The sequence below is a fragment of the Myotis yumanensis genome, unplaced genomic scaffold, assembly GCF_028538775.1.
Source record: "Myotis yumanensis isolate MYYU_CA2020_CCGP unplaced genomic scaffold, mMyoYum1.0.hap1 SCAF_14, whole genome shotgun sequence".
Taxonomy (NCBI): Eukaryota; Metazoa; Chordata; class Mammalia; order Chiroptera; family Vespertilionidae; genus Myotis; species Myotis yumanensis.
Genome location: NW_027223765.1, coordinates 15984804 through 16106699, shown reverse-complemented (window position 1 = coordinate 16106699; position 121896 = coordinate 15984804). Strand labels below are relative to the sequence as shown.

At 37.6% G+C, this 121896-nt stretch overlaps 1 protein-coding gene across 5 annotated transcripts; it reads right to left on the bottom strand.

The window, feature by feature from the left end:
- Positions 1-333: 333 nt before the first annotated feature.
- Positions 334-91153, bottom strand: SLC4A7 (solute carrier family 4 member 7). 5 transcript variants are annotated; one of them, XM_070433294.1, is made up of 26 exons: positions 65808-65883; positions 56159-56240; positions 52133-52279; positions 49160-49298; positions 48767-48927; positions 47820-48008; positions 44869-45237; positions 39318-39433; positions 37246-37403; positions 35420-35507; positions 33557-33703; positions 29453-29559; positions 27048-27222; positions 23349-23482; positions 21931-22176; positions 19744-19849; positions 18964-19125; positions 18506-18619; positions 15869-16030; positions 15434-15685; positions 12799-12867; positions 11291-11464; positions 9995-10126; positions 9167-9264; positions 6594-6701; positions 334-4403 (listed from the first exon to the last, which is right to left on the bottom strand). In XM_070433294.1, the coding sequence occupies exons 1-26, from the start codon at positions 65835-65837 to the stop codon at positions 4322-4324; spliced, it is 3747 nt and encodes a 1248-aa protein (XP_070289395.1). In that variant the 5' UTR covers positions 65838-65883; the 3' UTR covers positions 334-4321. The 5 variants fall into 5 exon arrangements, with proteins under 5 accessions (XP_070289395.1, XP_070289397.1, XP_070289396.1 ...); XM_070433296.1 differs by lacking the exons at positions 44869-45237; positions 65808-65883 and adding an exon at positions 91048-91150; XM_070433295.1 differs by lacking the exon at positions 6594-6701.
- Between the last annotated feature and the right edge of the window lie 30743 nt (positions 91154-121896).

Below are 121896 nucleotides of genomic sequence, written 5' to 3'. Positions count from 1 at the left end.
TTTTTTTTCATCTTCTTTTATCACAGTTTTCTCTTTTCTCTCTCTTACTAAAGCATGTGAATATCAGGAGGTAAGAAACAGAAATCAATTCCATTTCTTTTCCTCTATCCCTCCGCATGAGCATGATATGCAGCTCTTCTAAAAATCAAAGTACAAAATAAAGACTATCCAACAACTAATTCAGTAGACTTTTATTGCTCTTTCAACTTCAATAACATCTCCAAAAAATAGTTTTCTTCTAACAATTATAAAACAAATTTAAAAGGCAGGGTCATTCACATTAGACTTGGTAGAGACTTGTACTTCATATAAATGAAAAATATCAGTTCTACGTTTTAAATGTTTAATTTACTTTGGATTTTATTACAAAAGAAAATATCACTGTAATTATAAAAGTCATAAAAATTAGAACTGTACTGTGAAATTATACCAAGCTATCAAATATTACATAAATGAACAATAAAATTCAATTTCTACTTATTTAAACATAGTAAACATTGGAAGATAACCCCCTCTACAGAAAAAATCAAAACAAAACAAAAACTTGCAATATTAAAGCAACAAAAGAAAAGCCAAAACACAAAAACCAACCAATGCACAAAAATCTGATTTAAAAAACAACTGGGGTTTAACAATTATTCTAAGTCAACTATTGAAGTCAATATGTGCTGATAAATTAAATTTTTAAAATGATCTCTAGATGATTCCATTTCCAAATATGTTTTCCTATTGATACTTATATTTCTTGAAAAGTTAAAAAAGAATCAACTTTACATTAAATTGCCAAATTTTTAATTCTGAACACTATTTTAAATTTTGAATGTCCTTAAAGTCTTTAAGTTTACTTTCTAAAAAATAAATAATTGTCGGACTAAACCAAAAGACATCTCACATATTTGTACTGCATATAACAACAATGTGATCTACATAAATAAATTTAAAACATTAAACTTTTAATTAAAATGTTGTATCAATGGCTGACGTATCTGAAATCTGAGCACTTTAAAACAGGATTCACATGTAAAATTCTTGAGCACATTCACAGAACTGATGTTCATGATATAATCCTGACAAGACAGCAAGCTCTGATGTCATACCTCAGTTTCAGAAACCATTTTCTCTTTGTACAGAATTTTGAACCTGTCTTTGTAAAAGGAAAAAGAAAGCTATTATATACATACAATAAATTTTAAGTATGTGAAGAAAAAAGAAGAAATGTTTTTGGATGAAAAAAACAAAAATTAATCTTGAGTGGTAAAGAAATCTGCTTTATAAATACACACATTAGGACATTAAAAAAATTTGTCCTACATGTTTTGCAGAAGACTTGGCAAATGTGAACGCTGATACGCCACAGCTTTGTTAAACAACTTGAAAGATTTAAGATTTGATAAATCACTTATACACACACACACACACACACACACACACGCACACGCACACACACACGCACACAAACACCATTAGAAAGATTGTGTGCTTCACTTGGCATACCTAATATTATTAGAGAATATACAGAATCATCGTTTTGTCATAATGAAATTAGTTCACTGTTTTCTCAAAAGCTGCTATTTTAGAATGAAGTAGCATTCAAAAAAAGGAAATTTCAGATGGTCAGCATCAGGATTCATTATAGTCTTTGTAAGCAGTGTCTATAAATAAATAAAATAGGGTGGAGAGAAGAATATCCTGAGGTGGCTCTGGGGCCAGGGTATTCAGTAGCACTAAGCTCCATCCTGGAAACCAAGGCATCTAAGAAAGTGCAGAGCTGTGTCTGTGAACTTATTTCGTAAATGGAATATGTACAGGTTGAATTATTTTGCACCTTGAGGTAAATCAGTACATAGCAATTACTACTGCTCATTTCCACCTATTTAAGGCAACATTTAAGAATCAATATATGTAGTAAATTATATTTTTCACTCTCTGGCAATGAATGCTATCCATGATTGTTATTTTTCAAAAATAGTGGAATAATATAACCATATAAAACAAGCAGTTAATTACTTAAACTTGAGTTACCTTTGCTCTTCAATGGAGTAGTCATATCAAATCATTTTATAAGTCAAGTAGTCAAAAGAAAGCAGAAACCATTATCAAATTTGAAACATACTAAAAATATTTTGAGTGCAAAATATTTTGCAAGTCATGGTTTTTCTGGCACTGGACAATCACTATACATAATTAAATAAAATCACAGAAACACTATGATCCCAGGTAGTTTTCAGTTTAAATTTTAAAATTACATCCTATAAAATAACGCACATTTGTTAACCCTATGATGTCCAGACATAAGGAAATTATGTGAGGAAATCCTCCTATTCATGTACATCAGGGGAGTTTACAAAATACAGCAGCAAATACTGGGGGTCTTTGGAAATGATGATGCTGCTATGAACAAAAAGGAATCACTTCAATGGAAGCGCAAGAACAATAACAAGCACCGTGGGTAATAAATACTCTATTATCAACTGTCAATAGAGTAGAACTCTTTTTTAGGCAGTACCAAATGATGCCAGCTATATTTTCTACTTAAAAGTGGCTACATTTGCAACCTCCCATCTGAGGCATAAGTTAAATCTGTTATTTTAACTAGATCTGATAATACAGTCTCAGACGAGTAAATTACATTAGTTATTAAGTATTTTAGAATAAATTTTAAAAGCATTCCGAATTGCTAAAATATCAGTTTTGGGCATTTCTCATGATCCTCTATATAAGATCATTCTTCATACTTTTGTACTTTAATTACAAATGATTAAAGGGAGCATTGTAATTTCACTAATATTTTCATCCTACTATTCATGTCACTATTTTAAATATTTCTGGGGCTTCTCAATATTCATTTAGCTGTCATTAAACTATTCTCTTGCCAAATTAGTTTCACAACCCCATTCATCCAGTCCTACAGGCTTAACAAGAACATTTATTTATTTCATGTGGAGCTAAGAGTAGAAAAAAGATGACTAAAAAGATTTGCTAGAAGTTAAAAGACAGCTCAGAAGATCAAAAATTAAGTAACAAATACTAACACAAAACAGAAAGAATGCCATCAATCTGAGCTATACATAAAATTTCCAAATTCCTTTTAAAATACAAATATGGCAGTGCTTTATATAAAGATGTAAAATCTGTCAACTGCTTTCAGATAATAAACTGTAAATGCAATGAGCACCAACTATTTACATTAACAATTTACTCTATATTTGTTACCTTTTCAAATGTTTGTATATAATACATAAGCATCATATCAATTAAAATAAATAAAATATTTAAAAATGAAATCACATATAACAATCTATTAAATATTATCTATACAATAGAAAGAACAATGTAAACAGAAAATGAAAGGTAAATCCTACTAGAATAAAGTAATACTGATCATAAACCCATTTAAGAGAATTCTGACTCCTGATTATTTCATCGTACTACTTATAATAGAAAAATAATCAAAACCTTGAACCTGATATAAACTAAACAACACTTAAGTAAAAGACAGCAAAGGCAGAGAATAGAGTGAGCATTCTGGGCTCTAATAAAGTATTAGAAATCAGAAAAAAATTTCTACAAAGGTAACAAAATTTAACTACTGTAACTAGCATTTTATAGTTTCTGAAATTCATAAATGTATGACTGGGATGGGAGTTAAATTATAAATCATCTGCAATTTTACTTATCTGAATGAAACCTAGCTATGGAGGTCTTAAAGATTTAAAATAAAATTTTTAAAAAAGGGTCAAAACTAAAGTTCTTATCTAGAAAATTCTACCTCTATAGCGAAAAAATTCCATCGCTTGTGAAACATGATGGGCATCTATATAAATGAAACACACAAAGAGAAGCCATGACATGTTCATATTCTGTCCCACAGCACTGGCATACGATCCCCTGTTCTTCCCGTAAAGCACTAACACAAGTGAAATAATGTGTGTAACTCAAGTTAAAATTAGAAATATATGGACAAAGTACACATTACTTAAGATTGGTATGAATTGTCACTGATAAACAAATTTAAATAAATATACATTGAATGCATTTCCCGACATCTTTCTATTGAACAGAACAATTTTTTTCATCACAATAAATATCTGAATTGTAAGAACCATATACCTCACTTCTAAAAGACTATTTCTTTATATACACAGTCTCCATGGCACCCCTAACAAACTTCAGACACCACTTTTAAAAACCAAGCGGTCACGCATAAACAGCATGACATACAATATTGTTATAGTGACATGAAATACACACATTATATATATATATATATGTATCTGTATATCTATATATATATATATATATAATTCCTCTTGGTTCAATTCTATAACGAAGTTTCAGCATCCATGTATTTCTTTGTTGGTTCATCTTCAATATTTATTTTCACACTCACAGGTTTTTCAGGGCTATTTAAAACAAAGAATGAGAATAAATGATTTTTAAATAAATAGATATTACATTCTAAATATGGCCAACAATAAGCATTCATAATAAGCCTTTCAGATGGCAATTAGTAATATAAATGTCTTGCTATTATTATTTTACTGCTTTCTTTTCCTATCTGTAAACTTAATTGGAAAGACAAATATTAAAATTCTTAGTTCTTTTAATAGATAATTTCCCCACTGAGATTCATGTTTTTCTTACAGCTGAAGAGGAGCTCTTTAAATTGCTCAGTATATGACTATGTTTGATTTATTACTTTTACTTTATATATGAACAGTGATAGCACTGGACTTTTATTGCACTGACAAATCCATTAAAAATTAATCTTTATTAACATTTGTAAGCATCAAATAGATTTCCTAAAAAAAATAAATAAATAACAAATTTATAAATCTTCTATTCCAAATTTGGTTCACAAATATAAGATCAAAACACAAATTCTTATTTTCAAAAGTTAATATAAAATACAATAATTCCATGTATATGGATTTAAGTAAGTGATTTAATTTACTACAGGAATATATCTGGGATCTGAATTACTTTCAAAAGTATAAAAACATACTTATGTTTTGCTGCCTTCTCCAGACAAAACTGAAGCAAGGTACCCCCCCCAAAAAATATTTTTCTGTTAAAACAATATAACCCAAACATTCTCTTCCTTTTTGATTTTGAATTGAGGGATAATGTAAATGAAAGGCAGAAACATAAGAATACTATAATATTACTGTAAGGTAGACATTTATATACACACACACACACACATATCATAACTATATTAAAAAATCTGGGGCAGGAGTGCTGACGAGGGGTGAAAAATTAGGAGTGAGAGTATTCAGTGAAATTCTGGCTACATGAAATAACCCAAAATGACAGAGTTCAACTTAAAAACTTTTAAGATAAAAGATAGAAGTGAATAAAGAAAATCATCAGTTTAGAAATTAGAACTCAAGAAATGATAACATTAAAGAAAATGGAGAGATTAAGTAGGAGTAAGTTTCTAAAAGGAGGAAGGGAAAGAATAAAACAAAGAAAAAAAAAAACCCTTATCAAGTATCATCAAAAAATGGTGACCAGAAAGACAGTAACTAAACAGAAATAGTTACGTGACTGCTTGCCTGGAAAAATTTTAACCTGATGCCCAAACAGAGTATATTGACATCCAATCTAGAGTCTGGTACAAAGTGTACACAAAATAAATATTTGTTAAAAATGAATGAGGCCCTAGCAAGTGTGTTCAGTCGTTAGAGCATTGGCCTGCACACTGAATGGTGGAGGGTTTGATTTCAGGGAAGGGCATCTATCTGGGTTGCAGGTTCACTTCCTGCCCCCTCTGGGGGTGCATGCAGGAGGCTACCAGTCAATGTATCTCACATCTCTCTCTCTCTTCCCCTCCCCTGCTTCCACTTTCTCTGAAAAAGCAATGGGAAAAAATATCTTCTGAGGGTTAATGAAAATAATAAATAAATAAATAAATAAGTGAGTATCCAACAAGATTATACCTCATTTCTCCAGATACCTAAGGGATGAAAGTACTAATGATTATCAAACTGGAATCCCTGAGGTTCAGGCCTTGAAATGAAGAAAAAAGGGTTACATAATAAGAAATATAAGAAAGGGATTATAAAATGGTTATGTGATATATGGGACATTATAAAACTGAATGGCCTTTATATCCATGGATTAAATTTCTTGCCAAGATCTTCGAAGAAATCCCAGGCTAAAACAAACAAAAAAATATTTTATGTTTCTTCTTGGACCATCAGAGAGCATGACTGAAAGTGTTCAATCATAGAATTTATTTATCCCTAGTAATTATATTTTATAGGGTTTCTGATCTTTTATATATGTATTTCATACTATCAGAGGTACATATTCATCTTTATTATAAAATAGCTCAAATTTTTTGAAAGAGAAAACAACAAATTTTTAAAAATAAAATAATCAGTATTTTTACCTGATTCCAGTATCCAGAAAAATAATGGATTAATAGATGAAAGGAAAAAGGAAGGAAAAGAAGAAAAAAGTTGGTTTTAGGTAAGGAAAGTGTAAATTATGTAAATTAAGTTAAACATAATGGTCTTACTGAACAGCTATCCATAAGCAAATGGAAATTGGCTACAGATAGAAAATGCGTAAATAGTTACAGCTACCTCGTGTTAGATCTGGTTACTTTGGCATTCTCAGTATTCATGGAAAGTGCCTTCCACTGTGCAGTTTTGGCCATTTCATCTGATATGTTAACAACTGAGGGATCAACACTGAAGAACAAATACACTTTTTTATTAGTATTCAGTACTTGCAAAAGCATTAATAATGTCATTATTATTACCTATATGATATTTGCTTTCATCAACTTAAAATTAAGAAAACTCTTTGCCATGCACACAAACCAACGTCTAGCAAGATATCAGAATATTGGGAGTTCCATTATAAAGGTCTCACGAGGAAATGCATCTTTCTTTATAGTCAAAACTAGAAGTAAGGCTAATTACATTGGCAATGATGCCCAAAGATGATCATTTTGGCTATAAGTATACTATTGAAATAATATACAAGAATATATTATTGTGTTAATAAATATAAAAATAATACTGCCTCAAGTCAGTTAGAAAACTTGTAATTGGCACAAACTTCAATCTCATCAAAATAACTATCCAAAGTAGTTAGGAAAAAATTAAGATTATGCTTTTTTAAAGCTCTTAAAACCATTAAAAGAATGCTGGGAAAGGTGACACTTTAAAACTGAAAACAGAGCTCTGAAAATATTTCAACAGGTAATACAAAAACAGGCTTTTAAGTACTGATTTTTGCTGGCATTCACATTTTTAGTATCAAAGTGTTATATCAAATTAATCAAAATGAAAATCAAAAGATCAAAATACTGTCTCATTATAAAAAACAAATGTCTATTTGAAATACTGTAAAAAGTTACTTCAAAACCCTAAATCCAATAATGATGCTATCCATAAATCATTATGGGCTCAAGGTTGTCAGTCACAAGTAATATGAAAGTACTAGAAACATATGAAGTTAATAAAACATATTTGCAAGCTCTTTTTCTTCAGCAAAAGAAAAACATTTCATGCAAAAAAGCGACAAACACAAATGTCAAGTTAGATGTTAAATTAACAATGTGATGGCAGCTAGGTTATAAATGACCAAATAGCAGTCATTTAGGAGGTGCTAGCTTTGTTCATTCTTTAAATCCGAATATCATTTTAAATCTAAGACTAGAAAAGTGGGACATGATCATTTTAGTCTCTAGAAATGGCTGCTTCATCAGGTCAACTTTTAAAAGTGCACACAATTTGAATGTCCAATTCACAATGGCACAGCCATACAACTTGGAACTCTGCCTGCTCTGAGAAAACGCTTCTTTGCTTGGTTGCCAACATCAAATAACTGAAGAGAAGAATTCTTGAAGCACGTTTTAGTTTCCAAATGTCCTCCTTTAAGTCAGGACTTTCCCATTAGTAGACATTAAGACCTTTTTGAAAAAAGGACACATTTTGTTTTCCTCCAAAACTAGATGGGAAAAAGTTTTCTGACATTAAATACATTACTTTCGCATTGTATATGGCTAAATAGTTTCCAAATGGTGTCATAAATTATCTCGTTGATTTTCATGGCAAGTCATCCAAAGCTAATTAAAAATTTAAATTCTGGCAGATAAACAGGTCAGCCAATTCCTAACATTCTTGATGTTCAAATTTGAAGCAAAGCAGCATTAATCATGGTTCATGTCATCACTTAAACAATAAAAGTGGAATATACAGATACCCATTCTTTTTTGTTCAATGTCACACAGCTTAAATACAAACTCCAATTCCATTCGTCAAGGCCCATGTATAATCACACTGAGAAAGTGCTAATGCAGGAACAACAGAAATTAAGTAGTAAATAATCTCCCCAGGTTGATGAGTGTCACTAATAACCATGGCAGTTCCCTAAACTCTTTTTGGAAGTACAACCAACGAAGTTATTATATTAATTCATTTAACAATCATTTACAGAATCTAGCAAAGCAGAGCTCTAACTAGCTAATCAGAAATGGAATAAATATTTAGAAATAGGAAACAGAAGTGTGCATAAATAATGTAGGCTTTTGATCTTTTTAAAAAAGTTTACATTTTAATCTTTACAAAAAACGTTTACATTTCCCAACGTCTACCTTTAGTTCTTAAATTTAAAATATAAATCACCCAAGTCGCACATGACAAACGAAATATGCAACTTCATTATTTTTCCATAATACAAGCCTTCGCTGCCAGTGGTCGAATCACACCTTTGGACACTAGAAGTTCCCGGGCCTCTAAACAGAGTTGTATATTGGAAGGTTATCAGAAAATGCATTGCAAAGATTTACTGTCCCGCACACACTGGCCCTAGCTGTACTACTGAGAGAATGGGAATATTCAGAGACTTGTGTGTTGACCTTCAACTTCTCTGAAACTAAAAAAGTGCTGAGACAAGGAAATCTTGTCTGCTTGGCCCAGAAATTCAAAGCTCTGGTTCAAGTCCAGCTGCTTCTTCGCTCCTGTCTATAACCTGGGAGGGGAAGGAGCAGGAGAACTGCACGAAGCCCTCCTTTAGCTTGTATGCCAGACGCAGGCTTTGTTGCCTTTTTAAAAATAGGTACATTATTTTAAAGAAGCATTACAAAGCGTATTTGTGCAATTGACATGTATATAAAACACATTTTACAAGTACAATTGTATCTCACCTATATTTTAGGGCCTTAACCGGAATCTGCAAGAGGCTTCCCCCTTCAAACGGAAGGTGCACAGTGTCATCGTCAGCTTGAAGCATTCGTTCAGCCTCCTTTAGAGCACACAGAGAGATTACTTCTCCCAGAAGATTTCAACTCAACTTCCACGTTACAAGTCAACATATAAAGACTAAAGTTTTATTTTATTTTGTGTCAAAAGATGTTTACTTAAAAGTCCTTTTTGTCACTATATATGCCAGATTGCTAAATCGCTGTAAAAATTAAAGTGTACCACCCAGCCAGTGTGGCTCAATGGTTGAGCATTGACCTATGAACCAGGTTGCAGGCTCCATCCCCAGTAGGGGGCATGCAGGAGGCAGCCAACCAATGATTCTCTCTCATCACTGTTGTTTCTATCTCTTTCTCCTCCTGTCCTCTCTGAAATCAGTAAAAATATATATTTTGTTTTAAATTTACTTCTGTATTTAAAGTTAATTAGATTGTACACTATGATGTAGAATTATTCTGTGTTACCTATGTTTGCATACTGCTAAATTCTTCTGAATGGTTATTAAATATACACATAATATGTAATTTTTTAAAAAAGTATTTTTGTGTCAGGACTATGGATGGGGCAAGCTGGTAAAATGGGTAAAAACCATACTTGGGACGTTACCTACTAACTAACCTCTCTCCAAGTTTCCTTACTTGTAAATTGGGAGTAATAAAGTACTTACACTTTATAATGATAAGGTTCTTAGGAGGTCTTAAAGGAGTTCATTCCCATAAAGAGACTGTAATAGTGGCTGCTACTTGGTAAATTTAAAATTCTTGTGTTTTTACCTCTTTCTCTTTTTTCTTTTTGTCATCTTCCTTCTTTTTCTTACTTTCTGGCATGAGATCATCAAGCCAACTTAGTTCTCTCTTTGTGAAACACAGATCCATGAGCTTACGTACAAAGACTAATGCAAGAACCTTAAAAAGTGGGGAAGAGAATATTAAGTAACATTTAAAAATATATAAATTATATTAATTTATTATACATTACTTTATTATATTACTTTAATTTATTAAACATAAGAAAAAGTACTTTATAAATTTTATTTTAATATGATTTTATGCACCTTTTTACTTCAAAGGAACTGAGTCCCCTCTTTCTGCTCAAAGAAAAGATGTAAGCATTTTTAACCTTTTCTTATTTAAATCCCTTACACTCTGTATAAATTATAAGGCAGTTTAAGCATGGCATCTTCACAGTTTAAAAAAGATTATTAACTTTTAAGATAACTTTGTACTACATACATTATATTAGTAGAAATAAAATCTTTGAGCAATGCATGAGAGAACCCATTTTTTAGCATTAGGTTCCAATTATATTTGTAAAATATAACTTTCCAATTATATTTGTAAAAAAGATTATGTTTTTACTTAGTCTGGTTTTCTTTAACTGTTAATAAGGTTAAAGATGTTTTTAAATGTTCACTGGCAATTTGGAATCCCTTTTCTGTTTTTACTATTTCCTATCCTTTGCCTGTTTTGCAATTGGTTTTTATGACTTGTTCATAAATTCATAAGAGTTCTGTGTAGTTGGACAGAAACATGTTATCTGCCTTATATGTTACAAATATTTTCTCCAAGTTCACAGTCTGATTGTACCATGGACATATAAAACATTTAATTATCCTGTGGTCGAATATAACTCTTTCTTTTATGACTGGGTTTCCCTATCTTTGAAAAGTTACTCTCCATGACTGAATTATAACAAATATTCTTCAAAAATTTTTACTACAATTTAGCAAGTCCTGAATTCATCAAGTTGTTCTGGTTACTTTGCTTTTTACACCTGGCTATAATATTTATTCCATAAATATCCTAAACTTGTTTAAAAGTTATTTAAAAATACAAAATGGTGTCTACAGCTCAAAGACTAGAAAACAAACAAAAGTATAGAAAATAAGCAAATTGGGTCTTGAAAATGATTAGTTTAATAGCTAGAAAGGGCTCATTCCTATTTCAAAACACCAAAGGTTCTTAAAATGGGTTTATTCTGTTTCTCAAAGTCAATTATAAATATTCATAATTACTATAAAACACAGAGATGTCATTAATTAGTAACAAAGTCTGAAAAAGAAAACTCACCATCATGGGAAAAACTACGGCAGCAGCCGAAGCTTTGATTACCCACAAAAGAACCAGACAGGTAAGCTGAATGACCGTGAAAATGTGGACCTTCCAGAGAGGCACGTAGCGGAGGTATATCAGGTCGGGTTGATGCTTAGCAGGCATGCCAAATAATTTTATACGATCGAAAAACTACGTGTGGAATGGAAAACAAAACAAGAAAACGTTTTCAACAAAAATATCATTTCTGCTACCTCGGAAAAAAAATTACATTCAACTTCAGGGTTTTGTGACTGATACCATAACTTCCTTGTTCTGATAGTACAGGAGAAGTTTCGGGACAGAACCTCTGAACCCAGGGGGAGAGATGAGGGAGGGAGGAGTCAGGGGCAATGCAATTAATGTAATCTAAAAACTCAAGCCAAAATGCTTTAATTTGGGGGACTGAAATATTTAGATAAATTTGTCTGCTATAATCAAATGCAGGAGTCACTCAATCTTTCAACTTGTTCCTAATGTGTACAACAAAACAGTAACAATGTTATAAGGTTCTAACATTACCAATTCTATGAAAATAACCTCAGGTAACAATTACCAATTTTTCACCCACTGAAAAGGAAACTGAGAGCAAATTCCTTGGTCTTTTTGAGCTTCCATTTCCTCATTTATAAACTTGGAATAAGACCAGCCCTACCTACCCACAAAATTATTGTAAAAAAAAAAAAAAAGTGAGTTAATGAGATCATTTCCTGACCAATGGAGAGCAGGTACTGGACTGTGTTGAAAAAAATCAAGATGCTGCCTTCCAAAAGTCTTTCCAGCAACTTCAGACAATATGCTTTTCATGATAGGAGGTGGTCATGTGGTACTAACCTTGCTTTATGTGCTAAATATTTTACACTAAGATTGGATTGATACAAATCTTAAGTAAATTTCACCAGGTTTTCTCCAGGAAGTACTATCAATAAGACAAAACAATAGCGAAATCACTGGATTCCAGCCTTGGTTGGCTCCACTGCTTAGTTAAGAACCCTCAGTGAGTCCCTCAATTTGTTTCCTGATTTACAAAGTTAGTACTTCTTCCTTCCCTGCTTCCCAATGTTGTTTCAGGAGCACAGAAAATAACTTCTGCACTAGCTGCACCCAGACCAATGGCAGGTATTGCCATTTTTAATGGAAAATGAGTATCTACCTTTTCTTTGAAAGCATGGAAATTACTGTCTGGCATATCAGAAACAGCACCTTTTCCCCATCCCATCCTTTTGATTTCCCCTCATACTATACTAGTCTTTAATCACAGAGGCCTTTCAAAGATTTCAATTAAAGATAGTTAGGACCATATCAGTTCATAACCTCATTCTCGGGGGGGAAAAAGTGCAGTAAGCCAATAATCACAAGAAAATGTAGATTTGAAGTCACCAGTTAACCTGTCCTCAAAATATTAGAGTTGAGAATAAATCACTACCATCAGAAAAATAATCTTCGTTTAAGTTTTTCTACAAAATCATTAAATATTTAAGACTTACCTGGATTCCTTTTAATGAGGAAACTCCCATGTAAAGGAAAACACCATAGAGAACAGGCATTGGAATAAACTGTAAGTGAAAGGACCATCATCAGAACCCATTGCTACTAAAACAATTTCTCAGCAATAAGTACACAAAAGCATGGTTGCTGAATACCTACTGAGACACAATTACATGACCGTTCAATAATGAGATCTAACTTTTCTATAAATAAGAGAAATGCTAGTTAAACAATAACCTCCTTGAAAATTGTTTATCTTCTCCATGTTCCTTCCTAAAAGAGGGGGGAGCATGTTCAGTGGTTAAGAGACTGAATATTACAATCCGACTACTTGATTTAAAAACCCAGTTTGCCTCTTATTGAGCCTTAACCACTCTGTGCTTTCCTGTATCAGAATGCCATGAAAACTAAGGGGTTTCAAATACGTAAGATAATCAAAAAAGCATGTGGTATATATAACTATCACTCCAACAGCATTACTCATTGTTATTTACTGTCACTACCCCTACAGTGATTATCATACAGTAGCATTTACTGAATATAATCATTGAACCCCACCCCCAAAAGAAAATTCTTATTTCTTTGGCAGTTAGGAGAATCCCAAACCACGCCTACCTAGTCCATGCCTGGGCATGATACAGGACACTACCAACAGACCTCATTCATTTCCCAAAACCACAATCATCACTCTCATCCAAGGGGGAGAGAGCTGTGAGGAAAAAGACCTAAGAGCTACAGAGGAGACTCTACTAACAACCTAGCATGTCCTTTCTAAGAAACCTGGAGAAAATCTAATCAATACACTCCAAAAATTTCAGGAAAATATTTTATCCATAAAGCAACATTACAATGCTAAGAAAAGTGAATAAACAGAATGAAAAAGAAAGCCCCTAAAAATTAAAGACATTGATGTATACACTGTACACATATAGCTATGTGGGAAATAGATAATCACCATACTGGGAATGAAAAGCAATTTTTAAATAGTTATTTTTAATTCATTTAAAAATAACAAACCCCTTACAAATTAATATAAAGGACATTTTTACGTAAAACTATAATTTCAAAAACATTAAGAAGAGTAGCATTGTTTTGTATTTCTGTTAAATCTCTTTAGTGGGTGCTTAAACAGAGACCACTAAGTTCTCATATCTGTATGTACATTCAATCTGCTGCAATATGTCACTCTGGCTGAAGCAGATGAAGAAAATTCAGCCTCATACAGTTACATGATTGGAAAGAGAAGGATCTGGCAATCCCTGACAAGGTGTCAGGAACTCCCAGAGATCCTTGAACTAGACTTTGGAAATCATGGTCTTTGATAAAGATATCCAGTCTAAAGGTAATAAAGTGAAAAATAAAATTATGAAAGTATATAAAAAACTGTAATGGTGGTAATGGCCAAAATAACTCAAAAGACAAAAAAGTAAAACGAGTTTACCTCTGGATAGTTAGTTCCTTTCGGAAAGTGAGGAAAAATAGCAAGACTACCTTTTCGTTTTAGAGCTTTCTTGATGTTCTACTTGACTTTTTCTGCCTAGATGTAGTTAATACTTTAAAATTTTTTAATTTTAAAAATTTAAAGGGCACCTTCATCAGTAGGGAATGGCATCCTCAAAGACCACATATTTCTCCTTCTGTCCCAAGCACTTCTAACAATACACTCACCACTGCGCAGTAATGTCCCATTTACCTATCTGTTTCACCAACTAGACTGGCAAGTTCTTAAAAGGAAACAATAATGCATCTGTTTATTATTGCTTCCCCAGGGCTCAGTAGAATAGTAAGTACTCAGCAAATATTGAGTGAATTAATAGGCTGTTAGAAAGTGCATGAAAAGAGGCCAAAGAATTCTAGTATTTATCAATTTTTTTTGTTACTATATAGCATATACACACGTTTATGTACTCTAAGCTTGTATCCTAATTTATAAATGGTATACAACTCTTTACTTAATTTTATTTACAACAAAAATAACTACAGCGACCAAGGGAAAAATGAAGCTGAGCTCTTCCAGCATAGATAGAAAATTTCAGATTAGATATTTAGCTGTGTTTGCTATGGTTATCGTTAACTTTTTAAATCAACAAGATTCAATAGATGTGTATGGCAAAAAGCAGATGTGACTAAACATGTTAGACATATAGTATAAATTCTTACATAATTCATTTATATTATTAGCTGTTCATATTTTTCTACTAAGTGCTTGCTACTACTACTTTTGTTTCATTTAGTTTTTTAGGAAAATGTATTAATTTAATTAATAGCAATATTATTTTTATATTTTGGTCAGATAACTCAGTTTCATCCATTTTCATATTTCTTTTTCTACTTATGCTTTTAACATCCTCTGACTGTATTCTTCTTTTAAATCTTAACTAAGTCATGGATTAATTCCTTCCAAAACTCTGTAGTCTTTCGTTTTAATTCTATCCTTTTAAAATTATTTTTTAAATGGGTACATCTAATACTGAAATGCCTGCTATACTAAACACCATGCCAAAATATTACTTTCCAGGTAAAGTCTAGGAAATAAAACTAATTTTAGATACTTTAATGTTTCAATTTCATACAACCGGGCGTAAATTTTACTATAAAGAAGATTTTAAAACATTTGCCATAAAGGGCTGTTACCTTTAGTACTGATGTCATAAACACAGACAGGCCCATTAGAATGAAAATCACTAGCCCCGTGACCCGTTGTTCACGAATTCCCAAAAACTTGGGTTGTTCCCCTGGAGCAGAACATTCAGATTCAAGTTTTAAGCTGTTGACGTGACTTATCGACAACACTGTTGCAGCCACAAACCACGGAAGTCCCATGACAGAGCACACTCCCAACATAACTCCGACCACGAACAAGTCAAGGTGATAGCCAGCTCCTTTCTGGAAAGTGCAATGGACACGAACATCTGTAAGTCTACATTTTTCTTTCAGGTTAAAATTCTATACCACTCATAAAGAGAATAAATTCATTTTCACTTTACATCTTTTCATGTTCTAGTCATTACAAAAACACCCCAAAGTCTTCAAGAAATTACAATACTTTGAGACAAAATTTAACGTTACCTTCAATTTGTGCTCTTTTCTGTTTATGATTACAGCTGTAATTTGTTGATCCATAAAGATGAGAATGGTGCACAGCAGAGCCGGAACAGCAGCTATTAATAAGGTCCACCAAGGATTTTCTCCCAATGGGTTTATAATCCAGCCCCTATTTGGATCAGTAGGCTGTTAAAAATAAATAAATAAATTTAAAAAGTTTCCTTCTTCTACTGCACAAAATTCCCACAGCATAGACTGTGTCTATTCCAAGAAAAGCCCAAGGGATCAGAAAGAGCTAGATTAAATCTTGATATGTACGGTGAATTATTTGCAAAGACAGCCACAGGGTTTTTCCCATCCCTAGACTCGGGCCCCCTCGTCCGACTCTTTCCATGGAGAGGTGGAGTCTATTTCCTCCCCTTGAATCTGGGCCGATCTTATGGTTTTCTTTAACCAACAGAATAAGGCCAGCATGAAATTGTGTGGTGTATTGGGTCTTGGTCTGAAAGGACCTTTGCAGCTTCTTTTCTAACCCTCTCGGATCCCTGAGATTAAGCTGCTGAGTGCGCCTGGATAAGCTTTCTTCAGGATGGGACACGATGTAATGAGAGAGGGACAGGAGGCAAACCCCCAGCTGTTTCAGCCATCTCAAGTCCCAGGCAGGGGGAGGTCACTCTGCCCCTCATCAAGGCAACAGATTTCTGTGGTCATACAAAATATCACTAAGAGACCAGACCACTACCCAGCTACCTAATCCCAGGAACACAGATTTATGAACAAATAAAGGGAAGGGCCATTGCTTAAAGGCATTATGTTTTGGGAGATTTGCAATGCAGGAACAGATGTGTGAAGCGGTGTCATTTCAACATGCTCCTACCTAGCTCATAAAATGTAAAATCAATCTACCTACTAGATCAACTCCTGAACTAAACCGCTTTAGGGATCCTGCAGACGAGTGATCTTGGCACAGTCAGCACTAAGAATTGGGCCTCGGGACACTACTTTTCAAAGCATCTACTGACAAAAACCTGGCACTTTACCAGATGCTAACAATCTCAACTCTATAACGTAAAATTTGTTTTATAGCAAAATATTTAAACGATCATAAGAGAGTTTAATATTCTTGAAGGATGTTGGACATATTAAAATCTACACGTTTTCATTACCTAGACTTCATATTAAGCCTGTTTTTTCTTCTTGAAAACATTTGTCAACACAAAAAGGAAATTTAATATTTTCTAATTCAGGTATTCAAATGTTCCCACACTGCTATTAAACTGCACATGTGTAAAATATTCAATACTGCACATGTGTAAAATATTTTATCTATATGTTTACATTCTTAAGCGTTCCTTATACTGTTTCCCCAAGTGGATTTTATGCCCCTGGAAATCAGTCTGCTACTTGAAAGCTAGATCAATAAAAGAATAACGAGGATATATTTAGGAATCTAAATCAGGAAATGAGGCTATCACTACAGGAAAATACATCAATATTTTGAAGCAATATTAATTTAGAGTTTCATTTATTCATAAGATTTGGTAAAAAATAGAATGACTTTCATGTAGCCATCTCTTCCTGACCTAAAATCTTAAGTGGCTCAAAATCTATGCTTTTAAGCAAAGGTCTCCAAACTTTTTAAATTATACACTCTTAGCAGCAAACATATAAAAAGTTTTTATAAGTAAAAGTGAGCATATATACCCAATGACTCTACATTCATTTACCTGTTATGTTACTGATGTTTGGTTATCCGTAGAGTAAAATTCATGTAGTAAATAGTATAAGGCTTAATTTTTCTTATTTTTAGATAAAGATATAAATTGAACTTCTAAATAATTTTGGTGGATCATTTTCTACCCATGCACTCTACTTTGGAAATCGCTGGTTTTAAAAATAATGTTATTTCTTTTTATCCCAGTGAAAGATAAAACAGACTAAAATTATCTTCATTATACTCCTTATTCCTAATCACCTTTAAACCTCCTGCTTCTGAAAGAAGTCATCTAATCTGCTAAATGTAAATGTAAGCAGTAACACAAATACTTGACTCTAAGAACAAATTCCAGAAATTATTCAAAAGCTGCCACCTCTAACTTAGATGGGAAAAGATTTTTAGGTGCTATATTGTGTACAGTGTATTGTACACAAAAGAACTAGCGTTTGCTAATGAAAACAAAGGGTTCATGGATGTTCACAATAAGTGTCCTTTTTCTTATGGGAGAACATTGGATTCTCTCCTGTCAGATACACTATCCTTCTAGAAATTTAACAAGAATGTCATTGCTACTCAAAAATTCAAGTTTGATTTAGTTCTTTAAAAGAGAATAAAGAATGTTTCTTTTGCCTGGAAAGAACATCATGAACTCCAGCTATGAGAACAGGGTCAAATTTTTTTAATGTCTCTCAACTCTTCACCATGGATATTTTCATTCATTCTCCAGAACGGACTAGCTTTGATACCTACTTGCTTATTTCCTAAACGGGTCCACTGGCAGCTTTGCATCTTGTCATTCTATTTACATATGTGGGAAATAAAATGTTTCCTTTCAAGGATCAGCTTTTCAGAGAGACTAAGCACAGTTTAAAAATAACTACCTACACAGTTTAAAGTAGTATGGTATGCCTAAGTAACAAATAGCCAAGTATTTTAATCCTTACCTCGAATTTTTCAGGAACGTGAAGTTTAGGAGAAGGAACTCCTACAAGGTAGTCAATTAGGACCATTATTACTATTGTGAGAAATATAGCAAAGTCACTGATTGTCGATCGCACCTATGTTAAAAGAATTATGTTAATATAAATACAGATATAGTATGTATCCTTTATAAATAATTCATATCTTTCAGATTAAAATATGCCACTAGAAAGTGTGAAGGAGGTTTAATTAGTGACAATGTGTCAGTGAAATACATTTATATCTAATATTTTTTCCCAAATGATAGGAAACACATTTCACAACTAACCTACCATCTCTCCAAGTACTGTTGTTTTCCTACTGCTAGCTCAGACGCATAATATACATTTTTACTATGAATAATTTCTTTTAAACTATTTGATAAAAAGTACTAACCCCCAAACAATATATTACCAGAACTCCAAAATTATACCCCAATTACCTTAGTAGGAAAATAGCGCTTGGTCTTGAATTGTTTGAGGAATGAGGACAAAAAAAATGTTGTGAAAAATAAGATAACACACCAAAAGAGCACATCTGGAATATAAGGCCCATGATGACCACAAGCTGATCCTACAAATACACCGTGAAAGGTTTTACATTCCTGGGAAGAAGAGAAAAAATAGAAAAAGGAGGGATTGAAGGGGATTCTCAGATATCCAATAAAGTATTAATAAATTTCACAGACTCTAAGATGCTACTGATTGTAAGACACACCATCAATTTTATATATCATTCAGAAAGGAAAAAAAACACTTCCAACTCAACTTTAACTAACACACCATCAACTGTTAAGACACATTCTGAGTTCAGAGATGTTATGGTTTGACATTCAGGACATTAGCAGAACATTCGTGGTCTTCTAACTAAGTTGTTCATAGAGCAGATGAACCAAAAATCAGAAGGCAGGATACTTCCTTTGAATTTATGAATGTAAGTGGAATTAGAAAAAAAAGTATATTAACATATTTTTTAATAATTATATTTTGGAAGTCAAATATATTCTGTCTTTTCTTTCCTATACCAACTTCATTTGTTTCAGCCTATACTTTTTTAGGGCATGATACATAAAAATGTGGTAACTCCTACTTGGTCAACCTAACACTATGTTTCGAAAACATACTATATATACATCAATCAAGAAGAAAATGTAGGTCTACTCAGAAAAAGCTAAAGAACTAGGTTGATAGTTGCAAAATCCTTTAGTTTATAATATACTCACAGAGACAGTGAGATTGCCCCAGGAAAGATCATGTGCCGTTATATTTTTTTCCGTCCACACCTTCAGAGTTTCGTTGCTAGGGTTAGGAGGTTCCATACATACACATCTGAGAAATTAGAATAGGGTGAAATTTTTAGGATCCTGTATTTCATGTTTACATTTTATTAAATTGATCCCACAAAGTGGTAGCTTTTGACTTCCTAATTTTTCCATGTTGCAAAGCATGAATAAGAGGAAAATGAAAACACATCAGAAACAATAGACTGGAATGAGGTCTGGCTTACATAAATAAAGCATAACTAGTACAAATAACAGTGAGATGCTACTTAATGAAACTAGTTAGACCTATCTCTTTGGGAGGGGGTACTAATTTCTTTAAAAATCTGAGAAAATTTTTAGCAAGTTTACTCTCCACTAAATCTCATGTACTTAATCCCCACACGCACATCATGCATAGATTCCCAATAAAAGTTATACTCCCATTAATTCCTTGTACTCTGGCAAGCCCTACCTACTCTTCCTTTATTGATCTTAAGGCTCATTCTTGAAGAAGTAAGTAACACAGTTTTCCATCAGGACAAGCTTAGAACAGTCATTAGAAGATCATAGTTTTAGTTCATATCCAGAACTAACTCACCCACCTAAAAGAAATGGTAGAAAACACACACACACACACACACACACACACACACACACACACACAAGCAAAGAAATCGCTAGTGTGAATTTAAAACTTGAAAACAAACAGGAATATTCCCAATTAAATGATGAGCTCTTTGAGGAGAGGCAAGAGGCTGGAGTTTGGATTCAATCCAGGCTCTCTTATTTACTAGCTGTCTGACCCAAGACAAATTTTAATCTCCAAGAGCCTCAGTTTCTACATACATATGAACAGTTAAGGAACACTATGACACAAATTATGCAACATTCGTAGCACGTGCCCACAGAATGCTAGCTGAACAAATGATGTTCACGGTAATTACTCAGTTAACCAGAAGGAAGCATCACTCTAAAAACCATGCTTCAAAGAGGTCAAAGGAGCAGCAAAAGAAACACAAAAAAAATAACATTAAAAAAAATTAAATAGTTTAAGAGCAAAGTAGATGGCACAAAATAGATTCAGCATCAAAGTGTCACCTAATATTTTCAAACAGGTCAATGTCTTAAAGCAAACATGTCAAACTCGCAACCCACAAAGAGTATTTTTTGCGGCCCAGCCAATATAACAGCATGTGAGAAACGTTTTAATAAAAATTTCGCAATTTTTATAATACCGCTATACATAATTATTAATAACGAACTACAACGTTCGCTAATGACTACTATAACCGTGTTGCATTCATTTCCCTTATGCGCCTTATACGCAGGTGCACCATTCTCTCCACTAATACTAGCAGCGAATATTTTAGCAGCTGATTGCCGCGTCATTAGTCTTGGACTGACTTGTTTGGTGTGTGCAACAGGAAATACATCATTTACAGAGAACAAGAAAAATAGGTTTATTTGCGTTACGCTTAATTAATTTGTGCAGTTATTCAATGTCTGATAAGTTAATGTTCAAGAAAAAATGTTGTTATGAAAATGTTCTATTATGTTATGTTAACGATTACTCATTTGTTTCAGTCATTGTATTCAGCATATCTCTATTGAAATAGACCTACATTTCTATGAAAATTGAAGCTTTTGTTTTTTGCAGCCCACATAAACTTAAACCTTGTTTATTTGGCCCGAGTTAGCCTTTGAGCTTGACATGCTTGTCTTAAAGAAATTTTCATAGCCCTCCCTACTCTGACCATCAAAGTTGAGAGCTTGCACGGCAGGCAAGGGAAGGAGTATGGAGGAGACATATGGAAGGCATCAGAAGAGTACAGGGATTTGGGCCTTAGGAAGGTAGGAAGGAAGTTGTGCTCTTGTTGTTTGTTGATAACCACATTTCTCCATGAAAGTCCATCAAATGCAGAATCACATTTACAGAATAAAAATAAGTGAATCTGTTCAACTGGATTTATGTCCTCTGAGTGCTTTGGTAAAATCTCATCTGTAACAAACAAGTCAACCTTACATGGCTAGTTGGGTAATTTCAGCTCGATACAGTGAGCATCACATCGCAAAAAAAGTCCATTCTTAAGCTCAGAGATCTCTGCAAAAAAATACATTTTAATATTAGAGGGAATCAGAGACACTTACGAGTAACTGGTCAGTTCATCTAAATTGTTGTGCATATTAAATTCATATATTTCTCCTAAATGAAAGAGCTTCTCCAAAGCCTCGTAGATGAATATGATGCAAATGAGAGCTGCAAAAGCCTCCTCTGTAAATCGAGTAATATAACACACAAGGCTGCTTGCATCTGTGGCAACCAAAACAATGCACAAGAAAGAAGTCCACAGACCAATACTGGTTCTTAAAGACAAATAGGAAAGCTGGTAATCTCTGTTTAAAAAGAAAAACGTGAACACAATCAACACATACTAATGGAACAGTATTTACACTTAAAATTGTCATCACAAGCAATAAGAACAGTAAAACAACATAAGAGTCATAAATCATAGAACAACGAAATAATGACTAAAGGAAGCTGTGTGTGTTTTTCTGCTTCAAAGGAAGACTAGCTTTTTATTAACATACTTAATGGTTATATTTTACTTACATAAAAGATTTATAGTGAAAATCTGCTAGGCAATAAACATGTCAAAAAAACAAAGACCTCACTTCAGAAGTCAGTTATGAGGAGTCAACGACAGACAAGCTGTCTGTAGAACAATGGAACGTGACTCTCTCAGAAGACCCGGGTGCTTTCGTGTCAACATGGTGATCATACTGCTTCCCCACCATCACCACCACCATCTCCTCTACCACCAGTATCTACAGAAAAAGTAGATACTTCAATTTCTAATTCAATTTAATTGAGAAATTACTACAGGTAATTGCATCCTCTATTAGTCTATCTCATGTGCCAGATCAGAATCAGAATCAGTTTGTTCAGTGGAGAAAGAATCAGAGTAAGAGGAGTTAGAGGATCAAATATTTAATAGCATCATGTTGCTCCAGGCTAAAATATTCAGTTGCATTTATTTCACAAAAGGAACAAGTCTGGCAATATCGAATTCCAAGTCTACCCGACACAGTACCGGCAATGGTTCCCACACTGGCAGCCCTGCCAGTGGAAACGGGCATCTCCCTCAACTGTGCCAATTCCCTCTGTGGAATAGGCCCAAGGGATAAAGTCAGCTTGAGCCCTCAAGATCCACCTTCCTAAACTTCTTTTATAAGTCCAATATACCATCTAATAAGCAATTCAGACTAACATGTTCTTACTGAGTTGAAATTTTCTAGCACAAAGAATTTTTGTTGCCGTTTAAGTGATTTTCTTATCAGTACTCAAATCCACTGATTTTCTACTCAAAATGACTGGAGTAGAGATGATGACAGGGGCCAGAGCAGGGTCAACCACACAGTAACACAAAAATATTAAAAATAGACATATTGATCAGATCTTCTTTTTCAGCTATATTAAATATATAATGTACTTTCACCTAAAAACAATATAATATACAATTATACACATACTCAACACATGTGACAAATAGGTAATTATTACGTACCTGCAGAATTTAAATAAAATTTTTTCAAACACTAAAACTGGACCTGTACTCCCCAATATTGTTAGAGGTTGCCCAGCAAACAACGAATAGGCAATCCCAGTTAATGATGCTCCAAAAAGAGACTCTATTGCACTCTGTTTAAGGAAAAAAGAAACGAATAAAAGCAACAATCATAAATATATCTCTAACATACGATAATACATATAAGACATCTAGAAAATAAAAAATATGAATCAAATAAAAATATAAAGCAAACACAACTTTGAATTTCAAATTTGTATTTTAAGTACAGAAAATGAAAAATACATTTTAAATACAAAGGAAAAATTGCTTTGGTTTTGCATATTAAAAGTGAACATTTGTGATCAACCTTAATTCAAAACTGTGAGAGTCAAGGAGGGAGGAATAAATGGAAGACATTTCTCAGTTCTATCTACAGATGTCTTATTCTTAAGCCAGTGGTGAATACAAAGATATATATATTATTTTGAATATTTTTGTAAGTCTGAAATAGTTCATTTTAAAAATAGAAAACATTAAATACTCGATATCCTGTTAGGAAAAAGACTCCTTCAAACAGATAAGAAATTAACATGTGATACTATTGTTCTCCCATTGACTTCTAAAGATCAATTTTCACACATTTTAAAGAAATTAATCTAATATGACAGGCTTAAACAACAGATGTCAAAAATGAAACGCTTAACATAAATAAAACAGATGGGAAAATCTCTTTATAAAACTGACAGCAATCATAAGTGAGAAAGTATCTCACTATTATTAAAGTTTGGTAACAGAAGATAAAATGAGAAAATGAAAAGACTCAGAGAAATTTTATATCAAAACTAGTAGCCAATTTTAGACCACTACCAACATTACATTCTACCTTTACGTTATTAAGTAGTAAGGGAGTTAGGCTAGGCCACTAGACAAACGGAAGGGATCAGAAGGAAAAGGATAGTTTACCATTCACAAAGATCAAGACGGACTGGAGTGCACTATCAAGAAAGGAAAAGCCCATCACTGGTAAGTAAAGACAAGGAAAAGAAGCTTGTGAGAAACAACCCCCCTGGGAACTGGAGACAGCATGACATCAGGCCAAGAGCAGGGCTTGAGAACCAGATTTGAAGCGTTAAGACTGGTTCCTACCAGGTGTTAAGCCATGGTCACACCTACAACTTTTTGAGCCCAACTTCTCTCGTTTTTGAATGGGGGGTGATTTTAGCCAGGAGAACTTTGGGAAACACCTAGCAAGCCTAGCATCTAGCATTGCAGAATGTACTTAACAAATGGTAGCAATTCTCATTGCCAGCAATAAACAGCACCTTCCAAAATTAAAATCACAAAATAATAATATGCGGTACAAGTATTATTTAACTCTTAGTAGAAAAACAAACGACTTTTGGCAAAATTTAAAAGTGTTCAGATTAGGAATCTAGTTGTTAATTGTATAAAATGAATTTTTCTTGCCCGTAGATGCAGTTTGTCCTGGAAGACACTGCTAAGCCATTATAAAATCCTTAGTTAAAATAGAATATGCATATTTACGTATTAAATGGTATCTAGAAATAGAAAAAAAATTTGAGAAGAAAAGCAAAGAGATGGCAAATAAAGAAATGCTAACAGGGACAGATAGGCACAAAATTACGTGTCCTTCCCAACATGGTATTGAAAAAGCAAAGCGGCAACATGAAGACCTTCCTTTCACCACGCCCAACCCCTTATTGCCACATTTACCAGGCCCTTTACCCAGATCTATTTTTAAAACTATTTCTATGCTCATGCCCAAACTGAACCAGGTCTTGCCCTAAAGAAGCCACAGCCCTGCTACCTGCCATCCCCACCCCGCATTCAGAAGTTTCCGTTTTACCCACCCATAGCCCTACCCTTCTCTTCCCCACACACCTGCCCACTGCCGTGACACTAAACACTCCCTTCTAGTCTGTCCTCTTCAAAAACCTGTTTTGGTTTTTGTAAAATTACTTCATCCTGAGCTCTTGACTGCGCCTGTATCTGATATGCTGGGCCATTTTCCTCCTGTTCTCATCCCTCCTCCATTCCTCACCTGCTCTCCCTGTAAATTACCTCCATCTATTCTCAGTTTCAAGCCCCACTTGTCTCAACTGCTCCCAATCTACTCATTCCTCCCTGATCACTACAAACTCTGGAACTCCTCCTCCTACCGTCTCCTTTTATAGTTGAAGTTCTCATAAAGCATCTGAAAACAAACACATTTCCAAACCACCTACCTCCATAACCCACTCTGAGCTCTCCATTTCCATTATTTCAACTCCCACACCTCTTCCTTGATCTGACTCCTGCGTGGCCCAGCACCCAGGACATGGTAATATACTATCTAGACTTTTTCCCCCTTAGGTTAGAATCATGGAGGGCAGAAGATGCATGCTCGTGTAACACTCGTCTATATTCCTCTGGTGCCTGATGCACTATCACAAGCACATGGCATTAGATGGCAGGATGAGATGGGTAGGCAGAGAGAGACAGTCACAGTCCAAGATCAAAGCAGTATTTCCATGATGGAAACAGATGAGACACAATTCCATGGGGACCAGCAGAGTTACATGTACAATTCATGTCAGCACATGAAGCAACTTACAAAAAATTATATGCCTTTAATACAGTGATTACAGAGTAAGGGAATATTATCTAAGTAATTGAAAATAAACTGAGCTGAAAGGAAATTTCAATTGTCAGTTTTATCTCCTGTTCAGCTCATGAAATACTTTAATTAAAAAATATCACTACTTATCTTTGACTATTTCTTAACCTTTTATTTGTAAAAAAAATAAAAAATAAAGTCAATTTTCTCCCCAAGAGTAAATATAATTAAATAAAATACACTTAAGAATTACAAATCATCTCATTTAAAAGCCATTAAAATATATATAAACAAAAACTTGTCTTCAAGATTTTACAAAGCACTATTCAGTTATACTCCCACAGCCCCTAATACAATATTACCAAGATCAAAACGAAAACGAAAGAACAAAAAAACATAAAAACTTTCATTTTAGTCAAGAACAAAAAGCATAAAAACTTTCATTTCAGTCATGTCAAATTACAGATGCAGGTTTCAGTTATACTTTCCAATGACAAGCTTTGACTACTTTCACACAAATTTAGTTAACAGCAAAATTAAAGCAAGCACCACTTCAAAAATCCATCATTTGTCCACAATTATGTTCTCTTCTTCCAGTCTAGTCCGGGCCTACCCGCCAGGGCTGATGAGTAAGTATCACTCACATGGCTGTACCTAATCCTATGATGCCTTACAGGATGTGACGTAGCCCCAGTGGTAAAATCCTCCACCCACAACCCACCCGGACTCAGTTCAAGCAGACTACCCCCACCAGACCCTTCTCCCCCCGACAGACAACAAAGCCTTTTACTCAATTTATAAAACCATTCATCCAGCAAGCCAGGATAAACTTTTCTTCTTCTTTTTCTTCTTCTTTTAATTTTATTTTTATTTTTTACCTCAACTGTGCATCTTCTCCTGTTCATATGGCTTCCCCATGTTTTCCATAGCAATTACCTTTGGGGGAAGTCTGCTTTTGGACAGGTTAATCATGCTGTGGGTAGACTCTTCGGATAAAAGTAGGAATAGTGAGACAAATGCACACAGACACTTGCCTCTGAAGAGCTAAGAGCCTGGCCGCTACCAATCTTTGTACTCACTATTCTGCCTTCTGTAGCTTCTCCAAGCAGCCCTCCAAAAGTGATTACAGGAGACATACAGGCACAGTATAGGAAAAGAATCGAGGCCAGGCACTGCAGACTTAATGCATCCTTGAAGTCACTCAAGAAAAAAGGTGCTTTCCTTTTGATGTCAAGTATCAAACCACCAAAAAGCCTAAATAGGTGAGATGAAACTCGTCAAACTGTACACTAGAGGATTCTAGCTATTGCAATCTAAAACTATGGGCTACATAAAACTGCTGGTGTCTAGTGTTTTGTCAACAAAAATTAATATCCTATTTAAATCATGGTATAAATTACAGAAGATATACTCATTTAACCTAACCCACTGGTAGAGGAAAGGTCGATCTCATTAAGTTAAGAGACATAAACATCTATATTTCATGGACTACATACTGAAAAAACTGCAGGCAAATGATTTTATATGAGTAAATGTAATTTCAGACACAAATGGGCAAGAAAATGTACAATAAAAGTAAATAAAACCTAACCACCCATTCATGAAAATATGCATAAGCAATTCTAATAATTATTATCTACACTATAAATCTTAAAGGCAAGTGTCAGAAATAGCGGGAAGGCAATTATAACGTAAATTATAAGCCCCCAAAATACCCTTTAATATAAATAGAGTATGCTGTGCATAGGTCCACTCAATTGTAAATTAAATAATGTCAATTACTTTTTAAATTAGCACTTTAATAGTATAAATATTTCTGGTCCAGGAAAAAAAGCCTAAAAAGTACTTCAGTGTATGCAATTTACTTTATTTGTAGTCAAACTAGTGCACATATTACTAGGAAGTTTTAATAAATATAAAAATCTATATTTGCACATCAAAGCTGTATGTGTCATTTCAATGTGTGAGGTTTTTTTTAAGTCAAACTTTTGGATACAGTTAACTTGAAAGCATTCCACTAAAATATAAGCTCTGTGAGGAGCAGACTTTTTCTTATTCAGTGTCATCATCTCGTGTCTAAGAACACTGCCTGGGACATAGTAAGTATTCAATAAATACTTGCGACAAATCAATAATTCAAAAACGTTTTGTGACTCAAAATATATATAATCATTCAAATCCCTACTGTAAAAACACTCCAAAAAAATTAATCTTATGCTTTCAAATGCTTTGGATGTTTCAAGCTTTACCCTTCTAGCTTTTTTTTTTTTTTAAGTTAATAGTGAAATAGATCCTAAACACACACTGACAAGTGGAAGAAGTTACCCTATAGATAATCTGACAGCAAGGGGAATTAACTTGCAATAATAAAGGTGCCAATGATAATCTAAAAATAAAATCACACCATCAAATCAATAATTGATTATTTAACAGCTTATATAAAGCTTTCAGATGAGTGACCATGAGATCAATGGGGGCCTTAGCACTTCTCAGTGACTAATCCTATCTCAATTTTTTTTCTTTATTGATTAAGGTGTTACATATGTGTCAATCCTATCTCAATTTGAAGTTTGAGGAAATAATAATAACAATAGCTAGTATCAGACCAACACCTCTTGCATGGGGACAATCTTATACCCTATTATATTCACAGAGACTAATATATTAGTCAATGGATTAATTGTGAGTTTAAGCTTCTCTAAAGTTTATATTTAGTATACCATGTTATTTTTTTTCTATGTAGTATTATTTAGGCATGTCATTACTATCCCTAATAATGTATAAGATATCCTGTTTTTTAAATAAATATTCAAGATTCAATATTTACTTCTACAGAGACCACCAGTGGACAAAAGGTTATCAATATCCCATGCTTTTCTACATAAAAAGTAAAATAACATTTCTCTACTTCTACAAAATATTTTAAGGCAATGTTTACACCTGGCAATATATTCTTTATTCCCCCAAGATGAACAACTTCAACAATTTTTCTAACTAGGTTTCCAGAGATCAATACCATGGATTAATTGTCTAATTTTACATTATCGTATGATATAATGCCCTTTTAAGAGAATTAAGTCTATGCACACACACAAAAAAAATTTGGTTATAATTCCTTTCTGTTTCCATAATTCTCTAATTTCATAAGGAGAATTATAATACAACTCCACACTTTCTTTAAAAACCTTTTTGTAAATTAACCTACTATATAACTGTACAACATTCTTAACATGGTGCATATTTTCATTATAAATTAAAGCTTGGTATACAGAACCCAAGTATATACTAGTAAAATTATCTTTAAATATATATTAATTTCCTTCAACATCACATACCTATACAATAAGTCATTTTTTTAATATAAAAAAATACCATGTAAGGTTAGGTTCAAATGTTTGTAAGGAAAAAGACTTTTTGTGCCTTTTTCATCAATTCAAACCCTAGTCTCCAAAGACACCCACATTGTATCAGTATTTGTACCCACCGTCCAGTTCTCTGTAGCTCAGGCCCAGCATGGTCAGCGGCCTCTTTATGAGTTTCACCCGAGCTGGGGGCAGATCCATTGGGAAATACAGGAATCTTTCTCTTTTCCTGCATTTCACACACAAAAAAAACACACTTTCAGAATGTTCTTTTAGGAAGGCTGAGATGGCTTCTTCAATTCAGAGGGAGCATGAGATCTCTTACTGGATATATATACACGTGTGTGTGTGTATGTGTGTGTGTGTGTGTGTGTGTGTGTGCAAGCGCGCGCGCTGTGCTAGAAAAAGATGCTTCCTATCATCAGTTTCTACTTCAAATAAGCTCTACTTTAAAACAGAAGCCAATATTTGTCTATTAATATTTCTAAGTTCAAGCTCAGCTTGCTCCATTTTATACTCTAATATCAAATACACTATAAAACACATTCATACACACCATTTCAAATTATTATTCAGCAACAGGAACATAAATAGCCAATAAAAGCATTGCTGTTAGCAGAATTTTTAAAATACTGCTCATGTTAACTACTAAAAATGTACTTAACATTAAGAAAAATGTAAGTGCAAGTTTTCTTTTACTAAGATACTTCCCTTAAGATATAAATAGCACAAGGGTTATTAAAAGCATAAAAAATCAATATCCCATTATATTTTATTACAAATTCAAGAGTACTATTCTCACTTGAAAAGAAAGGAGTGAGTTTGTTTGTTTGTTTGTTTTTTGGGTGGGCTGCCCAGAGAAGTGAGCCAGGCGGGTGGGCGGGTGGCCTCGGGTCCTCTGCGCCCCCTCTCCCGGGAGGGGCTGGGGCGGGGCCGCCTGCGGATTGGCCACCGGGCTCTAAGGAGTGAGTTTTTAATTGGTTACTTGGGCCTAAAAGAACGAGAAAGAATTAGAGAAAAAGAAGGAGAAGGAGCAGGAGGAGAAAGAGGGAGGGAAGTAGAAGGAGCAGGGGGGAGAGAGAGGGAGAGAAAGGTGGGGTGGGTGGGGTCATCCCAGGAGATCCCCTGGTTCAAAGACTCTAGATGACTTAAAACTACCTGGTTTATATGTTCAATATGTATAGCGTATAAAGACTTATCTATAATCATAAAACTACCATTTGAAAATATCAAAATAAAAACCTAAATTACATCTTAGCTCGAGGAAGAAAACAAAATCATGGAATTTCTGGAAAACAAACAATTTAATTTTATTAAGAAAAATGAATTAAGCATCTAAGCTCAGGAAATGTTAAAACAAAAAAAAGAAAAAATGAAAAAGAAAATCTTTCCTGAAAGAAATAAAACAACTAAAAAGCAGAAATTGAGTTAGAAAAACAAAATACATTAAAAAAAAACCTAAAATTATATTTTTTAAGCTGCTCTATTTAAAAAATATGGTAAACCATTAGCCAATCACAACAAGGAGGCAACTTCACAAACTGAGGGGAATTATTTATATATATACATATCTATAAAGAAAGAAAGAGACTATATTGTACAACCCTACACAAACACATTTAAAAGCTTGATGAAATGGGTAATAAACTAGGAAAACATAATTTCCCAAAACTGACACCAGAAAAGAGGGAAATCGTTACAATGATTTACTAAAACTGACCTTAGAAAAAATAGAAAGCTTACACAAACCAATTTCCACAGAATAAGCAAGTTGTTGAAGCCTAACATATAACAAAATATTCAGGCTCAGAAAACTTTACAAAAGAATTCTTCCAACTTTTAGAACCAAATTATTCCAAGCCATTTTAAAGTTTTAAGAACACAGAAAAAGGAAAACTTAAAAAGTTTTTATAAAACAAGTATAATGATAATACCAAAACACAAAGATTACACAAAAATCTATGGACCAATCTACTTACGAGATGCAAACAACTTAAATAAAGTACTAAACAAAGACTGCCAGCACATTAGAGTCCAGGTTGGGTTTATTCCAACAATGCAAAAGGTAGAATCCATATTAAAGAATTTATTAACATGATTTACCATAATAATTGATAAAGTTCATATGATTGTCTCCAGACATGCTAAAAATTCAACATCCGTTTATATTAACATTTTCCATAAAATAGAAATTAGGGTATTTTCTGAACATGATAAAAATGTTTATTTTTGGTCCCAAAATCAGTAACTTATTGAGAGAAACACTAGAGACACTGACCAGTTAGAAACTAATTAAGAAATGCCCATATCAACTCAACTACTACCTAACACTATTAGAGATTTTAGTCAATACAATTAGACAGCAGAAAACATATCAGAGGTATAAGAGTTTGAAAAGGAGAGAATAAAATACTGCAAATGATATGACTGAAAACCTACATATAATAAAAGAATTAAGAAGGATGGTAGCATATATATATATGGTAATATAAGAAATATACAGTAACATAGTCTTCATATACATAAAAGTAGCAAGCAGACAATGTAATAGAACAGAGACTTCATTTGCAATATAAACAATAAAGATAAAATTCTAATGAATACACTCAGCAAGAAGCTTGAAAATCGTAGATAAGTAGAACTTTGTAACATTCCTTAGGACACAAAAACTGACTTGAAACAGGAAAACAACTAAGGAAAGCTATACCATGTTCTTGAACAGATTCAGTGTTATAAAGATGTCAATTTTCCCTCAGTTCATTTAGAAGTTTAACCACTATCATAATTTCTTTTAAATTGTTTTTTCTGTAAATAGGAAACTGATTTTAAAGCTTATATAAAAAAAGAAACCAAATACAGCCAAAGAAATTCAGAAAAACAAGAGTAAGAGGAGTCAAGAATAAATCTAGATCTTCCAGATATTAAGATATCCCAAAAAGCCTCAAAAATTTAAGTGTGGAACTGATCCATTGAATAGATATACCAATGATAAAGAAACTCCCAGACCTGAATGCATATGGAAATTTAGTAAATGAGAAAGACATCATCACCAATAAAATGGGAGTAATTAAAAATATATATCAACTTTTTAATCAATTGGGACAATCAGACAGCAATTTAGAAAAAAGATAAAGTTGGGTGCATACTCCACAAAATATACCATGATGAACTCCAAAGGATCAATGAAGAATTCAAATGTTAAAAAAAAAAAAAAAAAAAAGTGGTGGAAGGAAATGAACAAAATATATTCAGAGAAATTCAACCTCACTAATTATAAAACAGCAAAGTAAAATCACATTAAAATACCCAATAGAGTAAGATAAAGATTTCTATCAGACTAACAAATATCCAAAGGTTTGACAACATACTGTGTTGGTGAGGCTGCAGGGACATAGGCACTTTCATACCTCACTGTGGGGGTCCAAAACAGTTCACCCGATAAGAAGAGATTCTGCTAATTACCTACTAAAATTATAACTCCCATGCGAGTCAGCAATCCTATTTCTGAAAATTTATCCTACAGCTCTATCTTCACAAGACTAATATGGCATATCACTACCATGATGTGGTTTGCAGCAGAAGACCAAAAACATCCTAAGCCGAGAGGTAGGATAAACTATGATATATCCAATAAACAGGATACAACAAAATGGTGAGAAAGGAACAAGGAATATTTCTAATGATCAGATAACCAAAATATGTTCTTATATAAAAAGAAGCAAGGTGCCAAACAGTACACATAGTATATTAACTTTTGGTAGAAGAGAAGAACATAAAACTGTAGGTTCATATTTCTTTGTACTGAACAAAAACTAGAAGGATAAACAAAAACCTAGTAACAAATGGTGGCCCACAGAAGGTGGTACAGAGATGAGAACATCAAGGGGACGTATTGGGGTATAACTTCTCTGAGTGTTGTATAGTTTTGATTTTTAAAAATGTATAAAGTAGCCCTGGTTGGTTTGGCTCAGTGGATAGAGCATTGGCCTGCGGACTGAAGGATCCCGGATTTAATTCTGGTCAAGGGCACGTGCCTGGGTTGCGGGTTTGATCCCCAGTAGGGGGTGTGCAGCAGGCAGCTGATGATTCTCTCTCAAAACTGATGTTTCTATCTCTCTCTCCCTCTCCCTTTCTCCCTGAAGTCAATAAAAAAAATTTATTTTAAATGTATAAAGTATTTTTTTTAAATGTTGTAAATGTACCTCAAATACTGTATGGACTCTTACCTGAGAAGGAACACTTTTTGGTGGCTCTATGCGTATAGAAGGATCCCACTCTCCTGGAGGTAGGACAGTTACTTGATCTAAAAACTCATCAATTCCAGATAAGAGGTCATTTCTGTCTTTTGCTTTATAAGCTACATCATGAAAAATCTAAAGGAGGGGAAAAAAAAACACTGAGTAAAAGAATTTTAAAGTTGAAAGAAAGTTCTATACAAAGTAAATCCACTTCAGATAACATGAGTAAGTATACAATAAAGATAATTATCTAACCTCTTATCCCACCCTGGGTAATAACTATAAAAAATAACCCATTATTAGTATTATCAGATGAATTATCAGTAACAATAAAACAAAATAAAATAGTGATGTGTTCAGGCAAAATAATTTTTAAAAAGATAAATTTTTACATGGGAAATACTCAGCAATTCATTACTGAATAAAATACTGCAGCCTGTTTTTCCACTTCTAGGATATTAAATGTCATTTATCCTAAACCAATAATCATGGATGTACAATCAACTTTACTTAAACACTTAATTTATTTGATCGCTTATATTTACTTGGGTGCCTACTATTTGCCAGGCACAATGCTAAACACTTGGAGAGTGCAATGGAGACAGATAAGGCAAGGTCCCTGTACTCAAGAGCCCTAGGGAGCAAGATAGTGAAAGAAGTTAATTACATAAATACATAATTGCAGGTAAAAATGAATGCTGTGATAAAAATAAAACAGGTGAATGAAAGTCTTACAGGAGACTTTCACTGTAGGAGAAATGTGAATGAACTGAGGGACAAACCCATGCAGAGGGAAGAGATGGTAGAAGAGAACTCAGGCAAAGGGAATAACCATTGTGAAGGACCAGAGGCAGGAAAGAACATAACACATCTGAGGAACAAAAGGGAAACTAATGTGGCCAGGGCAAAATGGGGGAGGATATGAGTTTCAAGAAGTATGCTGAGGCCAGATCAGACAGACCCTATTCAGACAATGGCAAAGATTTTAGGTTTAAACGTAAGTATATAACAAGATGGCACTGACATATATGGATCAAGATAATGATATATTGAAATCTGCATGTAATTGGTAGTGTAGAGGAGACTATGCTAAGATTAGGAAAGTCCACTTTAATTACCAAAGAGAAGAAGGTAGAGTGTAAACCAGAGAAGTGGCAGTGGAGGTGGCAGGTTAGATGCTAAAGATATTAAGGAGGTAAAATCAACAGAATCTGGTGACCAACTGTTTGAGACAGGACAGACAAAGGAGGTCAGGTTCAGGTATTTGGGGTTTCAGATACCTTAGGGGCACACGGCAGAGATGGCTGGAGACTCTCCAAAAGAGAGAGAAGTCCTGATCAATACAGGTCATGGTCAAAGGTGAAGTTCACAAATGGGAGAAAGAAACTACAGAAAAAAAAGGGGGGGAAAGAGGAAAAGGCAAAGCCCCGAGGAAACCCAAAAGAAATTATATCCTAAAATCCAGGATGAAGATAATTTCTAGAAGGTGATCAATAATTTCAAATGTAGGGGAGAAAATAAAAAAATATCCACTGATCCTGACAGAATCGTCCTGAAGACCATAACAAAGGCAAAACAGTTGAAGAGAGTGAATATGAGATATACCTGAAACCTATATAATTTTATTAATCAATATCACCCCAATAAATTCAATTAACAAAAAGAGTGAATTTGAGATAAAATATTACATACAGCAAGGTCAATTTTTAAGCATCGCTATAAAAGAGAACTATAATAAATATTATATGCTTCATAATTGGTGTCCAAAAGGATTTGAAATTCCACTTCAAAAGGGACTTTATATAGTATACGCTTCATAATCAGTGTCCACTTCAAAGGGTATGTAATTACCTCATCCGTCATGAGAGTGGCTATTGATCTTCCAATTTCATGGTACTGTGGTGCCTTGCCTGCTGGACCCAGTAACAAAAACAAAAACCTAAGAAAACATTAAAATACACACATTTAAACATAAACAACATACACACATAAATCTCAGCAATCATAAAAAAAAATCACTGAAGTATCAACACAAAAACACTGATCATCTGCCCACTCCAATCACTGAAAAAAGTTGGCAACTCTACTCAGACTAAAGCAGATCACAGAACTACGAAAGGCATTCATAATTAACTTCCTAGTAAGTTATCACTTCCCATCTTTCTTAGGGTAAGGCAGTAATTCAGGAATTGAGTGTTCTACATTAAAAATTCCCATCTTCTATATCCTTTTGAATTTGAGTAAACAATTTTCTCTGGTCTGTTTGACAATAAATAAATAAATTAGTGAATACCAATTCCACTGAAGTACTTAAAAGGTTTGCCTAGTAAAATAATTAAAGAGTATACACAAAAAAATCCACAAGTCCTCAAAATATAGTCTGGATTAAGACTAATATTAGTATAGTAGTAAAAAAGGAACTAATTCCTTTGGAAGGAAAATGAATTTTTATCTACAGCTCCAAATTTATCAGCAAACCAACTATTACTTGATTATTTTATTTATTTATAGTGACTAAATAAAAAGTAATTAACTTCCTATTTAATTATGCCCTTATTAATGACGGTAAAATGTTAATATTTACACTTATCCAAACTAGAAGTATTCATCTTCCTATTTTATGAGAATGTAAATATGAATCTATAGAATTATTTTTCTCATTTATCTTAATACTACACCATTAATGCACCTCAGTAAAGCATATTGAAAATAGGCATGTACATTTCAATCAAGTTGCAATTAATTCCTCAGATTTACTATTATAAAAATAATTTTAAAATATTTTTAAATTATTCTCATTTGGAATTAAGTTTATACAGTCAATAGCTAAGGAACTGATTACTCTTTATAGCACAACTTGCTAATTATTCTTATGGATATTACCCCTACTTTCATTTTTACTCATAATGTATTTTGAACAGAAGATTTTGGTCAGGTCAGAACAAAGCTCTTTGCCTAATTCAGGGGCATTATCAATTTAATCAACTATAAGGTATTATTATCCTCATTTTACAAATGAAGCTTAGAAAATTTACATCAGGTCTGACCCTCCCACAGAAGTGGAAGTGCAAAAATTAAACTCCATTTTCTCTGACTCCAGTGCCTGCACAGATCATATATCTAAAATGAACCACTTTTTAAACCAAATCTCCTGAGATGACAAAATTCTTATAAAGGTATCAATGAAATATTTTTTCATGCTGCAATTATTTTTTTAAATTTATCTTTATTGTTGAAAGTATTATAGATATACTCTTTCCCCCTACCCCTTTGTTTTTTTAGTTATAGGAAGAGAGATTGGCCTTGGCTGGTGTGGCTCAGTTGGTTGGACTGTCATCCTATACACCAAAAGGTTGCGGATTCCATTCCTGGTCAGGGTGCATACCCAGGTTTTGGGTTCGATCCCCAGTTCTGGCCACTGATCAATGTTTCTCTCTCTCCCCCTCTCTCCAACGCTCCCTTCCTTCCTCTTTCTAAAGTCAATAAAAATAAGTTATTCAAAAATAAAAAGAGAGATCATACTTTTATCCCCTAGTAGTCAAAGCCTTTGGCACAATGGCAACATTAATAATTAAAATGATATTTTACTAGATACATAATGGAACATGTTCCTTCAGTATGAAAAAACTTAGATTTTGGACATGCTAAGAGTGCGTTCATTGGAACGAACTCTTTACCTGGTCGGAACAGGGACTTCAGTCAGCCCTGAGAGGAGAACAGCGGGAGCCAGTCTCACAAACGCGATTATCGGTCTTTCCAAAAAGTCTACTTCTCCCACCAGAACATTGGATGCCTCAGCTCCCGAAGGAATTTTCCTCATGAAATTCATATCAACCTATTGACAAATAAATAATCATTTAAAATAAAATTTACATGGTGTTTATAAGACTATTTAGAGGGAAACAGGAGAGAAAATATGCCTTCAAGACTAAACTGGTGATCTAAAGAAGATATAAATCCCAAAATTCTCACAAAGGATGGAGTAGACAAATACAAAAAAGGCAAGCAAAATACATCTAGGAAAAAATACTCCCAATTGCTTCAACTATCATAATCTTTACTACTTCAGAGATCTAAATTATCAAACACAGAAACGAGAAAAAAAATTTTCAATGAACACAGCACTATTCATTAAAAATTATTTAAAGACAAAAGTATAGTTCACAAACTAGCAATAGTTCATGAAATTATACACAGTGCTAAAAAATATTCACTTCATGATAATCTATTACTTCATCTTAGAAATGAGTTAGTCCCTTTGTCTTTTTTATAAGTCCTATTTTAAAGAACTCTGGGCATTCCCCAGTATTTTCACTAAATGGAGGGGGAAATTTTGTTTTTATTTTTTATTTAAAACGAAAATAAATAGCCATTACTGGTATAAATATACGGCAGTGCCATATAATCAAATTTGGTTGTCTGTGTATAATTACCAAGGAAAGGTCACAAACAGAATATCGAAGCATGGGAACTTTGTCATTTATACACAGTTTCACACAAGTCACTAAACAACCACTTACAGGGCTATCCATTAACAAGAAAGCAGCACTTACAGCGGGCCTCTTGAGTCCCACACCCAGTGTGCCACAACTACAGTGCCAGGAGGCAGACTCCTGCCCAACAGGAGACAGGAGGTGTACATAAGGATGGGCCAAGTAAAAAAAAAAAGCAAAACTGTGACAGAGGAACAAAAATAAATGGCATCTGCCATGTCTAGAGGAGATCTATAACGTAAACTATACTCATGGACTCATAAGAATAACTTGAATTTAGTCCCTGAACACTTTTACTCGTCTGAAATAACAGGAGCACCAGTAAAAATATAACCGAGTTAGCACAACAGCCTTTTTGTAGAGTCAATGCCCCATATGCAAGGCTTTCTATGATTGTAGAGCATGAAACGCAGCAAAGTTGCATAGCACAGATCGTCATGCAAACTCCTTTTCCGCAAAATGCGATCTACGCTTTGCATTATGAAAGACTGAACAAATCTTTCTTGGAATAATCACATTTAATTAAATGACATTAGATACAAAAATATTAAAGCATTGAAAGTCCTGTAGCAAATTAGATTTAACAGCATTGTATTAAAATGGCCTTTAGAATCAATTATGCGGAAGTAGTACTCATAAAGTACTCTTTAAATTCTATTGTAATTTGAACTTGTAGTTTTTGCCCCTTTTTAAAAAATACATTTTCTGTTTTTAAATCCATGCCTTTACCTACCCATGGGGTAAGCGCCGATATGCTTCCCAGTGACATTCCAAAAAGTACTGACACGGTCTGCAGCCATACTACCCTGAACGTGCCTACTACTGACGCCATAAGACAGTAATTCTGGAATCACGTTACAGCTAGAAAAAGGCTGAATTCACTACCATTGCTATAACATCATTCCCAGAATTAATCTTTCTAGTGGTGGTAGCTCCAGAAGAAATGACTAGAATTCAAAAGGTACTGAAGTTTCATGGTATCTGTGGGTAGGTATGGATGAAAATACCCTATCATTCACATATTCTTTAGTCAGAATTTCTAAAACTAGTAAGATATAGTGATATTCAAGTGCTCCGAGACTGTTACCTTGCTCACAATTTCGGACCTTAAATTAACCTATCACAAGCATCACAGGCAGGTTTGTAAGCATCAGTCTATTAAAAAAATTATTATAATCAATGTTAATAAAGGCTCACTGCTAGCGATTTTCTTAGTAAGAATGATTAGGAAAATGTACGGTGAATGACAGAATTACCTTGCTGAAGTCAACAGTACTATTTTCTCTGCTTCCTCCACCTCCATTACCTTTAATCTCGGCACTTTTACTAGTATCCAAGTTTCCAGGTGCAGACTGTGGAGAGGCCAAAATACCTGTATTCAAGAATAAACAAATTCCAAATTAGTAAGGAGAAAATTCACTGATTCTGCTCCTCTCCTGAAAGTGATGGTTTATTAAAAGCAAATGTGCAAGGTAAAAAAAAAAAAAAAAAAAAGTGCCAAGTATTAGTACCAAACCAGCAAGACCAAAATAACATTTTAAGCAATATTAAAGCTATACATTTTAACATTTTTAATAATACAATTACAAAAATGGTGACCTTTGCAAAAAGAAAAAGTGAATAGGTGCAGAACCACAGAAGAGGGAAGATGTGAGTCTGATTACTACTACAAATGTTTAGAGATTACACTTCCAATATAGCTAACATACACGTGAACTGCAGAGGTTAATGATGCCTAACTAAACTTTACATGCTTGCATTAATAACAATATAAGTTTTCTGATAAATCCTAAGTGTAATGTGGAAAAATTTAAGAGCTACATCAACTAAATGTAGGTTAAATGTACCACAATGGTTCACAATCATAACAGTTTCCTCAATAATTTTCACTTCTGTTGGGTAACATTTGTGCTGCCAACTCTCATTATTCCTAAAACAATACAACTTTATAATAGTGATGTTTTTTATAATCACTATTTATAAAGAAGAAAGGGATTTTTGTTGTTGTTGTTCTTGTTTTGTTAATCTTCACCTGCGGATATTTTTTTCCATTGATATTTTTAGAGTGAGTGGAAGGGAGAGGGAGAGACAGAGAGAGAGAGAAACATCAATGTGATCAGGGCCAGGATTGAGCCTGCAACCAAGGCACATGCGTTTGACTGGAATCGAACCCAGACCCCTTCCCTCCATGGGCTGACACTCTATCCACTGAGCCAAACCAGCTAGGGCTAAAGGGGAAGGGTTTTTTAATTAAACAGACCTGTGTTGAAATAAGCACTCTGCCACTTTGTAAGCCATGTGACTAGCTCATAGTCACGCAACCTCTAAGATGCAGATAAACTTATAAAATTAGTTTGTTTAGATTAGAAATGATAGATATATGTTCTACAAAATGAGCTTGTTTGAATGACATGTCCCAGCATTAGTATGCTCATTTCAAGTGACAGTCAGCAGCCACATTTCACAACAATAAAATAACCTAACAACACCCTTTAGCATATGACCAATTGTTACCACTACGACTTTTGCAAAAAGCTCAAATCTCAAAAATTTTAAAGTACAATCCAGATTTCTACCATTAGGTATACTTCATTTTCTCAAAACACCTAAGATTTCTAGTTCAAGAATATACAACACTAAGTATCACAGGAGAAAAGGCACAAGACTTATGACAGATTTTACCACTCACAGGGCAATCTAGTGACCCACAGGAACTCACACGACATATTTCTAATGCATCTAAGAAAGTTTTCATTTTTCTAGAAGATAACATTCTATTACTAATAACTTGAACTAAGTCATTTGGGTTTACTGTTAAAACTCAGTGAGAGAAGACCTTTGTAATATCCACTTCTCTATTAAATACCTAAACTAGGATATATCACTGTGGCCCCAAAATCTCAGTAAGAAAAAGCACATCCAATCTATTTAGCCACATGCTCATTCTCTGGAAGTGTCAGAGAATTCTGAAATAAATAAAATGCTTCCTAAAACTTATTTTTTTCAGCATTTTAGCTTCGTACAAAAAAGTCATTAAGATTCCTCTTCTTTGACCTTTGTCCCTAAACTTCCAGATGGCAGTCTTTTTATTAAAATACATGCCCAAGAAGGGAAAAAAGTTAACTAGTATTTTCAGTAGTTTCCACCAACTCCCACACAATGACGAATATCATTAAGGCCCTGGCAGCAAGTACAACAGAGCATCAATGCATCTATACTTGTAACTACTAAAAATATTCAATCTGTAGATGTGTAATCAAATAGGACATGTGCATAGTTTTCCAGAGCAGTCTCAGTAAACAGACTTTGGAGAGAAGAATGGAATAAGAAGAAGGTTATAGGGGAAAGTAAGAATAAGGTAGGAATGGGAAGAAGAAATGATATGGAACTACTTGCTGGTAAAGCCAGATGTGACCTGAAGTCACTTAGCTAACCTGGCCATCTTAACCTGTAAAAACTGCCATGCCAAGAATATGTTAGTTTCCCACCATTATCTTCTCTAGATAACCCTTCACAATCTCAGCTAAACTAAAGCTGTTTTCTCAATCAGTAAAGGCAACCTCCCTGTTCCTGCAATAAATTCCTAGAGCTCAGAATTAAATGAGTAAAGTCCCCAAAGTTCAAACTACCATTAGCATAGATAACTCAGAAGGACCATATTTCTTTGCTTTAAGAAAAATGAAAAAATGTGAGTATATGTACATATAATATTAATACTGAGATTCAACAATCATACTAGAGAAAGATAAATCAAAGTTATCAAGAGTTTTCTGTCATTTAAAGTTTGCAAGTAGAAGCAGTTGGAGCAACGGTTCACAATCTGGAAAGATTTTGTCCCCCAAGAGGCAATGTCTAGAGGCATTTTGTTTGTCACAGCTAGGGAGTGCTGCTGACAGCTAGGGAAGGAAGGCCAGGAATGCTGCTAAACATCCTACTGTGCACAGCAAAGGCCCCCGAAACAAAGAAAGGTCCAGCCCAAAATGTCAACAGTGCTGAGGCTGAGAAATCTTGAGTTAGAACAGTGTTTCTCAACTTTTTTCATTTCATGGTACACATAAACTAATTACTAAAATTCTGCAGCACACGAAAAAATATATTTGCTTATCTGACAAAAAAAAAAGTAGGTGTAACTTTGACTTACTATAAAAAATTGTAATAATAGTTATTACCTACCCTTTTGCTCCAAAGTGACTTTTTAAAAAATCAGGTACTATACTTGTATAAGGACTTCTGGTACCAAGAATTAACCAATCAGATGCAACCTTACTATTATTATTATGTGACGTGACTAATAAGAATCAAATCTATCATATGACTTATATGTATATGGTTCAAGACCGGGCATTCACACCAGAGAGCTACTGTTGTGTTAGCTGTTGTCATTTTATCATTTGACAATCAAAGGGAAAAAAAGGTCAGTCCCCCTGACTGAACAGTCAGGTATTGCATGTTTAAAAAATTCTTGTGCCACACCACACTGGTTGAAAATCACTGAGTTAGACGATAGTTACAAAACTAGAAACGAGTCTACCTCTTTTACATAATTACTCTCCAAAAAGAACCACTAATGGGAAAACACCATTTTCTTTCCAACTACAGGTATGCACCAAGCATGACCCATCACCCAAATATCTATGACATTAGTCTTTCCAAAGTTATGCCGAGGCCAACTACTTCCTCCTCTAACATCACATCAGACTTCAAGAAAATTAGACCATAGTTTCTAGGTGCTTTAAATACCAAAGGTAATTAAACAGAATAATATAATATATAGCCGCTCCTATTATTTTCATTATATACTAAAAACTTCTATAGCTGTCTTCTTAAACAGTAATTGTGAGCTTTTTCTTATCTTTAGAAATTCTCTATCTTCCATTCTAATTTCTTTTCCTTTAGAAAGGCTAATAAATCTCCTGGCATACTAACTGCAGAGGAGGAAAAGAACTTTGTTCCTCAATTCTCAGTTAATTGCTCCTTTTATCCCGTAACAGCATGGCCTAATAAGCTGTTGAGACCAATATGTCACTTCCTCCCTAGATAAAATTTGTAGTCCCTCATTATTAATAACATAGGAGCTGGCAAAACAAGAAATATTCAATGTTATTGAGATATCAGTATAAACAAATATAGATTTTGTTCCAGGTAGATCTGAGCTCAAGTCCTTGCTCTGGTCATTTACAGTATGATTTTAACATCTCTAAGTCTTAATGTTCTTCATTTGTGAAATAGAAATACTAGCCTGAACCTCATCATATTGTACAAAAAAACAGAAATACGATATCTGAAAAGTAACTATACCTATGTGTGGAACAAACTATAAAACAATGGTGGCTATAACTACAATCATAACTAATGTTACAATTATTTAGCCACAAAACTCCTAATTTTTTATTTCTAAAAGTCTATCACTTCTTGGCAACTACAATGAGCTTTCTCTTTTTTTTCCCCTTCAATCCTCACCCAAAGATATATTTGTTGATTTTAGAGAGAGAAAAGAGAGAAACATCAACTGGTTTCCTCTCGTACAGGCTCCAACGCGACCAAACCCGTGACCTAGGTATGTGCCATGACCCAGAGACTTTTCTGTATATGAGATGATGCTTCAACCAAATGAGCCACCCAGCCAGGGAAGTACAATGAGCTTTTATTAAATGTATTTGGCATGTTTGGATATCGCCAATAAAGAGGGTGTGAGGCTTGCATATAGTAGTAGGAACACAGAGATTTTCAGTCAGGCTACTTAGGCTGTCACTTATTAGCTAATATGATCCAAGGGAAATTATTTAACTTTTCTGAGTTTGAGTTTCTGAAAATTGCTGTAACCAATTTTTATACCAATTAAATAGGCTAATTTAATAACTATAAACTACCATTGAAGTGTTACATATTATTGGTATTATACATAAGTGTGATAATACCATGTGATTAAAAACACTAGGTAGTATTTGCATATATCACATTGATACTTGACTGTCAATAGTCACTAAAGGATACATTATGAATTGGGCATAAATGGATGTATCAATGTACATATCATTAACATAAAAGAGCCAAAAATTTTCCTAATACATAAACCTTAAATAAGTTACAAAACTTTTATCCTCTAAGAAATAATTTTCCTAATTCACATACAAAAATATACTCTAGCCACAACTACATAAACACTGGTCTTGAAAAGTTCCAGGTAAATTTGGATTAAAGATAGTTATGACATTAATTAAATAATAGACAACTAAAATCTATTCCAAAATACAATACTAATCTTGAAATAATGATGATTCAAGGCAGTCCTTAGGGAACATCAATCGTCTCAGACAAAATGAGAAAAAGAACATTAGATCCTATTATTGTCAAAAAGGTTAAAATATACTGCATTATTTGGACAAAAGCACCAAAGAGTAGATAAAAGGCACTTCACCTCATTATCATTTATGTACAATATGTTCATTCACCTTAATGCATAAGAAAAGCCACCATTTTTCTAAAAATCATGGCAAATTAAAAGATTAGTATCAAAATGTCTACGTTTTCCTGAACCATTCAAATGCAGGCGGACCTGTAATTTCAGTGAAATTTTTTGAAAGGGCTTATTAAATTATGTGTAGTTTTCTTATAAAATTTTTAATAATGCTATTCTTTTCTAAAATATATTGTAAAGGGAAGGGGGGGGGGGGGGACCATGCAGAAGTCAAAATAAATTAGAAGCATCATCTACAAATGCTGCTAAAGCTAGGTGCTAAAAGGCATTCCAAGTGCAAGTGACCCAGAGGCAGAAAGCGCCACGCAGGGAGGACTGTAAATAGTTGCCTGGAGTTATGTCAACATTTTCCTCATTCTTCTGCTCCTGGCCTTTCGATGCTTCTAAGTCTTCCTCTGGCGGATGAATTACTACTGTGGGAATATCATCACTGGCAGGAGAAACCAGTAGTTCTGGGACCTGCAGCTGACTCTGTTGGGAACTTCTGGAGGTCAGGCGACTGATGCTAGGGCTAGAAGGAGGGCTGTTTGGAGGGGTGGGCACTGGGGTTGTACACCTCGAGCCTGCAGGGGTTCCAGCTCTCGCAGAAGGGAGAAGATGACTGAGAAGAACAGATAAAGGTGATTCTCCTCTCAGTGAAAGGTTTGAGGCAGACAGGCCTGTTCGCAAAGAGTGGCGGGAGGCTGAAAGGCCTTCCCCTGAGATAAAACAAATAAATGAAAAATGATGAAGTTCACTGCAGAAGACAAATAGAAACACACACCAAAAAAATCAATTCACACTGTAAATAGCAAGGTTTCAAGACCCAACACTCCAAACTCATGCTATCAGACAATCAGATTTTTAAATATTAGAAAGTCACTGAAAAATTGTTTAAGCTGTAATTAGTTCCCTGAAGGTATATCCAAAAAAAAGATAACAACAAAAAATGTTAATGTAGAAGGTAGTGGACAATATTATTAGTAATTAGAATGCCAATAGTGGCTTTTTTAAAAAAGAACAATATCAATGCAAAGTTGCTGCTTAAATAAATGATAAATATTAAATAAGAAGATAATATAAAAATCTAAGAAAAAGAACCCAAAACAAAACTTACCAGCAATAATAGCTTAGTATATTTGCCATACACTGTACTGAACCACAATAATTATCTCTCACCAGAAAAGTCCACATTGACCTTATTAATACTTCCTAACTTAAATCAAATCTTTGTAACATTAAGTCAACAGTGCATCACCTATTCATAGTGCTCACTTGTAAAATTTAAAAACATAACACGAGTTATTGTTTTAAGAAGAGAAATATAATGTCAATTTTAAAAGATATTCTTGAGCTTTCTAAAGATATTAATAAATGTCCTAAAATAGGCTTCCATTTGTGGTACAGCAGATAAATTTAAACAAATATGTTCAATCTTTAATCTACCTAGATAAAAATAAAGTATTTCTCACCAAAACAGCAAAAACAAAGTGAGTCTTGCATATTTTAAAAGGTAATGTCTATTTATACTTCAAACACCTATTCTACGAAATATACCTTCATAAAATTCCATTGTTTTTAGGAAAACAAGAAATGTAACAATAAATCCCATATGATCTAAGTCTAAGTAATCAAAGCTACATGCTCAAAAGATCCCAGAAATATTAAAAATAAAGATTAATCTTCAACCCATAAACAACCAACGTGTTTAGTTAAAAAATAAAGATACATGCAGGAAAACTGTTAAATTACAATACAAGCAATGAAACAGCACAATTCCCTTGTTAAAAAAGAAAACAGCCATTGTCTGATGATTAAAAGAAACCAATTGAAGAATAATCTGAAACCATTGCATATGAGAAATAAAGATTTCATAGGGTCTCTCTGGGAAAATGAACCCATTTCAGGGAAGTAGAGAATACACAATACATGAAAAATGTAAATGAGAAGCAAAATGTGACATACATGGTGTGCTTTTAAATTGAACTTAGGACCGTAAAAGATTTCTTCTATTCTTAAGCTTCCTTAACTGTACAAAGGCCCAATTTAAAACAGATTAAAAAGACTTTTTATTTTGGGGGGGGCGGGGGGGTAGGTAAAGAAGGGCGAGGGAGTGGGAACACCTGTAATAGTGTCAACAATAAAAATAAAGTTTAAAAAGAAAGAAAAAAATACTTTAGGTGGTTAAATGATCAGAAGAAAATGGACTCAAGTATTTTACCCTGAGCTTACAATGGTTACTGTCAACTTTAGATAAATTAAACCCTGTCACCTATGGCTGTTTGCCTGTAGAACACTTAAAAGCCTTATTATTTTAGGGACAGAAAGACACTGTGGCCCATCCTCCACTCCTCTTCACCATAATCCTCCTAAGCCTTGGGTAATAGCAGCAGCTAGAGGAAACAGTGACCCTCATAAGCAACTCTAACCTTCTGCACCTGGGTTTTCAGAGTCACTGTCACCAGCTCTCTTTGACAGCCAAAATAGAACCCCAGTGATGTAATCCTCCGCTTTAAAAAGAGGAAAGGCAAGGCCTCCATGTGTCCCAGCCTTCGGATAGTGACAAAGGTAAATGGCTAAAAAAAAAACAAAACAAAACAAAAAAAACAGTCTCCCCACACCCCACGTATAACCCACTGCTAGACCATGAAGGAGAGTGGAGAGAGGAAATACACAGGTCTGTGGAAAACATCAACTAGGTCGCTCCTAGCATAAGATAAGAGCAATCATAAAAACTTCTCACAAACTGTATAAAGAAAGAGCAGTGAAATCAGGAAACCAACCCCAAAACACTTGTTTATACCCAGAAATAAAGTATATTTAAGAGACAGAAAAAAAAAAAAATCACTAGCAAAAATCTAATATAGATAATAAAGTTCAAATCCAAGATTTAGAATTTTAAAAAGATTATACTAAATTTATAGATCATAATCTAAGCCTCTTTAATCAATTATATAAGAATTCTTGAACATAAATAAAAAAGCAGGAAGGAGAAGGAATTCAGATATAGTGATAGTATTTAAATATTACTGATACTTAAGTGTGCCATATTAATAAAGTGAATGCTTCATTTTTATTTCAATCATTTCTACAGATAATTCTGTCATGTTGAAAAACATTTTAGAAAGACATCTTAAAAATAAACAAATAACAATATTCTTTTTAAATAACAAAAAAGAAAAGGAAATGGCCTGTGTAATTATCTGGAAAAAAATATTTCTCTTTCCCCAAATGCTAATTGTAACATACTAGAATGCTGTTAGAAGTGTTAGACAAAAATGGATGCCATAACTTATCTCACCATTCCTTTCAAGCAAGTGAGGGTCAGAATGTTTCTTGCCTATATCTGCAAAAGATCGCACAAGGGGAATCCGACTGGTGAATCTTTTCTCATTCTGATGATGATGTCTCTTCAGAAGGGCTTCTCTGACATTCTCTCTAATGGACTCATCCAACTGGCCAGAGGCTATCATGTTGTCCAACACCATATCTATTCAAAGAAAAAATAAACAAATAAATAAATAAACACTTGAATGACTATAGCATGGAATACACTGTAAGTGAAACCATACTAAGAAAATGAGATTCTTACATAGCTCTGGAAAGCATTATTCTTTTCTTGTACTGAATAATGTATGCATCAAGATAAATATGAACATTATCCAACAAAAATGAACAAATTACACAGAGACCCTGATTTTAATAAGTACTATTATTTATAACGAGGCCACTGTTACACACTAATAGCCTCCCTATAGTTGAAAGTACTTTCCTGATAAGAATAAATTCTATTAAACTGAATATCTAATAATTTTGGCTTCCAAAGACATGAAGGTATTTTATTGCGTCGTCTCATACTTTTCCCCAAAACTGTAGATGAATATCTTAACTCATTCATTCATTTAATCATTAACTATTTACTGAGTACCTATTATGTGTTGGAAATACAGCAGTCAGCTAAACAGATTAAGTTTTTGCTCTCACTCTTGCAGAGGTATAGCGACAATGAGCAAATAGATAAAATATCATGAAGTAATAAGTTCTAGGAAGATGAATATATTAGGCTATAAGGAGGGTGCAGGGGATGGGGAGATGGATAGTGATGCCATTTTATAAATTACTGTGATGATTGAACTATTTTTAATTTGAATGGCTATAGCAAGGCCTAAAAATTCTACTTTATTTCCCTTATTTAAGAACCTCTAATTTCAGTACAACTTAAATATAAAAGTATCAATCTGCTCTAACCTGCTATTTCATCTAGAGTGCCTGCTCGCATATCCAGCATGACCGTTCCATTAAGGATGCAACTTCTTAGTTCAAAAAGACTGTGCAAAGAGAGAGTTGCCACATAGGGTTTACTCCACCGGTCACCACCATCTTCAACATCCTCTTCAAATTTCAGCCATCTGAAATGGATAATATATAAAAATATTTTATAAATAATGATGATTTCATTGGCCTATTTTAATATGATAAACGTAAACTTGTTCTTTTAAAGAGAAACAAGGATCACATCACCACCACCAAAACAAAATTTGGTTACAAACACATTTCTACAAATTAGGCTAATGGTTTACGATATCTATTAGTCACAAGTTAGCTTTGCAGTTCCTCCTACTGAGACCCAGTGCTGATTACCTGGCAGTTTCTTTCCATTCGTACTCTTCGCCATCTCTGTAGTACAGCTCGTCCATCTCCGTGAAGAGGTCATGTGGGATGTGCTCCTCATCGTCATCCTCCGTCCCGAGGATGAACTGGACCCGCTGGGACGGGGTGTCTTAACAAAATAAGGATTTAAATACATTCAACAGTGTTCTCCATTCAAAGATTAAATTCAGTTTTGAAAGGGAAATCCTTTGGTTATAATAAATGTACTCCAAAAAGAAATAAATAAATAAGAGTACACAGAAAATTCACATCACAGATGAAAAAGAAAAATTATATGTTAAAAATAAACAAGACTAATCGTGTAACTAACTGATGTAAAAACAAATTAACTGACATAAAAACAAACAAATGGCCCTAACCGGTTTGGCTCAGTGGATAGAGTATCGGCCTGTGGACTCAAGGGTCCCGGGTTCGATTCCAGTCAAGGGCATGTACCTGGGTTGCAGGCACATCCCCAGTGGGGAGTGTGCAGGAGGCAGCTGATGGATGTTTCTCTCTCATCGATGTTTCTAACTCTCTATTCCTCTCTGTAAAGTATCAATAAAATATATTTAAAAAAACAAAAACAAATGAAAATAATGCTATGCTCAAAGACAGGACTTTCCCCTCACTAAAAATATGTGGAAATGTTAAATAAAATAGAACATTAAAAAGTATATAATTAATATGTAGCTAAGTTCAAGAGTGAAAAAAAGAAAATCTCCAAGTTCCAAAAAATATGAGACAACCCAAACTACAGGTATATAGAAATCAACTTTTCCTACTATCATGGAGGAGCCAAACTCTGTCAGCTGAGGTTAGGGAGGCAGCACAGTCACGATAAGAAACAAATACCCCACGCATGGCATCCGAATTTAAACTATGCGGTATGGTATCTCCAAACAGAGAAGTGTGCATAAATTCTAGTCTAGGACAGTTGAAACAAACTATCAAACAACAACAAGCAATAATTAAAAACAAATTCAAATTCTGTTGAACATAAGAGACGAGCTCAAATTCAAAATATACACTGAAGTAAACAAACATTCACGCACTTGTAGATGCAACAAACAGGTATCAGAACAGGTTAAAGAGTAAATTAGAGGGAATTATTAAAGGAAAAGGCAGATCTGAGGAAATCAGACAGAATGCATCAATGAAAAATAAGATGAAAAACACAAAAGGTTAAGAAATGCAGAGAACAGAATAAGAAAGTTGAAAGGGAAAATCTCCAGAAAGAGGGCAATATAAACAATAGGGGAAAGGCAACCACAGAGCTCATCTAACTTGCTTATCCTCTCTCAGAGCTCAGAGACCTGTGCTGCCTGTTGTCCAATGTCTGAAAATTACCATTTCATATAGTTTACCCATTTTCCTGTTTAAAATGGGAGGGCAAATCCAATTAGTCCTGTTATTCCATCACGTCTAGAAGCCAAAGTCCTCTATAATCCCTTTTTAGAGAGTGGGGAAAAGAATGAAGGGACTTCATTCATAGCAATTTCTAGGATACATATTGGCAGTTGAAACCAAAATAAACCAACCTCAGTAGCATAAAAACTTTTCTAGGGATAGTTATCCCATTAAAAAGTCACAAATATGTCCTACGCCAAATTTATTTTCAAGCCACTGTATTTAGACTTCAAATATCATAACTTAGCTTGAACCATCAAATCACCCACCCAAGTGAACAGATAAACATACTTACTCACAGTTAAGTAAATAGCATTTCTATAAAAATATTGTGTGCCTTTTTATTCAGTATGAATTAGACACGTACTGATCCACTCACAGAACAGCCTAAGATATCCTAAACTGAATAGATACATGACACGGGACAGCAAAATACTTCTAAATTACTTTACATCATCGAACTTCACTAGTGATCTGTTTCCTTTGCTAGCTATATGACCTTTGTTAGCTATATGACCACTTAAGTATTTTATTAGTATCTTTCAATGCAGGCTGTCAAGCCCACCTTTTTGCCTCTCTAAGCTAAAGTTTCTCCATCTATACAATGAAAACTGTAATACCCATCTCTTAAAAAATACAGAGAAGAGTAAATAAAAAAGTGTATGTCAAGGGTTTGGTGCAATGCTTAGCACAGAACTGGCACTTAATATTTTACTAGGCCATCAGTATTTTCTTCCTTATGTTCATATGGTAGCTGTATTATACACAGTAATTCTTTCCCTCTTCACAAAAACGTTCCTTTACTATAGCACACAAGTGTCGACAGGGATGCAACTCACAGAGCTTTGCTGGAAGGCACACACACTAGTGTAAAGAGGGCCCTGTGGGCCCCTGTCGTCCTAAAAAACCACTGCCAACTAAGTGCAACTGACCATTCCCACCTCTCAGGACCACTTAAATCACCACCAACGATATTTATTATCAGGTAACACTCTCTTTCCTCTACTATATGCCTTTTTCCTCTGATTTTCTCTGCCTATTGGTACTTCTATGTTTCTCTACTTTTCAAACAAAAATCCCATCCTTCCATAAACCATATTATCAAATCAGAGCACTCTTTTTTGCTTAAATAATTAAGTAATCCAGCTTAGTGGGTAAGGTCTTCTGGCCAAAATGTTTAAAAATGAAGTAAAATATTCAATTTCTTTCAGGAGCCTGAAAATTCCAGATATTTGGTCATTGCTCATGTAAATAATAAAATATGTAATAGAAAAAGATAAATAAAACCCTACTAAATTGAAGTGTCAGTGCCAAAACTCAACTTTCACAATTCCAAGGCTGGAATACAATGAAAACAAAGCCCCCTACTTTTCTCATTTACCCAAAGTAGACCTTAACCTATAAACTAAATATTTTTCTTGAAGAAAATAATACTTACTTCAATTAATACCCTTCAATGCATATAATGTGTCTAAATTATTGCAGACAATTTTAAAAAGAAAACATTCAATTAAAAAAAAAAAATTTTTCCAGGAAAGAACTGTTTTATTTTACCATAAGAAGGAGATTCCCGTCCATCTTCTTTATCTGATTCCTTATCTTTTCTTCTCCGGTGGTGATGCTTGTGTCCACGATGCTTATGACGTCGACGACTCTCTTTACTAAATGGGACGTGAACACCAATATATACAGCTCGGTGACCTAGCAAATGGTTCAAAAACATATTACTGGTTTTCCAAGAAAAAAAGTGACATGTATAAAAGTATACCAAATGTACTATGATAAAAGAGAATTACATATAAGTTCACATAATTTAAAAAGCCAGTCTCCTATTTCTTCTCTTATTTTACAGAGCACTACACATTTATGAACAACCCTAGTTAGTAGAAGTCCTTAAGATATGCTTTAACGATAATTAAATACTCTATAAAAAATATTTACAAATAGATATTCATAAGTATTTACTAATTTCCTAAAAGTTTTGAAAATCAAGTCAGCAAGGTCCAAATTAGTGAGGGTTACATTAAAAGTAAATGGTCCAAATACTCCAATTTAAGGGTAGAAATTATCTGACTGGGAAACAAAACAATACAACAGTATGGTTATCATCTAGTTTTAGAACAGAAAAAGCTGCTGCTGATGTTGCAATATCCTGAGTTTGTATTCTGACCAACAGACTGGTTATGAAAGGTAATCTCTGCTCTTGTCTATTAACTAAAACTAAATCATGGAGCTAGACAGTAGCAGCACTGTAAACTACTAAGAAGCATTAATCTGATTTCTTAAATAGTTTTCATGAGGTTCCTACCTAAGCTGTGTTGAGGAAGAGGGGTCATGGACTACAAGTGTGCAACCAGGCAAAAACCATCGGCACAGTGCTACTTTTTGCTTTCATAACCAAAAATAATATAAACAAGTAATATGCTGAAATATGAAATGTCATTTCTTTCCTAACAAATTCCATAAGATGGTCAGAAAATAAATACCTCAAGAAATACAAGCTCTCATCTTTAGATGAGATTTGGAAGTAGAGTCAATCCTGATTACTCATGAATTCTGTATTTGCCAATCTGCCAATTCGATAAAATTTGTAACCCCAAACTGATAGAGATTTCGCAGTCATTTACAAACATGCACAGAGCAGCAAAAAAATTGACTTGCCTGACACTCGTTCCCAGCTAAGGCTGAAAAAAGGTGACACTCTGACTTCTTGTTTTGGTTGCCAATATATTAATGTCAATAGAGTAAATAATCACCTTTTAAATAAAAGGATACCAGACCTACAGCAAAGTATTAAAATAAAACTGTTTAGTCCTAGTTGGTTTTGCTCAGTGCATAGAACGTCGGCCTGTGGACTGAAGAGTCCCAGGTTGGATTCCAGCCAAGGGCACAAGCCTGGGTCCCGGGCTTGATCCCCAGTAGGGGGCATGCAGGAGGCAACCAATCAATGATTCTCTCTCATCATTGATGTTTCTTTTTTTTTTTTTTTTTTCATCATTGATGTTTCTATCTCTCTCTCCCTCTCCCATCCTCTCTGAAATCAATAAAAACCTATAAATAAATAAATAAATAAACAAACAAACAAGCAAGCATCTCCCAGTACCCACTACTCTCCCTAGTTTTTGGTAAGTACAAAAGAACTATAGAAATTAAATATCAATTATTTGAAAACATTTCACCAGAAAATCCCAAACTTAAAAATCAATTATAAAGTGCTTTTTTTTGGAATGATGGGAAACTTCTGGAATTAGAGAGTTGTGACGGTTGCACAACATAGTGAATATAGTAAAAAAAAAAAATGAATTATCCACTTTAAAATGGTGAATCTTGAGTGAATTATAGCTCAAGAAAAGTGGGGGAAAAACACAACTATAACAAAATTCAGTAATCTTATAATTTTATCTCAGTGAAACTATCTTCTTCTGAACACCAAAGAAAAGTGGAAATTAAGGAGTCAATTTCTCATTGCTACACACTGGGAATTACAAAGTTGTTACCCCAATTAGTACTAATGGGTTTTTGCACACAAGCCCTGATGCACCAAGACAAAAATAAATTGTATGAGTTAGCAATTTAGAAATAAATAAGTGACTTATTTATGAGTTTGCAATTTAGATAAAATAAAAATATGCTAGCATCCAAAGATTGAAAGCTCAAGCCTTATTTTTTTTTTTTGTTTTTATTATTGCCTGAGTGTTCTATGCTATAGTTTTCTCTCAGTTTTCTTTCACTTTTGCTTTTCATCAAAGCCCTATTTAGTCAAACTGAGATAAACTTAATCTCTCCCTCAAACTTGATACTGAAAATTAAATATATACAAAATTAAGGGGCCTTGGAGTAACTGAGGGAGGCCAAGAAACACAGTAAAATGCGTCTTTTCATATTCTAGGTCACAAATATTTGAGGTGTGACATTAAATGGTAAATGATGGGTTAAATGTATCACCATACATTTAAATTAGTAACATTACTGCTAAAAATTTTAACGTTGGTAGTCCCTGTAATTCACAGAGTCCAACCATAACCTTCTAGGTAACAGGTTCTTTCTGAAAGCCCTAGCAAGTCTACACTTTAAAAGTTGAATTTAAGAGACAGGGTGTTGTTTTTTCCTTTTCAGAAGGTAAATGTAGAGAACACTTGTGTCTCTTTCCATGTCCTTAATGACCCCAAGTGACACCAGTTTTCACAGAAGAGTTTAACTTAACAATGTGTCCTCAAAAAGACCCAAAGATAAGTCTACCAAAACATATGGCATGAACACCACCTTAACCAAGTGTTCAAGGTTAACATTACCAACAAGAAGTCATGTTGATATCCTATGTCTACAGATAGGATACACTGAGAAGAGTTCATTACTTCTGTGGTATGTTCCCCAAACATCCGTAATCTTGGTCTATTCCTATGATAACATTAGACAAACCCAAACTTCCAGACATTCTACAAAGTATTCAGCCGTGGGCAAACTACAGCCCACGGGCCGGATCCGGCCCGTTTGAAATAAATAAAACTAAAAAAAAAAAAAAGACCATACCCTTTTATGTAATGATGTTTACTTTGAATTTATATTAGTTCACACAAACACTCCATCCATGCTTTTGTTCCGGCCCTCCGGTCCAGTTTAAGAACCCATTGTGGCCCTCGAGTCAAAAAGTTTGCCCACCCCTGAACTACTACTCTCCAAAAAAGTCAAGGTCATGAAAAACAAGGAAGACGGAGAACTGTTACAGATTAGATGAGACTAAGGAGACACGACAATTAAATGCATTATTGGATCCTAAACTGTTCAACTAGAGCCTGGGACAGAAAGAGGACATCAGTGAAAAAACTGGTGAAATCTGAATAAAATCTGTAATTTAGTTAATAGACTTATACCAGTGTTAATTCCTTCATTCTCATAAACTTGTGCTGGTTACGTAAAATGTTAACAGAAAAAGCTGGGCGAAGGGTACACAGGAACAGTCTGTACTGTCTTTGCAACTCTTCCGTAAATCTAAATTTATTTCAAAAGAAAATTCTCAAAAAAGAAAGGAAACCACTTCTTTCTGCTTGGGGAAGAAAGATTGGCAAATAATTCATTTGCTCCACAATTCTATGCTGAGATTACAGCATTTTAAAAGGCTAATGTAACAAACCTATAAAATGAACATTTAGATGACAACTAGTGATGATTGTGGCTTTTATTAGGCTGGTACTCTAGTTTGCTCTTAATACAAATTACCCAACCTGCTAGAAATGAAAAAAATAAAAGTATTAACTGATTTTGTAACAGTGGCATTTCAGTTTTCCAAGTTAAATAATGGTAACCATTAATGAATTTTGTGTTATATAACCTATGTTATGCCAATACTTTCAACAAAGAGTAAATAAATAATCATGGAATGTTCTATTTGCGGATATGAGTGTTTGCTGTATTAATCTTTAAATTATATTAAGAAAATATAATTGAACACCCCTCTCAGTGTATGCTCTACCTCACAACAACAACAAAAAATACTTCAACAAATAGTAGGTAAAACTCAAAGGACAGTAACATTCATTAATAATTTACCCTGCTAACGTCAGTGTTTGTAAACAACCTTACTTTCTAGTTCTTCTTTTTCAAACTTGGTGTTCACAGTTGAGCTGGTTTTGCCAAGATCCACAACAGCTTCTTCATCAGGACCCTAAAAAGAAATTATTTTCATTGGCTCAAGAATCAATATATAGTGAGGACCTACTACTGGGTGCATTGTTGGAGACAGCCAAAAAGTATGTAAGATTGCCTTCCTATCGAAGGACTGAATTCTTATTACAGCTAACTTCATTCTTTGTAAAGTGTGCTTAAAGCTTTTCTTTGTAATCCACAGAAGACCATTCAAAAATCTCATGGTAAGAACTGAGACAACAAAGATTTTTAATTGGTATTCTATGGAAGTTACTAAGTAACTGGTACATATATTCGCTTCCACAGAAAGACCCTCCAGATCAGAAATTAAAGAAAATCTAGGGTGAGGGGCCCTTAGATATCAATACAGAATGCTTTATTTTTGTTCTTTGTACTTTGGCCCTCTGATTAAAGGGAAGTACTTAACTGAGCTATAATAGACTGGATTATAGTTAAACATAAAATTGTCAAAAACGTGTCTATAGACCTCGCATGTAGTACCACTGACAAATTAACCAAGAGCCAATCAAAGTTATAAGCACTTTTTATTGATACAAAGGAAAAACCATGCCAAAATTAAATACCTTAACAGTGGTCGGCAAACTGCGGCTCGCAAGCCACATATGGCTCTTTGGCCCCTTGAGTGTGGCTCTTCCACAAAATACCGACTTTTGCACATGGGCCACGAAGTTTCAATCGCACTGTACGTGCGCGCCCACACGTGGTATTTTGTGGAAGAGCCACACTCAAGGGGCCAAAGAGCCGCATGTGGCTCACGAGCCGCAGTTTGCCGACCACTGCCCTAGGACATTTTAGCTTTACGCTTGTGAAAGTCTACCTTCATAATTTTGTTCCCTTCTCCAGCTCAACAAAGACTAAATATATTTATTATAAAATATTGCATAGATTTTTAAAATAATAAAATTTCAAGTTTAACTTCCCTTCCCAACTTCTAACTTCACTTTCAAAGGAGCATTATAATCACCAGTAACTATTATGTAATTATTATGCACAAGAGTCTGTGCCACAGATAGAGTCAGATGCACAAATTCCCTTCCCTCAAGGTCTTCCACTTCAGCTATAGTTCGCTCTGGACCCTTGCCCAGCATGGGTCCGCTGGAGCCAGGCAAGGAAAAATTCAACTTGCTGACCTTTAACCTTGCAAGTTATGAAGCCCAAACCTCCTCCACACGGTGTCCCAACACATGCACCCAGACTGGGAGGGCAAGGCTGGTGAGGAGGACACCTGACCACTGCCGTTCCTTGGGAAAGTCTATTCCATTTTATGTGGCAAAGACTAGAGGGCAGTGTCCCAGAAGCAGAGGACAGTGGACAAGGATGCTGATGTCCTCAGCCACCCCCAGGACTGGAAGACATATTGGAGGAGGACAACCATGCTTTTAAAAGATGCACAAAGGTTCTGAGGAAGGGCTGGCTGATATTATACAGGCCAATCGGAACTTCACGGGCGGCATGGATCAGCACACGAAGTTGGTGCTGGGTGTGCAGTGCACAGAGGACCCCAGAATGTGGAACCTCATTCAGCAAGCCAGTCCCACCAGAGAGGCCCCGCCCCATAATGCCTCTGTCAAAGAATCCCAGTGAAGATGAATGCAGGAAAAGGATGGCCCGGGAAGAGGCTGAAGAGCTACAAATGAGTTGGAAGGGGCTGGGGCTTTGGGAAGGGGCAGAGGACCTGAAACCAGTCATTCAGAGTGGGCAAAAGGATGGGCAACAGGAAATGGGCAGGGCAATGTTCTGGCTCAGATGGAAGCAAAGTCCGATAAATCTTCCAAAGCAGGAAAAGGGGAAAACAGCTTTCAAGAAGGAAAAGAAATAGTCTAATTTTTTCTCTTAGAAGGTCATTATGCCTCTATTGGTACTTTAGAAGGCAACAGAGATGACTGGAGATGAGAGAATCCTATATAATAAAAGGCCAAGGACCATAACAGTGTAACAACCAAAACGACTGATCGACCAGTCGCTATGAGGTGCATTGACCACCTCTCGGTCCCCTCCTCGCAGCCCGCAGGCTCACTATGAGGTGCACTGACCACCTCTCCGTCCCTCCCCGCAGCCCGCAGGCTCACTATGAGGTGCACTGACCACCTCTCGGTCCCTCCCCGCAGCCCGCAGGCTCACTATGAGGTGCACTGACCCCCTCTCGGTCCCTCCCTCCAGCCCGCAGGCTCCTATTGCTCGATGGCCAGCGGGGAACCATGTGGAACCAGGGTGGGTGGTGGCAGGGCAGGACTGGCGAGCGGGCAGAAGGCAGACCTCTTGGTCTCTCCCCCTGGCTGGCAGGCTCCGATAGATCGCCAGATGGAGTACAGGGAACCAGGGTGGTGTCAGAGGCAGGGCGGGACTGGGCACTGGCAAATGGGCAAAATATGGCCCTGATCGCAGGCTAGGCCTAGAGACCCTACCTGGGCACGATTTCGTGCATTGGACCTAACATTAATTACAACATTGTTAATTCCCCATTGAACACCATTCTTCTGGAATGAAGTTACTTTTTCGTCCATCTAATTATAGTATTTCTTTAATTTAGCAAGACAAACTTTCAACCATTACCGTTTTCTTTGTGGTTCCTCTTACTGTCCAGCATCTCCTTAGCACTTAGAAGAGACCAAAGTGATACACAGCATAGTCAGCTTCTTCCCACTCACCGGAGAACCAGTTTGTTTTAGAAAGGATCAAACAAGAGGCTGAGTAAATGATCTTTTAAAGTCTCTTCCGACTTCGGTTCTAAAGTATTGTACTTTTGCGTATAGCTTTTTTCAGTGTATACAAACTAGATTCATATACAATCGTTCCCTGCTATCCAAACTCTCAGTATCCATTCTCCTATCTTTAAACTCAGGAACTGAATCATTTTGATTACTTTTAAATAAATTCCCTGCTATCCAAACTCTCACTATTTGCTACCCAAAACTCAGAACCAGACTCAGTATATTAGGGAATGCAAATCTCTTGATATCTACACTTACTTTTTGAAGGTTACATATCCAACTATAGAATCAAATACATTTGGATATCAAGTGGTACTTGTATATGACTCAAAAGGGTTGGTGCTCAACTTAATATAGGAAACACAGAGTAAGAAAAGGACTTGCTATAGCTCCATGGAAGTAGGAAGCAGGCTGTATAGACCATGTGACATTTTCATATAAAGACAGACAAAGGTATGAGGGTTAATCAAATTGCCTTATGGCAATCCTATGCCCTTAGAAAGGAGGAAAGGCTAAGATAGGAAATAAACAAAATACCCACAGAAAAGTACAAGAATGGACAATTAATAATTACCATTGACTAAGTGTGTCATACTCTAAAAATTTTCCTTAGCGTTCCTCTAATGACGTGATACCTTTTAGCCCCTAAACATGCACAGGTACAAAAGGTCAAAGGTTGTATTGTCTGAAGAGACAGCATGCTGTGTATTTTAGAAGGGATTAACTGCTCCCATTCTAAACTTTCACGCAGCAAGAACAATTGCCAAGATAGGATGCAAAACAATGTACTTCTCTCTCACCCCTAAACAACAACAAAACCTTTTATTTCTATGCAGATATACTTACAGGCTTAGATGTACAGACAACACTGATCAGTTAACACTCAAAAATAGCTTAAATTGAGCCATCTCACAATATTTACTTATTTAGAACAAACAGTCTAAACATCTATCATTAAAAGAAATACTTCCAATACATATAAGAAGTGGAATGTTAAAGTAAAAAGGAGACACATCCTCTCATGGTCTTCCCAGCCTGCTCCCACTAGACACTGTCTGTAAAGCCTGAAGTAAGTCATTCAACTGAAAGCCAAGTGAGAATACCACTGCACTTACTGTTCAGTTCTCAATGAGAATGTTTCCATGTGTAACTTGTAGAACAAACAAAATTGGACCGGGAGAAAATATCTCCATTCTAAGTGAAAGAAGCCAAACAGAAAAAGACAAGTACCATATGATTTCACTCATATGTGGAATTTAATGAACTGAACTACCAAGCAAAATAGAGAGACAGACTCCTAGAGGGTAGGCAGATAGCTCTGGTGAGGGTTGGGAGTGGGGGAAATGAGCAAAAAAAATTTTAAAAAGAGAGAGAATTCATGGACATGGATAAAAGTGTGGTGATTGCAGGCAGGGGATGGAGGTAGAAGAGGGCATAAAAGGGATAAATAATGATGGAAAAAATAAAATGAAATATTATATATTTGTGTGTGTATGTGTGTGTGTGTTGTCTATACACACACGTACACACATGCACATATATAAAATTTTTAAAAATTTACAACACTGTAAAAAAGGGGGAAGGGGAGAAGCATCTGCATTTCTCCCGTCTCTTAAGCATTTTATCCCGCTTTTCCATGACTGTCCAATATGAATCAGAAAGGCAGTCTGCTATAAATGCAAATACTAAGTAGGCCACACAGATTGGGTATCTTGACATTTTACAAACAATTCAACAAAGCATGCAGGGTGCATAAAACTTTATATTGAAGATCTCTTGGTTAAAACCACGGATATTTTAAGGGGGCAAGACATTTCTGAAACAAATATACTGCATGTTAAATACTATCATTTTAAAGTAGAATGCTTTGAGCCATATTTCTAAATATAGAGTATGTTATACACTACATAAGAGTATATTTTTGGTTTTTTAAAGTATTATAAACAAAATTATAGGTAATATAAAACATTTGGAAGGCTAAATATCAAACTGCTGTCACTCTGATTAGGAAAGCAGTAGGAAATATCAGAGATAGGCAATCATGTACTGTTTAATTTTTTTGTTACATGTTTTTACTTTTAATATTTTTAAAAGAATACATTCAAACTTAACCTAATAGGCCAGTTATTTTTAAATCTGCATCTAGAAAAAAAAACTCTACCTCATTTTTTAACTCCAGGAATATAGTGGAAAACTAAAAATAGCAACAGCAAAGAGCAACCCCTGACATCAAAATATTTTGACACAGTCAGTGGTTATAAAATGTAACAAAGCCAAGGCACTGGGAAAACTCAAATGCACGAAAGAATGAAAAGGCACCTAAAGTATATCAACGCAAGATTGATCACTCTTATCCTAACCAAATTATGCTATCCTTGGTTTTAAATTTCTACTTAAAAAATCAGGTAATTATTCGGATACAATTGCTCTATAACAGTGATGGCGAACCTATGACACGCGTGTCAGAGGTGACACACGAACTCATTTTTTTGGTTGATTTCTCTTTGTTAAATGGCATTTAAATATATAAAATAAATATCAAAAATATAAATCTTTGTTTTACTATGGTTGCAAATATCAAAAAATTTCTATATGTGACACGGCACCAGAGTTAAGTTAGGGTTTTTCAAAATGTTGACACACCGAGCTCAAAAGGCTCGCCATCACTGGTCTATAACAAAGAAGACAACAGATCAGAGAATTATCCAGAGGTGATCATAAATAAAGTTTAAATTCTCTGAATGTGAAACAGCACATGTACAAGGTTATTTATTGCAGCTTGTACCAGGGAAAGACCGGGAACAATCCAAGGACCCCTTAAGAGAGGAAATGACCACCCAATGGAATACCAGGCTATTGAACAAAACAAGGACACTCCCCATGAACTGGCATAAAACAATACCTGTGAACTATTACAAAATGAAATACACACACCCAATGTAGAGAACCACAGATACAAAAGCATGCTACTTTTTATGGAAGAAAGTCCCCAGATTAGGGATATTTCAATTTGCATAGTGAAACCATGGAAGGACATTAAAAAATAGTAAAACTAGACTTGTGGCAGTAGAGGTAGACTCCTGATTTGTTATTTTTTATAGTGCTTTGATGTCTTGTAGCCAAGTAAATACAGAGGTAGACGTAAGTATGAAACCTTTTGAAAGCCACCTTACCTATCTCTCTTGGTCTCAACTACAAATAAGAGTGGACCACCACCTGAAAGAATTGCGGGATGAGATACTATGTGAAAGTGTCAAGTACTAAGTACAGAACCCACAGAGGATGCCCACATTTGTATTTAATCTGAATAAAAAAGTTATTCCATGTTTCTATAAGAATGTTTTCTCATCTACCATATAACTTTAAATCTAGATCAGAAAAGTCTTAAGTATAAAAAAAACCATTAATTACCTAATTAAAACTGATATGAAGACTTAAAATGTATCCCAAATCAGCATTACGATTGTATAAGAGAATTATCCATAGGAAATACACACATAACCATCTAGGATGGAATGCCAAGATGCTGCAATTAACTTTCATAAGGACCTAAAACTGTATTACTTAAAGAGATTTTATGATTTATTAAATTTAGACACACCTAGAGAGCTTGTTAAAACTCAGCTTCCGTTGTCTGGCACAAGAGATGCTGGTTCAGGGGTTAAGGTGGAGCCCAACCATCTGCATTTCTAATAACCTCTATGTGATTTTGGTGCACAGCAAAGTTTGAACATATCCTTGGATTATGTTACAGACGTAAGTCCCACCTATTTAAATTTCTCTTTGAGGCTGCTTCAGGTCTTCTTGGGACCACTCCCACCTCATTTACACTGCTTCAACCCTTCAGAAAATAAAATGTACATTCTAATTCACAAGAAAATACTGTAAAGTTACTACAAACTTTCACTAATACAAACAATCCCAAATCTATAATTAGTGTTCTAAAAGTTGATTTGTAGGTCAGAATATTTTACCCAAGATGCCTAAGGGCAGTCTATCAAAGTATATACACATAACAATGTAGTCTCCTCAAAATACAAGTTTTCTCCAAATAACCCCAATTCCCAACCCAGTCTCCACCAACCACCAAGAGTTGAACTTAAATATTAGAAAGCTTTAAATTGATGGGTAAAGAGCTTAAGAGTAAGGCAAATACTCTGTTCTAATCCAGTTAATGGGAGAAATCATCAGTGACTACTGTTTCCTGAAATGAAAAGCCAAAGAATTATATTCATAGTTTCTAAAGAACTCACTTGCCATTTTTGTATCCACACATTAACTCTAAAATAAGCGGAAGAGATGTAAAAGGTATATGGGAAATTATTGCAAATTTTAAATTTAGGCAATCATGTGATTCCCATAGAAAAACATGAAAAGCCTTGTGAAAAACAGTTTGTCACCAGACAGAGTGGGATCTAGATCAATTCAGACATTGGGACAAAAAGCTTTCGAAAAATTTTTTAAATACCATGCTTAAAACTAAAGACAACTTAAAAGTTGAGAATGTTTCAAAGGTAAAAGATGAAGGAATTGAACAACAGAAGAGCAGATAATTCAAAGAGGTACGAGGCATAAAAACTGGCAATAGCCAGGATTGTTAGTGACACACTTTATTGTCACATGCTTCATCACAAGACACAAGAGTCGTGGACAATGGAAAGCCTCAGCAGGGTTCTACCTGAAACTATAAATCACAAATATCTATTACACTATTTCTTTGAGGAGATGCATGTATCCAAGTTCTAACTCAGTACACACACACACACACACACACACACCAAAAAAACATACAGGAATACTTATTTTAGGGTTATCAAGTATGTATGTTTGTTAACAAAAATGAAGATAAAATCTATTTTCAAAATAGGCTTTCTTACAAAGCTGTCTCAAGTTTATTAGTAATTAAAATGTATAAAAAAGCCCAGGCATTCCACACAAAAAGGAAAAAACACACAAAGATCTAGTAAATGTTTTTCAGAAAAAGAAGGTCCAGTAGGTGTCCTATCAAGATTCCCCATCTTCAGCCAGCACAGGGTTACTAGTAGCTTGGTATTTTTAGGGTTCTGCTGCATATTTCTACTGAAATCCAACAGGAAGCAACCAGGAAATCCCTCAACAATATGGTCTGTTTGCCTATTCTTCCCCTGGATAATAACCCTGTTCCCCATGAGTTCGATGGATCATGAAAAGAAGTCTCATTTCCTTAAAGACTAGCTATTAAGGAAGTCATCCATTCATTCAACAAATATTTACTGAGTGCATACTATTATCAAGCTTTATTCCAGGTATTGAGAATACATTCATGAATGAAAAACTCTGATATAATCAAATGTCCAGTTTATAATTTAATTTGCAGGTAAGATGTGCCTCCCCGTGATAAGAAATCCAGATATAAATGAATTCTCCTTTCCATTCCTAATAAATAAATGAGACCTCACAAACTCATAGGTGTAGACAGGTTCTACTTTTCCGGTTCAGCTTTCTCGTTTTATATAGTATACAGAGATCTCTCTATATAGACAGACATGCACAGATACATAACAGAAGTGGGCCCATGTGTGCACGCCTGTGCACACACACATGTACACACACACACACACACACACACACGCGCGCGCGTACAGCTTAAGTGACTTGCTTAAGACCTCACTGTTTAGTTGTTGAAAGAACTAAAATTAAAATCCAGGTCTCTAGAGTGCCAGTTACATGAGTTCTTTAACACTAGACAATAAACCAGGGTCACAGTAATATAACTGAGAACACACAGTAACTTTATTACAGTATTCATTAAAATTTGTAATTACCTATTTATGTAAGCACTTCCTTAACTGCATCCCAGTCTGAACAGTAAGTTCCAAGAAAGGAAGTATGTTTGTTTTGCTCACCACTGAATCTTCAGCATCAAGGAGGCCCTGGCCCTTAGTAAGGTCTCTGATAAATACTGTTCAATGTTTTAAAAGACAAGACACTCAGCTAAAAATTTATACTGGATCCACTTAAGAACTCCTTATAAATAACATTAAAGTCCAAACATAGAAAGGCACTATTTTTAAATTTAATAAAATCAGTTTATCTTTTACAAAAGCCCAGCATCAACGAATAATAAAATCAAAATTCAATTCACAAGTGAGAATTCCTAGCAAAATCAAACAAACTTTGTTCTATTCCTGAATGAAATTTTATATCAACATAGTGCATTTTACAAATTCTTCACACAGTCATTTATCTTGCCTGAAAAGCAAAGTCTATAATTTGTATTTTCTTGGTAAAATGTACAAAAAATGATACTTAAGCATTCTAAAGGAATATTAGGGAGGAAAGTGTTAAAAGTGTATTTAACGATATACTCAGAAACCTAGTCTAATATCCTTTAAGACATGTGAGGTTTTAAAAAATCTATTAAAACAGCAGCAGAGGATCCCTGTCAATTAATTTCTTCATTATATAAGACATATAGCCATAGCTCAAAAGTAACACCTCCCATAAATTAACATGTAGAGCAATTTTAGTTACAGAATACTTCAATTTAGCTTCAAAACACACTTAGCCATTAGGACAGAGTGATTTCTTTCCTAGTATCTTAGCCAAACAGTATTTTTAAAGCCTCACTCAAATAATATATTAATTAATCAAAAACCTAATTTTATAGCATAATAAAGATGCTACAAACTTTGCTAACTTTATACGAGGATTTACTCTTTCCAGCAGATGACTTCCACAGCCAAGGACACAGAGGATGATACTATTCTAAGCCAGTGCTAATAAGCCTGACATTTCTTCAAGCTTCACTATTAAACTCTGAAAGAGTCAAACTTGTTTGTAAATAAAACACAAGATCATAACTAGGTACATACAGGTAACTTCTCCCGGCGAAATTTGTCCATAGTAATATATAAATGCCTTGTTTTTGATAATGTAACTCAGTAAGTCCCTTGAAGATTCCACGGACCGTGAGTACGTATCTGATTTAGGTCACTGTGCTTTGCACAGATGAACTCTTCTAAGTTGCTTTTATGGTACAGCCAATCGCTGTCTTCTAAGTTACCTAATCTTCCAAGCTAATAACTACAACTTAAATGGAGTCACAGTGTAAGAGAATTGGAAAGTAGCACACACATAAACCTTTCTGAACCATCAGTTCAAAAGACAGCACACCCTAAGGATGTGTGGATGAATGGGCTAGTGTGTGTGTATACATGTATAACTTAGGGTATATATTTTCAACAACATAATCCACTAAAGCTAGCCCTTTCACTTAATTTCAATTTCAGGAAAGATCCAAAGATGTTTTCATCTGAAGAGTTTTGCCTTTTTTATCCTTACTAAATGTTACCAACTTATTGTAACTATATTAATAACAGAACTAATAAATCGTATTATGGTTTATAATAATCATTTTAACCAAAAGTTAAGTATTCAGATGGATAAAATCTAAAAGGGAAAAAGGAAATGAGCAGCACCCCTCCAACTTTTTAACTCAATATCTCTTTACACTTTTTAAGATAATTATTGAAGACCCCCAAAGGGCCTTTGTTTATACGAGTTTAACATCAACATTTACCCTATTGAAAGTAAAACTGAGAAAACTTCAAAATATTTAAATTCATTTTTAAACTAATATAGCCATTACATAATAATATAAATAACATTTTAATGAAAATAACCATTTTTCAAAAACAAAAACACTTAGAAGAATGACTTTAACATTTTTCCAAATTTCTAATATCTGACTTAATAGAAGACAATTGGATTCTTATATCTACTTCTGTAACCAATCTCATATGATTTGTTATTTGGTTGAATTATATTAAAAAAAAAATCTAGGTTCACACAAATACTCTGTTGGAAAAGGGAGGGGTGTTTTAATACTCTTTTCAGATAACTTGTGACGATTACTCTTTGAAACTTCACCAAATTCAACAAGTAGTCACTTCTTAAAGGTCAGTTTGCAAGGTGGAATCTGAAACCATTTCAAATGAATGTTTTGTACATTGTTATACTGAAACCCACTGGTCTAAAACTATTTCAACTAATTCAAGAAAAAACAATTTCCAACTATAGTTAATTAAAACAAAATTCTAACTGAACATGAATGAATAAAACGTCTACCAAATTCATATAATCTCAATTAAACTAAAAATATATCTTCGAATATACAAATTTGCTTCCTGAAACCATCACAGTCTATATTTTAACAAAGCAAGTCAATGTACTTTCAACAGAAATTATCTATATCCCAAAAATAAAGTCTTACTACCAGCTAATCCTGTAGAATTCACTGATGAAAAGCAACAGAAAATTAACAACGTAAGAAATTTAAAACTGAAATAATGTACTAAACAGAAAAAAATACTTTGTGTTAATCTTCCACTGCTTTATGAGACAGTAGATACCAGGTCAAAGACACGCCACAGCCTTCAAATCCGAATTAGAAACCCCAATGATATCAACAGTTACAATAAAACATATAATTATTTATCATATTTTTAAACCTTTGGAGTTTCTATGATTTATACTTGGCAAATAAACATAAATCTGAAGAAACTAATAGAAAAGACTTTTTTTCACTGATTTTAAAAATTCTCAATGCATCAAGCCCAGAATAAAGAACATCTGCAAACAATCAAGTTCAATGCCAATTTCTACAATTACCTCCTGAAGTTTACCTCCTGTAGAAAATCTTGGCCTCCCCACTAGTATTTAAGAGCTTAACCTCCTGGTCATGCATATGTCTCACTCCCACTGGATTATAAAAACCCTGAGAAGAGGGATTTAGATAGGGGAAAAAAAGAAGGGAAAGAAGGAAGGGGAAAAAGAGGGAAAGAAGGTTAAGAGTCGCCAGGAGAAAAAAACGAATTAGGTGCATACAAATTTTTAATTTCCCAAAAAGGAAAAAATAAATGTTATTCTTCATCAAAATACAAAACATCAATTTCTCCAAAATTTTATCTGCTGTGACATTATCCTAGGCACCACTAAGCCAATATTCAAATAAAATTCTAAAAATCAAGTTTTACAGTTTATGATCACATTTTTATGCTTTACAAAAGATAAAACATTATTTGAAAATATGTTTATATAAACATAAAGTACAGAAGGATATATAGATCAGTCTATGTTTCAACAAAGATCATGCTTCTCCAAAGACATTAAAGATCAACTGTGGCCCTAACTGGTTTGGTTCAATGGATAGAGCGTCGGCCTGTGGACTCAAGGGTCCCAGGTTCGATTCAAGGGTCCCAGGTTCGATTCTAGGGTCCCAGGTTCGATTCCGGTCAAGGGCATGTACCTTGGTTTCAGGCACATACCCAATAGGGAGTGTACAGGAGGCAGCTGATCAATGTTTCTCTCTCATCAATGTTTCTAACTCTCTATCCCTCTCCTTTCCTCTCTGCAAGAAATCAATAAAATATATTTTTTAAAAAAAGTGAATTTCAATCAGCTAAAAGGGGGAGGAGGGGAGTCTAGAAATGTAAGTTAGGTGGAGAATTGTACAAATATTAAAATGATTAAGAAAGCATATGGATGGACCTTGAGCATATCATGCTAAGTGAAATAAGACAGAAAAGGTAAAGAACCATATAATTTCACTCATATGTGGGGTATAAAACTGAAAGCAACAAATGAACAAACAAGGAAAACAAACAAAAACTCATACACACAGACAAGAGTATGGTGATTACCAGAGAAGGGGTGTGAGTGGGGCAGGGAGTAGTAAAGGGGAAAAGGGGTCAAATATATGGTAAAGGAAGATGATCTGACTTTGTGAGTTGGGCACACAGCGCAACACGCAGATCATGTAGATAGAAATGTGCACTTGAAACCTATATAATCTTATTAACCAATGTCACCCCAATAAATGTAAAAAAATGTTAATTTAAAGTAAATATGGGGGGAAAGAAAACATATGTAGTACCCAGTTAAGTTCCCTTTACAGATGTGAAGTCACTTTTTTAGTATAGAAGCATAACAGAGGGTATAACTACTAACAATGTAGATGGTGCTGCTGACATAAAGGACCCAGAAACGCTTCTCTTAATTTAACAAAAATAGGGAGGGGGGAAGCGGTCAGTGCACTATTTTCTTAGCTAAGAGAAAACATGTTTCAAATTCTGTCATTTAAAACTGTTCCTTTTCTCAATTTTCTGAAACTCTTTAAAAAATAATGTGAGAAGAACGATGTCCTTTAATAATGATGGGCAAGGAAGTTAGTTCTATTTCTTACTACACAGACATGCATTGCTATGTGTAGAAACACAATACTTGACTATAGTGTTCAGATATTTTATTACAGTGAAAACTGAATTTGGGCAACCAATTCAGTTTTTACTACCTACTACTAATCTTCAACAATGTTTAAGATCGCCACCTGGTGGCTAGCATTAGGCATGTGGAATTGATCTCGTGCAGTGCTCATGGCAAGAGGATACATATCCCCTAAGTATCTATTCTAGGCAAGAAAAATTCAGGGTTTGAAAACACTTTCCTGGCACCTGCTTTGACAAACCTGGGCATTTAATTAGATTCAGAAACATTTAAATATTAATAAGATAAATAACTATTATATAAATATTCCATTTATGTATTAGATAGTTAGGAGATAGTAGAGCTATAGTTTTCATACAGGCATTTTGTATGTACCCCTGAATAATTAATGCTTACAATGAAGTAAATGAAAAGTCATTTTTTTAAGTTGTTTCACGTTGTCCCTGTATGCATTTCACCACAGTGCAGTTACCTGGTTAATCTACTGAACTTCATAGACCAGCCTTGCTTAGAAGGATCCAGACTATGGACTCTGTCAGACTGGCAGAAAAAGGAAGAGAAAATTGAAGCAAATGCAGATAGAAAATATGAGTGACTTCAAGTGTCACCTGACAAAGAAGCCATATGTCAGAGATGAGGAAGATGATTAGAGATCACTGTTCTCTGAGCTAGCTTTCCTTCCTCTTTCTGGTGTGGCTTTTCCTGGGTTCCAGCAAAAAAAAAAAAAAACCTGTATGGTTACAATATATCTCTAACTATAGTGAGTTTAAATATATCTCTGACTCCAGGTAACAAAAGAACCCTGCGTGGAAAATGGACAAAGCTTATTCCATTTGTTTTTACTTCCTGGAGTAAAAACTGTCAATTATTAAATAGAAATAGTTTGAGGATTTAAGATTAAGATATTGTCAAATTTAACCACTCTGCAGTTAAACTGGCAGGGCTTTACCAATTACAACAAATGCTGTTGCCATTTACTCTGTGATACTAGTTCCTTTTTTTTAAAGATTCAATATAACATTTATCTTTCAAATAACCCAGATGCTAATGAAAATTAATTCATCAGGCAATTATCCTCATGCTCAGTAGCATATAACCTAACTTTAAATACTTTTATTTTTAAAAAATATTTTTATTGATTTCAGAGAGGAAGGAAAAGTGAGAAAGAGAAACATCCATGATCAAAGAGAAGCATGGATCGGTTGCCTCCTGCATGCCCCCTACTGAGGATCGAGCCGGCAACCCGGGCCTGTGCCCTTGACGGGAATCAAACTAGGGACCCTTCAGTCTGCAGGCTGACGCTCTATCCACTGAGCCAAACCAGCTTGGGCTTTAAATACTTTTAGAAACCAATTCAATTGAATTCAAACAAACACGCCAATCAGATATTCTATTTCACATTCTCCCAATATTTTTCATATTTGCTCTCTAACAAGAGACATTATTTTTATGTGAATAAAAATAAAGCTTCCTAACAACAGTAACTCGCTTTATGCTTACAGAGGTCATCAAAGAACACGAAAGATCGAAGACTTGGGTTTGGGTTTATGTCTTATCTTTCCCAATATTCACTAACATCATAGTAATTTTTTAAAATATATTTTATTGATTGTTTACAGAGAGGAAGGGAGAGGGATAGAGAGTTAGAAACATCTATCAGAGCTGCCTCCTGCACACCCCCACTGGTTATGTGCCCGCAACAAAAGTACATGCCCTTGACCAGTATCGAACCCGGGACCCTTGTGTCCGCAGGCCAACGCTCTATCCACTGAGCCAAACCGGTTAGGGCCATAGTAATTTTTTAAAGGATAAACTGGCAAAGACAAAGAGAATAGAAGAACCTATAACAAATAAAGAGATATCATAAAATCTTAGGACTATATAAAGTGGACGTAGGAACAGTTATCTCATTTGGAAAATAAACAGCAACCTTAAAATAGATGGTTATGGAAGAAATAGAGTAGCTCACAGAAACCAAATCATGAATAAATAAGCAAACAATGCACAGAATTGTATTAAGTAATTAAGATAATTCACATATACTTGAGAAACAGCTTCTAATTAAGGACCTTATCCAAGAAATTATCTCCACAAATTATATTAGCATAAAATTAAGACTAGATACTACTGAAAACTGTACCTGTACATGTATAATGCAATTTGTCAACCAGGTTTATTTTGGCTGAAGATAAAACATTAATGAGTATAGGTGCTAGAGTCAGATAGTCTGAATTCAAACCCCAGCTCTGCTGCTCACTAGCTGGGCAAGTTACTTAATCTCACAAGATCTGTGTCCTCACCTGTAGAATTCGGATAATAACAGTAGTTACAACTGATAGGGTGTAAAATTAAACAAGATAATGAATGTAATGAGCTTAGAAAAGTTCATGGCATAAAATAAACAATTAAATATTAGGTATTAGTACCACCCTACTACATGATCATCTTTACTGGTCACATACTATGTGAATTTTACATTTTGCATTCAAGTAAAATTAAATTTATTCTGTACATATTCACCACCATCTCCCAACTAATTTCAAGCTCCTTGAAGATATAATTTTTTATGCACAATTTTATTAACTCTGTATGTATATAACAGATTTCTTAGTGGTAAAAACAAAATACAATATTCCATGCTAGACAGATTCAGAGCAAGTCACATATAGCTTTTATCTATATACTAGAAGCCCGGTGCACGACATTCATGCACAGGAGATGGGGTGGGGAAGGGGGGTCCCTCAGCCCGGCCTGCACCCTCTCGCAATCTGGGACCACTGGCTCCTAAACCGCTGGCCTGCCTGCCTGCCTGATCGCCCCTAACCCTTCTGCCTGCTTGTCTGATCACCCCTAACCACTCTGCCTGCCTGCTTGATCACCCCTAACCCCTCTGCATGCCTGCCTGATCACCCCTAACCCCTCTGCATGCCTGCCTGATCGCCCTCAACTGCCTCTGCCTGCCTGCCTAATCGCCCCTAACCACCTCTGCCTGCCTGATGCCCCTAACTGCTCCCGTGCCTGCCTGATTGCCCCTAACTGATCCCCTGCATGCCTGATTGCCCCTAACCATCTCTGCCTCGGCCCCCACCACCACAGCTTAGTCTGGAAGGACGTCCAGGTGTCTGGTCTAATTAGCATATTATGCTTTTATTACTATCCTAATAACAGACAAACATTGTAATTGACCATACCTTCGCTACGCCTCCCATTGGCTAATCAGCAAGATATGCAAATTAACCGCCAAAAAAGATGGCGGTTAATTTGCATACGTAGGTGCGAAGCGGCAGAGCGAAGGCTTGAAGGTGGCTCCGGCCAGAGCGAAGGCCTGGGTCCCAGGTGCCGGAGGAAAACCGGTGCCAGCAGCCAGGGGAAGGGAAAGCCTATTGCATGAATCTTTTCGTGCAACAGGCCTCTAGTAGATATATAAAAGACTAAGTGACCATTCAACCTTTCGACCGGTAGCTATGATGCGCACTGACCACCAGGGGGCAGATACTCAACACACAGACATGGAAACATGAAACAGACTGATGAATTTCAGAGGGAAGGGGGCAAGGGGAAGGGCGGGAAGAGATTAACCAAAAATCTTACATGCATACTAGAGGCCCGGTGCAGGGATTGGGTCTGCGGGGATCAGGCTGAAACTAGCAGTCTGAGATCCCCAGAGGGGTCCCAGATTGCGAGAGGGTGCAGGCCAGGCCGAGGGACCCCACTGGTGTACAAATCCATGCACTGGGCCTCTAGTTTGCTTATAAAATACTAACATTTTGAAAGGTTAAAAAAAAAAGAAAAGAATTGGTCCTAGCATGGGTATTGGCCCTAGCATTATCCAGTTGTGATAATAGTTTCACACTCATTTAAAGTCACCTCCCCATGAATTTTAGGAGACAGAGTAAACAATCAAGATTGTAGCCATGAAATAGCATCAAACCTGAATCTAAGGATATTTAGCACCAACCTTTATGTTAAAGGCTTCTTCAATGCAAATGACTTTCCATTCATTTTATGCAAATCTGCATCTTAGAATGTACTATAAAATATAGTAGGCATTATTCTAAATCTAAGTTGCCCTTTGCGTTATCAACTAATTCTTCAATAGAATAAAGTATTTTAAGTGTCTTTTTTCACTAAGTCAATCATTTGGATAAATAATTCAGAGATTTTTATGCCTATCCTTCTACTACAAGACACATTCATTTGTTCCTTTATTCACTTAATCATCAAACAAGTGCCTACTATGTGTTAGGCACTGGGCTAATAGATCCAGAGATGAGAATAATTCTAGCATATTCAAATAACTAAAATCAAATGGATATGGTTGAAACGTAGAATAGGAGGAAAGAACAATAAAGACAGAAGATGATGGAGGAAAAATGAGCCAGACCTTCCAGGGCCTAGTTAAGTTTTCAACTCAAACTGAGAGCGATGGGGAGTATCATCAGTGGTGCAAAATCCTCTATCAAGGCAACACTAAAGAATTACACTCAGGAGCTCATCAGTTCCTACAAAGACTCTCTCCTTTGACCAAACTTGAATGAGGCTCAGAACCGACCTTTGGCTTCCCTCTATGTCCTTGGAGAATCCAGTTTGAGCAAGAATCCTGTTAAATCATTTTAAGGAAAATCCCTAATCCTCGGTATCTGACCCAGCCTGGAGTTTATGTCCTGTCTGCCTTCAGCAATTTTACTGAGTTGGTCTAACAAGAATCCCCCTTACTTCTGCTGTTTCCTGAGTAACTTTCCATCCCCTGACCTCCACCCGTTTCCTGAATGTAAGTGCCCACTTGTCCTTCAAGAGTCAGAGTTGAGTCCAATCTCTCCCCCCATGGTAGTGCTCCCTATACCCATCAGAATGTCCTCCCTTAAATAAAGTCTGCTTTGCCATTCTTGAACAAGTGTTACTGAATAATTTTTTCTTCAATAGTTAGAATACTATTTTTTTTTTGTAACACTGGAAAGGTACTGCATTATTTCAATCAAAAGAAGACAGAGGCATGATCCATGGCAGTCAAATGAAGTATGGAGAGAAGTCGATTGATTAGAGAGATAAGGATGCTGAATCCACGGGATTTGGGTTTTGGATATACTGCTCACACTTTCAAATTTGAGCCAGACAATGGTGCCATTCACTGATAAGAAATTAAGAAATTCAGAAAGAGGTTTGATAAGACCAACTTAAGACATGTCAAGTGTCGGCTGAGTTATCCAAGTGAAAGGGGCAGTGGGTACAGTCCCCTTCTGGTATCTTCTGCTAACTCTGGGCCATGGATTCTAAACTGCGTAGAGAAGTGGATGAAGAGGGACAAAAAACAAAAACACAAAATACAAAAAAAAAGGTGAGTTAAGTGACTGAAGAGCTTCAAAGTTCAAAAAATAAAAAGCAGAGTGAGAGAGCTGGGGATGGAAGGGAGATTATGGTCAGACTTAAATATCCAAATTTAGGAACTGGCATCTAGAGACGCTCCAGCACATGAGGCCATCCATCTGCATTACAGAATGGGAGAGGGGGTCCCAGTCGAGGAGAAAATCAACAAACCAAAACGGATCACCCCATTTTGCACTCTCAAACAACCCATAATGACAAGGCCTTCACCTGGGAGACCTACAAGAAGACTGAGTCAGGTGCCAACTTTTTCAATACAAGACAGAGAGTGAACATTAGTAGATAACAGGGAAGACAGACATAGGGTAATTCAGCTATACAGCATACACTTCCAAAGAGCAGGGTTTCATATGTTCAACACATATGCTAAGATAATAAAAACGTTCTTTTTTTTTAATCAGTCTTCTCAGCAGGGAGAGGGAAAAAAACTGGCTAAATAACAAGGAAAACCATGACCTTTTAACATTTAGAACACATGAGCCATATCCAGTACACAGTCAAATAAATGTTTACATTCGTATTAACAAAAAGATACTCTATCAAGCACAACATAAGAGGTATTCTAGGTTGCTTTGTGAGCTCTGTCCCCGGCAAGGTTATTAATAGATGGTCAAGGGCATTCAGCGCCCCGCTCTGGGGCCTGAGAGCTGGGTCTGAACTCGGACTCCTCCACCCACTAACTATGTGACCCTGAGCGGAGGCCTAATCTTTTTATACCTCACGTGTAGAATAGGAACAATGTTATTATACTACTACACGCTACTGACAGGGTTATGTTCTGACCTGTTATGTTCTCTACTTTATTCACAACACGAGTAAATAGTCAGTTAAACTATTAGCAAATATCAGAAATGTGCACATCACCCTCATTTATAATAAATTTGAAGATTATTTTTTTAAATCAATGTATTTTACAAAATGACTAACACTTGCAGATACCCCTATGGTACAAATATTATTTTTTAACTTTTTACAAATATTATGTCCTCTGAACTTACTGAACCCTGGAAAGAGTAAAGCTTTACGGGATGTCTGTCTCAATTTCTCACACAGCACTGAGCAGCAGTGAGTGTTTAAATGCAAAGAATGAGAAAGGCGGTGGCTACTATTCACAGTGGGCAAGTCTAGGTGAGGTACCAACGCACGAGATATCAGGGGTTCCAAGTAAGAACACAGAAATAAAAAGTAAGAAAAATCATCTACTTAATGATTTTATTTTTAAAAGCCTTGACAAGTCTCTGCATGAATACCTTTCAAACAAAAAAAGATTTTGAAAAAATTGGTAACAGTGTAGGTATTTAAATAAAATACACATGGGTGATGAATGGTAACTCGATATGGTAAAAAGTACAAATAGTGGGGGAAAAAAAAGGGGGGGCGGGAAAACAAGCAACTAGAGAGCCTCAAAATTTAAAGTGTAAGAATTATGGGTGAATACTGGTTACTGAATCCCATGAATGACACTGTAAAATATAAATAGGCATAAATTCCTATAATGCTTCCATTGAGGACCTAACAGTCAACAAAAGTTCAAACACTGATTATGCTTGAAAACCTATAAAGCAGTGGTTCTCAACCTTCCTAATGCTGTGACCCTTTAATACAGTTCCTCATGTTGTGGTGACCCCCAATTTCATTGTTACAAATTAAACATAATTAAAGCATAGTGATTAATCACAAAAACAATATGTAATTATATATGTGTTTTCCGATGGTCTTAGGTGACCCCTATGAAAGGGTCATTTGACCCCTAAAGGGGTCGCGGCCCACAGGTTGAGAACCACTGCTCTAAAGGGACTCAGTTCTAGAACTGCAGTAATTTAGAGAACTTCTGGTAAGATGATAGCCATGCCCACATTTAAACTCATCAAGAACCTAAATCTCAATTATGTGGAAATAATTTTCACTGCAACCATCTTTACAGTTAAAAAAACAAACACCGAGGGCACTAATTGAAGCCGTTGCTATCCACTTGATAGTCTCAGAAAAACAATGAGATGTTGTCCAATTCCTGCAAAATAATTTAACTCTTTTAGGGGTAATCATTCCACTGATCTGTGTAAGAAGTGGCTTTTATAAAAAGACTAGATGCCCGGTGCACAAAAATTTGTGCACTCCGGGGGGGGGGGGGGTTCCTCAGCCCGGCCTGTGCCCTCTCGCAGTCTGGGACCCCTCGGGGGATGACCACTTGCTGGTTTAGGCCCGCTCCCCGAGGGATTGGGCCTAAGATGGCAATCAGACATCCCTCTGGCAGCCCAGCAGCCCTCAGGGGATGTCCACTTGCCAGCGGGGAGCAAGCCTAAACTGCAGTCGGACATCCTTAGCGCTGCTGAGGAGGCAGGAGCGGCTCCCACCACCACCACTGTACTGGCAGCCATCAGCCTGGCTTGTGGCTAAGCAGAGCTCCTCCCATGTGAGAGTGCCCTGACCACCAGAGGGCAGTCCTGCATTGAGTGTCTGCCCCCTGGTGGTCAGTGTGTGTCATAGTGACCAGTCATTCCCAGTCCTTCTGCTGTTAGGGTCAGTTTGCATATTACCCTTTTACTATATAGGATAGAGGCCTGGTGCACGGGTGGGGGTCAGCTGGTTTGCCCTGAAGGGTGTCCCGGATCAGGGTGGGGGTCCCGCTTGGGTGCCTGGCCAGCCTGGATGAGGGGATGATGGCTGTTTGCAGCTGGTCACACCCCCTTCAGGGTGGGGGTCCCCACTGGGGTGCCTGGCCAGTCTGGGTGAGGGGCTGAGGGCCGTTTTCAAGCTGGCGGGTGACTGAAGCTCCCAACCTCTCCTTTTCTTTTCTTTTTTTTATTCTTGGATTTATTTACCTTCTATGGCTGTCACTGGAGCTGAGAGCCGGCTTTAGCTCTGAGGCTCGGCTCCAGCTCTGAGACCTCGGCTGCTGAAAGCAGGTTTGTTTGGCTTCTATAATTGAAACACTGTTGCAACTCCAGTTCTGAGGCCTGGCTGGCGAAAGCAGGTTTCTAGGGTTTGTTTAGCTTCTATACATGTAACATTGTTTCTTAGAGTGCAAGCTCAGAGCCCAGCAGTGGCAGGCGGGGAACCTTGGTTTCCTCCTTCACTGGCGCAAGCAAGCCTCCTGTTCGATTCAGCTGCCTGGCTGCCGGCCGCCATCTTGGTTGGCAGTTAATTTGCATATCGCCCTGATTAGCCAATGGGAAGCATGTCGGAGGTACGGTTAATTACCATGTTTGACTATTTTAGATAGGATAGATTCCGATACTTAAAAATACTCTTATTACAAATATAATGCAGGCTCCTTGCGACCATCTATTTACCCTTAATTTCCACCTCCAAGAGACATTCAATACTAACTTTTGATCTATTTCAACATTCACTATTAATAATTTTTAATATTAAATTTCCTTCCATTGAAGACAAAACAAGAAATAAAACAGAATCATACAGGAACTTATTCTCCTTTTTTCACTTTCAGATACTTAAACTGCAAATACAGAGTTTTAAATTATAGCTTATCAAATAGAATTTCTCATTCCTTCCTACATCATAAACTGTTGAACCCAATGGAATGTACTTCAGAATTCTCTTAAAAAAACAACAACTAACTCTCTAGGGTTATCCTACACAATAAAAAATACTTGTCTTTCAAGTTTGTTCTATTTTTTACTCACACATAAAATATAAGAATTATAGTTCAGTGTCATTAAGCATTCCATGCTTATCATCTTGCCTCTTCCAAAAACTCAAAGCAGTCAATGTACAGTAATAGAGTAATGATTCAATTGCTACATTCCTAAAGATAAGATTTTATCAATAGAGTTTTCCATAAGTCCTTTCCAAATGATCTCATTCAATATATTGCACTATTTCTGGTACTTCTGGGTCAAGCTGACTAAACAAAGTCTTTCTAATTTCAGATACTCCAATTTTTGTTTTTGTCCATGAGTCTAAAAGCTGAAACAGTTGACGCAAGTTTGATATTGAACAGAGAAAATCCACTGGCAGTTCTTCCTTCTCATGACACCTCACTTCATATACATGAAACCAGTAAGCTACTGCTAACGAAACATGAAGTTAAATTTTCCAATATAAAAACTTTTTGATGTAGCATTTAGACATGTTTAATCTCAATACTTACTTGAATGTTAAAATTTTTAATGAGAAAATGTTTATAGATATATAGATATATACATGTTATACTATATATGTATATTATCCCAAAAGAATGTAATCAAATGCTCATCTACAGAAATCAATTTCCTTTTCCTTTTTGAATAGCAACCCCTGAGAAGAAATACATTTAATAGCAAGCTCTGGAAATACAGCACATACATATCTGATTACATGTCTATGTATGTATACATAAGACAAACAAGTTTCACATACTATGTGTCCTTACCACCTGCAACATGTTCTGTTACTGTCTACTCTGTTGCCTTTTAGTCTTTAAATACTTGTGATAATCCAATAAATAGTTTTTTCAAATCAATGGAAAGTCACAACCTGCAGTTCTGAAAATAGTAGAGAAGGTTCAGAGAATGAACAGTTGGGAAAACCCTCCCTAAGTTTTATTTAACAACTACTTTAAAAGCTGAACAAGCAGAGGTTGGTCAGAGTTTTAGCTCCATAGCTACTCAGAATAATGGAGGACAAGGCGGGCGGGTGGGGGTAGGGGTGAGAGGGAGCAAAGTTAAAACTTTTAATTCACAATCAACACAGTGAGTAAAAAGTTCTGATTAAAGGCCCCAGACCTGCACTCTGTAAACCACAGGTCAAGTTCACTTTTATCAGATGACAAACAGAAGCAGAAGCTGTACTTTAAAGTGATCTAAGGCTTTGAACAGTAAACAACCCCTACCAACAGACCCAAACAAAATTAGTCTACCAATGCTCATTCATTATAATACTAGAGGCCCAGTGCATGACATTCATGCACTGGAAGGGGGGCGGGGGGTGTCCCTCAGCCAGGCCTGAGCCCTCTCATAGTCTGGGACTCCTTGGGGGATGTCCGCCTGCCAGCTTAGGCCCGCTCCTGGCAGTAGGACATCCCCCAGGGGTACTTAGTGCTGCTGTGGAGGCAGGAGAGTCTCCCGCCATTGCTGCTGCGCCCGCCAGCCATGAGCCCAGCTTCTGGCTGAGTGGCGCTCCCCCTGTGGTAGTGCACTGACCACCAGGGGGCAGCTCCTATTGTCAAGCATCTGCCCCGATGGTCAGTGCACATCATAGCGACAAGTTTTTCTGTCGTTCAGTCGATTTGCATATTAGCCTTTTATTATATAGGATATGTGCATTCACTTGAGGCAGCTTGTAAAATGAAACAGAAATGTTATCAGTTTGGCTTTCTACAAATATGTTCTCAATGAACATGATTTATTTTTCCAATCAGATATCTCCACCTACTGTAGATGCAGAGATGCAGTGATCCCCAATGACCTGAAGTTCACTGCCACCAAACTATACTCTAAACGGCCCCTTGAAGTTCACAACCATATCTGTGGAAACACGGGCCCTGTAAGTATAAAACAATACCCCATGGCTAACCCACTCAATATTCATCACTTAACCTTTTAAACCCATTTATTGCTAAACCAATGCAATTAAGAGATAATAGCAAAATAAGTTAACATAAAATTTGAATAAATGCAATTATGTAAAACATGCTATTGGCATTTTCCTGTGATCTGAAATAAAATTAAATGAAAATTCTTTCCCTCACCCCTTTATGATATTATCCCCCACCTCTGCCCATCACAGTTCCAATATAAATTCTAAATTCTGGGGGGCCCATATTTTACTGTAAGATCATTATATTAAAATACTGTTTTGATTTCTAATCAATAAAATTACCTTCATTTATATCTTATTTCTATCAAACTTGTTTTTTGTTGTTGTTTTTTTGGTTAATCCTCACCAGAGGATTATTTTTTCCATTGATTTTTAGAAAGAGTGGGAGGGAGGGAGGGAAGGGGAAGACAGAGAGAGAGACATCAATGTGAGGTCAGATCATGCATGGACTGCCCTGACCAGGAATCAAACTGGCAACCTTTTGGTGCACTCGACCAACTGAGCCGTACCAGCCAAGGCAGTACTCTACTTTTAAAAGGAGAGACCTATTTCACATTTTAAATCTTTTGTCAAACGGTTAAAATTAAATGAAAATATTATGCTTCAAACTTCTAAACATTTTTGTCAAAATGTAATGACATTCTTTTAAATTGAATGCTAAGCTGTAATGCTAAGTTCAATAACCACTATTCTAACCTGTGACATAATATAAAAAATAAATATTGTTTTCTGTCCCTGGTTCCACGCAGAGCTCCTAAATCCCTTGGAATTTCCTAGGTGATAGCAGGGTCTTTTGTTCTAAGACGGTGACTTGAGGTAGGCTTCTGGATGGGGCTGGTCAGCAGAAAGGCCAAACCATGATTAATTAGAAGCTTGGAACTTTCAGCCCCACCCTTCATTCTCCAGACACGGGGGAGGGGCTAGAAATGGAGTTAATGATTGTCATGCCTACAGATGAAGCCTTTCATGACAAATCCCAAAAGGGTTCAAAGAGCTTCCAGTTGGTGGAGGCAATGGGAGAGTGGCCCACCTGGAGAAGGCATGATGGAAGCTCTGTGCCCTTTCCCGCAGCTTCCCCTACACATCTCTTCCATCTGGATGTTCATCTGTATCCTTTAATATACCCTTTCAGAATAAACCGGTAAACTGTCTTCCTGAGTTCTGTGAGAAGCTCTAGCAAATCAACTGAATCAAAGGAGGTGGTAGGAACCTCCGCTTTATAGCTCATCAGGCAGAAGCACAGGGGACAACCTGGACTTGCAACTGGCAACTGAAGAGGGGAGGGAGGTAGCCTAGTGAGACTGAGCAGTTGACCTTTGGGGTCTAATACTATCTCCAAGTAGATACTGTCAGAATTGAGATGAATTGTAGGACACCCAGCTGGTGTCCCAGAATTGCTTGGTGTGGGGAAAACCCCCACACCTCTGGTGTCAGAAGGGTTGAGTGTGGTAGTAGTGTGAGAGCAAAGGAGAAACACAGGAGGAAGACGGTTTTACCTAATGCATGACCCTTTGCCACAGAGCTATCCAGAAGACCTCAAGACTTAAGGACATTTTCTAGTCCATTTCTCAATCAATATGTACAGTAACTCTTAGAACTTTGTTACATGAGATATTTCACAAGAACCACAGGATGATTATTAATAACAAGTTTCCAAGGAAACATTTATCATTTTATACAGTATATATTTTTCCCTGATCCTGAAGAAGCTCCGTTGATATTATAATTTCAATTTTATTGATAAGAAAAAAAAGAAACTCAAAGATGTTAGCTGCCCAAGGTCACCTGGTGGCAGATTAGGGACAGGGAACTCAGGTGTATCTGAAACCCAAACATGTACCTGCTACACCAGAGGCTAAGTTGTTAAGTTACCCCCAAATTTTATCTTGTTTTTAACATGAGGGTTGGGGCTTGCGGATGTTTAGTGAATTTCCTATTACCTAATAATAACAGTCCAATACAATAAAATGAGAGACCAAACAAATGAAGGCCAATTTTAGTCTGAATGAATCCCTTATTCCTAACAGAAAGGAGACCAACTTGCCCAGATATAAACAAGCTCCTAAGAGAACATTATCCTGATGATACTGCTAATGGCATGTGCAAGAATGGATGAGGAAGTTCTTCCCGAACATATTAGGAGGTCATTTGGGAACAATTATAAGCAAAACAAAAACAAGTACAGAATACGACTGAAAGGACTGAGTCGGTGCACCGGCCAGTTATATCACCTGTGCAAACACTGGCGCATGGACTGGGAAGTTAGGCACGCAAAGACCAGGAAGGAAGGGAGACTACGAACCTCAAAAACCATAAAAGTAAAAGACGAGCAGAAAAAAAAATTCTATGTGACAGTTCTAAAGAATTAATAAAATAGCACAATTTCAAACCGATATACTTAACAGCTGGCAGGGTATCTGGCATTTAAATCCCTTGTCTTGCTGCTGGTCCTTTATAGACATATACATTTAAAGTCATGGATTTTCTTAAAGCAAATATTACACAAGTATTAATAAATAATTAGACTACCCTCTGCTTTCCAACAATCAATTTAAATGTATTTAAAACTTGAGAAAATATCTTAAGTCATAAAATTTTCATTTTAATGTGTTTATTATTCACTTCGTCTAAAACTCTATCTCAGGCTAAGAAAAAAAAAAATGTTAAGTACTCTTACTTCAGAATCAATCCAAGCTGTATTTATCCAATGCTCCCGCCCCCTTCAATAGAACCAAGGCAAGAAACATTCTCTTCTATTGGCAGTTATGTTAAGCAAAGTAGGAGTCTTCATGGTAACCACAAAAACACTATCTAATTTATTAACTGACTGATTAAGCAGTTAACTAGAGGCATATTCAACTTCAACCTTACCATTTCATGTTATGCTAGCATTCATCCACTGAACAAATATTCACTGAATACTTTCTATGTGTTAAACCCTGGAAGAGACCTAATTGAGGATTTAGCAATGATCCAGAAAAATTCTATCCCAGCCCCCACGGAATCTGGAGGCAGAGGCAAATTTCACTGAAATATGTGCTATAACATTAGCAACAAATTCACAAAAGTTATCATGAAAGCTCTTAGAGAAGTAAACTACAGTCAACTAGATTAACTGAGACAAACCGAGCTTTCACGTATCATACAAGTAAAATTATCTGATATCCTTAATTTTAAGTGGTACTGACTAACAGGGATCTTTGACTGTTTACTCCAGCCTACAGATGAGGGGCTGAGCAGTGATTTGGCAGCCACCATGGGTTCAAATCCCAGCTTAGCCCAGTGGTTCTCAACCTTGGCTGCACATTAGAATCACCTGGGAATCTTGTTAAAAATCCTGATTTCTGGGCCTCATCCTCCAGAAATTCTGTTTCTTTGTTACTAATGATGAGGCCCAGAAATCAGGGTTTTAACAAGATTCCCAGGTGATTCTAATGTGCAGCCAAGGTTGAGAACCACTGGCTTAGCCTCTTACTAACTGTATGGCCTGAGAAATTCTCAAAAACCTCTCTCTCTGCCCACGAGTTCACATCTATAACAGATAAGTGATTAACAAATGCTTAATGAAATGCATAACTCAAAGCAGGCTTTCTCTAAAAAGTTGGTTCTTCACTGTGGATCCAGAGACATGGAAGCATGGAACAGAGTGCAGAATCTCGGAGGGAAGGCGTGGTGATCATATATGCATAACCCATGGACGCAGACAGTGGGGTGGTGAAGGCCTGGGGTGGGGGGTTGGGGGTGGTGAGGTGGTCTGGAGGGGGTCGATGGGGGAGAAAGGAGGACATATGTAATACTTCCAAAAATAAAGATTAAAAAAAAAAATCAGTTCTTCACTAACTTGCCCGCAGCAAAGGACAAAACCATAAATTCTAGATTAGTGATTCGCATCAACATGAGAAACATGATGTACCTCCTCCCACCTAGATCAGAGGAGGAGTGCGGGAAGCTTTAGGGGAGGCTATTTCATGGGAGGTACTGCAGTCTCGGAACATCACTGCGGTTTACACCCAAATGAAAATAGAAAAATACTTGCAAGAGAGGAAAAAGTGGTTGTCTACCTTTTTCAACTACTGGCTTCTAAAGACTGGAAATCATTTCTTTGTTCTTATTTTTACCTAACTTTTTAAAGTGCAGGGACAGACATTGCACACGGAATATGTGTAACAACATGAGGAACCTATGGTCACAGAGATGTCTTCCCGCAGTACTTGGTGGTAACCATGTTGCACAACTCAAGGAGTGACCAGTTCCACTGTACTCAAGGTAAACGGTGCCTCGTGGAGCAAAAACAGAGAAATATGCGTATACTCAGTGCCCCCTGCAACTGTGCCACCGTAATCTCAACAATTAATTGTAATTAATCTGGGTCATTTCAAAAATATTTATTATCCTCAGTCAGTGGTAAGTATAAAATCAGAAAGTAAAATTTCTAAGTTTAAAATCATATATGTAGCCAAGACCGGTTTGGCTCAGTGGATAGAGCGTCGGCCTGCGGACTGAAAGGTCCCAGGTTCGATTCCGGTCAAGGGCATGTACCTTGGTTGCAGGCACATCCCCAGTGGGAGGTGTGCAGGAGGCAGCTGGTCGATGTTTCTCTCTCATCGATGTTTCTGACTCTCTATCTCTCTCCCTTTCTCTCTGTAAAAAATAAATAAAAATATATTTTAAAAAATAATAATAATAAAATAAAAAACTAAAAAATAAAATCATACATGTAAGCAAGCAGCTATTTCCTTATGCCTACGGCACTTCATTTATTACAGCAACCTCCGTCTCCTCCCCCATCCTGCCATCTATTTACTCCTCAACTAGTCTAGATCCCTGATTAGAAAGGACTTGCAAGTGAGAGGAGGATCAGGACATCAGTAACGTGCAAACTCAAAAATTCCAAAGGACTTGTGCATTCAGTATTATTAGGCATGTAGTATGTGGTTGTACTGAGCCGTGCATTAACAACTTTGGTATTTATGTGGTGCCTTAATAACATAAAGAGTGAAGCAGTTCATACAGTCACATCTCTCTCATGAAAGCACTGGATATGCTAACCCCTGATATAAAGCAATATAACAGATCATCCTATTTTACTGAATAGATAATACCCTTGCATGGTTCGAAAATTGAAACTGTACAGAAAGGTATGCACTGAAATTTTATTCCCGCTCCTGTTTCAATTCCTGTCCCCCTCACACCCTCTATGGCAACCATTTTTATTAGTTCTTTGTTTATCTTTCCAGTACATTTACACAAATACTGCCCTGGCCAGCATTACCCAGTGGTTAGAGCAACAGCTCAAGCACCAACGGGTCTCAGGTTTGATTCCCAGTCAAGGGCACTTACCTGGGTTGCGGGTTCCACGCCTGGCCCGTCATTGGGGCACGTGCGGGGGCAACCGGTCAATGTGGTCAATGTGTCTCTCTCAAATCAATGTTTCTCTTTCCCTCTCCCTCCCACCTTTCCACTTTCTCAGGAAAGCAATGGAAAAAATATCCTCAGGCGAGGATTAACAAAAAAACACACAAACAAATACTAGTAAATACAATTATACTTTCTTATCCCCCACTTAGAATAAAGCACTGTACAGGATTCTCTGTCCCATACCTTGCCTTTTTAAATCAATTTATCCTAGAGATCTTGCCACTTCAGTATAAAGGGATCATCCATCCTCATTCTTTTTTTATAACTGTAGTATCCCATGGTGTGAATATACCATAATTTATTCAACTAGTGTCCTATCAGATTGCTTCCAAAGCATCTTCTTACGTGATACATTTTCCAAATTTCTCCTGTGCTTTTTAACAAAGCGAATTATCAATATCACAGGACTTGCCTTCTTAAACTTAAAATACAACGTATTAGTGACCTACTGTTCATATTTTATAAGAACCATTAGAAAGTCCCACCTCACATGGCTGCATTCTCTCCCCATCCAAGTTTAAGGTATTTATTACAGGATTTCTCGTATACCCTTACACAATGTAATATACCATTATATGTTGTAAATCTCCAAAAAGTACAGCATGTAGTATTTCCCAAACTTATTTGGCTTTAGAAAGACTCTATGGCAAAACCTTCTGTAGATGTTGTACTCTGCAAAACACACTTTAGCAAATACTGGGGTGGATGTAATAATCATTGTCTTCTGTTTAAGCAAAATATAAGAGTGTAAACTTTGTAAGGAAGGCACAAAAGCAAGCTGGGCTCATTTTTGGAGAAGGCATTCCTTAGCTGGTTTAATTATAAAACCCTTTGAGATCTGAATGTAAAGTTATTTGACCCTTCTTGGAAAGAATGCATATAAGCATAAAATTTTTCAGTTTCTGGGGCTTCATGGACCGTTGGGATCCATCCACTGTCACCATGGTCACATCTATTTTTAAAGCAATTTTAAATAGACAGTGCTATATTACCTATGGCACCATTAATACTACAAATACTAAGAGGAAACCCAGAACACTTTGCATGCAAAGCTAATGAACAAACAGCAGAGAATTCAACATGAAGAGTACTTGGTGCAAAGCAAAGAAAGCATATTCACATAGATCATGTTTAACAATTAATGATAGCAAGCAAAGTAAATCCTATCAAGTAACTGTGGGAAAGCATATTTAAAACACTGACACATCTTTTCTATTTCACTGTGAAATGCGCTTTACCGTTGAGTCAAATACTGTCAAAAAAAAGAAAACAACCCCTGCTTAAATGAACTTACTAAAATCCAAACTATAGCTTAGGAAAAACTGAAATATTTTACAATGTCCTTTTTAAAAGGAAATTTTAAAATCATCTTAAAATAGCCACTCTAGGACCTTTCTGTGCTGGCATATTAGTTCCAGATAAAAATGCAAATCTACGACATAACATATCATCTTCTTAAGCAGCACTGAAAAACTGTTTAGCCACTCTCATCTCAGCATTTAGTTAAAAATGCCTAGCCCATGGAAGCAGAGAGCCACTCATTTAGAGCCCAGCACTACTCCAGTCTGCTAGCCCTCTGCCCTCAGGCAGACTGTTAGCAGCAGCACTGCGGGACACTATCATAACAATAGGCCGACCACAGACCCCTTCAAGGTCTGTTATCATTATCATTCAAATAATCCTGAATTTCCCCAAGCTGTAAAACTCCACACGTGTCACTCAACAAAATACCCAAAGTTTGTCTGCTAAACAAAAATAGAGGCAAACTTCATTGTAAACTAGAATGTTGGAATAGCTACCTGCTTTACACAGGGATCAAAACTTCTCATTCAAAAGGGGAGCTAAAGAAAGGGGGGACTAATTGCGTTTTTACATGTAAACGTAAATCTTTATTACTGATACATTCTTACTGCAAAACTAAAAATACTGTATGCTTAAAAAGTGACACCTAAAGAACCCATCATCAATAAAAGGAAGCTATAATATAGGAAGTCAAAAGCCAGACTGACTAATCTATAACATTAACCCTATGAATCACCTGTATGCTTTTTTTTATATTAATGGCCCATTTTTGTCACTTGCAGTTCCTATCAAAGATCATATTTATGGTAAAATACAGTAAGACAGAAGGGGAAAGAAAGAGGAAGAAAAACAACCCACCACAGGATGTTGACAAGTGTTAACTACCAAGGTTTTAGAATATATTGGTTAGCACACCACATACCACTAAAATAATATACCAGGTTCCTCCAACACCAGGTTACTTTGGCTTTCGATTTTAACCTACTCAAGTAACAGAAGTCTAGTGTTACAAAACACTCTAATTTTCATAGCCTCTCTTAGAAGAAAATCTGTGTACTTCCCAGACTCAATTATCACAAAAAACAATTCTTCAACACAACACAATTAATTGTTATACAGTTTCATTTGCACAGCTATCAGATTTGCTGTCTCCCCCTTATTACAACTCCATGGATTGTGGCCCCCAGATATACCAGCAATAAGGCAAAAAGGTAACTTAAAATCCTGATATTATGCCTGGGATACACATTATCTCTAAAACTATCAATAGCTAATCACAGATGCCGAACGAGATACAGACTTATCAAAAACGTACAGACTTATCAAAAACCTCCTACTTGACAATCACCGCTGAACTCATATTGGGTTGTTAATATCTTTCATTTATTCCAATGACTACTTTTTAAAAATGTATTTCTAGCAGACTTATGAAAATGTTTTAACTGGTGCTCACAAATGAAATTAGGAAGAATGCAAGCACTATCCCTGTGTTCGCTACACATGCCCAAATAAATTCAGTTAGGTCTCTGTCTACTTTGTTTGCCTCTAACCCAGTGCCTGGCATGTAGTAGATACTCATAAAATGAATAAAATCTTACAATAAAATTCATGGGACAGCCCCAAAATTTCAGTGGTAACAGACTGTATTAAATCATGTACTGCTTAAAAGAACATTTGCTAAGACTTGAGAACCTTCTAAACAATGCTACTTGTTCTAACAGGATTTAATCTATACCAGAAAATAAGACTGAGAGTTAAATCAATTCTAAGGGAGGCCTACAATGATAAGTTTTTGTAACAAAGCAAACAAAGGTTGTATTTTTATAAGATATGACTTTCCTCTCTATCCCAAAACTATGATCAATGAGAAATTACAGAATTTTAGAAGGAAAAATAATCTTTGAGCCTAAATTATGAAACAGACGAGCTCAAATTTCAGACTATAAACTGCCACCAATTTATTCAAAAATGTTTGCATAATTACATACCTAAGGTAGCATTTTATGAATTTTATGCTCCTTTTTTTTGGCTATGCTAAGCAGTTGGCATGAGTTGGAGAAGTTATGACTGATGAATATAATTATCTTCCATTTTTATGACTTTCATTTACTAGAAGAGGAAAAAATCAGTAAGTAAATAGTTCCTCTTGTCCGTTTTCAAGTTACAGTGTTCTCTATTACTTAAACCACAGTTTTCCTGTTCTCCCATCCTATTTTGTGACTGTATAATAGTTTTTTTATATTTTATTTGTATTTCTGATTTGTATGTTTACTTCCTTAAGTCTTATTTCCCCAAAGATTCAGAAGGCAGACCCTTCCAAAGGGCTCCCCTGCCATTAATAGTGTTTGATCTCCAAAGAACTTGTATGCATGCATATGAACATAATCAATGGACATGGGGGGGGGGGGGGGGTGAGCTGGGGGGGGGGGCGCCAGGGAGAGGTTAATGGGGAAAAGGGAGACTTACATAATACTTTAAACAATAAAGAATTTAAATTCAAAAGATATATAGTGTTTGATCATTTCTGAGTCACTTGTAAGTGTAATTTAATGTAAGTTCTGTTGAGTAGAGCTGGTTCTGTCTTGTTGGCTACTACACAACAGGTTCCAAATGTTATTACAATGAATGAATGAATGATTTGGAAGGCAATGACATGATCATGTGCTTCTCTGCTAGCTAAGCAGGCAATACTTGAGAAGACATCACAGGCCCTATCCAGCTTTATGAAAACTCGAGTGCTCTTTACAGGTCCGAACTGAAACTTTGCAAATAATACATTTAAGAGCAAACACCACTACGTGATACACACCATTAGAGAAGGCGCTAAGACAGTTTACTCCAAGGGCACACAATTACAGAAGATTCCATGACCATCACTATGAATGACCTCAGGAACCACTGCTCAATAATGACTTCACTGTCTAGAGATTCAGTTTTTCTCCATGTTTTGAAAATTTATAAATGAAACAGACTAAAATGATGAATGACTACTCTCCAGGGCCTTACCATCATCCTTAAAAAGATTGGGGACGCGGGGGTGGGGCGGGGAATGCTCTAAGGAAAATCATTAACACAAACACGTGAAAAGCCATTTTCCTGCTAAGTGGTGAAAGGCTGGAAAATTTTTCACGGCAACCTCCCTTTTTTGCTGGTCACAGAGTCAGAACTGGGAATCGGAAAATGTGTTACACCTCCATGCGCCTTGAGCCGGGAACGACGAAGGGAGAAGAGAGTCCCCACTGGCTGGGGACACATGTATTCGGCACGAGAGCAGGAAGTCCCGTCTCCGGAGCGCGGTGTGCCTGGCGGGCCAGCACCCCAGAGGGGCACGCCGACCTCTGGCAAGCCCACCCCCACTGCCCGCGGCCGCTGAGCCTGAAGCCAGAGCCGGGAACCGCGATTCCGCCGGGCCGATGAAAGGAGGCGCCGCGCGGAGGCTGCGGACACCTTCCTCTTCCCACTTGGCCCGCGGCGGGAGCAGACTCCTCCGGTTTTCGCCAAAAGAGGAGGAGGCGGGCCCGGCACCGTCAGCAGCGACCAGAAGCCTTGGCCGCGAAAGAGGGCGGCCGTCCACGCGGCCGGAGAACTCACCGAACAAAGCGCAGAGCGGACCGGCTGGAGGGACGCGGGAGGAGGGAGGAGGGGGGGAAGGAGAAGATTCACCCCAGCTCTTCACCACCGCCTGGGGCTAGAGACAGGTGGAGCCAGCTCCTCCTTAGAGGGAGAAGAAAGATGGGCTTTCGAGGGGCTCATCTCAACTCCAGCGCCCAGGCGACCGGAACCGAGACCCCGGCCGGGGAGGGCGCACGGGAATGAGGGGACGAGCACTAGAGAAAGAGAGAAAGGAAGAGAGGATCGGGGTCCCGGGCCCTGCGGGGGTGCCGGGGTCTCGCCCCAGCTGCGCCGAGGATACGGGTGGCGAGGATGCGCGCGGCGCGCTGCCGGCCGCCCCGACTCGGGCCTCCTCGGCTCGCCGCCGCCCGCCCCTCGCACCCGCGCCCCGGGCCGCCACACAAAGGGGATGGAGAGCCGCAAGGGCGCGGGGCGGTAGAGGGGCGCCGGGGCCCGGACGGGGTGGCCAGACCGCGACGTCCGCCGCGCCCCCGCCTTTGTCTGCCTCGCTCCGCGCCCCCCGCCCCGGCCAAGGAACCCCGCCGCCCGCGGCGCCCTCACCCTGCTGGTTACCCGGGTGAGTAGCGGTCTCATCTGCTCGCCAGCCCCATCTGCCTCCATGGCCGGCCGGCCAGCCCGCGGCGGCCGCTACGGTGTGGCCCCGCGCAGTTCGCCCGCCGCCGCCGCCGCCGAGAGCCGAAGGCGCGAGGGGAAACGAACGTGTGTCCGTGCGCGGGGCGCGCGCGCGTGGGGAGAGCCGGGCGAGCGCGCGAGGTGCGAGGCGCGCGGGCGCACGCAGCGAGCGCGGGGCTGCCTCTCGCGGGGCAGCGAGGCCGCGGCGTGGAACGTGGAGTGAGGACTGAGCGAGCAGCCGGACAAGGCGGGGGTGGAGGAGAGAGCCGCGTAGGGACCCGGGGGCGGGGCCGCAGCCCGTGACGCGCGCAACGCCCGGGCCCCGCCCCCAGCGCCCGCCGCGCCGCCCCCGGCGCCACGCCTCCTGCCAGTTTGGCACCGCCAGCCTCCCCCGCGCGCCCGCGGGCCCGCCGCGAGGCCACCCGGAGGTGGGTCGGGAGGAGGCGGGACGGGCCTCTGCCCCGGCCAATCGGCGGCTCGCGAGTTGCGCACGAGTCCCTGCACACACACACACCCGTGCCACCTCCTCTGGAGGCCCCGCCCCTCTTTGTAAAATCCGAAATGACTGTAACGAAATGACTAACTGGTTTTCCCGGTCGGAGGTTCCCCTGAAGTTTAGAAGTGGGGTGGGGGTCACCGCCTCCCCTAGCTCCTAACCAACTTCTTTAAAGGCAGGAGGGAAGGAGGATGCCACCCTTTTCAAGGACGCTCAAGGGAACCCCAAAGCAACTAACGGGTCTCCAGGCTTCCTGCAAGTTTCCCCCCCACAGTTCAGTAGACGTGAACCCCAACTCCACGCCTGTGAAAGAGGGAGTACGCCTGACCAGGTATGGTCGTGGGCTTGCCGCTTGACCGGGCCCCGCGGCGGCCCCAATTCAATTCGCCTCTCCGATACCTTCTAACAGGGGATGATGATGAAGGGACCTGCCACACAGGGTCATTGAAGAACTAGGTGAATTTCAAGCCATAAATGTGCCTGACACATTGCGTGCTTGTTATAAGCATTATTGTTAGCAGAGCTATCTTGCGTGTTTAAAAAAAGATGAAAGGTTTCGTTGAGAAGAGCTAAATCAGTGCTATGGAAGGAAACCATTACAGCGGATCTGGAGCTCACGTCCTATTTGTCTGCAATAGGATATTAGTAAAGCCTTTGTCGGAAATAGTTGAGGATGCTGGACGACTCTACCTGGTTTGAGTCCTAGTCCCCTTTTGTTCTCATTTCCCGGAGTTACCTCAAGGCTGGCACACATTCTTCTCTTACTTGTATGGCAGCAAATGTGCTTCTATTATCATTGCTACCCTTTTAAGAGGCCTGCAATTAGAGACTTTGACATTTTGCAAACATGCTTCATCTCTAATCGTCACAACACTACCAAACACTGTGTTTTATTATCTCCACCTCACAGATGAGGAAGCCGAGGCTCACAGCAATGACTCGTGTTAGGTCCCAGTCGGTGGAACTGCTCTTTCTATTGCACCATTCTAATGCTTCACTAAGCAAAGATGAAGAACAATAAAGAAAAGAGAAGAAAAGAAGAAACAAGAATGAAAGGAAAGAATATGGAGTAAGTGGGGTCGAAAATATTTTAAGCCTCCAAAATTTGTCTGAGGTGCCAATCACTTGTGCTCATATCAAGTCTCTAAGGTGCATATGATTAATATTGAAGAATTCGGTCTGGGTTGTCTTAAAATGCAGGTCCCCTGCCATAAAACTAATTAGCATATACAGAACACCTTCTATTCCATTTCTCTGCTTTATATATCTTTACAGTATTTATCCACCTATAACATTCTATATATTTTATGCTTTATTATGCTTACTGTTTGTACACTCACACACACACACACACACACACATTCATGTAAGTTTCATGCAAGCAGCAAATTTTTTTTTTAAATATATTTTATTGATTTTTCACAGAGAGGAAGGGAGAGAGACAGAGAGTTAGAAACATCGATGAGAGAGAAACATCAACCAGCTGCCTCCTGCACATCTCCTACTGGGGATGTGCCCGCAACCCAGGTACATGCCCTTGACCGGAATCGAACCCAGGACCTTTCAGTCTGCAGGCCGACGCTCTATCCACTGAGCCAAACCGGTTTCGGCAAGCAGCAAATTTTTTGTGTTTGCTGTTATATTTCTAGCAACCCCAGAAGAGTGCCTGGCCCTAGTATCTCTCAGTACATGTTTGGGGGGAAAGAGAGGAGGCTAACATCTTTCAAGACCAGAAAGCATTCTGGGTGGCAGCTGAGAATATGGCCCAAGTAGCAACAGGAACAAAGTAGGAGCTAAGACCTTTGAAAGAGTTATGTAGTCAATTTCCAGAAGGACTTATAAATATATGCTTGCAAGACCATGCTAGAAAACAGGTTTCTCTTATCCATCTTGCGAAAATAAAATAAAAAATAAGCCCTTGGTTTATTTAGTCCACAGTTATTTTTTTGACCTCTGTGTTGTCATGCACGTCTTCTACTCCTCACTTCATCCCAACAGCTAGAAAAATAATGTAGTAAAGGTCTGAATTATAGAATTTATTATTCTCAATTGCCCACTTAATTCAAGCTCAGCCAGAGTTCATCCCGAGGTAATGGTTGTGAATGAAGAAGATAATGTGTTAAAATTGCTTTCATGCAAATGGAGAAGACTATAAAATGTTCCAAGGTGCTGAAAGGCAAATTGTTCTCTTAAGTATCTTATATATCTATCCAAAATATAGCACAAGGAAACGTTTGCTAAACAAAGGAAAAAAATGAACCTAAGGTTATCACTAACAATGAACTTGTACCACCTAAAATTAATGACATTTAGCTGTATCCCAAATTCAGGATACTTCCTGAGTTTCTGGAACAGCAGGTAATACTAGCAGGGACTTGGATACAACCTCTTGGCAAGATCTTTATCTTGAGAAACGCATAATCTTCCCCCAGCCAATCTTCCCCCAGCCATTCTCTTGAGCCAGGGCATATTTTGTAAAGACAAATAGCAGCTTGTCATTTTGAAAAGCCATCTTTTAACCTTTAGCAGAGGATCCTCTGACAATTATGTATCTCTTCATGGCCTCTTCTTGGTCATGACTGAAATGTAAATGTTCCCAATTATATGACCCTATAAGGAGAACTAAAATCCTTGGAATGGTGTTTACAAGAACACCAGGGCAGCCTCCATGGGAAAGACAAAAGGAAAAGAATTGAAAAAAGTATTGCTCTTTAGGTCTGTAGTCTGGGCCTACAGAAAACTTTGGGGGTTTGTGGGGGGCGGGGGGACCAAATCTTAGGACATTTTGTGTATATCAATATACAGATGCACAAATGTATATTACACACACACACACACACACACACGCACGCACGCCAACAATGAACTGTGTACAGCTCTAACACAAGTCAGGGAATCACAATGAAAGAGAATGGGACGCCTTTTGCTAGAGGTGGAAGGGGGACAGGGCTGCCACCTGTGGGAAAAAGATGTACATGAAGGTGTTTGCAAAGGCTACAGAGAAATATAGTAGATTTAATCTGAGTCATGAATGGGAATGATATAATTTCATCAATGGGGGAGGGATGGGGAAGAAGGGCATTCCTGGAAGAGGTAAAAGCAAGATCAGTGGCATTGATCTGAAGAAGCAGGGTGGTCCGATGATGAAACATTTCCCCATCCGGCCTGGAGACAGGCTGCCTGGGGTTGGCTGCTTTTGTGCTAGTTGTGTCTTTAGGCCAGTTACCTTTTTGAAACTGTAAAATGAGGGTAATGGTGCTCTCCTCGTGGGTCAGGAAATGAAGATTAAATAAAGCCTCTAGCATACCACCTGACATCTAAGAAATACTCACTGTATGTTTATTATTATTACCTGGTTAGGAAACCAGGAGGTGGGAAAAGGGTAGGCTCAAGTTCATACAATGGGAAGAGCCTGATTTACCGGGTTCCTACGCAGCTTACGTTCCCATTACAATGAAAACTCAGGTGCAGGGACCAGATCTGCCTCATCACTGGGAACATCCTGGAGTTCCTGGCATGTGGTGGCCACTTTAAAAACACCGAATGAATGAGGGAACACTAAGGAAGTGGGACTTCTTTGTACATGCTATTGCAGCCCCGACATTGGAGGGTATTGGGGGGGAAGTGGTGTGACTACATTATAGACACAACCATGGTAAAGATCGAATGGAAAGGAGAAATGCCAAGAGCAAGGAGGTATGTTCGAACTGCCCTGCTCAGTGCGGTGACTATGGAGTGCTTGAAATGTGGCTAATTTTAATTGAGATGTACTCCAAGTTTAAAAGTTTTGGCACACACACAAAAGAATGTAATCTTGTTAATCTTCTATGTATTACATGTTGAAATTATAAAATTTTAGATACCATGGGTAAAATAAACATTATTAAAATTAATTTAACTTGTTGCTTTTTTGTTCTTTTTAATGTGGCAGTGAAAATACTCTGTATACCATAATGATGAATATGTGTCATACATTTGTCTACATCCATACTATGTATAACACCAAGAGTGAATGTAAAACTATGGACTTTGGGTAATTATAAGTGTCATTATAGGTTCAGCAATTATAACAATGTACCACTCTGGTAGGAGATATTACTAATGGGAGAGGCTATGCATGCGTATGGGCACTTTTCCCCCAATTTTGCTGTTAACCTAAAACTGCTTTAAAAAATGAAGCCTTGCCCAGCTGGTGTGGCTCAGTGGTTGAGCGACAACCTATGAACCAGGAGGTCACCTTTCCTTATTTTATTTTTTATTGATTTCAGAGAGGAAATGAGAGGGAGAGAGAGATACAAACATCAATGATAAGAGAGAATCATTGATTGGCTGCCTCCCAAATGTCCCTCATTGGGGGGTCGAGCCCACAACTGGGCATGTGCCCTGACCAGGAATTGAACTGTGACCTCCTGGTTCATAGGTCGACGGTCAACCACTGAGCCACACCGGCCAAGCTATCTCTTGATCATGATGGTAGTTATACAACTGTATGTATGCATTTGTCAAAACTCATAGTACTGCACACTAAAAAGGATGAATTTTATGTACTATGTATGCATATAAACCTTATATAAAACAAAAAGAAATATACCTTATTAACTAACACACACACACACACACACACATGCATACATTTTACAATCTGGGATTAGTGGATAGTTTTTTCATCAACTTTACTTGACATATTTATGATTATGCAGTATGTGTATTGTGCTTTAAATAGTATGTATCAGCATCCTTAATAAAATACTATTTTCAGAGCTTCAATGGACCCTGTTCAATTATTTTGGTTTCTTACTAATACATACAAAACTATTTGCATGTCTATTTCTCAGTTCTCTTATGCACATATATATTCAGAAGGAACTACAATTACTGACACTAAAGTCTGTCAGCGCTGCCATAGTCAAACAATACAGCAAGTGAGGACGGGTGCTGGAACTGAAGGGTGCTGATTCTCTCCACATTAGTTCCAAGTCACCGGTCCCCACCTCCTCAGTTTGCTCAGGCATTGGCTGGAATACTGCAATCTGCTGTTGAGTAACAGGTGTCAGGTGAGTACCGAAGAGTGTACATTGGCACTTCGAGATGTGCCAGCAAACTTATTTTAGAGACTGTTACGCATTTTCATTTTGGCCCTGCTCTCCAAAAGTCAGAGTCCACTTTGGTCACACCTAGGTACACCTGGTTAGCGGCTTATGTGTTAGTTGCTTTCAGAAGACTGTTCTTAGTACCGAAGCTAGGGGAACATGAAAGATCTTTCTTGGCCATTATTTTAATTTCAAGCCCACCTGGCGTGGCTCAGTGGTTGAGCGTCGACTTATGAACCAGGAGGTTGCGGTTCATTTCCTGGTCAGGGCACATGCCCAGGTTGTGGGCTCGTTCCCCAGTGTGGGGCATGTAAGAGGCAGCCGATCAATGATTCTCTCTCATCATTGATGTTTCTATCTCTCCCTTTCCCTTCCTCTCTGAAATCAATAAAAACATTTTATTTAAAAAGTATTTTTCAATAAACACTTGCTCCTTTTATGAAAGTGATCCCTTCCATCAGGTGTCTGACTAAAACTACAATGGATTTTGGATAAGAACACACCTGAACCCAGGGGAAATCTAAACTCCCAAGATCCCATTTTGAGAAACACAAATATAGAATAGACTTTTAGGGAGGCAGAGAAGGAGGAAAACATTTCTTGCCATGGAATCAAAATCCTCAAAACCAAGAGTTATCGTGCATTGATATTAAAATAAGTAATAGGATTGGTTTAGATCATCTTGGGATGTTCATAATTGTCCCAGTTTAAGATCATCTAAAACTGCCGAAACCGGTTTGGCTCAGTGGATAGAGCGTCGGCCTGCGGACTGAAGGGTCCCGGGTTCGATTCCGGTCAAGGGCATGTACCTGGGTTGCGGGCACATCCCCAGTGGGGGGTGTGCAGGAGGCAACTGATCGATGTTTCTCTCTCATCGATGTTTCTAACTCTCTATCCCTCTCCCTTTCTCTCTGTAAAAAATCAATAAAATATATAAAAAAAAAAAAAAAAAAAAAAAAAGATCATCTAAAACTGACAGCAAAATGGCGACTTAGGTTCTGCATGACATTGGACATGTCACTTAAACACTTATGGACTTTGTTTCCTCATCTGTAAAATGGGGGTGATTGAGGCCATAACCCCTTATCCTGAATTGCAAACTCCAGAAATCTCTGAAAAACGAATGGTGTTTCATAACTCTTTGGGCTGCAAAAACCTAACCTAAACTGACATGAGGCTGTTTATAGTCTTGATCTCCTTACTGTGACTGTCCATATGTCAAAATCAAAATATTAACGTGACAACAGGATGTTGTCTCAGACCCTGCTGCAGGTGTAACATACATTATATCACTTGCCTAAATTCTGAAAAGATCTCAACTATCTTTCCTTAGGGGTTTCAAATAAAGGATCGCAGACCTGTAATACTCAGCTTATTTCAAAGATGTCACGTGTTGTCTGATAAGGTCATGGATAGGAAACTATCCATGGTGGGTGCTGCCCCTCTTTGAAGCATAGGCAGCCCTGGGGAGTCTACTTGCTGGAACTACTTCGGTTTCAGCACAGAAGGCAGCCTCCAGCTTCTACCTGCCTTACAGCTTCTTTTCCTGTCCCACACCCATGCCGTCCCTCTCCATAGAGACAGCTCCTATGATTAGGGGTGCGTTCCCACCCAGGGCCAGTCTGGGTGTCTCTGGTTCTATAGCTTTGTTCAATGCAGGCTGGTAATGAATTGCCAACAGAGAGTGGAGAGAAATCAGATCAAGTGAAAACTTAAGCCCTCGGGGTGCTTCCAAATGCTCTCTGTCTGCATCCTGGAGACTTCTGTAACCGTCCGTGCTGAAGCCAGAAGCCCAGTAAGTATATGGTACATACAGCAGCCTGTACTTGCCTATGAGACAGTCTCTCTCTCTCTCTCTCTCTCTCTTCCCTCCCTCCCCCCCCCCCCCCCCCCCCGCCGCCTGCAATTCATTTCCTAGGAATAGTAAATTGTCACTGTGCGCATTGACCCACATGACAACTCCACTTACATATAATAAGGGTATATCCTCATAACTTGAGGCCAACTAGGATTGAGAAGTGGTAACTTTCCTTTTATTTGTCTTTCGTAGCTGAGGTCCACTGAGACATGGTGCTCAATTGAAAGTTGAAAGTGGGGAGGGAGAAATGAAACAGCTATTCTACAAAGGATGAAGCTCTGAGCACCAGCATTTCATCTTTCTTTAAAGACAATTAGCCAGAAACAGCACTATGAATTTGGAAATGTTTCCATTTGAGGATTGAAATTGTATCCCCTGCAATTGGGAATACTAGTATAATTATTTGGCAATGAGTCACTAGCTGTATCTCCTCCTTTAAATGCCAATTAACAATAGTGCTTATTATGCGGACCATAGTTCCAGGCATAAGCTGCCCTTTATATATAAAGATGGCAAGACCACTCACCATCAGTAATACGCATTTTTTCAGACTTTGGTACAATAGCTAGGATAGATTGACATGGCTCTTCCAATGTCATACCTATGATATTCAGTCTTGAAAATATATTGTCAGAGTTAGGAATACAAGTCTGGGACCACAGAACACAAGGAGGCTAATTGGTGCATCTATAAATCACACCCATTTCCTAGTGGTTATTGGTCCCAGTGGATCCATTTAGCCAAGAATAATTTCTAGCTTCTTCCTCTAAAGACACTCTCTGGGCCTAAATCGGTACAATCTTCCTGGAAAACAATTTGGCAACATGTATTAATCTCAAAAAAGAACATGTTCTTCCACCCAGTGACTTCATGGCTAGGACTATCTTATAAGATGATTCATAGATAAGCACATAGATTTATATACAAAGGGGTTTATGCCAATTTATATGTAAAAGTGAGAAATTAAAAACCATTGAAGCATTGAAAATTTATTAAATAAATGTTTGCATGTCCATAAAATGTTATATATAATGTAATAATCAAAAAGATATTCTAAACTTTAATGGAAAAATGCTCATGGTATCAAGTTTTATTAAAAGATCTGGATACAAACTTGATATAGAGTACAATCGCAGTTATAATTATCTATAGATCAATTGAAAGAAATATACTAAAAATTCACAATAAAATAAACAAAAGAAAATAGACTAAAATGCTAACAGTTCTTATTTCTGGGCAGTACGATTACAGTTGATTTTTAAATTTCATTCTTTATAGGTTGCTACAAATATCTACAATGAATAAATTACTTTTGCATTGAGAAAAAAAGCTGTAAACATTATTTTTAAGACAAAATAGTCTAAAATACTAATGGAAATTTTTTCGATGTTTTACATTAGTAATAATCAAAGTTAAACTCGCTTTTTTAAAAAAGCCAAACACATGAGTTGTAACTAAAACTAAACAGGTAATTACAGTATAAGGATGTTCAGAAGCTGTTAAGAGATACCGCTTCTCTCACTGAGGCCAAGTCAAAAACTGAATGGATGAACTCTAAAGCCTGCCATGAAGTCTGCTGAGTATGCTGTAGAGGGTCCAAAGGAGAGGAATGTTAAGTTGTTGCTAAATACTCTCAATGGCATCTTTTCTGGATTAGAAAAAACATTTTTTTAAACAAAAAGAAAGAAAACCACAGGAGTTTCTGAAGGTCTCATGTCTAGGAAACTAAACCCAGTTGGTAAAGTAGCCCATTGCCTAGCAACCTAATGAGGGTTTCACAAAGGTGGCATCGAAGTCCATAGGTCATCAGCATCAGCAAACACAAATTGGAATTGGAAGCTTTCTGCCAATTATTATAACAAATCTTCAAAGAGCTGCCAAATAGCACTTCTTTAACTTAAAAGCCTCTAAGACTATGGCCTAGTTGGAAGGTACAGTTTTGTTCTTTGTTTTAAATTCCCAAATTCGCTTGTTCATAAGAAATATCTGGGATACTCGTGAAATACATGGATTTCTCCACAGATTATGATTCAGTAGGTCTGGATGGGGCCAGGGAATCCATGATTTTAACAAAAGCCCTGGAGCAGTGGTTCTCAACCTTCTGGCCCTTTAAATACAGTTCCTCAGGTTGTGACCCAACCATAAAATTATTTTCGTTGCTACTTCATAACTGTAATGTTGCTACTGTTATGAATTGTAATGTAAGTATCTGACATGCAGGATGGTCTTAGGCGACCCCTGTGAAAGGGTTGTTCGACCACCAAAGGGCTCGCGACCCACAGGTTGAGAACCGCTGCCCTAGAGGCTTCCTATGACCAGCAAGTTTGAGAAACATTGTTACAAAATTTCATTTCCTTTCTAGCACTTCCTGCCAGTTTAATTCCACACTGTCCTCACCTGCCTGATGACTTGATAACCGTCTGCCTCTAGCACCAAATAGTAAGTTCCATGAGAGCAGAATTGGTATTTATTTGTGTCTCTACCTCCAGGGACCCGTATAGTATGTAGCACCTGCAACTGGAAGCTGAGTAAGTATTTCTTGAATCAATCAATGAATAAAAATTCGTTTTACCGCATGTAAGTGAAGCCCAACTTACCTCTGGATCATCCTCAGGACTGTAGGTAAAGCCCCACCCCTGGAGAGCGCGGTGTGACTGTACTTTGGCAGGGCCCTTTGCTTACCTTAAGGAGAGTGCGCATGCGGCCCTGGAACAGTGTTGCAAAAGAGGACATGCTGACTGCCAGGCGCATTAAGACATCAAATTCACAGAGAAAATAAACATCCTCTCCGTATCTCCTAATCTAGCTAGATAATATCTATTACTCAGGCAAGCATATGGCATGCTGGCCTGATACGGAACAAAAGAAAAAATAAAACCTCGTGGCTCCTTTGAGGTCACTCTGGTGGAAGCTGATTGCCAAGCAAGTGAAGGGCCAGTAGAACCAAATAGGGTTCCATCTTCCTGACTATTTAGGCTCACAAAGAACTACAAGGGCAAAGAATGTTATAGAAATCTGGGGCCTGCAACCACCACCACAAAAAACAAACAAACAAACAAAAAAACCACTTTTGCCCTAGTTGGTTTTGCTCTGTGGATTGAACACTGGACTGAAGGATCCCGGATTCTATTCCGATCAAGGGCACGTACCTTGGTTGCAGGCTCCTCCCCCACTCTGGCCCTGGTCAGGGGGCCTGTAGGAGGCAACCAATCACTCTCACATCGATGTTTCTCTCTGTCTTTCCCTCTCTCTTCCACTATCTTTAAAAATCAATAGAAAAAATATCCTCGGGTGAGTATTAAAGAAAGAAAAGTGACAGTTTGCTGAGCAGTGTGACAATTGCTGTCGGGGATACAAGAGCTGGTCAGAGCAGCTTGTTGGACATGCAGCATCCTGGGCATTTGTACACAATTAAAGTTTAGAAACACGGTTCTGAAGCTCTCCTTCCTGACTCTAAGAAGGTTTTCATTTGGGTTGAGAAAGCCATAGGAAACCGCTGAGGGCAGACGCTTTAGAAATGGCTAAATGATGTGGCATGAAATATGAGGGCTATAAGGTTTTAATGAGAGAATAGCTCTCGGCACCATTAACGTCCTCATAATCAGAGCACTATATCATTTCACATTAGGTTAACATCCATTGCTTTCCTGTCTTCTGTGTTGAACACCAATGAGTTCCGTAAGGACTAGGAGCAGGGCCTACTCCTGTTCTGCCTCCCTCCCAGCAATTTGTACCTTGTACATAAAATACATAAAGATTTGTTAAGTAAATGAACTCGTTCAACATCTTCCTCTTTGGTAATATGACCCTGGCTGGTATTTTTCCAGAGTCTTTTTTTTTTTTTTTTTAAGGGGAATTTTCTTAGCAAACACAGGACTTCAGGATCAGGATCAGGACATTCCTTGTTCCGGTCTCTACTGCAATGTACTGGGGTGGGCAAAAGTAGGTTTACAGTGGTGAGTACATGAAACACAGTGTTTATGTAGCGATTGCAATCATCATCACCTGCCTGTCTTTTTCCATACCAACCACTGTCAACCTACTTTACGCCGCCCTTGTATTGGGCGTGTGAATTGCTCTTCAGCTCCGTGGGAGGAGCGAGGAAAGCTGTGCCCGATCACACAACAGTAATCTGAGTCAAGGACAAGAAACAAGCCGGAAGTGAGCCGATTAAATGTTATTTCCTCAGATATGAGGTTAATAAACAAAATTTGGTTAAAGAATTGAAACATGCCCTAGCCTGTTTGGCTCAGTGGATAGAGCGTCGGCCTGCGGACGGAAGGGTCCCAGGTTCGATTCCAGTCACGGGCACATGCCTGGGTTGCGGGCTTGGTCCAACGTGCAGGAGGCAGCCAATCAATGATTCCCTCTCATCCTTGATGTTTCTATCTCTCTCTTCCTCACCCTTCCTCTCTGAAATCAATAAAAATATATTAAATTTTAAAAAAGAATTGAAACACTTTGGATTTTTACATTCCCTAAAGGGGTAGGCATCATGGATGTCCTGGGATAAAAATTTTAAAAAAGGACCATGGGGAAAATGTGCCATCCCCATCAGGGTGGCTCATCTTTCGTGCCTTGCACACGATGTGAAAGCCAGCGGAGAGTCTTTCTCTTCTCTTTCCCCTTTTGTTGGGTGGTAAATACCAGCTGGAGCTTTGTGAGCAGTGAGTAATACACCTGGCACAGGGCCAACGTAACTGCCACCTGAAAACTTTCCACTCTGCTATTATTCTCAGCTCGGGAGTCGTGTGTTCCAAATGCATGAATGAAGGGACCTGCCCCCGTGGGCTCTCCTTCCCAGGACTTTTCCTATAGCAGCGAGTGCCTGGTTCAGCTACTCTCAACTCTCAACTGTGCTCCTGGGTGCCTATCTTACAATGGTTTCTTCTTGTTTCTCGCCGCACATCTGGGTGGTCTCTCCGCTGGCGACACGAGGCTCATTTTTTTAAATTGATTTCAGAGAGGAAGAGAGAGGGAGAAAGAGAAACATCAATAATGAGAGAGGATCATTGATCGGCTGCCTCCTGCACGATCAAGCCCGCAACCCCGGCATGTGTCCTGACTGGGAATCGAACCATGACCTCCTGGTTCATAGGTCGATGCTCAACCACTGAGCCACCGCGGCCAGGCATGAGGCTCATTCTTGAAGTTGAAAGCCAACTTGAGTGCCATCCCAAGAGAAATATATTTACTGGTAGGACTGTCAGCTTAGCGGAGGCCACACTGACAGGTCCCTGCACGTAGACCTCAGGCTTTATTTTCCGGCTTCCAAGGGCCAGTAGCTGCCTCTCTGTCCCCGTGGCCACTTCCCTAAGCCCAGGGAGGCTGCTCTACCTATGCACAGAGCAGGCCTGAAGTTTAGGAGCTGCCATTACCCATGACCAATGAGCACTGGGGATTCATACCCCAGCTTCCTTGCCCCTCCGTCCAGGCCATTCTAAAGTGTCTGTGGTATGTTTCACAGAGGGGTTAAGCTCCTAGCACACCTGGATTAGCTGCATTCTCAATCCCTCCATCCTGCTACTCTCCTTACATTTCCTGCAACTCCAGAATAAACTGCTAGCCCTTGAATCTTTGCCACAGGGTCAGCTTCTGGGAAAACACAAAACAAGATGATCAGCAGGCTCCTCCCAAAATTCTCACAGTGGATTCCAAAGCCAAATATCTGTCGTTCTAAAAATCACCCATAAAATGATTAAAAGTTGACCATTCAACCGTGGCTGGTGTGGCTCAGTTGGGTGGGTGTCGTCCCCATGCATCAACAGGTTGCCGGTTCGATTAGGAGGCAGCTGTTGGATGTTCTGCTCACATCGATGTCTCTCTCTCTCTCTCTCTCTCTCTCTCTCCAAATATCAATAAAAATATTTTTTTTGAAGTTGACAATTCATAGCTAGGCCAAGACTCAAATTTGCTAGATTTAAGACTCAAATTTGCTTGATTTAAGTTCCTCACTCACAGCATCACTATTCCTCAAACTTGCTTCTTCGTGCCCTGCAAGTATTCTTCTGACTGAATGACCTCTGCCGGTAAAGGGTGTAACAGAATGCACTTCCAACCATTTTAATGTGCTTTGAAGGTGAGGGCACAAGCCTCTGAATCATGATTCACAGGTGTTTTGCACCTGTGATGTACCAAGGGACCTTGGCCCTTTTGATGCCTGTATTCAAACTAGAATGTGCTGTGTTGTGAAATCATTGTCAGTGGCTTGTCCACATAAATATTATTTTATTTATGTATGTAATTCTTGCTCACTGCTCTTTGATTCCCCACTTGCCCCAAATGCTGGTTTATTCTTTTTCTTCTCTTTTGACTCACATTTCTCCCTCTATTTATATCCTGGCATTGTTCTTTATGACAAAATGATACAATCCCACATAATAGGCACACAGTGGATGCTATATGCCCAACACATCCCTCTTGGGTCAGGGAACTCACTTGTGGCTGCTGATGGCTCACAACTCAGTTCCTCTTGAGGAATTGTCCTCAGCTGAAGGAAGCTACCTTGCCCAAGGTTATCCCTCCCTGGGGACAGCCAGCATCAGACCCTTTGTCTCAACTTGGAACAACAAGGCTCAGACCCTTTGTCTCAACTTGGAAGAACTCTGAAGAAGCATCCCAGCTCCAAAGCTTATGTAAGATCAGCGGAGGCCTCTTAGTAATTGCATCCTGCCTCACCTTCTCCCTTTGCCCAGTCCTGCTTTCCTTACTCCTCACAAGTATTGTTCCTGAGAGCACCCTCTGGTTAAACATCTGTGCAAAAATCTCAGGATCTCAGAGACTCTTTCCCAGTAACCCAACCTGTGATGGTTTCAGATAAAATTAGAAAATCAAGAGGAATAAAAATGTGCTCATTTAAATTTACTGTCATATGGGCACCTCACCTGGTATATGTAAAATGGTGTCATAAAAACTTGAATGGTGCCAGTATATATTTGTATATCCTACTACTAAAAATGTGTGGAAAATAAAGTGCATATTTTTGGTTGAACCATAGAAAACAAGTTTAACAGCACCTGACATATGGAAGGAGCTCAACAAATATTTCCTGAAATATGATTTACACTTGTCTCATAATTCAATGCTTCAAAGACTGTGTATTAAGCCCTAGCCAGTTTGGCTCAGTGGATAGAGCATCAGCCTGCAGACTGAAGGGTTCGATCCCGGTCAAGGGCACATGCCTGGGTTGCGGGCTCAATCCCCAGTGGGGGGTGTGCAGGAGGCAGATGATCAATGATTCTCACTTATCATTGATGTTTCTATCTCTCTCCCCCTCTCCCTTCCTCTCTGAAATCAATAAAATTATACATATATTTTTAAAAAGACTGTATTTTTCATTGTAAATAATTGTGTGTTCTTTAAGAAAAATGTTCACATTTTAATCCAGATCCAGGTAAATAAAACAATTTAAAATAAAATAAAAATCTTTAAGTCCTAGCTGGTTTGGCTCAGGGGATGGAGTGTCAGCCTGTGGACTGAAGGATCCCGGGTTCAATTCTGGTCACATGCCTAAGTTGCAGGCTCGATCCCCAGTAGGGGTTGTGCAGGAGGTAGTCGATCAATGATTCTCTCTCATCATTGATGTTTTCTCCCTCTCTCTTCCTCTCTGAAATCACTTTTTAAAATATTTTTAAAAAAATATTTCTTTAACTGCAGACATTAGCAATTTCATCAAGTAGGCACTAAGGGTCAGTTTCTTTACCTGAACCCTCACTAAGTTACTACCATTATCATATCATAAAGTCAAAATCCCCAAGAATTGTCCAGAAAAAAAGGCTTTATAAATAAGATGGCTCATGCTATCTAGCTGCTATTCATGCTGTACCTACATCTACTTTTCAACAATTGAAAAGGTAGATGGTATGTAAATAATCTTTATTTCATCGAATGAGAAGTTCAAAGTTCAGCATACCTGAAAATAATCCACCATTGTCCCTAATAGGTAGCTGTTTCTTTCCCACAATCAACATTAACGCTCATTAGGCCCTCCCACCAATCACCATACAGTTCTTCCATAAGCTCCCATCACTCCATTTTCTCCCATACGGGAATTTATGAAAATCTTTCCTGGTAACTTTTTCCAAACTCAGTCATATTTGGTGTAGTGGGTGGGGGACAAGTTTTAAAAAAGAAGTATCACTCCCAATTAATGAACTAATTAAAACATAAAAATAGAAAGCGAGCCAATGCTAAACTAAAGATGAGAAACAAAAGGAAGAAAAGGGAAAAGGATTATGTTTCTGAAACGGTATTTCCCACGCCTTTGGCATAGGCACATCTGTTGGTATTGTTTCCTTTAAATGCAGCCCTTCAATTGCTAGCTACTCAAATTCCTTATTAGTTCGGATCATGTAGTAAATAGACCTCAAAATGTATAATGCTCAAGCCTAATAAAAGTTTATTTCTGGTGCACATAAGTTACTTCTGGGTGGTGGATGTCTCTTCATACTCAGGCTCCTTTGTATTATGTTATGTTTTATCATGTACCTCCCACTTCCCTGAGGCCTCCCTTTCATCAGCATCCAACCAGTCAAGGAAGAAATAGAGCAAGGATAAGACATCCCTATGTCATAAAAGGCTTGGCTCAGACATGGCATAAATCACTTCTGCACATGCTCCGTGGGTTAGAATCCAGTCTACTAACTGCAAGGGAGACTGGGAAATGTAGTCTAGCTGTGTGCCCAAGGAGAAGTGGAAACTCATTTTTGCTGAAAAGCTAGGAGACCCAGACACAGAGCCTTTGTGCAGCTTAAGGAAACAAGCAAATGCCAAGCTTCTTGAACCGTATTAGAAGGATCTTAAAGGCGACAGACAGTTGGCTGACTGCTAGAGCCAGTCAAATGGGAAACCACCTTCTTCAACTCTCCTCAGTGTGCCTAAAACTCAATACCTGAAAATAATGCTAATCTTTCAGTAATCATTTTACCAATACACCAAAGGAGGCCCCACAGTAAAGCGCTTTTTCTCTCCAAGACAGGATAGATGGCTCTGAGGGGCTGAATGAAGAATTAATTTGGTCTTTCCCTTTTTTCCCTTCTAATGAAACAGTCACATTGTTTGAAAAGGTTTCTGAGATCATTATCCGGATGCCTCATCACTCTGACACCGCTACTCTGGGCACTAGAATTTCAATCATGAAACCCTGTGAAACTTAACCCATTCGTTTTCTTTAACATCTTTAACTAACAGAATAAACTCTTTATATAAAACAACAGTTAAGAAAAGGATCACGTCTCTTGACCAGATCCTACAAGAAAACAGTGAACCTTTCATTTCAACATTCAAGCTGCAGATCAGAATTTAATCTGCAGATGACAACTCTGTGGTTAATGGTATATATATATATATATATATATATATATATATATATATATTTGTACTTACTCGCTCTTCCAGATGAACGACAGAGAATAATTGCTCATTCTGAAGATGGCTTCACAGGGGAAGAGCTTGCAACCCATACTGTATTTTATGTTTTTAGTGCAAAAAAGACATTCCTGAGGGGAAATGTGATCAGGTTGATAGGAGTCAAATGAAACTGTCTGTGTAGGAGGGTTTTGCTTTGTAGCCTCAATGGTTAACTCAGGCGTGTCTATACATTGAAGAGCCGAACAATAATTAAGTGAACATCACCATACCAGATATTATCAGTGTTTACCAGTAGTGTCTGCTCATATTTACAAATCACTTTATAATGTGCAGGGGAGTATCTTACCCCAATTATTTATTTGTAACTAGTCATACAGCATGGGTGGATAATCTTTTTTTTTTTTTAATTGCTGGTTCATCCTCTAAAGCAAAACCAACCTTGTAATTAATTTAGAGTTGATTTTCCTGAAAGACACATTAGGCATCAAAATGACTTCCTTTTTCACCTAATCAAAGAAAGAAAAAATGTGCATCATGCTTACAAAATACTTTATCTATAATAATAAAAGCATAATATGCTAATTAGACCAGACGTCCTTCCAGAGGAAACTGGTGCTGGGAGGGAAGTCTGGGTCCTGGGTGCCTGCTGGCAGCCAGGGGAAGGAAGGCCTACTCTTGCACGAATTTTGTGCACCAGGCCTCTAGTACTTTATAATGCCCTAGCCAGTTTGGCTCAGTGGATAGAGCATCGGCCTACAGACCAAAGGGTCCCAGATTCGATTCTGGTCAAGGGCATATACCTCGGCTGTAGGCTCCTTCCCAGCGTGGGCCCTGGTTGGGTTTCATGCAGGAGGCAACCAATCGATGTGTTTCTCTCACATCGATGTTTCTCTCTGTCTTTCCCTCTCTTCCACTCTCTCTAAAATCAATGGGAAAATACTCTCAGGTGAGGATTTAAAATATATATATATACACACTTTATTTCCACACTGTGGGCAGTTAAGAGAGAAGGGAACAAATAGGAAGAGGTGGGAGCAAAGGGTAGGAAGTAGAGACATAAAAAGGGAAAGGAAAACATGAATGACAAAGGAAGGACATGAGGGAAAAAAGTAGGGGACATTTGGACAAACTGAAGAACAAAGCCTACCTAGCAGGGAAGGGAATTGGGGAAAAGGTTTTCTCCGATAATGTTGCCGTTATAACCAGTGCAACACTAAGGCCAAATGAGATGAAGTCCAAAGTAGCTCTAGCTATGGGCAGAGGTTCCCTAGCTTGCTGTAAACTCTATGAAGAGTCACGTCTCTCCAGTCAGAAAGATATTCTCACTTAAGTGATTCCTCATAATTTACTTCTTTAGAATTTCATAGATTATTTTTTTAATTGACATAATTTACATACCATCAAATTCATTTTTTTTAAAGTGTAGAGTTCAGAGCTTTTGTGAAATTCAAGGTTATGCATCATGACCATTACTTAATTCAAGAATATTTTTATCACCCCTAAAAGAAACTGAATAATCATCAGCAGTAACTCCCTATTCCCTCCTCCTATCAGCCTCTGGAAACCAAAAATTTCCTTTATGTCTGCATTGGTTTGCATATTCTGGAAATTTCATATGGATGGAAACACACAATACGTGGTCCCACAATACATGGCCCTTTGTGTATGTCTTCTTTCACTTAGCATGCTCTGAGATTCATCCATGTTATAGCATATATAGCACTTCATTCCTTTTTATAGTTCAATAATATTCCATTGTATGGACATGTCACATTTTCTTTATCCATTTATCAGTTGGTGGCAATTACATTGTTTCTGAACTGTTATGAATAATGTTGCTTTGAACATTCCTGTACATATTATTGTGTGATTATATTTTCAATTTTCTTGAGTGTATGTATGTCTCATCATACCACACTTGTCATTGTTTAACTTTTTTTAAAATATATTTTTATTGATTTCAGAGAGGAAGGAAGAGGGGGAGAGAAATAGAAACATCAATGATGAGAGAGAATCATTGATTGGCTGCCTCCTGCACGCCACCCACTGGGGATCGAGCCCGAAACCCAGGCATGTGCCCTTGACCAGAATCAAACCTGGGACCCCTCAGTCTGCAGGCCAACGCTCTATCCACTGAGCCAAACCGACTAGGGCTCATTGTTTAACTTTTTGATTATAGCCATCCTGATAGATGTGAAGTGTTTCTTATTGAGGGTTGGAGTTTGTTTTTGTGTTTTTTTGTAGTTTTATAGGGAGATTTTATGAAACGAAGTTAGCTGCTATGCATTAAAAAGAGAAAGAGCTATTTTTATAAACATAGTAAGCTTTGGGAGGTGGGGGAGTTTCATATAATTTCTTACTATTTCTAAAAGGTATTGTTTTTTAATCCCTTGGAAGTGATCTTAAAGATCAAGAGGATACAACCTTGTACTAAAATCAAGAATCTTTCACATATATGGTTATTTAAGCTCCATTTGAATATTTTCAGTGACAAAATAAACTCACTTCTCCAAGAAGCTGTTCATCATTTCAATTAGTATTTAGCCATGACTACAGTCAAGTTTTCCCATTGAACCAAAATCTCCTGCCTGCCATTTTTCCTAGGTCTATTTTAGGAGCAACATCAAACAACTCTGTAGACATCCTAAGGTTACAGCTCTTCATTACAGGAGGACAACTCCACCTTAAATTCTTCCCCTCTATGTACTAATCCTTAGTCCCACAGGATACTGTTAATGATTAATGGGAATTTTCTGCCTCATTTTGACCTTTATTTGGTATTTATTTATTTTTTTTATTGCTTAAAATATTACAAAGAGTAGTATATTTGTCTCCTTTTTTTTCCCCTTGACCTTCTCCCAGCCTCCCTTACCCCCCAGTGTTTTGTGTCCATTGGTTATGCTTATACACATGCATACAAGTCCTTTGGTTGATCTCTTATCCCCAACCCCTCATTTTGACCTTTTGAGGAGCCATAAAGATTCCCATGTGGCTGCAGAGGAATGAGCAGGGGGAAGACTGATGAAAAATGAAGCAAGTGAGGTAGTCAGTGGCCATGTGGAGATCTTACAGGCCTTCTTCTCAGAAGAGAGTGAGCAAGAAAATGAAATTGTTAGTTTTACATTTTAAAAAGATTACTCTGGCTCCCTATGGAGAATAAAATGTAGGAGGGCATGAGTGGAAGTTGGAAGACTTATGTACTGTACACACCTTAAGTTGAGCTCTGATGAGTCATGCCCTGGTATAGTACTCTCCCTTGAACGCAGGCAGATCCTGTGACTTGCTTCTAATGAACAGAATGTGGAAAGGTGATGGGAGTCACTCTGATGATTATGTTACATTACATAAGACTTCACCTTAGCAGACTGAAATGTGAGAAATTCTCCTGATTGTGGTGATTTTTTTATTGTTTTCTGAGTGGGGTTTTTTTTTTTTAGAAGTTAAAATGTGTATTTGTTTATAATTACAGTCTACTTTCAATATTAATTTGTATTGTTTTAGGTGTCCATGCAAAACATAATGGTGACTTGGACCTGGAGAGTAGCCATGGAGATGGGGAGAAGTAGTTTGACTTGGGATGTGTTTAAAACATAGACTCAATACATTTTGCAAATAGCATTTGCCAGTAACATATATTGCATGTGTGAGAAAGAGAGGAGTCCAAGATGACCCCAAGAATGGCTCCATAAATACCAATACTTAAAAAATCAATTGATTTCTATTTTGCCCATCTTATGTATCAAATCCGGTCAATCCCTGTTGACATGCTATATATATCACCTCTTCCAAGAATGTACTTGACTCTTTTCTAAGCCAGAAAATACTACCCACCTTCAAGGTTCAGTAGAAATCTGTCCCTTCTGTGAGGCCTCCCTCATGCAGTATAGTTGCTTAGCTTTTTTGCTCCCTGTCTTAGTCCGTTTGGGTTGCTGTCACAGAATTACACAGACTGGTGACTTGTAGACAACAGAAATTTATTTCTCATGGTTCTAAAGATTGGGCAATCCAAGGTCAACGCACTAATTCCATTTATGAGGACTCCACATTCATGATCTAACCATCAGGATTTCACACTCATGATCTAACCCTCTACCAAACATCCCAGCTCCAAACATCAACACACTGGGGATTAGACTTCAACATTTGAATTTGTGAAGGACACAAACATTCATTCTGCAGCACTCTCCCAGAACATTGCTCAAAAATGCCCTACAGAATTTGTCTCATGAACTGTAACATGTTTCCACCTCTGTCTCCTACCCCAGGTAGATATCTCATATTTTTTATCTTTATATTCCAAAAGCCTCAGACAGAGTCTGAGAAAACTCAGGAAATATTCAAAAGTTTGATAAATAAATAATTGCAGTTATTCTGAAACATTTGAAGTCATCCGATTAACTGTATTTTATCTGATTCTGTCCTTTCATATCAACGAAGTTCATCATACTATATGACCAGCTAAAGCAGAAAAGGCACATACTAATAAATGTAATCATAACAGTGTTAACTTCATAATCTTACTTAGACTACATATACTATGCATATGTGTGCATATGCTTGTGTGTGTGAGAGCGAAAGATAGATGATAGATAGATAGATAGATAGATAGATAGATATTGCATGTGTGAGAAAGAGAGGAGTCCAAGATGACCCCAAGAATGGCTCCATAAATACCAATACTTAAAAAATCAATTGATTTCTATTTTGCCCATCTTATGTATCAAATCTGGTCAATCCCTGTTGACATGCTATATATAGCACCTCTTCCAAGAATGTACTTGACTCTTTTCTAAGCCAGAAAATACTACCCACCTTCAAGGTTCAGTAGAAATCTGTCCCTTCTGTGAGGCCTCCACCATGCAGTGTAGTTGCTGTCACAGAATTACACAGGCTGGTGGCTTGTAAACAACAAAAATATATTGACAGATTGACAGATTGATAGAGAGGATTCCATAAGCTGACATTTTTTCATGCAATTTAAATTGCAGATTCAGCATTTACCTTCTTGATTTATTTTTTCCCAGCCTTGTAGAAGGATACAACTAAAGTTTTTAAAAAGACTTTTGAGACTGATTCTTCAACTACTCACGTATGTGAAAAAGGGATGAGTGCTGGTTCCCTTTAGAAGAGGAAAGGAATGTTCCAATATAAAAAATGTGGCATTCGTGGGCTATGGTTTGTTCAAACACACTGGCATGACTTTCCTGGCTTCAGTCCAATTGTATGATGCATTCAAAAGCCCTGTGCCTACTCATAAAATGTCTCAGATCAAAGACTTTGAAAATTGTTTAGGAGCCTTAAGTGTCTTAAGCACAGCAATGTTGTCCATTAATTTTGGGACCAAAGGTTCAATATTGAACCTGATAGGCCAGTGATTATAGTTCCTCTAATTCTAGAAAACACACACACACACACACACACACACACACACACACACAAGGGCAAGTAATGTGAAAGGCTTAGAGGAACCTGAGTTAGTTTACCATTTACCCTAAAGTGTTCATTTTCCTACTCTTTTCCTTCTCTGACACCCAAATTCTCCAATAAATCACAAATATGTAATTGCTGTCACTTGGGAAACGTTTTGGCAGTAAGACTTATGACCTGAAGCATGATGGAATTTCTGTCTCTTCCATTAAAAACGATGCTCCAAGCAGCCCATCCCTTTGGTTAGAGTTATTCACAGATTGGAACCAAATCTGCAATGCCAAGCCCAGAAGAAAACCAGACCTAAAAACAACGGAATGGGCTTTCCACGGACAAAATCAAGAAGCAGAACACATGTAGGCTGCTCAAAAGCTAACTTAACCTAAACGCAGTTCTTAGACAAGGATGGGATACCAATTGACAGTCCCTGCTATGCCTTTACCAGTGTGGGTTAAAGCCATCCAAGAAAGTAAGTCTCCAAATTTAACCTATGGTACTTTATAGATATTCAAACAACTCTCATTGCTGAAAATTAGAATCTATTTTTGGAAGACACATGTAGTATATTCACTAGGCCCCTCATAGCGCTATCAGTGACTCTGCTAAGGGAATATCCCATTCAGAGCCAGAAAGAATGCTCTTTAAAAAACACAAGCTTGCCCTGGCCAGTGTCCTCAGTGGTTAGAGTGCTGGCCCGTATTCTGTAGGAATGGGGGTTTGATTCCCAGTTAGGGCACATACCCAGGTTGCAGGTTTGAGTGGTTATGGAAGGCAACCCATCAATGTTTCTCTCTCTCTCCTTCTCCTTTCCTCTAGCCCTAGAATCAATGAAAAACATATCCTCAGGTGAGGATTAAAACAAACAAACAAACAAATAAATTTTAAGATGCAATACACGCCCAGCCACTGAACCATGCAGGACAGGCAAGAGTATTTCAACATATTAACAATACGCATGGCAATACCAGTGGGTTCCAGCTAAATATTCGCCTGGCCCCAAAGGGCTTCTGAGTGCTTGGCCATGGATGCATTAGTGGATTCAGGAGTGCAATGAAGAATGCAAAAGGTATGGAAGCAAAGGCATGCCGAGCCTTCCACCCCACACCCCTCACTTGCCCCTTTCTTTACTGAACCTTGGATGCCTTCCCCTGGGGAGGCCCAGCCACAGAGGGGTGCCAAGCCCAGAGGCAGGGCCCAGCGTCAGTGATCAGCCTGAATTAGCCCGGCTTGGGAAATAGAGAAGTGAAAAGAAAAAAGAGGTCCTTCAATTCAGCCGGAGCCAGGGAGGGTCACCCGCAGAGTGAAGAGGAGGCTCTTCTTCACGTTGCCTCAAATTACATCTGTCCGCACATGCATGCACAATGCTGCTTAAAAAATAAATGAGGTTAATTTCTCTTTACGGGTTCCCTTTCATCTCGGGGTTTCAAAGCACTTGGCCACAAAAGATCCCCATCGTCACTCGTTTTGGGTTTTGTTTTGTTTTTGGTTTTGTTTTTTTTTTTTTAATCTAAATATAAGCGGAGGACCCGACGGGTTCAAGTTCGGTAAAGCCCTTTGAAATTTTGAAAGAAAAAAGTACTGGAGGGAAAAAAAGAGTATCATTATAAGATCCAAGGGCCCCACCGAGGACCACACAGCCAGAGCACTCCTGTTCCGGGGAAAGGCCACGCCTCCACTCGGATGACAGGCTGGCTAATTAAAATCACAAAACCAGCCAGGGAGATGGAGAGTGGTAACTAAACCGCCCTAACCCCCAAAACAGCAACACTCAGGACTGACTCACACAGGCTGCATCAGATTGTCTCCAACAGGCACTGGGAAAAAAGAAAAGAAATTCCAGTCCAGGCCGCCCTCCATCTCCTGACCCAGTAAACTCCACATCTGGGGAGGTGACACATCCCTGACTCGCTGCCGCCTCCGCAGAGGCCCAGCGCAGGGAGAGCCAGCGTGGCCTCCCGGGGATGGGAATGCCGTTTGCAAGTGTGTTTTTCAAGCGAAGGGAAGACTCAGAGTCCCCCCGGTTCCAGCACGTGACTCACTAGTGAGTGTTTGTTTTTTTGGATTCTGGCTTTGAGTCACCACTCTTCCTGCTGTTGGTCTTCTCAGCCGAGGGGTAACGAGAGATGCCTGTGATGCTTAAGGAACCTGAAAGCTGGTCGGTTGGCAGTTGTAGCCGCCCCGTTCATTTTGAAGATGGGTCTTTTCTCTGTAAACAAGAATACGGCATTTATAAATAACGGCGGGAAAGAGGAAGGAGGGGAAAGGAAGAGAAGTCAGTCTACAAAGGATGTGATTGAGGTAAACGGAAGTAGAGTGTAGTCAAAGTAAAAATAGACAACTGCCTGTTTGTCGGCTAGAGGAGGGATGGGGCTGCTGAAGCTGACCGCACCCTATGCGTGCTGCCTTTTGGCACTTTCCTCCCTGGCCTGGGCGTGTGGGTGGGGCGGGGAAGTGAGGCAGGCAATATCATTGAACAATTCTGGAATCTGAAAGGCCATCGTGGCCCTGAAAGGACATCTTCCTGATGTCCTTCCCATCAGTGCTATGCCTGAAAAGGACCTCCCAGCAGGGGATACTCTATAAGGTCCCACTGCCATGCTAAAAAACACCAGCTTGAAAAAGGGATCTTGTTACCAGAATGGGGGACCTGGTCCTGAATATGTCTGCCTAGGGCCAGCCGGTAGTATGTGGGTTCTTGACTTCGTGCAGGAAAAATTTCACAATGCGAGTTCAGGTGAATTTCAGAGGATGTTCACTGGGGCCAGGGAGACGAGGAAAGGCTGGGGAAATGAGCCCAGGCTGGTCTGTGCTGGCTCACGAAGAAGTCAGAGAAAAGGGGGCCTTGGGGACAGGTTCAGGGGTTTTGTCTGGGACGAACTGCTGCTGCCCATTGCTGCCCTGGTTGTAAGCCTCTTGGGGCGGGGGGAGGGGGGCTTATAATTCAGGAGTTGCAGGCCTGTGGGGGAAGAAGAGGGCGGAGAGCTGGGTGTGTTCCTGGGTAGGAGAGCCAGCACTGGGTCCTTTGTCTTTAGGCTTTGATGTCTCTCTTGCAGGTGGGAATCTTAGGGGAGATCTCAGGGGAGGTTTCAACAGAATAGTCACCAGTTTTCTAGGTGTGCGCCTCCAGGGTCCTGGTCTCCGCTGATTGGTCAGTGTCAGGGCAGAGGGTCGTTAGTCATTGCAGCTGGTCCTGGTGCCGCCTACCTAGTTGTGTTGCTTTTCTGAGCCTGGAGCTGAAATACAACTGAGGCCTAGATGTCCTCTCTAGGGAGGCGGCCTGCTGTGTCTGCTATAAATTGCTCTGCCAGTTTGTTCAGCTGTCTCAGTTTCCCTGTTCTACTTGTCTTGGCTTACTGGCCTGTCTCATTCTGATAGTTTGGGGCACCCCAACAGCTAGTTTTTCTTTCAGTGGCATTGGCCAAGACATCAAGCCACTTAAGATGGTTGACTAAAAAAAAAAAAAAAATGGTGACGCCTAGCCTGCATGGCTCAGTGGTTGAGCATTGATCTATGAACTAAAAGGTCACGGTTCAATTCCCAGTCAGGGCACATGCCCGGGTTGTGGGCTCAATTCCTGGTGTGGGGCGTGCAGGAGGCAGCCAGTCAATGATTCTCTCTCATCATTGATGTTTCTATCTCTCCCTTCCTCTCCCTTCTCCCTTCCTCTCTGAAATCAATAAAAATACTTTAAAAACAAACAAACAAACAAACAAAAAAACCAAGGTGATCACAAAACAAATAGGTTTTGATCTTATGGACAGCTCAACTGGATCTGACCCAGGAAACTATTTAGCAACAGGCATTCCATTTTCCCTTTTAGAAAGCAGAGAGATTGTAAATGAATAGAGCTTCAACTTTTCAGCTGGTTTGAATGTGGAAGTCAAAGCTGGGCCTTTTGTAAGCAATAGGAGGCTGGATACTATGTCTGCTTTCTGGCATATATAATTAAAAGATATCTGCCCACACATTGTCCCTGCATTAGGGACTTTACAAAGCTCGGAACAACAGAGCCCCTGCCCTACCACTCCAAGTCTTAGTCAACCTACATAAATCCTTGGCAGAAATGTGATGATAATGAAAACTAACCCTGCTGTCCCTCTAGGTTGAGTCACAACGGAAGGAAGAAGTATTATTTAATTCAAAACATTCTCATTTGGGGCAGAAAAAATTATAATGTACATCACCACCAAATAGAAAACAAAGATTATAAACAGGGCTATTTTCCTAGGACTTGATGTCTTAAAACAAAAGGCTTCATTGTTTGCAGAATATTTTTTACATTAATGTCTCAGTTTCTTGTTTTAAAGGGAATTATCTGAAGATATTATAGAACTTCCTGAACTACTCATTTGCTGTAGAGATATACGTTTAAAAGATGCCTGAGGCCTATTCCAAAGCAAAACAAAACAATTAACATACACCCCTGATTGTGACTTTATGCTTAACAAACCTGTTGTTTATGACACAGCTTTAAAAATGCCCTTGAAAATGTGAAGCCCTGAGATTTGACTCTGGCAGACAGAGTTATGAAACTTTTTCAGAATAATTCTGTTCTTAACCTGCTCAGTCTTGGGTACCACTTCCTGGAAAGGGCACTGATGAGATGTTCTCAGAACTTATGACTACCCATCATTTTGCTTCCGTGCAATAACAGAGCTGACTGCTCAGTTGAGAATACCCAAGAAGTAGGCTCCCAGGGGTAATGTCTTTTCTGTCATCCTCCTTCTTTAGCCTTAGAGTATCAATATAAGGTTAGACACCTGACCCAAGCCAGGCCAAATAGAGTACTGCCTTGAAATTTTTCACATTGAAGTACAGCCAAGAATCCCATATTCTCTTGTATGATAGCATGCGGTCTGAAATTTGAAGGTATGGTGTTCCTTATCATATAGAAGAAGCCAATCTTCAGTGGCAAAAATAATAATAATTAATTAATTAATTAAAACAAAAAACCTGACACCTAGAGAGGTAAGTCAGAGAAGTAAAGAAGTTTTGGCTGCATTTGAGTTTTGGGTTCCATTTGTCCCTAAGATCATTCAGCTGTCTTAAAATATAAGAGATCACAGAATCTATTAAAAGAATTATTATCATCACCACCATCCCTTTTTGGCCTAAGCTACTTAGGTTTCTAACATACCAAAACACAGTCCTACTAAATCCATTGATTGAGTTGGTTGTGAAAAAAATATGAATCAAAGTTGCCAATATATATTTATCAAAAAAAATTTGATCCAAGGGACTATAGAGAGATATTCATTTATAATGTTAAGAATCTTTCAACAAATGTCTGGACAGCACACATGTATGGTGTGCCATCCTTATAGGACCATAAGACTAGGAGATGGCATGTCGACCCTTCTAGTAGCTTAAAGTTTTGTCTGAGATATAGTTAGCTTTGTTTCCTTGGGATATAGTGTTTCTTGTTTACCCACTACAAGAACAGGAGCTTACACAGGCAGGGTTATTGGTTTTGTTAATTAACAAACGGTGCTTTGCATAACTTAGGCCCTCAAGAAAAATGTACTAAATGAATAAACTAACCTTTGTCTGTGTCCTAATCCTGTTAGGTGTGTTAGCTCTTCAAGAGTGCTGAATTTAGAGACAGAATATAGCAATAAAATTGAAAAAAGAGAAGATAGATACTAAGGTACTTGGGACCAAAAGCAGGCTAGAAGGTCAAAGAGAACTAGTTTTCAATTTAACAATTTGGAAAGCTTTTGCTAACACTTCTGTTTCAGCAACAAATCAACAGATGAAGCAGATGTATCTCTCTTCATTTCACCTCAACTTAATCTCTATTTTACTTACTGCTGATTATACAAATATGCATTCTTTCCTTCTTTTACTAATAGCATCCTTTTCGTTTTAGCTCAGCAAATGGCAGCCCAACCAAGGACCACATTTTTCAGCCTCCCTTGCAGCTAGGTAAGATCACGTGACTAATTTTTGGCCAATAGGATGTCCAATAAGGTTACTATATGCCCCTGGTCTAGAACATGGAACTTTTCTGGAGTAGGTACATGACCTAAGCAGAGCCAACCAGAGTCCTTTGGGGAGATGAATTGGAGTGCAAAAGGAGAAGGATAATTTTCTCTTTTCTATGATTGCTAGTTATAAAGACAGTGTAAATTTAGCTCAGTCATGGCATCATTGCCTAAGAATTAAGCCAGTTTGGAAGTATGAAGAGCCATGAGGGGAGGAAAGGAGGTCTTGAGCAGAGTTGGAATCCTACCAGTAACAGGAAATAATCAGTTGCTTTGGTATCTCAGCTACGTTGTGTTTTTGTCACTTGCAACTAAAAGAGTCCTGACTAATGGAAGAGTAACCAAAGATAAGATTAAAAAGTAGATATAATTGTGTTGTGGTGGTCTAAATGCCAGATAAAAAAGTTTGGACTTGTTTTTGAAGATTACAAGATGAGCCATTTGAATTAAGAGGTTGTTGACATGGTATACCATGGTGCAGTGGAAAGAGCACACCAAGATGTAACTTCCAGGCTTATCACTTCCTAGTAATGGACCCTATGCAAATCCTCAGCCATTGTTTCCTCCTCAGCAGAGGCGGGCAATGCCACATACCTTACTGGGTGGCTGTGTGGAATATATTAAATAATATATTGAGCACTTGATAGGATGTCTGGCACATTATAGACACAATAACTTTTCTTATGGTGATAGTGGTAGTGGCAATGGTGATAGAAGAAGATGAAGGAGAAAATGAATGAAAGGGCTATTCCTGGACTAGGTTGGCGGAAGTGGAAATGAATAAGAAGAATGTTCCAAGAACCATTGGCAAGCATCAGCAGGACAATATGCAGTCTGAAACTGGGAAGTGAGAAAGAGGGAAAAGTCCATTATGATCCAAATTTAAACGATCTATTGAATTGACTTATTCTTGCTGAAACCGGTTTGGCTCAGTGGATAGAGCGTAGGCCTGTGGACTGAAAGGTCCCAGGTTCGATTCTGGTCAAGGGCATGTACCTTGGTTGTAGGCACATCTCCAGTGGGGGATGTGCAGGAAGCAGCTGATTGATGTTTCTCTCTCATTGATGTTTCTAGCTCTCTATCTCTCCCTTCCTCTCTGTAAAAAATCAATAAAAAATATATTTAAAAAAAAATGAATTGACTTATTCTTGAACTTTTTCTTCTTTTGCATCCACACCCCCCAAAATAGGAAGACAACCATGAAAACCAACCCTCTGTAGGTGTATGTGTGTACAGGAGGAAAAAGAAGCTAACGATTTCATTGAGTGTTCTTCTGATCCAGTGCCACCAGCTACATAATTTGCCCTATGCAAAATTAAAATTGAGGCCCTTTGTTTAAAAAAAAAATCAGGAAAACAAGCTTTTTTCCTTTCTTTCAGGGTCTCTCTCTTGGTCTGTTGTGTAGGGTTTTTTGTTGTTGCTGTTTGTTTGTTTTTGCTATTTAGTGTCACCTTACCTCAGGCATAGGGATACTCCCAGTGCCAGTAGAAACCTTCCAGGTATCTGGGGTCCTGCCCTGCAACTTGGCTAGTAGTGCTCCACTCTGATCCTTCCCATACGTGTGCCCAGGCCCCGTACTAGAGCAGAGGGCAGCAGTGGCCACTGGGCAGGGATGTGGGAACAGGCACATAAGAACTGGTCTTGGCGAAGGACTTGTATGCATCCATATAACCATAACTAATGGACATAAGACACTGGGGGGTAAGGGAGGGCAGGGGTCTGTCAAGGGCGGGGGGGAAAAAAGGACACTTATGTAATACACTTTGTAATACTTTCAGCGAAAAATAAAAAAATAAAAAAAATAAAAAAAAGAACTGGTCTTGGGAGGCCAAGAGGTGATGGGAGGTGGACTGTGGGTGAGTTGAGGTTCCAAGCTCCAATGTCCCATTGGACTTCAATTAGAAAATACAAAGTCAAAGATAAGATTATTTTAAAAATTCCAGATGGTGACCACAGAGTATTAAATGCCAAACATGTGGTCCCCTTATGTAATGGTTCATTTTATGTGTCAACTTGAATGGGCCATGGGATGCCCAGGTATTTGGTCAAACATTATTCTGTGAATTTCTATGAGGGTATTTTTGGATGAAATTAACACTTGAATCATGGATGGATGTCATCCAATCCGTTGAATAAAACAAAAAGGCTGACCCTCCCCCAAGTAAGAGAGAGTTTTTCCTGCTTTCAGACTCCAACTGAAACATCAGTTCTTTCTGGATCTCAAGTCTGCCAGCTTTCAGACTGGAACTTACACCGTTGGCTTTCCTGGTTCTCAGGCGTTCAGACTCAGACTGGAACTAAACCATCAGCTCCCCTGGGTCTGCAGCTTTCCAGCTCACCCTGCACATCTTGGGATTTGCCAGCCTCCCTAACTCTATAGTCACACCAGCCAATTTTTTATAATACAGTTCTCTCTCTCTCTCTCTCTCTCTCTCTCTCTCTCTTTCTTTCTCTTTCTCCACACTCATACACACATGCATCCTATTGATTCTGTTTCTCTGGAGAATCCTAACTAATCTACTTTCTGAGTGCTAGGGCTTTGTGTGATTACACTGGTCACATATC

Coding starts and splice junctions, on each gene's coding strand:
- SLC4A7 (XM_070433294.1), bottom strand. CDS start 65,837: ATGGACAAATTTCGCCGGGAGAAGTTACCT. Junction 39,434..44,868: donor AAATGTTGACATAACTCCAG/GCAACTATTTAC, acceptor TCTTGAATACAG/GTATTTTGGCCTCTCCACAG. Junction 11,465..12,798: donor CCTCATTAAAAGGAATCCAG/GTAAGTCTTAAA, acceptor TTCCACACGTAG/TTTTTCGATCGTATAAAATT.